The sequence below is a fragment of the Pelmatolapia mariae genome, linkage group LG6 (genome assembly GCF_036321145.2).
Source record: "Pelmatolapia mariae isolate MD_Pm_ZW linkage group LG6, Pm_UMD_F_2, whole genome shotgun sequence".
Taxonomy (NCBI): Eukaryota; Metazoa; Chordata; class Actinopteri; order Cichliformes; family Cichlidae; genus Pelmatolapia; species Pelmatolapia mariae.
The window spans coordinates 18,840,653-18,960,453 of record NC_086232.1 but is presented as its reverse complement, the minus strand read 5'-3'; the positions used below and the strand labels follow the sequence as shown (position 1 = coordinate 18,960,453).

The following is a 119,801-nucleotide window of genomic DNA, read 5'->3' as shown; positions in this document are numbered from 1 at the left end:
GTAAATGTAAGTTTGTGCTTTCTTCAGCCACTAGAGGTCTCCCAAATCCCACTCAGCTGTGGGTTCATTATCCTAATGACTGAACCCTCAGTGCCAACCGCCCTCCCTTTCTTAGCGCCCCCGCCTCCTGCCCTCCATCCATTCTTCATCGAGGTTGCCTAGGGTGCTGGGTCACTCAGAGGTGAGGACATCAACAGCTGCCACTCTCCTCGAGGTCGAGCTCGAGGTACTGTAGTCCCAGCTCTCTGTACACAACCCTCCTCTGCTTTTTTTTCCTCTCTCTCTCTCAATCCTCACTGAAAAGCAGAAAGGAGCCAAGCTTGGTACAGTACAGAGCAGGAGGGCTGAGTGTGTGATTGTACAGCTTTCTCAACCTCCTCAAAGGAAAAAAAAAGGGTGAATTCAGTGCTAATCTGTGCTTGTACTTTCTAGTCTGCTTTGGAAATACTGCGAGAGCCCCCACCAACCGCTGGACGGGCTCCCAGGTCGCTGCTCGTTTGCTCCCGCCTGCGTGTGAGAGGAAGAATGCCCCTTGAATGCAGATGGATTCATTAGGTCTGAGTAACACCCATCTCCTCCATCATGCTGACACAAACACATACACACTGTAACTGCTCTGGCTTTGCAAAAGGGAACAGTGAGTTCTGCAGCTCTGGACTCCCTCCACGCGCACACACACACACACACATCCATGCATATACACACAGTTGTCTCCAGTGTAAACAACACCATGCGGTTTCACTAAGGAAGATTAACTCAAATGCTGCCGGATCATGTTCAGCCATCTTAGCCCAAACACAGGGCCCGTCCACATGTGTTTAGCATTTTGCCGGATCTCTTGAATGTAAGCAGAGGACAGAGACAGGCTCTTTGATGAGGTTTTCTTTTACTGGTTGTTTTTTTCATGTTTAATAGAGGGGGGGTGGGGGGTGGGGGGTTACATTCACAGCATTTCATTGTGTCAGCAGTCTGAAGTCAAAATGCCTTCCTTGGTTAAAGACCAAACTAAGAACTGTTGTGATTGTTGCCTAAAAACTCAGCTTAACCCCCTTCAAGAAAAAACCTCAGAGCCCGAATGCTGAAAAATGAGGCTACAACACATGTCAGTAAACAGAGCGGGTGTACTGTAGCACAGAGAGGCACACATGTTTCTCCTCTTGTAGGATGCATCAGCGTAGTAGTTTGTTTTCTGGTCAGATCAGAGCGTGAGGGAAGCCTGACAGAGGGAAATGTCAGCCCTGCTACCAGCCACATTTTTGGAGATCTGTGTGTGTGTGTGTGTGTGTGTGTGTGTGTGTCTATGTGTAGTGTGACAGCCGGTCATGGGCTGCTGATCCACAAAGCCTCAGCCATCTCTTCTATGTTTGCTCTCCTCCTCACACACGAGCACATAACATCACACTCGCCCACCTTCCTCCTCCTCCCCCTCTCGTTTTATTTTTTTGTTTTTTTTTCTTCCCCTTCTTACACACATGAACATCCGTCCGGCTCACTGCTTACACATCTTGTACATACATACTAGCCATCCATCCATCCCCTGTCGCACACACTCGAGCTGACTGCCTCGTTGCCAACCCGGCCGCTCTGACTCGCCTGGCTGCACTGCTGTCCCTCTGTAGTGACAGATGAGTGTGTGTGTGTGTGTGTGTGTGTGTGTGTGTGTGTGTGTGTGTGTGTGTGTGTGTGTGTGAGAGAGAGAGCGAGAGAGAGAGAGAAAGAGAAGCATTTCCTCCAGGCTCGGGACTCGACTTTTGAGACAGCCACAAAAACGATGCGAGGAGCCCCATCCCTCCCCCCCTTTGCTTGCAGATGTAGCACCCCACTCATTATGCTGCTCCGGTGGGTCACTGTGCAGCCTCTTCATAAGAAGACCCTCATGGCGACACGTCTTATTATATCAACTGCTGAGATGGATGTTAATGCTGGGCTGCGCTGGGCGTGCTCTCCAGCCTGTGGAGTGATGAGATGTGGTGGTTTGGTATTCAAAGTGCATCTCATTGCATGGGCTAATTCTATTTAACCTGGTGAAGTCTGCCGGCTGGCACGGTCAGAATGCCCCAGGGAGAGACCACTGTGTACCTCTGCTTTATTACGCACCTGAGGAGGCTCGCTCTCCCACACGCGCACGCTCCTCTGTTTGCTATGTGTAATTTACTGGGCAGCCTGTGGGCTAAGGCCTTCATCTGCAGGAAGGCGCGAATAGAGCCTTGGCGCCAGTAATTGGACTTTAGAACTGATTGGGGAACTTGATTGACCCCCGGTAATGGATTTGAGTGAATAATTATTTGTAGTTATGGTTGGAAGATGATATCAGGGAGAGAGAGACCAATCCCACCAGTGTGACTCACCCCTGCCGCCAGAGCAGAACGCTGCCAGCACTCAATTAATGAAATCCAGCTGCTCAGGCTCCCCATGTGTAGTGGCTGATCAAAAAACCCACACAGGGGTCTGGTCAGAAAAAAGGGTTATCTTCATCCAACCTTTCCCTTTTGCACAACTGGCAGCCTGTGGCCCATCACAATAGTGATTATAAAATCTTCTCCACTCCAGGTACAAGACATTAAGGTTGATAATGTCTCCATTATTTTTTAACTGCCTGTGGCAGTGCTCAGCACAGCCTACGGCAGCCATGTTAATGAGACCTCTCAAGATGGCAGGCAGCGCCTCCTCAGGACACAAAATGCAATCACTCTTAATCCGGCACTTTAATTGCTGGCCAAAGCCTGCCTAAGTGAATTCAGCTGTTCCATCTCTGCAGGCGAGTGGCTGCACCTCGAGAATATCATACTCGCGAAGATAAACTGGCTTCCAAAACAAATGAGAAGCGATGCGAGGCGTGGACCGGCTTCTCATAAGCGAGGCTTATTTTTCTTGTTTGGGTGGGTGGGGGGTGGGAGAGGGCGACTGTCACCCCTCACCGCCTTCACATGTGATTTTTTTTAACTCTCCACAGAGGCGGTGTGGAGCGAGAGCAGTAGCCGCTCCCCTCGCCTTCCTCTCTTTTGTCCTCCTCTCTGCTACTTGATTGACCCGCTTGCCCCCCACCCCCCGCTGCATCATTATCCTTACCAATCCTCCTCGCTGGAGTAAATTCTTCTTCACTCCATCCTTCTCTCTCGCTTTCCTGCCTTCATGCTTCTGCAAGTCCTCCTGTCATATGTCCCTGTCCTTCCCCTCCACCCACCACCACCACCTCCTCCCCCCGTCTGTGTGACCCCTCATTGCCCTCTTGCCAGTCTCTATTATTTCTGGCTGCCCAGTGGCCTGGTCAGGCTGGTGTTCCGGGGCTCGAGGCAGCCCATGTTATGACAGGTAACACTGGGCCACACACTCTCTCTGGTAACACGTGGAGGTCAGCCCTGTCATACCTGTCCACAGCTTCACCGCGCACAAGCACGCACACACGCGCACACACTGAACGCCATGATTCACTGTGTATGGATAACTGCCAGACAGCCCCGGCTGTAACCTTAGATTCAGCACAAGTGAGCGATGAGGCACAGTGCCGTAGAAATACACCTTTTCCCGCTCTGTTCCTTTGTGCTTTCCAAACAATGTCTTTTTTTTCTAAAGGTCTTACATGATGTGCTGCTTTTACAGCCTTGGCAGCCAGTAGGAAGGCTGCAGTTGCTCATGTTTAGCACGGAGAAAGAGGATTTAACTGGATAGTGGTTGTTAACTACTTCTAGCCTCCCCTCTCTCCTGGCATGGACTGCTTCCCGTGTTAATGACCACTCACAGTTGCTGCCCTGAGGGGGCTGCGGGACAGAGTCAGCCAACATCAGACCCTCACAGCACCTCCAAGACCATCTGCTTGAACAACAGAGAACATGTTCTGCGTGTTATTCCTCTCCATCCTTTGTCTTTTGCTTGTAAAAAAAAAAAAAAAAGGAGATGCCAAGTTACAAATGGGTTTTATTCATAACGGTTTTTAAAGGAATGGTTTGCCTCCTTTCCTTCCAGCTGCCCTCTTTCAGCCGAGGAAACGCCAAGTTTTACAAGGTTCAGGGCCCGTAATGAGAACAGCCATCCTGAACAAACTCGATCCACACTGGACAAGATGGTAGCGCCCCGGCAGTCGATCAGCAGTTGTTGTTACCTTGGCATGTTTCTGGCTCCCTGCTTGATCCAGGGCAGCGCCCCACCAACACTACCAGGCCTACGAGGGCCAAGGGGACGGCATGGGTTTGTCACGCCAGGTTGACATTTCAGGGAGCTTTGCCAGGACAACGTAGCACATTTTGTCCTCCTGGACAAGTGGTGTGGGAGCGAACGTGTCAACTCAGGCAGATGGGCAGGCGTCAGTGCCAGGAGCACTGGACTGTACCGGACCACTGGCCTGGCAACTGTCAGCCAGCTAGCCACACAAAGCTTTTCCTGGCACACGGTGGTGGGGGAGGTGTCTCTGGAACACGTGTCTGTTTTTGAAATTCTGAGTCAGAAAATAAGATCAAACCATAAATTAAAAAAAAAAATCCAAACAAAAACACACAAAAATGAAATCACTTCTGTCACAGCGCTGGCGTGCCAGTACAGCAATGAAATCTAGTTAAAAACACAAAGAAACAGCTTACTGAAAAACATCTCACCTGCATGTGTGACAGGTGTTTCAGAGGCCAGCTCGGCTCATACTGCTGACACATTCATTCACAGTATTTTAGCCCACAGAGTCTCCGGCAGGTTTACAGACGAGCAGTAGTTTCTTAAAAATTTATGGATACAGCCAACATCAGCTACAATAGGAGAGCTTACAGTTTTAAAATATACAGTATGCTGGAGAAAAAAGTATTTGTCCCCTTGATTGTCACACGTTTATCAAGAACATGTTTAATGTTGTTTAATGTTCAGATAAAGATCAGCTAAGAAAATGGAAAATGCAGTTTAAATAATGATTATAATTATTAAGGGAAAGAAAGCTATCCAAACCTACCGTGCCCTAAGTAGAAAAGTAATTGCCCCCAAAATCCAAGAACTGGTGGTGCCACCCTTGGCTGAAGGAGGTGCAATAACTGACTCCAGCTTCAGGGCATGAACCGATGGCCGGACATCATCCTTCAGGATTTTCTGGTAGAGCAGAATTCACGGTTCAATCAGTTACGCCAGTGAATCTGAGGCAGCAAAACAGCCCCAGACCATCACACTAACACCACCGTGTTTGACTATTGCTATAATGTTCTTTTTATGAAATACTGTGTTAGTTTTAAGGCATGATGTAACAGGACTTAAAGCTTCCTAAAAGTTAAACCTTTGTCTCATCAGTCCACAGAATATTTTCCCAAACGTCTTTTGGTAAATGTGAGGCATGCAGTTCTTCAGATGTTGTTCTGGATTCCTCTCTGACCTCCTGGATGAATCATCAGTGTGTTCTTGGAGTAATTTTGGTAGGCCGGTCACTCCTGGGAAGGTTCACCACTGCTCCAAGTTTTCTCCATTTGAGGATGATGGCTCTCACTGTGGTTCACTGCAGTCCTGAAGCCTTAGAAATGGCTTTGTAACCCGTTCCAGACTGATAAATGTCACTGACTTTGCTTCACATCTCTTTCTTTCAATCTTGGCCCCATGTTTTGCTTTTTTAATTTCTTTAAGCTCACTTTGTCAGACAGCTTCTCTGATTTTCAAGATTCAGCTTTGCATTGATTGCAAAATATTTTTAAAGTATATTTTAAAATACATTACATATTTATATGTTGCAGTGATATGCTTTTGAATACATAAAAGCATCCAACATTAATTGCTTTTGTTATTTTTTTTTTTTGCAATATTTTTAAAACTAGAAAGGTAAATATGATTATGTATGAGTTAAAATAACAATTCTTTAAATAATTAGATTTGGGCAGTTCTGGACTCTTTAGTGGATGTCTACTGTTATCATTTTCAAATGCAACGTAGGTCAAACAAACCCAGATTGGATCAGAGTGGTCATGGATTTGTGACTTTTCTTGCATATGTGTATAAATATACAAATCTCCGGTACATCAGTGCTGGCATACACCTGTGCATCTGCAGTGGTGAAGTCTGTGTTGTGCTGCGCATCTCAGCCAGGCCTGCTTGGTGGGAGGACCATTAATCTTAGCTAAATCAAATAAATCAAGTGCACTTTAGAAAAGAGCTGTCAGTGTAATTGTGGAGATAGCCATTCCCCTGCTACCCCAGGGGGAGCGCTATTGAAAATCGTGCCAGGGAATCTGCCATCCAAAAGGACAAAAAAAAGAAAGAAGCTAAGACTCTGAGGAAAGATGTACCCGAGGCTTCCCTCTGAATGAAGACATCTGAAGCCTCCCAGTAACATGATGCTGATGGGGACGATGAGACCAAAGTTTGGGGCCGTGGTTCTGCTGCAGACTTCATCATGGTGGGATTCCCACGCAAGGCCGCTGCAGTCTAGTAGGCCTCCGTTTGTGTTTGATCTTCCCCGATGTTAAACGTGACCAAAACACTCCCCTGCTCTGCTCTCTGCAGTTGGCACTGCTGTTAAATGATTTTTCTTTTTTCCTGAAGAGCAAGCCGCCATGACGATAAAACATCAAACCTAATCTGCAGCACTATCCCGCGCGTCTGCGCAGAAAGAGCACCGTTTGGTATTTTCATTTTAAAAGAATGCAAAAGCCTTTCAAGGAAACCATACTGGCGGTCGCAGGGATGAGACAGAGGAGATAATGGGGATGGAAAGAGCAGCATGTGAAAAGGCTGCCGGTGCCCTTGGCTTCCCTCTCAACCAATGAGGGTTAAATGACTATCTGGGCACCTTGGCAACCATTTCTGTGCTTCTTCTTCTTCTACTTCTACTTCTAATTTAGCTGCAAGCATTCATCAATCAAACATACATTTAGTTTTCTGGCAAAAAGTAGCAGGTATGCAATTAAGATGTCAAAAAACAAAACAAAAAAAGGAACAGGAAGAAATTCTCCCCCCACCTCCACACCTGCTTTTTATTGTTATTGTTACAAATAAGCATGATTTCTTCTCCATGTTTCTCAGGGTTCCAGCAGATGGTGCCAAAAAGTGTGGGCTGGTGCACAAAAGTGCGTCTTTGTGCGGTCAGGAACGTTCCTGAGAGGCGAAGAAGGCCGCTGTCACTCCACTCACCTTCACATTAGGCAACACAACAGCCAGCAGAGTGGAGCGGGACAAAGAGGTTCTCGGATGAAAGGTGTATTTCTTCAGGGTTTTGCAGCAGCACACGTTCACAAGAGCAGCGTTTGTTTGTTGGCAGGAGCCTCCTGCCGGTGCCTATTAATAGTTAGTTATTTATAGTTTAAGTTAAACCACACTTAAACCGACTGAAAGCGGTGGTTAGAAGTAGGAGAGAGGTGGGGGGAAAGAGACATGGATGGATGCAAACTCTGTTAATTGTCTGACCCGCTCTCTCTCCTCAAATGAGAATGGATGGAGGGATTCCCGGTGTCCTGATTGGAAGATGGATGAGCGCGCAGCTTTGGCTTTAATTGATTGAAGACAGGAATTCAGTTAGGGGTAATTGAATCATGGAAATCATTAAAAAAGCTCAAGTGCAGGAGATAATTAGGAGAGCTAACCAGGTTGTAATCAACCCTGGTCTTCAGAGGGGGGAAAAAGAAAAAGAAGCTTCTTACCCTGCAAGATTTAAGTTTCCCTGACAGTCTGTAAGACATCAAGCCCTTCTTTGAGCTTTGAAGCTTTTGTGTCTGTGTGTGTGTGTGAGAGAGAGAGAGACTGGGATTATATTTATTAAAAAATGAATGCCGTGCTTTAATATTTCCGTTTACTTTTGCCTAATTGGTCTCCAGGCCAGTTTGCTGCTACAGATTCCCAGGGTCAGCCAGGGGTCAGCGTTCTACTTCATTACTTCATCCAGGGAAATGAGGAGCCTGATTAGTTTGGGCTCGACCTTGGACTATTCTGTTAAGCTCTCTCCTCACTTCAGATCTCAGCAGACCACCCCCACCCCCCACCCCACCCCCAAAATCATTGAAATCATCATGGTAAAGAGAGGGAAAAAAACATAAACAACCGGGGTGCGTGTGGATGTTTTGAATGATGCAGGGGAGGCTTTCTTTCTTTCTTGTGAGCTGCTGAGATTCGGTGGGCGATATCTGTAGGTTCAGTGTCACGGTGGATGTGAAGTGCAGCACGGACTGTTACCCATAGAAACTAAGTAACCTATGGCTGGTGACTGTCATAGAATGCCATGGTAACAGCAGAGCCTGGCTTGTTTCCTATCTATTTCAAACACACGATCATACTTAAGTAGAGCTGCTCTCCCTCTGCCCATTACCACCACCCTCCTCCTCCTCCACCACCTCCTCCCTCGTCCTCCCTTCTATAATGTGTTTGTCATCCAGTTGGAGTGGCCAAGCATTAGCTTTATATTTGAGGCAGCAGCCAGCAGGGGGTTGTGATCTGTCCCCCTCCTGCTGATTCAGGCTGCCCTAAGTCTGGATATGCCAAGCCCAAAGACTTGTGGGTAATCCCCCCCCACTTGCCCACACCTACCTCTGCTCCCCAGTTTTCCTCCAACCCACCCGCCACCCCCCTCCTCCCCTGCAGTGCTTCCTGAATCAGATTGCTGCTGACCCCCGCTGAGTGATGTCTCACCCTGGAGGACGGGGGAGCGGGCGCAGCAGGGGGAGCAGGCAGGCAGTGATGCTATGCCCCCTGGGCCGGGCACCAAAACCTGCATTATAAATCCACGTCCCCACCATGCGTGTCCAAATCAAGAGCGTCCCAGTGAAGTGACCCTCCAGGCGATCCCGCAAAGATGATCTGAAGCGTGCATCAGGTGCTGACTGCCCCTCTTTCTTGTTTTTTCTTTTTTGGAACATGTGACATCATCGGCTGGCTCTTCTGCATAAAATCAGTTGCTCTTCCAGCAGCTGGCAACCAAAACTTGCACAACTTCTGCAGGCGTTAAGTGCTCGAATCAACATGGAGCTTCACATTTTTACCACTTCATTTCTGTGCCTAATTTTTTGTCAGAGATGAATAGATTTACAAATCAACAAGCAGCCTCGGCGGAGCCTCGCCGCGCACAGTTTTAGCCTTGGCTTCAACCCATGCCAAATCGATTCCAGAGGTCATTTTCCCTTTCCTTTTTCTCTCTTTCCCCTCCTGCACCACTGGTCCTGCTCTGCAGACCCCCACCACCACCGTACTGAAGTCTGTCTAAGACTTTGTGTGTGTGTTTATTTTCTCCTTTGGAAGGAAAAAAAAAATCTGAGATCTGTCTGCACTTAGCAAAGCCTCGCCTCCTTCACAAGCTCGACAGTGGAAGGATGGGGGAGTGTGAGGAGGAGGAGGAGGGGGGAGTCTCAGAAGTATTGATGTGGAGGGAGGAATGCATGAAGTTTGCTGCGAGATGAAATAAACTGTGAGGATATATGAGATGAGCGTGAGTGGTAAAAAGGAGAGATGGTGCTATAAAGTAAGGAGAGGGGGGAAAAAACAGAGAGTGAGGTGGATGTATTGAGGAAAAAACAGAGAGATGGAGATGGAGAGAGACTCCAGGCAGCTGGGAGCTCCCACAGACACGCACTTCTGTCTAAGCAGCTTTCCTCTCAGGGCAGGGTCGCGGCGGGTCACGGCGGGATTACACTTTTGGCAAACAAGAGGGAGCTCCTTTCTCACAAAGCCGCGCACGACTCCCCCGTGACTCTCGGCAGCTGTAATAAAGCCAAGGCAGCCCTGAACCTACAAACAAAAAAGCTAACACGCTATCGATCCACAGCGGCCAACTTTCACGAGGTGGTGTCGAGAGGTCGACACCGTGCAGACAGCTCGGGCTGGGGGTGAAGGGCTATTATTGGGATGAGGGAAAACTCTGGCGTTTGGTCTTATCGCAGAAAATTCCTCACTTAAGTTTGGCAATTTTCACCAAACTGTCAGCGCAGGGGATTGAGTTATTGTTATTCAGAAGATGAGTTATATATATTTATATAAAAAAAATAGCAGTCTGATATTCCAATCACCACAATCCAAATGAGTTTTTTTTTCCCCTCTCTCTCTATCCTTTCAATCAATAGCCATCCCCTGCAGTGCCTCCATGTCTCTTTACTTCCTAATCAACACTTCCACTCATAGGGAGGTCAGCCGAGCAGGCGCACAGTGCCCCGAGCGCTGCTTTGAACTTAATTAAGCAGCTTTAAACACAGCCGAAAAAGATTCATTAATACACAGGCAAGATGAGCAGCTAAGATGAGAACATGACCCCCTCCCTCCCCTCAGCAGAGGCGATTCGGCTCCGGATGGCTGTTGAACCCACAAAGGGTCAACATTGGGAGGGGAGCGGCTATGAAGGTCCCGCAAGGACTCCCAAATCCTTTAGATTTGATAAAGGTTCCACAAAAACTCTCTTTTTTGGCTTATAAAACCAAGCACAGAAGTAAAAAAACAACAACACACACACACACACACACACACACACACATATATATATATATATATATATATATATATATATATATATATATATATCTGTGTGGAGCACAAAGAATGAAGGGGAAAAGAGAGGTAAAGATGGAGGTGTGCATGCGCCTGGAAGGCTGCAGTGTGCCACCGGGGTGCTGTGAGGCAGGGCCTGTTAAAGGAGAGCTCCAGACCAAGGTGTTCTATAGCTCGGGGGCTAACGGTGATAAATGAGTCCCTTAATGTCGGCAAACACTTTATCTCTGCTTCATCTGTTTTCATTAGGCAGGGCCAACCTTTGGCTAGGAGAGAACGTGCTGTAACTTTCATTACTACAACACAGAAAGGAGAGGCGCAGAGACTTCCCATCGGTCTAATAAAAACACCAGCTAGACCCCATGACAGATCCTATTCCTTATTATTATGATGGCATGGCGCTGTTATAAATTTCGAGAATGCCACGTCCCTCAAAGATGATCGGTGCTTCTCCTTAACTCGCTGCTCATGATTTCTGCTCCTGTGGGTCTGAGACAAACTTGTAATCTTTCTCACTTCTTATTTTATCTTATTATTATTTACATTTGTTGCAGCATTACTGAATAGCCACCACAGCGTTTGCGTTCATAATCAAGATGGCGATGGAGGAATTAGGGCTTGGTTTGTTGTTGCTGAGAAAAACAATCTCACTGCATGCTTCATTTAGTGGCTGTTCTGTTCTTTCCCATCATGCACAGAACACAGCTTTCATTAGCAGATGGTGTTTGCCCAGTTACAAATGTAAATGTTTCAATTTAAGGATTTCGTTTTTCAGTCACTCATTTTCATCTTTTTGACTCTGAACTGTTAAGATGACAGCCTCCTCACATTTAGAATCACACTCTTTGTAAGCTGACGCACACACTTCATTAGGTACACATGCTTATTACTGCACATTTCTAATCAGCCAAACACATAGCAGCAGCTCGTCGTGTTTAGGCATGTAGACATGGTCAATATGACCTGCTGAAGTTTGACCTGACCATCAGAATGGGGAAGAAAGGTGATTTAAATTACTTTGGGAGAATTGGGCATGGTTGCTTGCATTTCAGAAACAGCTGGGATTTTCCCACACAATCATCTCTATGGTTGGAAAGAGAAAATAACCAGTGAGCTGGAGTTCTCTCTGGAGGTCACAGAAGAATGACCAGACTACTTTGAGTTAATTGGAGGGGAAAGTAACTCAAATAACCATTTATCACAGCAAAGGTTTACAGAAGAGCATCTCTGAATGTACAACATGAAGCAGATGGGCGACAGCAGCACAAGACCACACCGGGTGTCACTCCTATCAGGTAAGAACAGGAAACTGAGGCGACAGTTCACACAAGCTCACCAAAACTGGACAACAGAAGCTTGGAATATGTTGCCTGATCCGATGAGTCTCAATTTCTCCAGCAATTTTCAGATGGTAGGGTCGGAACAGTGCATGGAATGGGTTTGCATGGGCAAACAACGGTATCCAAGCTTTGCATCACCAAGCTCAATGCCAAGAGTCGAATGCAGTGGTGTAAAGCACGCCACCACTGGACTCTAGAGCAGTGGAGACATGCTCTGTGGAGTGATAAATCACGCTTCTCTGTCTGGCAATCCAATGGCCAGTCTGGGTTTGGTGGTTTCCAGGAGAACAGTACTCGTCTGACTGCATCTGATGGGTGTAAAGTTTGGTGGCGGGGGGATTATTGTGTGGGGATTTTTTTCAGGAGCTGGGCTCGGCTCCTTGGCTCCAGTGAAAGGAGCTCTTCATGCTTCAGCATACCAAGATATTTTGGATAATTTCATACTCCAACCTTTGTGGGAGCAGTTTGGGGACAAGTCCTTCCTGTTCCAACATGACAGTGCACCAGTGCACAAAGCAAGATCCATAAAGCCATGGATGAGCAAATTCGGCGTGGCAGAACTTGACTGGTCTGCACAGAGTCCTGACCTCAACCCCTCTTATCTTTGGGATGAATAAGAGCTGAGACTGTGAGGCAGGCCTTCAGGTCCAACATTAGTGCAATTGTGAAAGAACGGTCAAACATTCCCATAAACACACTCCTAAACCTTGTGGAACATCTTCCTAGAAGACTCGAAGTTGTTATACCTGCAAACGGTGAGGTGACATCATATTAAACCCTTTTGATTAGGAATGGGATGTCACTCAATTTCACATGTGTGAATGCAGATGAGCGAATACTTTTGGCAATACAGTCCATTTTCTTGGTACACTTTAGGCTCCTTAGTACCAACTGAGCAACATTTAAACAGCACAGCCTTCCTGAATGTTTTTGCTGACCATTTCCATCCTTTTATGACCACAGTGTGCTTATTTTCTGATGGCAGCTTCCAGCAGGACAACACACCATATCACACAGCTCACATCATCTCAAACTAGTTTCTTGAACATGACAATGTATTGAAATGACCTCTACTGTGGGCACAGTTATTAATTATTCTGCCTTTGTCATGTTTTAATTCAGCAAACTCATCTCAAGTCCACTTCACTTCCTACCTTCTGCTGTATAAAATGAAAATAAATGCAGAATGGAAGTCATGTGACACCTCTATTTAAATGAAAATAGTCAAAGATAACAGCAAATGTTGAAATGGAGAAATTTCATCCACTGAAAAATGTGTTCTCACTTTGAATTCGATAACATCTTTTAAAAAAAGTTGGGACAACAAAAGAGCATGCCTGAGAGGCCGAGTAATTCACAAATAAAAACAGGCAGGGGTTCACCACACGAAAAAGTACTTTTCAGCCTAAAATTTGAAAAGAATTTGTGGATCTCATCATCTGTGGTACATAATGTCATTTCATGATTCAGAAAACGAAGAAAAAAGAGACAAGAATAGAAAGCAGTGCTGAATAGCCAAGATCTTCAGGCCCGGGGGGGGCGCTGCATTGAAAACAGAAATGTATCCGTTGTGAGCTTGAGAACACTTCAGAAAGCCATTATCAGTGAACACAGTGTGTCCCTGCATGCACAAATGCAATCTAAAACACTGACATGCAAAGACAAAATAAAAAACTGACTAGATCCAGGTCCTCCACTTCTCAGAGCCTCAAGTCTTTCTGGAAACCGTGGGCCGTGTGTCGCCTGGCCCTAACAGGAGAGAGACCAGCTGGTCGGGAACAGAGTTCTCACGTCAGCATCAGTGATGGTTCAGAGAATTACTGAATTAGTGCCCACGACATGGGCAACATCTGGTAACATCTGGCAACATACGCTGCCATCCAGATGACGTCTTTTTCGGGGAAGGCGTTGCTTATTTCAGCAAGATGATGCCAAATCACATTAAGTACATATTACAGCAGGATTGCTCCACAGTGTAGGCTGACAGGTGTCCGTTCCACACCTGTCACCTGTATAAAACCCAGCTACCCACTCACATAACACAAAAATACCACAAATGAGGCGCCAAACTGTTGAGAGGCTAAAATCCTAAATCGGATAAGAATGGGAAAACCAAATGTTACACAGAGGACACGAGAAAGCCATTCAGAATAATTTAGTTCAAAACCACAGAGTTTCTTTCGAATGAACACAAAGGATTCGTTTTATTAAATATATCTTTGATGGATTTTTTTTTTCTCCCTGAAGAAAACTTTTTGAAGAACTTTAAGGAGCAGTTTGCTGTTGGTTTGAATTTTATCACTTGGTTTTGTTCTTTATTAAAAAAAATAAATAAAAATTAAGCTAAAAGGGGAAAACATTTCATTTTCAGAACTACAGCAATCATTCTCTTCCCAAATGAGCCAAAAGATGAAGTAATGCAGCACTGCAGTAATCTTCTCCCAATCTTTTTTCCTTTTTAGAAATACTGTTGCTGTGAAATTTGAAATGAAACACACACACACACACACACACACAAACCCATATCACATGCTGAAACAAAGTCTGTGTTATTTTTATGCTATTCAAAATTAAATATATGGTTTAAATGGGATGGCACAGTGGTTATTCAGATCTCCTCACAGCAAAGAAGTCCTGGGTTTGAATCCACTTGCTGACTGGAGCTGCTCTGTACTCCCTGTGTGTCCACGTACCCCAACTTCCTCTCAGAGTCTGAATACATGCACATTAGTTATTTTGGCAACAATACATCCACAAAGTACTGCGGATGACAGGTTACAGCCTTATTCCAAAATGGATTCAATTCATTTTACACCCCGATCTTTTTTCCAGACAAAAACCCCATGATGACAAAGTGGAAAAGGTTTGCTTGAAATTCTTGCAAAGTTATTAAAAATAAAAAACAAAAATACAACATGTACACAAGTGCTCACAGCCTTTGCCATGACACTCAGATTCATGCTGTTTCCACTGAAGTTCCTACAGCTTAAATTGTGATAAATTCAGTTGATTGGACATGATTTGGAAAGGTGCACACCTGGCTATAAAAAGGTCCCATAGTCTGCAGTGCATGTCAGAGCACAAACCAAGCCATGAAGTCCAAGGTCTGTAGACCTCAGAGACAGAATTATATAGATCTAGGGAAGGGTACAGAAAGAGCTGGCTGCCCAATCGGAGTACCTTATTTGGGCCTTATTCAGGGAGGATATCAAGAACGACACCTAGAAGGCACATGACAGCCCACCTGGAGTTTGCCAAAAGGCACCTGAAGGACTTGGACCACGAGAAACTAGATCCTCTGGTGTGACGAAACAAAGATTGAAGTCTTTGCCCAGTGTCATGTCTGTAGAAAACCAGGCATCACTCATCACCTGACCAATACCATCCCTACAGTGAAGTATGGTGGTAGCAGCATCATGCTGAGATGTTATTCAGCAGCAGAAACTGAGGGGTTGAGGGAACAATGAGTGCAGCAATGTACAGGGATGATAACTTGCTTCCGAGTGCACTGGACCTTGGACTGGTGCGAAGGTTCCTCTTCCAAGAGGATAACGATGCTGAGCACACCGCCAAGATAACAAAGCAGTTGCTTTGGGACCACTATGTGAACGTCCTTGAGTGGCCTGCCAGAGCCCAGACTTGAACATGCTTGAACATCTCTGGAGAGATCTGAAAATAGCTGTGCACTAGTGGTCCCCATCCAACCTGATTGAGCTTGAGAGGTTCTGCCAAGCTTGTAGCATCACACACAAAAAGACCTGAGGTTGTAATTGATGCCAAAGGCACTTCAACAAAGCGTTGAGCAAAGGCTGTGAATATTTATGTACGTGTTCCATTTTTGTTTTGTATTAATACATTTGAAAGAATTGCAAGCAAACGCTTTTTATTTTGTCATGATGGGTTATTGTGTGGAAAACGATGAGGTGTAAAATGAATTTGATCCATTCTGGAATAAGGCTGTAACATGACAAATTGTGGAACAAGTGAAGCGCTCTGAATGCTTTCTGGATGCTCCGTAGGTATGCATGTGTGAGTGAATGGACTCTCTCATTTCTTTTGGTTACCACTGTGATAAATTGGCAACCTGTCCAGGGCGTATGCTCGGCCCATGACAGCTTGGACAGCCTCCAACCCACCTGCAAATTTAAATAGGGTAACTGGAAAAAAATAGATGGATTATATCTGCCTGTATTAATGTCTTTTTAATTAAATTTTTTTTTCACAGTTTCTAGACAATTTTGAAACCAGTTTATAATTAAACTACTTTGTTGGCATGGCTCTGAACTGTAGTGTTTAACACATCTGCCTTACAAGCAAAAGGTTCCCCTTGTTTGATTTTTTTGGAGACACACATTCAAGTCAATTTTATTTATGTAGTGCCAAATCACAACAAGTCACCTCAAGGTGTTTTATATTGTAAGCTAAGAGCTTATAATAACAGAGATGACCCCGCTACAAGCACTTGGCAACAGTGGGAAGGAAAAACTCCCTTTTAACAGGAAGAAGAGCCATCGGGGAGAGGAAACGGAAAGAGACACTGTGGAAGAGAGCCAGAGATGAATAATAACTAAAGATTGAATGCAAAGTGGCATATGAAAAACACTGGGTCACAAGTTAATCCAACTCTAGTCTTGGGTACCAAGCCCATACAAATGGGAGGACATCTAGTGTCACCAAATCCAACACGCAACATTGGTCCGCTGTGGTGACAACCTTGGGGAAATAAGCCAAAAGTCTTGGTCATCGTCTCTGATTGGGAAAAAAGCCCCCAAAACCTACATTTGTGAAGATGTTTTATGTGGTTAAGTGAGCGTCGAAATCCGACAATATCGCAAGAAAAAGACAAGACAGCCGACATAATATCTGATGTAAGCTTTACTTTCAAATCCTGTTACATTTAGATCTGGCAAGTTGAACATAAAATAATGCCAAACAAAGAAAAACAAATACAAAACCAAAAAAAAAGGGGAAAAAAGTACAAATGATCTATTTACCAGTTATCATCACAACCCTGTACAGCCTTAACAATGGAGTAATAAAAAAAAAGCTTTGTACAGCACATACCAATCTTTACCGAGTGCCAAAAGTTAAGATAGTTGAGCCTTTTCTAATCATAAAATACAGCCAAACTTAAAGCTAACTGATTGCAGACAGTGCAGTGTGATGCTAACTAAATGCAACCGAGGGGGAGTTAGTTTGAAACACAATTAAGTGCTAAAGAACTAGAGGACAATGTCATGCATACTCTGAAGTGCTCAAAAAGGTAGTCAAGCATTAAAAAAAAGAAAAAAAAAAAAAGGTCACTGTGCTGCTTACAGTTGGGCAAAATAAAGAGAATAAGTGCTTAAGAGTACTGGGTTTCAAAAGGAGAGAGCCCTGTTGCCTTTTTAAATATTACACTCAAACTAAAGGGGGGAGACAGGGAGGGGCGAGGACGTAAAGAAGTGCAGCCATTCATGATTACGCTGTATTAAAAAGGCAGACATTTTAAAAAGGTGTCAAGAGGAGACACATTCTTTTTCTTTTATTATTTATCTCTGTTTTTTTTCCTCTATTGGACCCTGACAATTAGTTTGACTCATTCTCAGAAGTCTCAGGTGGTTTCCTTCCACCAAGTGGCACTAGAGTATAAAAGATAACATAGATAGTACAACGAAAGTGTGTGTGTGTGTGTGTCTGTGTGTGTGCTGGAGAGATGCTCCCTTTACTCCAGAGACAGCATGCCAGACGTCGACAGAACAAAAAGGAACAAACGGGAATTTAAAAAACGAAGAAGAAGGGGGGGGGGGGGAGACAATCGAGGCATCACTCCAGAGCAGGACGTGACGGATTCCATCCTAACATCACGTCCTGCCACGAGTTACAATTTGGTCTTGACAATTTACGTTCTCTGTCCAATCGATGCGTTCTTCTTTTTTTGTTTTTACCTTACATAAGCGAAGTAAAAAAAACAAAATAAACATGCAACAATAATTCATTTCTTTTAAAAAGAAAATGCACAAGTAAAAACAGACACATGGAAATAATAAGGGAAAACAATCCCTTTACAAATAAGGGATTTTGGCTTAAAGACCACTTAGGAAACACAAACGCGATCGATGACGGGTAAAGCTCTTTTTTTGTGCCGCTCCATTTTGCAAAAAAAAACAAACAAAAAAAAAGACTTGTTTTCGAGCATTCTTGTGGATAAATACATAGTCTCATAATCAAAAAGTGCAGCACTGTGCAAAATTGGCTATCACAATTTAGCCTGGGACCTTTAGTTCCCAGGGGGAGCTTGACCTCTACTGTCTAATTCATGCAATTTGTATTCATTTGCTTTCTCTGATTTCACAGAGGCAGACCCTTTTGCACCGCCAGAAACGTCTAAATGTGAAACTAAGGGGTGTTGGATTGAGTCATTTCCAGCAACTACTGCCTACTTCACATTATGCTAACTTGGTGGATCTAAGTTTGCACTTAAAAAAAAGAGGGGGGGAGAGGGGTGTAAAATAAAAGGTTTAAGTGCTTTTGGCTTGAAGTGTAACTAAAGTAAGTGCAATTAAAACTCAAAAGGTTGACACGAGGGAAGGAGGCGGGGGGACTAAAAGCAGTACCGTGTCTGCCGGCCTAACAGAGGCCCGGCTTGGCTTCATCGTGGCACCTACAGGAGCTTTGCCTCGTCACGGGTTCTCTACGAATGCTAGTAGAAAAGATTTATTATGATGTAAAAGGCTCAGTTAAAAAGTAAAATAAAGAAAATAAAGGACAAAAAAATGAAAATGAAAATGAAAATAAAAATAAACGAGGACACAGAAAGGCCACCAAACACTAACTTTCCCCGCCTTTACCAGCACTGGAGACGTCTCTTGACTGTTCACACTTCTGTATCGCCTTTTTTTTTTTTTTTCTCCATGTACATAAACAAAAATACATTCATTCAAGTCATTTTGGAACAGTTTTTTTTCTTCCTTTTTTTTTTGTACACAAAAAAATTACAAAAGCTCCAAAAAGCACCATTGAATCGGCCTGCGGTGACGCCTGCTGCGGGCTAGCTCGCTAAACCCGAGAGCGGGTCACCTCCACAAAACAGTTATCTCATATCTCTTCTAAGTATAGGTGCGTGATACATAGTTCTGCATGTGACGCTGCTCTGACATCGATCCCGTCTCAGGAGAGACGAACGGATGTTTGTAACTTTTTTTTCTGCAATATTTCATATTTAGATTGATTGATGACAGGTCGGATTTTCCATATTTACATCGTCACAGCTTATATATATATTTTTCTGAGCTTAGAAATAACTATTAACTCTGAGATGGAATCGATATCAGCCAGCAGCTACGCACAATACCGTTTCACCATTATACAACAAAAAGAAAACAACAGAAATTTAAAGAATAATAATAATAAAAGTAAAAAATACAAACAAACTAAAAAAACCAAAAGATGGGAAGGGGGAGGGCTATAAAACTATGTACAAGATTGATAAATAAGTAAGTGCGTGGTTTGAGGCGTTGCTTTTGAAAAGCATTCCGTTTCATTGGTTCTGTCCACAATTGCACCGCTAACACTTCAAGGATATCTCGAATTTCGCTTCCTAATGACGTCAAAGCTAGTTTGAAACACAGAAACAGGCATGCTATTCCGATGCATAATAGCGATAGACAAAAATGCACTAAAATTGTAGCACTTGCGAGTTTTGTTTTTCGTCTTTTTGTCTCCTCGAAACGACTAACGAAAAATTAGCTATAAAAGTGAGAGACGTTAGTTCCGTCAGGTAATGCAGCTGGGTCCAGGTCATTCAGATGCTTAAAAACGGGGAAAAAAAACAACAAACAAAAACAAAATATTAAAAAAAAAAAAAAACAGGTAAAGAGAGTAGTAATTGATGCTGAAGTAGTAATAATTCAATTGATAGAACTGATAAGAAAAGCAGCTTTTTTTATATAAATGCATTTTAGCATGTACAGCCTTTTTCTCTTATAAATGTTATTTTTTTTCTTTTTTTTCTCTGGTCCAGCTTATTCTGCTGGTCTGATTGGAAAAAAGGGTTGCTCCCGCCGCAGTGGTCAAGTGTCATTCACACCACCGTCCGAGGAGTGAGGGGAAAGAGCGGGAAGGAGGAGGAAGCGGGGGAGGAGGAGGAGAGGCGGGTGAGGTCAGACAGTCTTGGCCCTCTCCATCAGTCCCAGGTAGGCCAGGAAGGAGTGTTTGTGGGAGGAGGGTGAGGGGGAAGAGCGGGAGGGGGACGCCAAGTTGGAGGAGAAGAGGAGAGGAGACGTGGCCGGCCGCCATCTGGAGTGGAGCTGGGAGTGGAATGTGAAGCGGCTGTTGTGGGTGAACAGGGTGGTGAGGGGGATGAGGTGGGCCCGGTCGCAGTTCCTGTACTGCTCCAACATGTGGCGGGAGGAAGGGAGGAAGAGGGAGGGGCTGCCGCCGTTGCCGGCAACGCGCGCTCCGCTGGGGTTTCTTGGGGTGGCGCCGCCAACGCCGTTGACGCTAACCAAACCGTGCCGGGGGCCGGCGGGGTCCAGCTGCTGGGACTTGCCCAGCGTGAGCGACAGCGCGACGGACTGAAGCGCCTGAGATGCCGTGAGGCTCATGAGAGGGCTGTTGCTCCCGCTGCCTCCGCTGCTGCTACCACCGCCGCCGCCAAACAGGAAGTTCTCCTGGCTCTTCTGCAACGACGAGCCACCCGGTGACGTCTCCTCCATCGGCAGCTCCTCCCCTACCGCCTCCTCGTCTTCCTCCTCTTCTTCTCCTCCGCCTCCTCCTCCCCCTAAGGCTCCGTCCATCCCCCCCGTTCCCCCGCTCTGGTGTTTCTTGAGGTGGCGGCTGAAGACGAAGGGGTGTGTGGTAGTGAAAGGGCACTCTTGGCAGCCGAAAGTCTGGCGCGGCGCGTGCTTCAGCTTCTTGTGCAGGTTGAGGTTGTCCTTGCGCTTGCAGCTATAAGAGCAGCGGTCGCAGTGGAAGGGCCGCTCGCCCGTGTGCACGCGCACGTGCTCGATGAGCTTATTGGCCGTCTTGGACAAGTAGCCACACTGCTCACACTTGTAGTGGTTGCCCAGGCGGTGCCTGCGCATGTGGGCCTCCAGCGAGGCCTGGTCGGGCCACAGTCCCTGGCAGATGCGGCAGCGGTACTCCATCTTACAGTGCGTCTTAAGGTGGCACTCCATGGCCGCTGGACGATTGGTGGAGTAGATGCAAAAAGGGCACCTGGTTAATGGAAGGAAGGACGGAGGGAGGAAGGGAAGGGGGGCAGGGAGGGAGGACACAACACACAAAAGCAAAAGACAGCTGAAAGGAACATGTACGTCCACAGCCATGTAAGACACCTTGAAATTTAATAACACGAGAATGATGAAGAGGAGGAGGACAGATAAAGGAAAATTGTGTGCAATGTACAGTTCTGTGTGCTCGTGGTGGTATGTGTGGAAGTTTAATGGTGAAAGAATTGAAGTGACCAGGTATGCATGTGTGAGAGGGGAGGGGAGGGAAAGGAGGAAGGTGAGGGAGTGTGGGGTAGGGGAGATGACAGGCAGGAGAAAAAGATTGGAGCAGTAGGACATGAAGGGAAATGAAGGAATGGAGTGGCACTTACATTTAAATAGCACCTTTCATCTGCTCTGGGCCCCAAAGCGCTTCACAAACCCTGCAGAACAGAATTACCTCAGAAAAACCTCGAAATGGTCAAGGCCCTCTCTCCCTCTCTACACACTCCTACATATACAGAAACACTTTACATTGCTCGAGTGCATACATGTGTGTGTGCGCACACAGGATGGGAGGGGGAAGGGAAGGGTGAAAAAAAAAAAAAAAGTATTGATCTGGGCTCAGAGGGGGGTAAGAAAATGCAGGCAATCGAAAAACAATTTTCCCCGAAGGTTCTTTAACTTTTTTCTAGTTGGCTTAATTCTGCCTGCTTTTATTAGTAAATATAAAAGTGGCTTAAAGAAAGTAAGAGGCTGCGTGCGTCTGGCAGAAGGTCACATATGCAGATGTTAACAGTAAGGTATACGAATCAAGCTGGAGCGGATTGAATACGCAGACATCAAAAGAGCTCTGTTCTTCTCGTTTAAAATATCCTCTATCCAGGTCTATATTATTTGTATACCGTACCATAAAAAATTAATCTGGCTTCAGAAACGTACACCAGACAAACAGTTAAATCATTAAACAAGAAGTCCTTTACATTTAATCGCTCGCACTACAGCTAGCAGCAACGTGTCGAGGTAACGACTAAAAGACGCCGTGTGCAGGCCTTCGAGCTATGAAGGGGCTTCTTGTGTCATTTTTGCATTCGTATTTTCAGATCAGACAAAAGTCAGTGCAACTCTGTTAAGCAGCTTCCTGTTTTCATTCAGTGAAATGCTACCATTTCCACACATTTATAGCAATGTTGAGAACTTCACTGATGGCTGAACAGAAAAAAAACTACAAAAAACAAAAAAAATGTACAACACAGGTCTTTCGTGACAAGATGAGGCGGTATTCATAATGATATTCGATGGTTCTGCACATGCACGGGACTGGAGTTGTGTGAGAGACTCGAGAACAAAAACAAAACATGGCTCGTGTTGCTTGAAATGAATCTTCACAAAACATCTGCATTTACTTTTTAAGACACATACAGAAGCTTGAATCTTGTATCCAGAGTGGCGTTAACATGGCCGAAGCTAAAGGTGTGTTTAAGTACATTGGTACATTATCAGTGTGTGTGTGTGTGTGTTTGTGGGGGGGTGCTGAGGCCAGCAGATGAGTTTTATGTTAGCTTGACAGGCCTGAAATATCACAAGGACGTGTCACAGTACAACAAAGGCTCCTGTGGGACTGGAGTATGGTGATGGAGAGGGAAGCGTGAGGAGACGAGAGCTGTACACACAGTCGGTGCTAATGGCTCAGTCACACTAGAGGAAAAGTTGGTGGTTGTCCGGTGTTTGCGCTGAATTTTTTCCACATTTGGCGGCTGAGTGCGCAGCACTCTCAGCCTCTCTGTGACCACTTTTGATCGCACAGGTCTCCTAGTGGGAGGCAACCAGTTTGAAAACACTCGTGGTTTGAGTGCAGCGACTCTCAGACAGATTGGTGAAGGTTTACAAATAGCTGCTGATTAGTTTATCAACACAGACTGCCAACATCTTACAATCAGTCAGAGTCAGTCTGCAACCAGTTGTGCTCATGGTTGCAGGCTGGCTGCATTCCATTATATTCCTATAAAAGCCACAGAAGTCGCAGAGCGCCTATGTCACTTTGTAGTCAAATATTTGTCCTGCGGCAACTACGTCACTATTTGTGGAGGAATTTCTGAGGTTCTCGCTGGACTCTTCTTGAAATTCTGTGCATGTAGACGACAACAGATTTGCAATTTAGCTGACTGATTGCTAGATTGAAACGGATAGCTGACCGACTCCAGCCTATTGCCGTTTTACCTCCATCTTGATTTGCCAAAGTTGCTTTGAAAGCAAAACTGACCACAAGCGGTTGCAGACTTGGTCTCTAAAAATTTAACAACTTCAAATTGATTGCGCACAGTCGCAATACTTTTGGTCGCGCCGCGGTCTCCGACTGCCGTTTTCCTCTAGTGTGACTGTAGCATAATAAAAACAAGGCTGCTTTATCAGAATACATTAAAAATAACAGAACCATATGCAGTGTGCATGTGTGTTTGTTCACACTGGTATTTAAAGGCTGTTCATTCTTTCCACTGCATGCATTTAGACTGAACAGACTGTGAGTGATTTAGACATTTGTGATTATGGGGTGCCTGTAACGCGCTTGATTATCTTTTAGGGGTGTGCCAACAAATTTTATATAATCAACAGCAGAGTGCACCATGTGTCTGTTATTTTGAGGAGGGAGGGAAGTAGTTTTGTGGAATGCAGGTTTCCTAAGATATTTTTTCCTTGGCATGCCTGTTAGCTGTGGGCAGAGGAACAACAGACCCTGAGGGGAAGCCCGTTTCCATCTCCTTTCCACTCTCCCTTCTGTTCACAACAGCCACTGCAGACCCACAGACCGCTGTCTAATAAGTTGGACTTGCCAAGACAGGCTGTCGAGAAAAACTGAATCAAGTATCATTTCATTTGCTGGCCGCAGATAATAACCATTAAAAGGGAGGTCAAGCGATTAAAGGCATGCGGCCCAAATAATCTTCAAATTAAAAAATGTGTCGGTTACAATCAGCTCTTATTTAAATGAATAATGCTTATATATGCTTGTGCATTTTTTAAATATGGTGCATTTATAATAAGTCGCTGTTAGGTGTGCGACAATGGCTTTCATTTACATTTTGTTTCCAGCTGCAAGCTTCAGGTTTCATTACCACGAAATGTTCTATTACAAGCACACCCCACGAGGTACTCTAATGAGTGTGTATATACAGTATGTGATTTTTGTGTGTAGTGAATTGAGAGGGGAAGGGAGGGGAAGGACGGGCGGAGTTAGGAACCTCTGTCTGTACTTGCTTTCCTTACTTGAGCCCTCCGGAGGGGACGGTGTGGCACTTCTTGTGCTCCAGCAGCTGCTCGGGCGTCTTGAGGAACTTGTGGCAAACGTCGCACTCAAACATTCGTGTGATGAGGTGGATCTGGAGGTGGCGCTCGTACATGCTGCGCGTCTTGCACACAAAATTGCAGAAGACACACTCGAAACCTGGAGAGAGAGCAAGAGGAGGAGGAGAAAGGTGAGTATTAAGACCGGGTTTGTTTTTTTGTAGAAAGCTGATCTGCATTTGGACGAAATCTCAGAGGTTCCCCATCTGCTAAGGGGAGAGAGAGAGTTCAGATACAGGGAGAGGTCGGGTTTAATAATGCCCTCTTAGGCTGCAGGAGTAAAATTCCTCTGCACTTCCGTTTAAGCAAAGGGGCTCACGAGAGACAGATCGTGAAAGTGGACGGTCCAAGGAGATGCAGCAGGGGCTGTAATATCCTGACTGAGTCCAAAAAAGGGCTCGAGCTCTTTAAAAAACACACGACCCTGCAGTTCTTGCAACAAAATGACTCCTTACCGCTCTGTAACAAAAACCTCTTTCTGTTCTACAGTACAGACCGACTTCAGAACACAGGACATGGTTTTTGTACACAGACTCTCATTTAGAGTAAACTAACCTTCATGGATAAAATCTACAGAGCATCCAATTAAAAGAAAGAAAAAAACAATAATTCACAGCATCCTGGATGAGGCCACATATGAATACAATTAAGTGAATCAAGTTAGTATGTACTCATTGGCTGTGCTTGGTTGAGAATTAATGAGTGTGTTTTTGAAGGACAGAATCGGTTTGGCGGCGTTGTCTCGTCTTCTTGAGCCCGTCGCCCAGTGAGCACCTTCCTGACCAAAGCATTTAGTCTTAATAGACCTTCAAAAGACAAGGGTAATTATGGTGGAGATGGACTCTCTTTAATACTCACTTTCTCAATCAGAGGAGTACCCTCAAACTTTTTAGCCAAGAGATTTGTTGATCAGTTTGACCAACTTCCCCCCAGCGAGCTTTCAAAAATATGTCAGTTTTGCTTGTTTGGTCACTTTAAAGAACTTTTTAAGAACATGTAAACTCTGATTCTTGCTCATTTAGAAATGAATAATTCAGTTTGTGGAGATTTCAGGGGCTTTGAAAGTGTATTTGGGTGCAACAGTTCCCACAGTCCCTTGCCTTTGTCAGACTTGTCCTCGGTTCCCGATCCCGAGTGGCTTCCGGAGCTGGACTGGCTGCCGGCGGAGGAGGGCGGGGCTAACAGGCTCTTGAGTTCTTCGTTACCGTGGGTGAGGTCTCCGCCCTCCGAGCTGTTGAGCGAGTCGCTGAGGGCCGAGAGGGAGGATGAGGTGCTCTTGGTCTCGCTGAGGGGACTTCTCGAGTTCAGACCTGGACGCCGGAGGGCGGAGCACAGAGAGAAAGAACTGTTTGTTGGTAGGATCTAATAAGCAGGGGAGAGAAACTGCAGGGGCAGTGAAGAGAAAATAAAAATCTACAATCTGTGAGCGACACATCATCGGTTTCTAGATCCCCATTGTTATGCACACGGACACACACACAAACAGAATGAAAACAGGCAGGCTCGATGGTCCTGAGCTCTGACTGAGGCCCTGCTGCCAGTCCAATCAAGATGCAGTGTGCTTTTATTGATCCCCGTCTGTAAGTCTGCAATTCAGTAGGAAGAGAGAGGGAATAAGGAGCGGAGGGGGCGGCAGGGAGGGAGGGGCGAGGAGCTCGGGTCATGGCCAAAGGAGCTAAGATGGCGGGAGCATCTCAGGGCACAGCTCAACAAAGGGCATTCACTCAGGAGGGAGAGGAAAAGAAAAAAAAAAAGGAGGGAGGAAAAGCCTGCACGGATCCTGAAATGGTTGACCTACCTTTTTAATAACAGTCTAGTACACACACACACACACACACACACAAACACACAAAAGCATAAAATGTACAGGAATGTGCACATGCAGCGCACATGCGTCTTCCCCCGCCTGGTATCACAAGATGACGAAGCGCCTTCAATCAAATCTAAATATACCAGGGTCATTCACAGCACGGTCTCAGCAGCTTTTAAATACAGCGTGCCTCTGTCTCCTTTGCTGCAGTATTTATCATCTGCTGGCCTTCTCTTATAATATCCCAAAGGCTAATGGCAAAAGACGCCAGCGGGGGGGGGGGGGGCTGCCCTGAGCCACTGAGACTCGACCTTAAAACACACTTTTGAGAGACTGAGAAATATTTAATTTTCTTTCACAGAATAACTTTTCTGTGACTGTCCAGCAACATTTATGATAAAGAGAAATAAAGAGGCAAATTTTCACTCCTCCCTTCTTATGAAATCCCACCCACACAAGCCCCCGCCACCCCCCACTCACTGCAAACTTCACTGGAGGGGGTCAGCTCGAACACCCGCTGAGCTCTCTGCCATCTCACGCTTGGGCGTGTCCACGCATCTGACAGGCTGCCGAGCCCACCCTCTCCGGCCACCTGAAGTTTTGACACTTCACCAAAAATGGGCAGGACCTTTGACAAATCATTAAAACGTCCTCACGAAAGAAGGCGGGATGCACGTTTCTACAGTTGAAGTCGCTCGTACCCCCTCCCGCCACCGTTTGTGCGTTTGCCACTGGTGTCCATCTTGTGCGAAGCTGAGATAAATGCCAAGAGACGCTGAGAGACTTAAAAGATGGCCAAAGTGGCATCGTAAACCCAGCTCGTCTCCAAAAGGACCCGAGGCCTATTGATTTTCCCCCCCTCAGGCACGATAAGGGCCAACCTTCTCAGATAAACAAGGCCGCCGTGGCCTCTGAAAGACCCCTCAGCTGTCTGGGCCGGACAATCCCACCCTCCCACCCACACATAAGGAGCAAACACAGACACATACACACACACACACACACACACACACACAAACAAGGAGCACTAGCAGAGGAGCACAACGTCAGCAATAAACTGGACAAAGCTGTTTTAGACAAAAACAGTCATATCGACCACCAGAGGTTCAGACCAGCAGCTTTAAAAGTCCAAAGAAGGTCGATTGGAGGAGGCTTGTTTATGAAACCCAGCTCTGCCGCTCGTCTTTCCCTCTGTCCTCTGAAATGTGTTTTTATCAAGGGTTACATTAAGATGTTTTTGCTTAAAACAGCCCATAGTGATTTCCTTTTATTACACAAAAGCAGCCCATAAATATTTAAACAGTGGCAGAGTTTATATTGCTGTGATTATGCTTTTTATTTCTCTCAAATTTGATATCTGTTCACAAAATGCACATACACCATCCAACTCAAATGCTTATTACCGAGCACTTTATCTTTAAGTTGTTCACATACAGACAAGGTGAGCAGAGGAGGAGCCCTACGATTGCCCTGCTCGCACTATCTGCGCTGCTAAGGGGGGGAGAGCTCTTTAACCTCACCCGTTGTTTAAATTTAAACTCCATGTGTTGGAGTGCAGAGCCAAAATAATAGAAAATGTGTCACTGTCCAAATACCGCACTGTATTTATATTCTGAGCTGCGAACAAGAGCCACAATGTGTAAGCTACCACCCACTCTTCCATGCGAGAGTAATTTTGAAAATAACTCCATAAATCTCTTTTTCTGCGGGAGCTGAATCGGGTACTTTTGCAGAACAGGTCTGAGGACCCGCAGAAACAACAGCGAGCGGAAAGGAGATTAAAAGACGTGCGGTTAAGTCCCGCCCATACGGGAAACAGTTCTCCATCGAGTTTACGTGACTCCTCATCTCCTCCTACCTGTGACCTGGAAATCATCTCAGTGTGCCATTCTGAAGCATCTATCGTTTCCTAGAACGCACTGAGAGGAGGCAGGAACGAAGACAGGAGGCCTGATTGAGGGTGCGCAGATGTATCCTCTGTGGTACCGTTTGCACCCATGACATATTACAGAGGCGTGAGACACAGATAACACCTATACGTTTTACACCAAATTGGGTGTAAAAAAAAAAAAAAAAAAAAAAAAAAAATACTGACCGTATTTACAAAAGAGAGCGCAGCAACAAGAGTGTGTGTATTTTATTTGTATTTCTATTAGTTCCTTTCTATAATATCTGGAGGGGAATATTTAAATCATGCACAAAAACTGATTTACTGCCAATTACACCAACGTTTAAGATGGAAAAAAGACATGTTTCGCGCTCGATATTCAAAAAACGAAGCGACTGATTTAGAGCGCAACATCTGTAAATCACCCGTAAAACTAACCACAGGAGTATAGCGCCTCCCCCCCTCTTTAGTAAATCTGGCCCATGGTATGAGGAGGACTCTACAACTAAGTCTTCCTCCTTATCCATTAAATGCATCTATGAGAAGCTTGTTTCTGCTGCTGAAAAGAAATTCATCAATTCAAGTCATTTTTTTTTGCCATTCAGAAGCCAAAAGTGTGTTTCTTTTTTAATTAAATACAATTAACATCCTAAGATACAAAATAATAAGAAAATAACATGAAATGTTGAGTTATTAAGTTGAAATATAAAAGTTCTTCCTGAACGCCGCTAGTCTCATCTGACATCTGCTATCCAACAGTAGGCTGTAACAGTGTAACAGTGGGCAGGCCATGCATCTCTGCCACATGTCACACATAACCAGTCACTTTAAAAATGAGGTTCAGATTCAAGGACGCTTTTTGCCTGGACTCCTTGTCTCCTTGCGTCCTCTTGTGGGTGGGACTAAGATGCGAGGAGAGCAGACGAGGAGGGAAACGGTGAAATGTGAATCATTCAAAAAGCTGCGAGTAACGTGGCAGCAGTATGCTAACACACAGCTAACATTAGCCTTCCAACAGCTAATGAGACAGAGCAGGGTGCTGAAACAGTAAAGTCTAATATTTCAGCCTCGCCAGAGGGTTTGCTTTTTCTGTTTAGGAAAAACAGAAAAAAAAAAACAAAAAGCAAATTGTGTGAATATTTGATGCTTTGCTGATGAGTTGGAGCGGATCCTTTTTTCTTTTTTTTGCAGAACTTTCCTAACATTTCCTTCCACAAACTGATCATCAGCTCACTCCAACAATACACATACAAACAAACAAACAAAAAAAAAAATCAAAGACTCTCTCATCAGTGCTGTCATCACCAAAAGTCAGGCCAGCTATCTGTACCTGCGTGCCCAGTGCTGATGTGGTTCCTCATGTCGGTCTCCTCCATGCACACATAGTCACAGACGCTGCAGCAGAGCGAGAACATCCACTGCTCCTTGTCCACATGGAGCGACATGTGGCTGACAAACTGGGCATTCAGCTCCGTCTGGAAACCACACACATGGCAGCTGGACAGAGAACAGAGAGGAAGAAGGAGGAAGAGGGTGAGAATGAGAGGAGGCCGACGGGCCGCTTCAGTGTTAGATTTTCCCTGCAAGAACTGCCAAATGGTATGTTGTAGCTACATTCCTCTCAATGTGATAAAGACTGCTGAAGATAACATACAATTCAGAAATAGTGCAACTGACCTATTTTAAAAGACATTGGACACATTAAAGTGTCCAGTAACATCTTGGAAATTCATCCAGTTAGATTTTTTTGCAGACATTTACAGAAAGAGGAGATGATTAGCTAAACTCTGTTTGTTCAACCAAGCTGCTCACAAATCAAAATCCAAGCTGTTTTACAAGAAGAGAGTAACTGTTTATTTTAATATATACAATAAAAACCCCACAATTTAGTTTATTTGTTTGTTGTCTTCCAAAAAAGCCACGCCACTCTTTGTGCTAAGCTACAGTACTCTGCAAAAGTTTTGAGCCCTCCCTGGTTTCTTTATGTTTTGCTTCCAAGGAACAAGACCTATTTTCATTTATTTTAAATTGTTGTGCAATAGCAAAAAAACAAATTAATTAATTAGAAAAAGGGCACCTAACTGAAGGGATGAACCAATTTTAAATACTTGATTCAGGTCCTAACTAGCAGCCTGTCACACAAATAGTTGAATCTACAAAAATGCAAAAAAGACAATTTTTATACCAACAAGATGATTCCCCAAAAGCTCGATTCTTGATTTGGTGTCCAGTATGTCCTTAAATTTTTTTTAAAAAACTGGACAAGGAGGAGAAAAGAAGATAGCAGGGCTAACAAACAAAACAAAACAAATAAAAACTATCAATCATAAATTGATTTAAGGGCAGCAATTTTAGACATCCATAAAAGATCCATAAAAAATAGAAAAACAAACAAAAACAGCAAAGACCTGACACACAGGACCAGACAGATGCATCTGGCCCTTTAGCTGATATCCATCTACTGTTCACTGAAGCTCCATCACAAATGGTCTCAGTGGAAGGTTGGCTGTCAAGAAGTCATTCTTAAGGAAGAGAAAAAGCTGAAGTGTTCCACATTACACATGAATTAGACTGAAAAATACAACAACTGAGTGTTTACAGTCATCTGTAAAACACCGTGGACACTGTGTCATGGTTTGGGGCTGCATTTCAGCCAGGGTTGTTGGGGATCTTGTGAAAAATGACGGAATTGTGAGCACAGGAAAGTGTCCAGCATCCTGGATTTAAAAACAAAACACAAACACACATGCAGTGGAACACCATCAGTCATGGATTGGCCTCCCCAGAGCCCAGAACGCGACATTACTGAAGCAGTGTGGGATCATCTTGACAGAGAAAAGAACAAAAGGCAGCCAACATCCAGAGAAGAGCTTTGAATGTCCTTCAAGAAACCTGGAGAACTAATCCTGAAGACTACTTAAAGAAGTTAGAGGAAAACTTGCTAAGAGAGTTCAGGCTGTTTTGAAGAATAAAGGTGGTCACACCAAATATCGACTTTCTCAAGCTTGTTAGAATTTCAAACTGTGTTTTGTTTTTTATACTGTATTTCCATGTATCGCTAACATATTTCTGCATCACTCATTTCTCAGCTTCCCAGCAAAACATAAGGAAATGTGGGACTTTTGCACAACTGTTCACTGGGTCTTGGTTCATGTGAAAAGCACAGAGCCAAGAGCAGATCTACTTCATCTCCTCATCTGAACTTTTAGCAAGAAGGCGAACGAGCATGTTTCAGATAAAATGAAAACAAACTTTTAACATGTAGCAGTGGCAGAGAGAGGGTGTAATTGTGCATCAGAGAAATAAATATATATATATTTTTTAAAAAGCCTAAATCCACTATGTGGTACTGGCTTGAGATGTCCTCAGCAGGTGTGGTGGTAACACGTGGTCACTTATCACTACCTGTAGTAGTACGGGCAGTTCTTGCGCTCGGTGGAGTCGGCTGTAACAGCGCTGACAATCTGCTCAGCATCTGTGTTGACCAGCTTGACAGAGTGGATGGTCAGGTGCTGATTGAGGTTAGCCCTGCACTTGGCTGCATAAGGACACAGGTGACACTTGTACTTCCTCTCTTCTGCAAGGAAACACACACACACAGACACACACGACCCTGGGTTACTGTAAACATCACCTCAGATGATATTTCATTAAGTTGTGCTCAGCCTCTGAGCTTTTAAAGCAAGCCTGAACCTAATTACTTAATGCTTAACCCTGCCTCACCTTCGCCCGACCCCAACTGTAAACCTGATCCCCAGATTTCTGGGAAACACCTGTAGATGCCACAAAATGTTTAAAAAAACCAACCAAACAAACAAACAAAAAAACACAACAGGCATACATGAACATCATCTCCCAATAATTGAAATCCACGCAAAAACACACTTCTCTTTATCTGAAAACAAATTAACATAACAGCACATCCAGCTCAAACACACACATGCTTACACAAAGACACACACACATGCGCGCGCGCACATACACCATTTGCCCCAAGGACACGAAGCCAGGCAACCTTTATGTCGCCGGGGAAACCAAAAAGACCATCACACTGACATATGCCCCTGCTTCTGCTCTCTGTGGTGTGGCCAAGCTGTTCACAGCCAACACTCTCAGATGGTGAGCGTGCATGTCGTGTAGTGTGTGCACGCTGAATGTGAGAGCATGTCCAATTGTGTGGGGGCATTTTGTACACTAGTCTCCATTTGTGCACTTTGTGTGTGTATAGTTATTCATTACTAATCCTGAACAGACAAAAACTTTACAAACAGGAGAATCATTTTATTTATTTATTAATTCATTTTTAACCAATAAGGAATGAGGAGAGTGAAGAGCTGTGGAAGACGGCGATGGGGTAGAATGAATCGATGGGGTGCAAAAGAGGGCTGAGTCTGAAAAACACAGGGTAATCAGGACACAAGGGAGTGAGGCAGACTCCCAGAGAGAAAGTGAAAGAGCTAACCAATCGTAGCAGGATCAGAATTACTGGGGTGTGTGTGCATGTGTGTGTATACTCCGTGGCATCCTTCTAGCTGGGTAATTAGACGGGCAGTTTTCCCAGTGAGACTAATCATGGTAGTAATCTCTTTAAAGGAAGGGTAATCTAGTCTAGTCAACCTTATTTATTTACTGTGGGCAGCATCAACAACACAGGTGAATACCTAATGCCTGCACATGAACGGAGAAGACGTCATAGCATGCTGGCGGTGACTTACCTGTGTGCAGGGAGAGGTGTCTGGAAAGGGTCTGCTGTCGACCAAACACCTTGCCACAAATGGGACAGGGGAAGAGCTGTTCGTTTAATCTCCACTGGGCGATCCCATTTCCCAGCTCTCCGTCATCCTTTTCCGAGTCTAGAACACACACGCGCACACACACACGGAGAAAACCGTTCCCATCAATCGCTGCCGGCTACAGAAACGACTGCAGACTGCTGTAACTCAGCCAAAGTTACTTACGCTCTACATGCACTGCTGTGCTAAGTGAGCTTCTACTAACCACCGTGTTCTCTGGATTATTGGGTAACCTTCGCTTTCCTCGTCTGTTTTAAGCATTTTCCTTTTATTCAATAATCTGTTGTCAGGTGGGATATGAGGCTCCAACATTAGTCCGCTACGATGCCCCAGTTACTTCCCTCCTCAGACCAGTGAAGCAGGCGCACTCGTCCGTTCATATTTTCGTTGAGAAATATTTTCACATTTGAAGAAATCTGCTTCTTTGCTTTCTTTGAGGACAGCATCTAATAATTATTGACCTAGCAGCCAGGCCGTTTTTTCACAGGACAGGCAGAAAGTAATAACAGCAGCCCAGCAGGATAAACAGCAGCAGTAAAAGGACATCTTGCGTGTACACTGCAATTTTCATACTTGTTAGTGAATTTAAATATTTAAGGTTTATTTTTGAACAGTGGACAGAGCAATGCCAGCCATTTCTTGCCGTCCTGCATCCAGCTGACATAATCTAAGCCGTCCTGAAATTTACCCTGATGAGCCAAAACATTATGCTCACTCCACAGTGAAGCAAACAATGTTGGATATTTCATAACAGCAGCATGTGTCATGGTCTGAGATATATTAAACCTTTAGGGAAAGGCTGGTTCTGCAGGTCAATTTACTGAATGCAGGAAACATGATCTAGTGTAAAGAACTGAATTATCCTTATAATTGCATATTTAAAAGTGAATATCCAGACTGTGGTACAGGAAGCTTTTTGAATGCAGTTTGTAGTAACAACTACATCTGAGCTGGCTTGCATCCAAGAGAAGAATCCACATATAGAGCAAAAGCAGGAACACATCAGCCAAAATTCAGTCTTGAAACCATCAGTTTATAACATGACAACTAAAAAAAATAAAAAAAAATAAAAAAATAATATATATATATATATATATATATATATATATACATATACATATACATATATACATACATATATACATACATACATATATACATACATATATACATATATACATATATATACACATACATACACACACACACACACACACACACATGTATCGCGTGCATAAACACAGACTAAATGCACAAAACCAAAATTCTTGGCCCATATATTCTCTGGGTACAGCAGCAGCTCCAAAACATGGCCCATGTCCCTAAGAGTCATCAGATAAGAGTCAAAGTTTCTCAACTTTAACAGTGACCAAGTGACCATGGCGCGACAACTGGGTTAAAAAAAAATAAAAAAAAATCTCTTGACAGCTTAAAGTGTGTTGTTGACAGGCTTTTAATAAAATTTAATTCAATGCAATTTGATTTATATAGCTCCAAATAACAAAAACAGTTGCCTCAAGGTGCTTTAAAGGGGACACGCTTGAACAAGACTCAGCCGAGTCCAACAATGGGCGCTCCAACTCAAACGTCTTACACTGGCTCCCTGTTAAATCCAGAATTTAATTTAAAATCCTTCTCCTCACATATAAAGTCTTGAAAAATCAGGCGCTGTCATATCTTAAAGACTTATCCTAACAGAGCACTTCGCTCTCAGACCTTCAGCTTGGTTGTAATTCAAAGAGTTTTTGAAAGTAAAATGGGAGGCAGAGCCTTCAGCTATCAGGTCACTCGCCTGTAGAACCAACTCCCAGGGTGGATTTGGGAGACAGACACCCTCTCTACTTGTAGGATTAGGCTTAAAAGTTTCTTTTTTGATAAAGCTTATAGTCAGGTCTGGATAGTTATGCTGCAATAGGCTTATGCTCTAACCAGATGTGAAGGATAGCTGTCACCAAGCCTGGTTCTGCTGGAGGTTCCTTCCTGTTAAAAAGAAGTTTTATCTTCCCACTGTTGCCAAATGCTCGCTCATGGTTTTTTTTTCTCCATAATACTGTAGGGTCTTTACCTTACAGTGTAAAGCACCTTGAGGCAATTGTTAAGAATTGGCACAATATAAATAAACTTGAACTGAATTGAATTAAAAGGATTTGCTGCAACCATCTTGGGGCCAGATACTACACGACACTTACAGCCTGCAAAAGGTGTGTTAAGCAGGGGTGGTCACAGTATTTGACTCTTAAAAGGGTACATAAATGTTTTCTAATCTAATGTAATAATTTTACATAGTTTCACATTCATAAAGGCGCCTGTGTGTGCCTACCCACCACCCACCAGGACAAGAAACGGGGCAAATGAAACAGAAAGGTGACATTATGTTTTGTTAGTTCCTTCTTTACGAATGCATTTTAATTATAATCTGTGTTCACGTTTTTGATCATGGTAAGTTAAAATCTGTTCGACAGCCAAAAGCTTGGACGGTAAAAAAGGCTTGTTTGAGAAAATATGCCCCAAAATCAAAACATTTTCAGGCATATAAATATGAAAAAGTCTTAATTCCCTTCATCTGAACAGCAGAACGACTGATACACCGCGGGCTAATTTGCTAACCCACGAGAGTGAAACCTGTCTGCCACCATTTGACAGATGCTCGTTGTTTAGCCTGCAGGTGGGATGCAGTCTAAATGCATTCTTAATGTCAACGGCAAGCACAAGTCCTTTGCTCTGAAGCCTGCAGCACAAGCACACCACTGTAACTCTCCTCGCTGTATTTCACCCCTTTCATTTGGGAGAGGATGGAAGGAAAGACATAAAAAGAATAACACTGAGCATTTTCACATGCTTTGACAGACGCTGAAGAATAGAAGTTACAGCTTTGAACTAACCCCCACCATATGAATAGAGCAAGGAGTAATTCACAAGCGCAAAAGCATGTAGCACTTTTTTTTACCCCATTGTGGTGTACAACTACCATGAATGAAGGCAGAAATTTTATATACAAATGTCTATGTTGTTCAGGGAACAGGCTACACAGGTAGCCTTGGCCAAAACCTTCTATGGGCAAGACATTAAAAGGTGAAAAAGGCATCTTTAAAAATTCTTTAGTCTCTTTTTTTAAATGACGATAAGGAAAAGGAAAAAATGCTGCTCATTCCTCCCACTAGCTCAGAGTTAGATTCTTTGCAGATGGAAATCAGTGCACTTCAGTCCACTGTTGATATTTAACAACCGCTCGCTATCACAATTTTTTTTTTTTTTAAAGGCTGTCCTAAAACATACCGTCTAGCCAGCCGATGAGCTACTCGTGTGGGTTTGAATACCACAATGAGGGAAAAAAAGCAAAGATTGTTTTGTGGCATTTTGGGGGCATGTTTAGTGGCAAGTGGTAAAGAACAGATGTTGGTGTGAAAGGACATTTCACTGCTGCTGCAGTGACTCACACAGCTTCACGTATTTAAAAATCGCCTCTCTAGCCTCCATATGCAAACTACTGAATTTATCTAGCATATCTTTGTTTATGTTCTGTCATCTGCGTCACACCGTCTCCTCGCAGAGTTTCGGAACTGTCAAAGCAAGATCACGCACAGTCAGCTCAACTTTTTCTGCAGAGAAATAAGTGTCGGCTAGGAATCCAGACAATAGATGCATCCAGACAACAGATACAGAATTCTATCAAAACAATTACTTTTCTTATAAAACTTGATTCAAGATTTGGGTTTGGGACTGCAAGTAAAAAATAGATTAAAACCACAGTCTGGAACTCGTTTGGACCTTTTTTTTTTTAAACTAATTAGAAATAGAATTAAAGGCAAGGTGTCACATGTTGAAACAACATGAAACACATTTTGAATTTGATTCCCTTTAATCAATAAAAAAAAAAAGGGCAGAACATGTGTAATCATACTTGTTTCCCGTTCACCGCTCTGCTGCAGAGAAGGATGAGCGAGGCTGGAATACGATGGTAAATGCATGCAGGCCGGTGTCAAGCAACACCTACCATTAGTGACGTTAATAACGAGCAAAGGTGGGGTGCGACTCTGTGTTTCTTCACACGCGTAAACACATAAACACACAGTAAAAGTCCTCAAGGTGATATCCTGCATTAGCTGGAATCTACCTGCATCTATCGGTTTTTAAACTCATTCGCAGTTTGTGACCTATTATACAAATCCTAATATATTTATTTATTAGGTCTTAAAGCTAAAGTATACCCCATGAAAGCATTAACTTGTCCTGACTCACACAAGTGAGACTCGGGGATGGTTTTGGTCACACAGGGTGATGAGAATCCAGACAGCAGAGGCTCAAGGCCATGACCCGGCATACACACTGATGATTAAGCCAATTAGGATGTAGGGGCCTTCAAGTGGTTAATGGTTTAATTAGTGCTATTAGAGCAGAAGAGAGGGACGCAAACAAGAAATGAAGGATTGTGTTACACCCCAGACTGGAGGGAGGAGACAGCGAACTCCTCAAGTCACACTGGTATCACACTAACTCCTACTCATTTATTCTCTCTTTCTTGCTTAAAGGGAAATGCTCACACTTTTCAGCTTCATCTCTGCATGATAGCTGCTCCATTAGCTGCTTCATAATGGAGAGCATTTTTGTGTTACAGACGCTCTGCTGAAGCCGTTATGTCGCCTGTTATGCAGTTCACTGTCTGGTTTTAAGTTCTTTTATGGATTTTTTTTGTTTGTTTTTCCAGGGGGTGGGGGGTGGACGGACAAATTAAAGTGTAGTTTGTAGATGACAACAATAGTGCAGCCATTAAAAAAAATAAATAAAATAAAATACTAGAACAATTTAATTTTGATTTTTGGTGTAATTTTGAATCCGGTCTTTTGTCCATCATAATTTTCAACTTGATTATTTCAAGTGTGCTTTAGTGTAGTCCTTAATTTTTGAACACTATATATTAAGCCGGAGGATCTATACTGATTAAAAATGATCAAGTGAAATTTTAACTGGTTTGGATAAACTGCACGCACGCACACGTGAAATTGAAAATGCAGGTTTTTATAGAAAACTCTTTATCTTACACTGACATCAAATAAGATATCAACTAGCTCTTTAAAGGCTCAGTTACCTCCTTACAAGTCTGGATAATGACTTTGGATTGCGACGCGACTGCATGGGTTGCCTGGTGAGAGGCAACCTGTATCAAACAGCTGTGGTCAACTTGAACCGGATGCAATAACTCAGACAGATTGGAGGTTTGCAAGTAACTTCCTTTTAATTTATAAATGCAGACAGATTACGAACATGTTGCAATTAATCTGAATCAGACTGCACGCTCAGGCGCAACTCATCTCCTTCCAACAGAGGGAATCGATTCAGCTGGTTACATTCCTATATAAGTAAGGTTGCAGAGTGCAGGTATCATTTTGCAGTTAAGTCGCCATCTTGTAGCAAGTACATCACTGTCTATGGAGGAATTTCTGTTTCAAATCTATGATGTTCTGGCTGGACTCTGAATGTAAGCGGTTAACCTGAATTTGTGTATGTACATGCAACAGTTTTGTGATTTTTATTTTTTTTGTGTTTATTACAGTTAAAGACTGTATTACAGTTTGCAATTGGATATAAGAGCTGGTTTGACCTCATTCAATTGCAATCTGAGAGCAGACTGCCTCGGTTTTATTTGCAGTTTTGATGCCACAAAGTTGCTCTGAAGATGACAACTGACAGCGAGCCGTCACAGACTCGGCCCCAACCTTTGAAGCAACCACGCGGTCTCTAACCACTGTTTTCCAATAGTGTGACTGGACCATAGTATGTCTAAATCGAATGTTAAAGGAAACTTTGAAGTTGGGATCTACAAACAGAATAAGTCCATCTTCAAAAAACCCAAAAAACCCAAAAACTAATTTAGGAATTTTAGCTGTTGATTGGATCAGATTAAACACTCAGACAAATAATATTAAAAAATAAATTTTAAAAAATTAAAATTTAAGACCAAGTCATGTTAATAACAAACAAAAGAATTAAAGACATTCGTTCATACCGGTAAGCTGTCATTTTCTGGTCATTGGTTTTTACATATTTTTATAGGGAAAAACCCCAAAAGAACCAAAATTTGAGGACTTTTATGAAAAGACTAAATTAAAACAGAAAAACAGAAAACTTTACATCTCTGGTATCTCTCTGATTGTGGGCAAACTAAAGACAAACACCACCCCCCCCCCCCCCCCCCCCCAAAAAAAAAAAAAAAACCCACTGATCACCTTTTATAAGTTGTGGCACATCTTTCCTTTTTGTCTTCTCATGGCCACAGCAGCTGAATGACAGCATTTTCCAGGAAAATACTGTCTTCCCCTATACACTTCTCTTTATAACTTACATTATAAAAGTTATTTGTATTTAACAAAGTGGAGTCCAGTGGAATGTATAATCATTATATTACACAGGAGTGCTAAACAAAGACTCAAGGTATGCCTTTGACAGCTGACGCAGGATCAAAACTGCACAGTGATATCTGTGCTATAAAGGAAAGGTGGCACAAAGTGGCAGGGAAAAGATGGCAGTTCACTGACCAATGAACTGAAAATATGTTTAAAGGTCTGCCTCCCTACAGCTGCGGTGGGCAAACTTACCGATCGAAGGCAATGGAGACGCAATAAAACGCGGACACAATGAATGAGGGAGGAAAGAGAAATGGTACAACTGTAAAAGAAAGAGAAAAGACAGAGAGAGAGAAAAGGCAGCAGAGGCTGAATGTGAAGCTTAAACACACAAGGGAAAGGGGGAGGTGGGCTGGGCGAATTAACTTTCAGGACACTCTTGACACCCAGAAGCCAATCAGATTTTCATTAACTGGCAGAGGGACAGGCAAAGCTGGCACAAGCTAATTAACCTCTGGATCTCTTACTGCCAAAGGAACAAGGAGGGAAGTTCTGAGATGCCAGGAAAGAGGGGAAGAGAGGGGATGCCCTGAGCAGAGCCTTCAGGTTGGGGAAATGTGCGAGAGTTCAGAAGGGCCTGAAGCAGCTCTATATATGAAAAGGTGAGAGGAGGGGTTTAACCACAGTGTGTGTGTGTGTGTGTGTGTGTGTGTGTGTGTGTGTGTGTGTGTGCGTGCGCGCACTGTATTCACACGAAGAGTATTAATCTGTGGACATACTGTATATTGTAAGAAAGCAGGTAATGAGCAACTCTGTATTATCAATTATTTCCCGAAGCTGTAGTGAGAACAACATGAAGACTTGGAACCTTTAAAGACCATGAATGATGCAGCAATACCGAGTGCTGGCAGTTAATTAAGTCTCATATTTTGTCGAGCTGCGGAGGACTTTTTTTAGTCCAGTTTCTCTCGTAACAGAACACAGACACAGGATCAATTCACTGATTTTTTAGCTGACGCCACAATGATTTTCATTCTTGATCAATAAGCAAATTACTTTTCTTTAAGTGATCAATTATTTAAATTCCATATAAATTATTATTTTTAAATTTGTCTTTAGGTCTCATTGAAAACACTAGAACTCGAATCCCGCATCTTCAACTTTTATCTACATGTCCGTGTTTCCCCTTGATGATGTTGGCCCACAGTGTGTGTCGGTAACATGTGTCTCACCGTTGAATGGTACCCTGGTAGAGGAGCTGGCCTCTGCGGGCGAAGTGCTCTTGGAGCGCGAGTTAAAGGGTGATTGTCTGAAGCACTCGTCCAGAAATGGACTGAAATGGAGAGACATACGAAATAAATCACACAGCCTACTTACACGGCCATCAAACCAACCCAATATTCAATCCATATGTGGAAAAATGTAATTACTGATCATGGAAATAACAATAAAAGCGTAAAAGAGAAGTCAGACATTGAACAAAAACGTGTATTTACTGTGTCCATTTACTGACTTACCTGTTTATCCCCACCATGTTACTGTCTTTGTGGTTGTTGGCTTTGCTGACTTTTTCTGGAGAGAAAAACAATAAACCATACGTTTAGATATCTTTTCTGTCAAAGCACTGTGCTCAAATTTGAGGGACCGGTGACAAGCTGTCGATTTAGGCTCAGTGTTAGTCTGCAAATTTCCTAAAACGCCCCGTGGGTCGTAAGTCGCTGTCTGACAGTGACACAGAGATGAAACATGTGCAGAGATTTATCCAACATCCCAGACAATCTTAGTTTGACACATGAGCTGCTATTCAGAGGAATCACACAGATCAAGCCATCGGATGAATAATTAAACAGCGCTGTCCTAACTTTCCTTCTTGATTGGTTGTGACACAATCAGGACAACGCCAAGTGAACTTATGGCCAGACTGCCAAGTTAAGCTATGCTCACGTAAAGTGCAGGTTTGCCACAGCCAGCAGGGAGGCCACTGGCCATCTGGATTAGTGGGAGTTTCTCCAGCGGGTCTGCTGACCTTTGTGCCACGAGCTCGCCCAACAACACCAATTTGCAAGCATTACAAAAAAAATAAATAAAAAAATAACAATGTGCACGGCTGCCCAGATATGCATTAGCCTACCCAGATGACACATGTGTTGGTGTACGGTCATGCTCTTGTATGATAATGTGGGGGGGAAAAACAAAAACTTTCAACATTTTAGTATCTGAATCAACACCACTACTATTGTACCTATGGACTCAAACCACAGCACAAGAGCTGAATCACCTTCAATAACATGAAGGTTGAAAAATATGGGAATGTTTAATATTCGACTGTATTACACTGTATGCACACATGCCACACCAAAGTCTTCCTCGGGTGTTCAACTCAATTGAGATGTGCTGCATGGAAAGTTCACAGAATGTGACTCACAACACTTCCATATGTAACCAACCATTCAGTGACCACCTCTTGCCCAATGGATGCAGGCACCATCACGCTGTAAGAACCTGCTAATGCCTCGTCAGTGCAACAATGCGACCACAGAATAAGTTATGCATTTACACATCAGTCTGAGGGGACAAGTAAACCCAGAAAGCCCCCCCACAGTGTAACAGCTCACTGTTGGAGGTTAATGGTTCAGCTTTATCCTCTAATGTTTTACCCATCTGTAAGAAGGCAGTTTAATACAATGAGAACTGGGTCACAAAGTAAACTCTTTAAATTGGCAAATATTTATTTTGTTTTCATTATTGGCCTGCCTCTTTGTTTCCATTGTCCCCAAATTGTAAAAAGCCCCCCGCCCACAAACACAGCAAGGTGCTATTAATTTTTTTCCCACCGAGAAACTGTTTAGTAATAAGAAATATCAATATAAATGTACTTAAAATAGCAAAGATTTTCTTTTTTTCACCTCCTTAAAAAAAAAAAAAAAAAATCAAAACCTTGAGAATCCTTCAGCACTACAATACAGGAAATCTCTTAAAAGTAAAGCAAGAATTATCAAGTTGGACACTAGGTGCCCAGCTAATGTGCGCACGGATCATGGGGTTTTCAGTATTTGGTAGTAAAGAGCACTATACAAAATGCCTGAGAATGGAGCCATATGTGTGAGTTTCAAGGCAACGCATTGAAGTGAATTTCAAAGCTGCAATCATCTCGGTGTTCAGAGCGACCTTGCTACTGATGTGTCTCTGAGGTCCTACTGCTCTGGGTAATTCATATTGATTGCTCATTGTGTGACAGCAGCCCACTCTGTTCCAGTCCCCCTCACATTCAAGCCCAGTTCTAAGGCGGGCGGTCGTCGCTGTTGCCAGGCTAGTGATGGCCTGGCCTCCCTGGGTGGGCATACTCCGTACCCCCGCTGCCCTCCCTACCCTCCTTATCCTCAGCCACCCCCCGCCTTTGCTACAACCCACCACCACCACTACCAAAACCCACCCCCTACCCAAAACACCCTATTCCGTCACACTGCTCGCCAAGGACAGAGGTCTCTTTCCGCGTTGCCATGGAGATGCCGCACGGGAGAAATGTAAAGGGAGAGAGGGAAGGAGGGAGGGAGGGGAAGTGCAGGGGGAGAGCGTGTGCAGCCAAGTGTGCTTGAGCCGGCATGTCTGAAAATGAGTCGAGGGAGAGAGAGAGAGAGAGAGAGAGAGAGAGAGAGAGAGAGAGAGAGAGAGAGAGAGAGAGAGAGAGAGAGAGAGAGAGAGAGAGAGAGAGAGAGAGAGAGAGAGAGAGAGAGAGAGAATGAAAGAAAGAGAGGGAGGGAGGGAGGAGGGAAGAGGGGGCATTTGTGCAGACACCACTCCCCATGGGGCCTTGTGTGAGTGTGTAAAGGTGTGCAGGAAAGAGTGTGTGGGAAAGAACGATTGGCAATGTGTGAATTTGTGAATATGTGTGAGAGCAAGACGAGCAAAAAAAGGAAAAAGAAAGAGATTTACACAAGCTTGTGTCTCTGTACGGCATTTAAGAGACGCAATCAGAGCCTGGATAGAGCCCTGGGTCCCAGCCCAGGGCTACAAACCTCATCTCACACATACACACATGCACACACCTGGTTTTTCTCTGGGGGGCCATGAATACACGTCAGTGCTCTGTCTTCATCTAGCAATACAAACAGCTGTCTGCTGCTTCAATGTCACTTTCATGGCCATACAGGTAAAAAGCAGGAAGTCATTACATCCTGACTTTACTACAGAGCCACCAGAGGATGGAAATGGAAACATGTAGGTTTTATGGTCAAATATCACAAACTGTCCAAGGTTTACACCAGAGTACTGAGGGGAGAAAAAAAAGAAGATGATGCTCCTGTGTGTGTGTGTGTGTGTGTGTGTGTGTGTGTGTGTGTGTGTGTGTGTGTGTGTGTTGTAGATCTTCTATGGCTCAGTAAACAGTGAGTGACCAGCCTGAGGTAACATACCTGACAATTTAAACAATAGTTCAGAGGCCATTTTGACCGATATGTCTTGCGAGAAGAGATCTTTCTGGGGGCATGCCAACGTCTCGTGGAGGTTACTCATTGGCTCGCTCTTCTCACTCGCCCCTAAAGTGCTGAAGGCTAGCATGTGGGAGGCAGGTGGGGTGAGGTCTGCAGGCGGCGGGTCCACCTCCATGGGTTCTGCCTTTACCTTCACCTTCTGGTATTGGGCATCTTTGTTGTTCTCTGTGGAAAATAAGCAAACAAGGAGCAATTATTAGGGTTTCTTCAAAGAGATTCAACCAGCACACCCAAATATTTGTAGGTAAAGATTTCACTCTAGCTTACTGTGATACCGAAACCACAGAAAACCCTGAGCAATAACTTAATAAGAAGAATTAGCAGTATTATTACAATTATTATTGTATATTTTTGCTACATTAGTGCATACTTAATGAATTTTTAAGATTAAACAGAAACATACAGTACGCCATTTACATTAAACCATTGGTTCCAGTCAGTTTTGGAGTTACGACCCCTCATAATGATTCATATATACATGTATAGTTACTGTAGCAGGTTCATCCAATCATCCAATTACCTCTGATCATTTCAGGAAGCCCAGGAAAGTAAAACTTTCCTTTAAAAAACAAAACAAAAGAACAACAATGGCAAGTCCAAAAGAAAACATATCTGCAGGCATTAAAATGTTAGACTTCTACAGTTTAATGAAGACCTGTCCCTCATTCCTCTTGAATAACATTATTCATCCTCAAATTTCATGATCATTTCCATTTTTCCACACCTCGCCTTATTTCAGATTTTAACACCACTACACCTGTCCTGTTTGCCTGCATTCCCCCAGCCAATCAGACCTGGGTCCTTAAACTCATTATAATTGATGGCCCTTGTTCTTGTATTCCAATTAATCCATCCTTATTGAACGTTTTATAAAACTCTCTATTGTTAATTTGTCTAGACTTAATCAAGCGCAGTACGATATTACACTGCACTTTTTCAAGTAAACCTGACAACAGAACGGTGTAATTGCTGATGAAAGTACTTCATTTGGTGTGTTTTTCCTCTAAAATTACCTAACAGACGTGATTACTCTGTTTAAGCAAAGTCTATTTTAAGAAAAGTAAAACCCTCCCTCTTCTATCTTTGAACATACTAAGTTAAATCAGTGATCCTGGCATTTCTTGCCTTCAGAAGGCAAAAAGAAAAGGTTTACGCCACTCACTTCACAATTGTTGTCAATCATTAACGATAAAAAAAAAATTAAAGAAAATCCAAATAGATTTGTAATGATCAGCATGATTACATTATGAAATTCTAGTTTATTTTCACTGCCTGAATCACATTCACTTAACCGAGATTCACTCCATACCCCACCCATCCCTTCTGCCCATCCTACCCCCACAGAGACGCTAAACCCCAGCAGGGGGGCATGCCGTTTTAAAAGAATCAAGTAAGACTTCAGTTTAAACTTAAAAAAAAAAGGGGAAAAAACATTTAGTTAATTCAAATTTCTTAAAAAGTCCACTGGTCTGAACAAGCAATCTCACCAGAACAAAACACTCAAACTCTCCCTGCAGGTCCAAGTAAATTAAGCATCCTGCATGCGTGTTTACAGATGTTGCATGAATGGAATTAAATCTAAACCGGCGGAAATCCGAATAACAGCCAAAGCATGAGAGCACTGGCTCTAAAGCTGAGCTGAGCCGGTTAGCATCTAGCTGTGTGATTATGAGGGCAAGAGGGCAGTGGGAGGTCATGCTGTCGCTTGAGGACAGCAGTCCATGTAGGTTTACTGAGGCAAGCAACAGGGACAGTAAAACCCTTTAAATGTTACCTAGGTAGCAATGCCTCTCTGTTTATGATGACACGTGTAATGTGCTCCCCCCCACCACCACCTCGCAATAAATGATGCAAAATGCTAAAACAACCAATGACTTGTTTCTCGTGCAAGTTTAAAGAAGGGAGCGGCTAAAAATAGTCATGAGAGAGATGGAAGCTGTTAGGAATGTCCTGAACTGATCTAGACTCAAACTCCATCCATGGATGTTTAAAAAAAAAAATATGAAGAAACTGGGGTTACACAGAGCTATTCCAGTGTCACAAGCTCTCCAGTGGTCTTGATTGCTATATTTACCAGATTAAATGTACTTCTGAGTTCATTTTACAGCAGGTTTTCACTGTGCAGCTGCATAATGGGGAAAACTAAATAAATAATTCAGATCCAAGACAAAAAAAAACAACAACAAAGCCCCCACAAAAGAACAACATTGGGACATCCTTAAGCATCTGCAATTCCAAGATAGCTGATCTTTGACCAGAGTGATGGCAGGAGGCAGAGTCTCGGTGTGATGACAAACAGAAGCAAGACAAAGCAGTGGGGTTTATACAGCACTGCTGACATGGCGACTCACACGATTAAAGGGATATATAAATTTGGCAGGACATCAGGAGCAGTGGGAGGCGTGGGGGAGGCTACAGGAGCAGGAGAGAACGACAGGAGGGCAATAAAAGACCTGGGCTAACCCTGCCACCTCTCCTCTTACATTCTTTACCCGTCTGGAAAAATAAGGCAAACGTGAGACAAACACTGGTCCTGCATTAAAACTGAATTTACTGAATCAATGTGTATGCATACACTCCTGTGTTTATGTGCATGAAATAAGTGCTACCAGCCCCTTGCCTCCTCCCTGAGGTCCAGGTGTCTGCTTTATTGGTAGTAGCCAGCATGTGGGGGACACTGACAACCATCAGCCCCACTAATCCCTTAATCAGGTGGCCAGAGTTGGCCAAGAGTAACCTCAGAGAGGCTGATGGAGAAGCACAGGAGAGGAGGAGGAGGAGATAGAACGGAGGGTGGAGGGGGTAGGGGGCACTGCACTGTCAGGGTCAACCAAGGGACACTTGAGCCTTTACCATCAAATCTCCACCCTAGTGGCAGAGGCTGCGTGAACTGATCTGCTGCAAAACAGATGAAACGCACCAATGTACCAGAGGATCATTCACGTGTTGGGATAAATATCCTTATAACTCAAAAAGCCATGACACAACGATTACATGATAACAGACGTAGCACATTTTAAAGGGCTTACTTCTCCAGGATGTGTGGATGGTCGATGTGCTCTCATGCAACCAAACATGTTCTGGTATCAGTGGTTAATAAAGACGTATTTTCAGCCATCATATAAATATGGACAAGTGCACACTAATCATTTCAGCATTAAATAACTACCTTAAATTATTTAAGATGCTGCAGCAGTGGGGGGGGGGGGGGGGGGGGGGGGGGGGGGTTAAGTTGAGAGTGTGCCATGCACTGCAGCAAATTTAGTTAATCTAGAAAAAACATGGACAGATTTTCTTTTCAATCAATCAACTGGTTGAAGAGTAGTCACAATTTCAGTCCAACAAGATTTTGATTGGTCGAATGCATCCCTAAACATTTGATCTTAAACACACCGACACTGAAAGGATCACATCACAGCAGGCTGGATGAAAAGTCTACCTGTCACCAAATAAAAAAATGAAAATATGGCCTTACTCCCACATTGATAATAGCTATGGCTTTTTGGTTGGGGTCATGACCTAATGTTCTGAAGCCATAAAAAGCAGCCCTTAGACTGTCTGAATCCAGCCCGTGCAAGAGCGTGCGTGTGTGTGTATGTATTCCCCTCTAGTGCGGAAGCCTCCAGCTGCCATTAGGCCACAGAATCAGGTCTGGAAAAATGTCTCAGTGTGCATGGTACGCACAAAAGAGACTGTGCCCTTTCTCAATAAATATCATAGCTTTTCTTTAGTGTCACTGTTGCTCCAGCACCACTATTTCAAGATGGGAACAAGACTACACAAAAATAGTAAAAGGAGTTTGTCACATCTGGGATATACATTTCCATTAATATTATATTTTTAAAACTTTTTGCGGCTAATTTCTTTGAGCTTCTTCCATTTTCCTGATGGTTTCCATGGTAGCATTTCATTAATTAATACAGTACTGTACAAAAGTCTCGAGCCACACCTCATTTCTTTATATTTTGCTTCCAAGGAGCCAGACTCTCTTGTATTTTTCAAAGTGGTCTTGAGCATGAGTTATCTGGGATTTCTTTGGACACTTGCTGCTTCTTCACTCATTTTTTTTAATCCAGTCCTTGTAATGACCATTTTCAGAGAAATCTTTTTAAGTTTGTTTTGACCTATGAATCATTCAAGCATAAAAAATAAAATAAAATCGTCAAACACAAGGGATGAACCAATGTTGTGTCTACAGATCATAGGAAGCGCAGGAAAGAATTAATTTCAAGTTGGATCGTTGCTACTAGCAGCTTGTTTGAAAAATAAATAATCTGTTCCAGTTTGCTTAGATGAATCTATGAAAAATGGTAAAGATAACACAGTTTGACAGACATTAAATAGAATTAAATAATTGAATAATTGACATTAAATAATTGTCAACGGCTTAATTTTTAGCATGGCAACGATCCCAAACACACTGCAAGTGCAGTAAAAGCATACCTGGATAGAGAAAAACAAAACAAAACCACACAGTGGAACACTATCACTCATGGATCAGCTTCCCCAGAGCCTGAACCGCAACCTTATTGAAGCAGTGTAGGATCATCGTGAAAGAACAGAATAAAAGGCAGCCAACGTCCAAAATATTCACTTCAAGCTCGTGAGAATTGTACAAATTCTTTTTTTGTCTTTGCTAATACTACGCTGTATTTTCATTTTTTGTTTGCACATGTTTCAATAATTTACTGCACCTAATTCGTACATGTTTTTGCAAATTCCTTGCAAAAATGTGCAACTCAAAAGAAATTCAATGACTGACTTGAGACTTTTGCACAGTACTTTAAGAGTCCACTTCCTCTTGATATATGTCAAAATAACAGACACAAAAGTTGTGTCTATTTGCCATTTTTTTGAAGGCTCAAGATCTTCTTTCAGTTCTTAAGAGCAGATGAAACAATTTCACAGACTTGCACATATCATTGTCGTTCCGAATCTTTTTAAAATAAAATAACAGCCTTTTAGTTTTATTTGGGTCTAGTTTCAGTACTTCACGTCTACGTGTCTCTGTTTTACCAGAGAAATGAAGCTGCAATGAAGTTGAGCAATAAAAATGTGCTTGGATTAGATTGGTTAAAATCCTTAAAGATAAAAACGAAAGTTCATATAAGAAGTGTAACAACAGCCATTCTGTGCAACTCTGAATGTATGCCCCATTACTACAAACATGTTATATTCTCATTCTCTCTTCCACATCTCGACTCAGTGTTTGAGTCAGACTGGAAGTGATTGGGATTTGTGTGATGTTCTGTTTTTAGTGATCACCTTTGGCCTCAGGTGTCAACTTGAATCTGTGTGGACCTGGGAGCCTGTTTTGTTGAGGATACACAGTGCACAGGTTGCGCAATTACACTTGGATTAAAACACTCACATAGTCCAGTGATTTAATACATGCACAGTCAATTTACTGCACTACTTTGGTGCAATGAAAGCATAGGAATAAAAACTTGGAGTGACAGGCAGTGAGGGAGATAGAGAGGTAAAGAGGATGGGTAACGATAGGGAAAAATGTCAAACAGTGCTAGAATAGAAGAAGAAAAAAAGAGAAGCACCCGAGGGTAAGAGGGTAAAGAAAAAAGTAGAGTGAGAAAGAAGAGCTGGAAAAGGACAGAAGGATGAGGAATAGCTAGAGCCTAAATGACAACCTCTCCGCCTCTCCCCCTCCCGTTACCCAAGTCTACACTTCTCCCTGCTCTGTTATTCCACATCTCTCTCCATCCCTGCCCCCATCCCTCGCTCTCTCAATCTCTCTATTCTGCTGCTCTCCAGCCGACCTGCTCAGACAGGGGTGAAGAGTTCAGGCGCTTCAAAGGCTGCAGTGTAGAGACTGCATGTCATGTGGGAGCCACAGCAGCCTTGCCTGCAGACTTCACAGACAGCTGCTGCTACAATTGATCCTCGACCAGCCAGTGTGCAGTAGTTCAGGCTTCCAACGGTTGCATACTGCAGCTACATCTGACTCTGGAGCAGCGTGCTTGATATACAGCCCATAAGTAGCCAGATAGGGCCTTTGCGAAGTACTCCTAAACAAAAACATTGGACACAAGCCAGAGCTAAGCTAAGGATACTAAAGCCTTATCGTACAAAGGTCAGGACAAAAGGTGCCAAGTGATTTCCTCTGTAATTTTGTCAATCACTGCTGCATATATTACCAGGCACTCAGGAAGCAAACACATTTAGCAAGGGGCAAAAGGAATCAACTCTGCATTTCTGTAAATAGAACTTATAGGCAGTGATGAGGAGCCAGTGAGACAGAATATGGAAGTAGGAAGGCGGGAGTAGGAGAGGTCAGCGAGCGGCCACACTGAGGAGGCACAGTGAGGACACTGCCAGAACAGTGTAGAGCTTAATATAAAGTAATACCGTACAGTTATGCCAGCGTTTTGAATTAGAATGAGGTGCTTAGGCATTACGCTGTGATAGGTTATATTGAGTAAACAGTGAATCCTTTTACGTGCAAGTGACGAGAGAAAATTACAATCGCATTCACTTATTTGCTAGAAAAAGGAAAGGTTTTAAATATTTAACATTCTTTACATCAAAACCAAAGCTGGGATTCATTCAAATGACCTCATTTTTTAAATAAAAGGTATTTATGTTTGTATCTAATATGCATTATAACAAAATGAATATTATACTGATCAGACATAAGTAAATTTTTTTGCTGTATTTTTAAAAAAATGGAATATATATATATATATATATATATATATATATATATATATATATATATATATATATATATTAGGGGTGCAACGATACACAAAATTCACGGTTCGGTTCGGTTCGATACTTTGGTGTCACGGTTCGATATTTTTTCGATACAAAAAATGTTCATGCTTTTTTAATTTGTCATTTATTAAAATTATAAATATATATTTTAACTCAAAAGTACAGTTTTTAAATTTAATGTTGCTGAAACGACAAAGTAATAAAAACATAAATATCTCATGGAGAAATCCCTCATCTTTGGAAAAGAGAGTTTATTACAGAGAAATGGCTCTTTCCAAAATAAAAGCTATACTATACGCTTCTTCTGGGGTATACTCTCAGCAGCATATTAAACATATCAGGTCCCCATAAGGAGAATCATGTGCTAACGGCTGTCTAAATGACTCGGGTAAAGTTTGTAGCATGCGTGCTTGTTGTTTTTGTCTGCTTCCACTTGTCTTTGCACTAGGATGATGTCGGAGTATGCAGTCATATTCGTTGTGTTCCCACTAGTGCTGTCAGCGTTAATCTGAAATTACATTAATGCCACAACACGGCAAATCTCCGTTAACGAGCTACCGCGGATCGCCCCTTGCGTGGGGCTGGACAGCGTCAACACGTTAACGAGCAAATTGCGCTAAGCACTAGTTCCTACCCATGTAATTGAGCATTGCGTGGCACATCCGACATACTGTTTTACTTTTGTCCATGATGCGCTTACCTTCAGGGTCATACTTCACACGAAGACCAAAACAGTTCCAAAGGCCAGATCTGAATGAGGGTGGGGGAGGTTCAATTTGCCATGTTGCAACGAGCTAAGCTTCTGTCTTGCTAGCTTGCGCTGCGCTCAGTGGATCTGCGCTCGACAGTGCAGCCTAGGCGGAGTAGTCGAACGCAGATCCACTGAGCTCTCAACACAGACAGCATCGTCAGAAGAAAAGTTGATAAAATAAATTAAAAATTTTGTATTGTTCGATACACATGCGTACCGAACCGAAAGCACTGTATCGAACGGTTCAATATCGATACGAGTATCGTTGCACCCCTAATATATATATATATATGTATATATATATATATATATATATATATATATATATATATATATATATATATATATATATATGTATATATATATATATATATATATATATATATATATATATATATATATATATATATATATATATATATATATATATGTGTGTGTGTGTGTGTGTGTGTGTGTGTGTGTGTGTGTGTGTGTGTGGCTAGGTGTAGAGGAGGCTTTGTTTTCTAATGATCCCTTTAACAGGATAACATTGATAGTTGGGCCCATGTAAAGTCAATGGCAAATTAGGATAGAAATGTAAATACTTGTATCGTAGCCTTTGTCACATTTCAGTCACCAATAAAATGGTTTACTGTATTTATTGTGGGTTCTTTTTATGATTTTCTGGGAAATCACAATACAACATCGTTGCTCTTATTTTGAAGGACTGCTATTTCTAACTTAAATTAGCATGTCTGCAATGCAAATGCAGCTTCTCTCCAAATGCGCTAGAAAAGATGGAAAAAAACCCTAAAACAAAACAAAAAGATTAATGCACAACCTATATTTTTTAACAAGACTTGGACTTGTAATTATTTATTGACTGAAGTATGAGGTGAAAGTGTGTGCTTCGTTTGTGGAGAGCAGATTGCCGTGTCTGAATCATCTCATGAGACTAAACATGCAGAGAAATACAACAGTAAGTACATGCTTGGATAGGCTCATGCTGAAATAGGACAAACTGGATGGTGTTACAACGGATGGAGGTCCAAATCTGACAGGGAAAAATGTTGGACTTTAGAAATCGATACAAGATAAAGTGACTGAAATGAAGGTGTAAGTAACTGCTAAGAATTAACCATATGGATATTGATTACTACATTGGTTTACTTAATCAGAGCAAGAACACCAAGTCACAGACAGTTTGCTTTACTTTTGGACTAGTATGAGACTGAACATGGTGACATAGGCTACCACACAGCTGTCAGGTAGCTCATCCTGGCCGAGGTGCCATTAAAGATATAAAGAATATGGGACCTGAGAGCAGAAATTTGAGAGTTTTATGAGAAGAACAGTAATAGAGCTCTCTGAAAGGAAGGCAGACCTTGCACTTGTTGTTGTTGTGACTGCCCCTTGCTTTTCTACTCACACAATGAACCGAACTTTAAATTGTTTAAGCCTAAAACAGACTAGATTTCCCACTTAAAACTACAAGCAAAATAGCAATAGCATAAAGTCATTGAAAAAAATACACATTTTATTCAAAACTCTTTTTGGGAATGTTGAATAAGTAGTGAAACAATGTTGGCACTTTTAGTACGCCCATTTCACATTCTCATTACCAAGTGTAACATCTACTTTTACAGTAACAGTAGCAGCTTATAAGAAGATACCTTAATATAAATTAATATTGAGCACAACTGAGTTCAGCTTATTGTTGTCTTCCACAACAGTTTCTCAAGTGGTCTCTTACAAAAACGAATTGCCCACCCCTGGTCTAAGAAAATGTATGAATGAACAATTTCCCTAAAAATGATCTGCTAAAAAAAGGAGAAAAAAAAGAATCCATACATTCGGCTATTTCAATATCTCTGTGGGTACAATTATAGTTTAGAAAGGTCCAAAAAGTCTTGTAAGAAAAAAAAACCCAACAGATCAGCCCATGTAGGAAACTGCCAAAAAAAGATTGTCCACTGCATGTATTACATTTTTCACATAACCAACCAAACTGATTCTAACCAGAAGAGAAGCGGGATGATCTAGAGGAAGATAAGTAAACCAGAGTCTCCATATCTGAGGCTGGCCGTTAAAAAGAAGAGCATAAACTCAAACTTTCCAAAGGTCAGCATGCTGGAGTGTTTAATGAAACTGCCAGTCGATGACCTGTGAGGCATCTGTTTCTTTTAACAGAATAATAATCCTAATCTCCACAACAGAAAATCTACCAACAAAAGGAGGGTTGTGAAAGAACTGAATGAAAGCCCAGATGTGTAGTACATGCACAAAATCCTGAAACACATCACCAGTGAAGAAATTCTGCAAAAAAATGTCAAAATCTCAGCAAGATGTGAAAAACTGCTGGACATTTATGCAAAACACCAACAAGTTATTTCCTCTGAAAGGGACGATGTTAACTTAGAAATAAAACATCTGTTGACATTTCAGTTAAAGAGAAAAACAGAAAAAGTCCCTTGTCAGCTATATCCCTGTATGTAATCAAAGAGGATCAAACGGTTGCTTGTCAAAATGAGATTTTCATTGGATTTAAAAAAAATAAATAAATAACGAACTGTATTGTTTCCACAAAACCATAGTTGAAATATTTTATCACTGAAAAATAATTTCTTCCAGGTAAACAAATCCTCAACCCTCTTTAAGTTCCACATTTGTGGTTAAACATTATCATGTTATTGTAGCTGCTGCATTTGAGATAATCGTGTCAAGTCCATTAATTAGGAAGCCAGGTGAAGCTGGCTGTTAATTATCAATCAATTAGATTTGGCCAGTGCTACAAGATCTGCCGCTACTACTGGAAAAAAGCTGAAAAGGCTTCTTTTTTTATTATTTAACATTCAGTTAATTGATACTGCTACACAGATGAAAAAAAGCCCAACCTTACAGTTTCTAAAATCACAGCCACCCTCTATCAAAGAGGTGGTGGACCAAACCAGGGGAATTGCCAGTAAATATTAACAGCTAAAATTGAATGGACATCGGAACAGGCTCCAGTGTGATGCATTTGTCCCTTTTCCTGCAGAGTGAGTGCATACAGTCTGGCTTTCTATAACAACAACAATAAAACTAACCTCATATGTTAAAAAGGTGTTGCTGTCAACTGCTCGCTCTAAATCTTTCTGCTCCTTAGTGGTCAAAATTGCTTAATGCAACTTTTATTAGCAAAGTAACGAGCACTAGAGAGGGGAGAGGGCCTGTAAAATGTCCTCGGAGATGCAAGGCCTGTTCCTAAGGAATAAAAAATGAGTTAAGTGAGTACAGTGTGATTTCACACCTATGGTGAGGGTGGCTGGATGGTGAGTGGGTGGCACGGCTGTTACCCACACGATGCCAGTCTGCCAGGGCACCACCTAGGGCCCTACATCGCCCCCCCCTTTTCTCCCCCTCCCGTCCTGTGACGCCATGTTCCCCTTGCCCTGCAACACCAGTGCCCATCTGCTAGGACACGTTAGCCGCTGGCGCCAGGGACTATTTAGCCTGGCGTAATTAGCCCCCAGACACCAGCAGCCTGGTTTTTAAACAGATGTGGGGGAGGTAGCGCTAGCAAGGCGACTATATACGACCAACAAATGTTTGATAAGGACGAGAGAGGAAGAGGGAGAGAGAGCGCGAAGAGAAGATGTGACCTAGTTAAAGGGATGATGCAACTTATGTTACAGCACAATGGGCAGTAATGATGACAACCCCACTTGCTCTGACTGTCCAATGCCATGGTCGAGGAAAGCTGAGCAGATGAAATTTAATTAGGCTGTGTCCATTTGCTGTACTGACATACAAGTATGTGGAAATAAACACTTTAACAGACAGACAAGGATGCTTTAACCTAAAATCCCGATGCATTTTCCTTATTCCGAGTACCCTCACTGGCTTATTGTGTACTTGGCCTGACCTTTAACGAGGGACAGAGAAAGGTTACAGTGCAGATGCCCTTGAACCTCATGATCGTAATCACACGTGACTGTAACGGCAATGACCTTTACCCGCTTCCCTCCCCTCCTCCTCCTCACCATCTTTTTCCTCCCTTCCTCCACACCCCCCAGGGTCATTTGAGGGTCCAGACTCTTGTCAAGGCTGTCACTCTAGACAGCCCTCTCCATCTACCGCCCCCACTGTTGCCATGGCAATGGACGGCACTGCACTCCGAGGACTGTGTGAGGGGGCAGAGGGAGCCAGCGGACGGATGAACGCTGCAGCATCTTTCCCTAACCTAGGTCAACCTTGCAGAGCTAGTGTAAGTAATGGGAGGGGATAAATGCTGGTCATGCTGCTTGAAGCCCAAATAAACTGTCAGGATAACGTCAGTGCAGGGACGGGAAAGAGCAGTGATGAAACAAAGAGCACAGGTAGAGGGAGTACAGTGAAGGAATTATATAAAGCCCATAAGCATTGTCTCAATTTCTCTGTTTACACTCACGGGCCAATCATGTAATCCCTGTCTTCTGCAAAGACATGCACACACACGGAAACGTGACCTGGGGGCAGGCACTGGAGCAGCACACGTGTACTATCACAGAGCTCCCAGCCAGCATGAGTCACTGTGAACACCAGTCGACCCAGAGAGAACAATGGCAACCGGTGTGTGAGGGTGTCTGTCAAGCGTGCACGTACTGGCACAGGATGAAGAGCCACGGATGGAGCAACACCCCACTGCGCCACCGTCAGACAGCCATTTGTTTTCTTTTCTCTGGTGTGGATGCATACTTGCACGAGTGTGCCACACTGTACATTTTATGATTGCACCGCCTGTCTTCCTCTTATACTTGTAAAGGAAAAACAATTGCGCTGTACACACAATGTGAGCACTGCAATTAAGTAATCAATAAGGAAAGAATCACTCTGCTCATATGTAGTTGGAAAAGCTGGCTGTGTCGGTGCATACTTCAGCCTGTTTCATTCCTGACTGCCTGAGAGACGCACTCCAGCAGCCCACAGTGGACAAACACCTGTCCATAACACACTTGAACCGGACCTGGCATTCAGTAGAGATTCTGATGCAGGTTTAAAAAAAGCACCTGCTCTAACACTTTATTTAGCCCGTGATACAAACCGTATAGTACGTTGAAAACAATGATTGCATTTATGTAATGCTAAGCGGAGCAGCAGCAGCGCACGAACTCCGAAAGAAGGAATCAGGTTTGCATCTTCTGCTTCCTTGGGCAGGGAACCAGAAGAGGCAAAGGCTAAATCACGCTGCACTGCATGATGTCAGAGCGGTCCGCACAGGTTGAGACGTGGTTCATGTCAAAACTCTTGCTCTTAAACTGCCTGACATGGAACAAGGAGCAAGTCAGGGTTGAGTTTAAGTTCAACAATGCAAGCAAGGTTATATAATATTATATAATTTGCCATTTGCTGGCCTTGTTTTGGGGGACATCAGAGCAGAAGACACTAGACAAAATAAAAGTGAAACAGAGGCTTCAAAGAAACGAAGACAATTATCCCCCTGCAGGTCCATAATACTCACCTCAGTTTTACCTTGGGTAGGTAGGAATGCCATGGCAGGGGGGGAAAAAAAACAAAACAAAAAAACCCCCCTTTTATGTCAGTCAGCGTCTTAACCTTTGGCCTACATCTAACCTCCCGAGCTGATCTGGAACATAAACAGCCAACTGGTACAATAAATAACAAGATAACAGTGCATGACCTGTTCTTTCCTAGAACTACTTGCAGTGGTGACTGTTCTTTTAAATATGTATGTTTGCAGAAACTGCTTTGTTGAAACTCACAAAATACAGTGCAAGAATTCAAAATATATATTGACAGACACAAATTGAAGACCACAGAGTTAGTGTTTTGCATAGATTTAAGGGCACAGAACTGTGCCAATTGTTGCAAAGACCGATCTGAGAGCTATAAAGCTCATTTTGCATTTCTACAGTTCTATAGATAAGCAGACAGCCTACCTGAAAGCTTAATCAGCAGCTCAGAGGCGACCTTAACGTTGATATCCTGGCTCAGCAAGCTGTTCTTAGCCATGGGGCTTCCTTCTCTTGGTTTCAGCGACCCTGGGCGATCTGTGGCTGCTGCAGCCACCGTTGGCCCGTCTGGGCTGAAAGTCGTAGGGAAGCTTGGCTGGATCTGGCTCTGGGACTGGGAGGATGGTCTCGGGCTCAGTGCTTCCTCCACTTTGGGCTCTTCCTTCAGTTGGAACGGAGATTTGAGTGTCTCCCTCTGATTGGCCGCTGGAGCCAAGAAGACAAAAGAGATCAGAGGGAAAAGTGATTATCCAAAGAAGGCGATGACCAAAACACCTGACATGCATTTCATAAGCTGAACTCACTTACACAGCCCTGTGAAAATACAAAAAAACAAATGAACGACAACATTTTCCACAATGGGATATCACAGTTCTTGCTGGCCAACAGTTGGCGCGATACGGGGGAAAAAACCAGGGCGCAATCTCATGATCTCATTTCGTCTTAAGGGTATCCACAACAAATTCAGAATTCCTCCTCTCTTTCTTTTCTACCTCACAGAGCCTTTCCCTCTCCCCAACCCATTCATTTCTGTGCATATTATTCTCAACCTTAATGTGTGGATTCCTCGTTTCCTTTTGCATTTGACATCGTCTGAATCCCCTTCATGAGGGGACATGAAATAATTGGACATGAAATAATTCCAGCAGTTCTGATAGCAATCAGCCGAAGTCTTATCTGCCATCTTTGCTGTGTGTAGCCTAGGTTAGGGATTGAACTGTCACATGGATCCCTCTGCTCTAAAGTCATCTTCAAGAGAAACTGGGCCACATCTAATCCGCCTTAGATGAATAATTAATAATTAGACATGGAGCAACTTCCGATAGCCGCCAAGAAAAGAACAGCAGGGCAAGCGCCTCTCTTTGTGTCTCTGAGCACATTCCACTACTCCCTGTGTTAAAGAGAAGGTTTTTACAGGTTATGGCTCAGAAAAATGGTTGAAATAAAAAACTACTTTAACACAGACACACACAGACACACACACACACAAAAGAAGAGCTAAAAATATTGCCTAAAATATACCATACTGTTAGTGGAAAGACACTTCATGTCTGTTTAATACAGGGCTATGGGAACAGAAGGTTAAAGGATACCACTGTCTACCAATTAAGTGCAGGTGCACTATACCATTTTTCAAAAAGAATGTGAGTACTGAGGACTTTTTTAACAAATAGATTATTGTGCAATGTCACAAAACTTCAGTTACTTAAATTTAAGTCACACTGTTTGGCCACAAAATTAAAAACCACTTCCTCTAGGTCCCTCACTGAACCTTTTTATGTCACTAGAGCCATTTTCATTTCCAAATATAGTTTTGTTCTTCTTTTTTTTAAACTACATGTCAAGTGATTCAAAAATGCACTGCACAATATTCGTTTGACTTATGAGGACACAATAATTTGAAAACTTACAAAGTCTTCTGGACTTAATTGGACGTATTAAAGGATAAAAATCCCCCGCTGTTGCATGAAGTGAAAAAGCCGAGTTTACATGCTCTTTGATCTTCTTTGATCTTGTTTATTCAAAATCTAAAGAGATCAGCCCATGTGACTTGTGAGCACTATCTGCAATAGTGGCATTGTGATGTGGGGCAAATTCATATGTGAGTCAAGAAGCAGCTTCCTTGCTATGGCCATATGATAACCAAACATGACAGAAGATACATTATATACCATCTTTATTTTTGTAATTTTTACCCCATAGCAACATAACTCATTTGTAGAAGGACATCACTGCAATCTGCAATAAATCAATTTGCGAGCGCTCCAGCAGACACCACGGTTGAGTACCTGCTAAGGAGCTATGCAGGTATCACTAGTTCAACTGAATAATTAGCCACACCAAATTTGGCTTTCCATTTTTCCATTTGAATGCTAATACTGTTTGACTGTGCTAATGTTGAGTGTTGCAGCGACAAACACATCTTCACATCTACTGGCACAACCCCTGACACTTGTACAGTTTGAAACAGCTTGTACATCCTAGCATGGACACTCAATCTGCAACACACACACAAACACACACAGAGCATGGCTATAAGAGAGGCTATCACTCTTGGGCAGACTGCTGTCCAGTCTCCTCTGGCCCCAGCAGAGATCTGCTCCGCTCCTCACCCGATCGTCTCACCTAACATCTCTAACCGCCACAGGCCTGCCGCCCCCTGCCCACATCATCAATCTGCGCTGGCCCCGGCCCCTCTGATTAATGATGATCTATGCCGGAGGGATAGAGGGCTCGGGGACAGGGGATACAGGGCAGGGAAAGGGGACAGGTGCTGGCGTTCTGACCACCCATGTGATGTCGCGATGCCACAGTGCCACACAATGGCGGGGTTGGGCTTGCAGTTCAAGAGGCTGAGAAGGAACAGGGTGAGCAGCAGCAGGGAGGGGAGGGTGGGGGGACATGGGGGTGGGGCGATGACCTTCAAGTTCAGGGGGGCAGTGGCGCAGGGTCGCACATGGCACCAGCTGGAAATGTCATGCTGTCAGATGTCAGCGGGCAGGCTAAGTATAACCTGGTCAGCACCTGGAAGGACGTCCTCTAATTAGAAGCGTGTTGGGCCATGTCGGATCAGACAGGGACAGCGCACTTGGTCAGCGCCTTACAAACACAGATTAAACAAAAAAAACAAAAACTCACATTTAACCATACTTTGTGTTGCCACTTGCTTCGTCATGCTGCGTTCAAACCCCGGGCAGTCGCTGCGCTGCGCTGTGCTTAAACCACTGACAAATAAATACTAAACACAAGCTCGGATTCTCGAATCCTTCTCCTCGGCGGCCTCATGAGAACAAAAACAACTCCAGGACGTGCACTCACACACAAAGTCACACCACTCCTGTGACCTTTTGGATTGCTATAAATAGAGCGCATTTCCACTCAGAATCTATGTTACAGATCCCAATGAATAATTTAGTAGCCTAATCCAGTAGGCAAGTTTTTTGTTTTTTCTTTTTTACTCCTCTGAGCTGATGGCTCAAGAACAAAAAAAAAAAAAGGCAGCGCAGAGTACCAACAGGAACTATTCAGCCAACAACACCACCAAGCTTACACTTTTGGCCTTTTGTCTGTCAAAATTCACAATCACAATAGCATCATGAGCATCCAGTCCCTGGCAGATCATTTTGTGAAGTGAGCACAGATTTGCGGAGGAGATGGGCATCTCTGGGTGACTGGGCTTCGCTTATGTGAGTTTCGTGACTGTGTGTGTGTGTGTCTGTGCATGCGCGCACCAATGTCCAGTGTCAGCTCCCTGCGCTGGTTCTAGCTCAGGTTTGACAATGCTATCAGTTTGTCTCCATGTTATCACACCCTTCTGACACCTGCCACCAACGCTACTTCCATCGCCGTTCTCCTGCCCGTTTCTCTCCCCCTCGCTATGCTTCTCTCTTGCGCCTCATCTGTCTCACTGCCAGGCGCTTGTCCACTCCACCTCACCTCTAGCTCCGTGGCCAGGGCTGCCGTCAAATAACTTCATTAGCTTTCCACCTCTGTCACGCCGGCCTGCTCCCCCTCTGACAATTGGCTGCTGTTTTTTTTTTTCAGAGAAGAGGAGGAAGAAAAAAAAAGCACAGGGCTACATGGGGCAGGTTGAGAACCCAACAAAAGCTGACAGTGTGCTAGACACCGGACAGTGATACTGATGGCTGCAGTGGGGATGTATGGACCAGAGGTCACACACAAAAGGCCTGCCTGTATCTGCTCATGCAGAGCTGGAAAGCAGGGGACACATACGATTAAATCTAGACATTCTTAAAAGAAGGGAATCAAAAAGACTCTCTGTCATGAGACGTTCCAAAAAAATGCCTTACAGAATCTTTCCTGCATACTTTTTTCCTTCAATATACATAAATACACACAAAAAAACCTCGATCTCCTGCTAGGATGACACACAAACGGCATGTTTTACAAGTCTAAATTCTGCTTTTGCGTCACATTACTGTACCCAAGCACCGCATGAGAGTCGCTCTCCCAGGAAACGCATAAATAAGACAACTGCAGAAGCATCATGACAGATGCAACACCTCCTATAAACCCCCCCCTCGCACACCAATTATTCACACCCAGCCAGGGTCAAGCACGTTGTGCCTGTGTCACCGCAGCGGGGTGGGAGTGGAGGGGGTGTTCGGAGGGTGTGCAGTGCCCGCTGTCATTATTAACTCGGGGTCCACTGGGCACAGGGTAGGGGCTGTGCATTTCAAAGTGCCTCTGTGGCTTTCATCTCTGAATCAAAATGTGGATCACACCGGATAGCTAACGGTTGTGTCAGTGTGCAAGGATAAAAATCAAAGGGTATCAGTATAACACTCAACGGAAAGCAGGGCAGCCCAAAAAAAAAAGAAAAAAAAAAAAAAGATATGCTTATTATGTCAGAGGTCACTGAGAGTTCACCGGCTTTTTATGCCTGGGGAACTCGATGCAACTCCCTCTTTGCCTTTTACTCCCTCCCCCTTTGCTTGCTGTCACTTTATCTGTCTCATTTCTCTCCCCCTGTTTTTCTTTTTTTTTTAATCCTTCCCTCTGCAGCTTTTTATATACACCCCCACCATAGGGCCTTGTGGGATCGAGGCACTGAGACAGCAGTGTAAAAGCAGGAGGGATGAGCTGCTCGTGTACGCACTCAATCTGGGTTGGCAGGGAGGTCAAAAGAAATAGAGTCTAGAGGTCCCAGGAGGAACTTCCTCACCTCTCCTTTCCTGGCTGCTCCTTGGCATGGGTAAGTCTCATAAAGATCTGAGCCCACTTCTTTCCACTTTCATAACCCTCCTTTCTTTAACTCCGCCCCCCAACAAAGGGAGAGAACTTTGTGATCAAAGAAGTGGTATTCATTAAAGCCCATCATCACGCATTCAAGTTCAACATCCTCTCGTCCTGTCTTTTTATATCCTGCCTCACTCTCCTTGAATGATGCCCCGACTAAGATGTCCGCCACTTGACACTGGGCTGACATTGCAGGGAGCCATCTTGGCTCCTCTGGGAGTTGCCTGGGCTTGATTGTGCAGTCTGGGAGTGAAGCGCAACTGGCACCCAGGGGGCATCCATGTGGAGCCAGGGCGTGCAAGATCGAGCGGGAGTTAACTAAGCCGAGCCGAGTCCCCGTGCATCCTGGCGGGGTCACAGGATGGCGCTGAGGGCGCTAATCATTTCAAATTATGAATTCCTTTTTAATTATGAATTATGCATAAATTTTTAATTAATCTAATGTTCCCAGGGTTTTTTTTCCCCTCCCATCCTTACTCTCAAGATCTCAATCTAATTACACAGTATTAAGAGGAAGAGTGGCAGTCGTCGCCTCGACCCTGGCGCTGAACCCCGGTCAACCTTTTTCCATCAATCTTGCCATCTTCTCCAAGCTCATCCTTTGATATTTTCTGCAACACGGTGAAATGCATCTAAACATGGGTCGGGCCTCGTACGGCTGGGAACAGCAGGTTTGTTAAGTTTGTTCAAGAAAGTGCAGTATCATAGCTGGCTTAGGAAAATAAAGAAGGAAAGGACAAACTTCCTATCAAGAGCAGCCAATATGAAGTCTTCTATTTTAGACGACAATCTTTAAGTCAGCTTGTGTAAATATTCAGTTTATCCCTTTGGCTAATTTGAAATTGAATTTGTCAGTAATAATAACAACACGTGCAAGGAAAAGCAGGAGGAAGACGCCAGGAATCTACAATTAGTCACCACCCGTGACAACTGACAAGATGCCGGCGAGGAAAATAAATCCCTGGACCACTATTGACGAGGTGCCCTTGAGCAAATCATTTAGTCCCTGACTGCTTTTGCGGAGTTAATCAGTGCCCAGCTGCAGAGAGCTGAAGACGTGCCACTGGGCATTACCAAGTGTCAATTTTACCCCCCCCCCCCCCCCCCCCCAAAAAAAAAAAAACCATCACACTGCATTTATGACTGAATAAATGATTTTAAAACTGAAACTTTATTTGGACATTGATATGTAAAAATAACTGCAATTTCCAAAACTTCGACTAACTAAGAACATGCATGTTTGCATGAACTGCATGTTTTATGCTATTGGATTTAAGGTTCTGCCCTTTCCCCCATAAATACCACACTGGACGACCTCCCCCGTACCAGCAATGATGAGTTTTGACACCTCTGTGTACATCTATAAAGACGTGGTTCAACGACCATTAGGACAGTTTCCAGGTTTTTCCAAGGGCAGGTGATACAAACCCAGTCACATGACCGAAATATGACAAAAACCACTCAGTTCAGGAAAGAGCATCAAGGGTTACTCCTGGTAGGTAAAGCATTAAGAGCGTCACAGTGGCACATAAGTCAATTTCCTGTATATACTCCATTCTGCTGCTACCAACCCTGGTTGTGCGTACAGTGGGATGCGCTTTGCCCGATTACCAGCAATTTATGTTAGACGTTTTGAGTCATTACCGACAGGGTCCTCAATTCATAAGCAACAACAACAAAAAAAGAAGAGACAGGAAAAGCTCAGAAAAGGCTTTCTGCGCAGTCTTAGCCCCATGCAGTGAATCGGGCAGAAGGAGGATGTGAGTAAATGAGCTAGATGTGTTGGGCCCAACAGTTTCTCACTTATGCATAAACTCTGTATCAATCATTGAAATGTGTCAGCTTTTGAATATGGATTTAAAGCCCAGATCTCACCTTCCTGTGTTTATCTCAGCGTCATCTGTGCTAGGGTTTTTTTTTTTAAACTGATGTTACTGGAATATTTTAAGCTGCTGTATCAGTTCACTACATTATGTTTTCAATAGCAATACAGAGTATATATAACAAGTACCTATGCACAGGCAAGAACACATTAGGCCAAAACCTGGATCAGAAACCACTATTGTCGTGTGGGTACCACAATGTATGGTACACAAACAAATCATATGAATGGATGATGATGCTGCTTGCTGAGGTGCAAGGCTCGTATAACAGTCTACTGTATACTATGTTTAAAAGGTTTGAATTCCTTTAGTATAGTTGAAATTAATTTGAATACATGTGGTATTATGACACCACCTTTTCTGTGCTCAATAAGTTAAACAGCTCAATCACATATGCCAAAACCCCTCGTGCAGTGCGACTAGATGCACATAGCGTGAACTGTTTCTATTCTTTTCACCGTTTAAAGAATGACACCAATGGGAATTTTAAATGTTTTCTTATGTTAATGCCCATAAAATTAAAAAAAAAGAAGCCTGAGATGCGTTGGTGTACGTGCTGCTGTCAAAAGCTAAAACTCTCTATTCCCCGCATGTTTGAACTAACAGACATTTTACGTTCTCGTTGTTTTTATAAGCCATTTAAAATAAAAAATAAATAAAAATAAAACAGCTCAGAGACATACTGCAGCCTTGACCTCAGACAATAAGCATAAAAAAGTGTTTACACTTCTTACGAATGTTATTTCTGGTGACAATGAAGAATCAAAACAAAACTTAAGGCAAAGGGGAGACAACATCTAGCTGGAGATCAGCGCCGATGTCTTCATATGAGAGTTTGGAAGAACTGAAAAACTCTTGATGAAAGTGCAACTGCAGTGAGTCGAGTTTAAAAAGTCAAGCTGAGAAAACGGCACAATAAACAAAGCAATTATGGATTACAGGAGTTACACCACCGCTGCGTCTGTGTGAGCTGCTTTTCTATGCGTTTCTGCACAGCGTTAACTAAATGCAGCACTGTAAAGACTGCACTATAAAAAAAGCTTTCGTTTAACGTAGGAAAAAATAAATCTATGCTAACCTGAAAGCTTCATAAGCAGGTCAGTGGCCGTTTTGGTAGTGATGTCAGGGCTGAATAAGGAGGCTGTGGTCGGAGCGCTGGGACTGGATCTGACGCCGACTCCGACCCCTACTCCGGGTAGGTCCAGGGAGTTGGCGCTGCTGCTGGCACGGTCCCTGCAGATGCTGAAAGGGGAGAGCACGGACAGGTCTCGCTCTTGGGGCTCCTCCTTGATGTGGACGTGATTGGAGGACGCCTCGACTGGAGGGGACGTCTGCTGCTGAGCGTCTGAGTGCAGCGGGGACACCTCCGTCGCTCTCATCTCTGCGGAACTGCCGTCACCCATCAGGGAGCCCTCGCCCTCCGTGTCGGTGGTGATCTCCTCTTTCACCTTGACGTCTGTGCGTGGGAAGTGCTGGTGGCAGCGCATGTGAAGCTTCAGGCTGAAGTGACGGGAGGAGGTAAAGGGACAGAGTTCGCACTGAAACGTCTCACCCCGGTCCTGGTGCTGATGTACCTGGGAAAAAATGGGGACAGGTTTAAGCGTCAAACCCCTCCTTATCTCCAGCACTGCATGGCGCCAGGAGGACAGCTAGGGATCTTTTGCTTTATTTCTACATTTCTTTGTGAGCCGCAACAGTGTTAAATCATGCAAAAGAGAAGTGTAAACATTTAAATAGTGATCAAACACGACATGTATGGGGATCAGATCAGAGAGGAGAAAAATAAAATCCAACCTTCATGTGGGACTTGAGATTGTCTTTGCGAGCACAGCGGAAGGGACACAGCGGACACTGATGGCTTTTCAAGCCTGTGTGGATGACCATGTGTCTCTTCCAGTAGCTCTTGCGTTTGATGACCAGGCCACACACAGGACACTGGAATGGTTTGCCACCATCCTCAGGAGAGCCTTGATGGGAACCAAAGAACGTTGTCGTTATTATTTTTATTTTTCTGTTATTTATTTTTTTATTTAGAGGCAAGATCCAGTCCCAAGATTTTGATGGACTTTGATGGATGAATATGCACTAGCTAAATGAAGCATTTAGTTACTGTAAGTGAGTACTGTGAGTGCGAATGGTTGTCTGTCTCTGTGTGTTAGCCCTGCGACAGACTGGCGACCTGTCCAGGGTGTACCCCGCCTCTTGCCCTATGACAGCTGGGATAGGCTCCAGCACCCCCCGCGACCCTGAAAAGGATAAGCGGAAGCGAATGGATGGATGGATAGTTACTGTAAAGCAAGCGTGCCAAAAGTATTGATCCTATTTGATCTCAAAGGGTCCGTATGTAATAATGCCGGCACCACTGCACTAAGACTGCACTAAGTGCATTTGGCTGAAAACAAATTGGATTTGTTAACGACTTTCCCTGCGATCTTCATACGTTGCAAAGCCACCTAGCGGATCAGGGATGGACAGTTCGGTGGGCCCGTTCTTGGCCGCAGGATGCATGTTTGACAAACCCACTGTAAAGAAATGCAAATCCCCTCTTTAATAAGGGAGTTACTCAGACACTGATCAGATCTGCGAGAGACAACGTCTGCGCACCTAATGATGAAAACTATCACGAGAGAAACACCAGCTGGAAGCGATGGAACAATGAAAGCAAAAAACTCTAGCATGTTTTAGTATCTCGATTATTGTTGTTGGCTTCATATCCGGCATCCATTACTGTTTAATTGGTCTTATTAGAAAGAGGCATGATTGCATTACAAATTCTACAAGGGCCTGTCAGGATGGCTTCATAAGTATTCCAGTGCCGTTCCTTGAAAAACATCTGGTAATCAGTGTTTGGTGAAATTACTGTGCTCAGCCATTCATTGACCTGAGGTGTAAAACCTCGAGACTGCCTATTTGCAACAATAAACCACCATCTGCGGCCCAACCTCTCCAAGCACAGCAGAGATCACAATGCAGAAATGACTTGTGCTTACTCTAAGTTGAGGCGAACAAAGCAGAAATAAAACCAGGAGGCAGCGTGTGTGTGTTTAGTGCTTAACATGTGCATTTCCTATGTAAGCCTAATCACGTGTTAGAAAAACGGGAGTCGATTCTTCCTAAAACACGAAAGCACAGCATGCCAGCGTGATACAGTTTTATAGCAGAACTAGCGAGGGTCTACAATAAAACAAGACACGACAGTCAATAATCAAGGTCACATTTTTCAGTCTGGCGACCAAACAACTACCTGCATTTTTTAATTTTTTTTTACAGTGCTGCTCGACCTTGACGGCATGCCGGGTTAGAGCAGACCCCTTTTTAGCATGCAGATCACAGAATATTACATCGACTGCCTCATCTGTCTGAAGTCAATTTGATCCAGCCATTTTAGTTTTGGCGGGGTTGCGACACAATCCCTCAAAAGTGCCCATCCATCTCCCTGAAAACGTTCTGTTCTCCCTTAAGACTACTTAGCTGGAGCTTGCACTTTGAAGCCATCTCTTCGCCTGTCCAAGAGTGAGATCTGTGTGTGCACTCTTGTTTGGGTTACACGTCTACATCTGAGCACGCTCTTACAGATTATACTGCGTGCCCATTTGTAAGTAACAGAGAGACAGCGTGTACGAGGGAGAGAAGAAAGAGAGAGGGAGAAAAAAAAAAAAAGAAAAAGAAAAAAAAAAGTGCACGCATCTGTATCCAGTCAGTGGAAAGTATGATGTGTTTGGCCTTAAGTCTGCTGTGCTGATCAGTGCAGAGGGCTCTGGTTAGTGGGGTATGAAGCCAGGAGGAGGCTGCTGAGATGGATATGGACTCCAGGGCTCCCCACTGTGCCGAGCACACACTGACGGCCCCCTTTTGGCAGCACGCACATCCGAGCACAAACGAGCTGGTCTGGGAAGGCAGTGAGGTCTCAGTCGGAACCCCCCGTCGAGCCCACAGACCATTTCCCAGACTAGAAGGCCAGCCAGAGCTGTTTTCTCTCGGCTATGCTCTCTGCTCGGCTGACAGTTAAGCTGAGGCTACACTACACACTGCTTCAGCGCCAGTGAGGTGAGAACAAAACCATTACAAAACTAGAGAAAACATGTCACCGAAGTTCACAATTCTGTTTCTCCGCCGGCATTTTTTATTTTTTTTTGGTGACATGCGAACCTGCCGCTGCTACACGAAAAGGAAAGGAGACACGAGTCCGCGCTTTTTGGAGTCATCCTTAGAACGAAGTAATAATTTAGCACTGCTAACGGTGTGACTTTGAATTTCATAGTGTTGTTTGTTTGGCCACACGATGGCTGGGGAAATATAGAAACTGAACTGACAGTCAAAAGACGTGAATTATTTTCTGCTGCAGTAAGACGAGCTTGCACATTCAACCACAGCAGTCTTGTTTAACTTTAAGCAGACAGATTGTGTGTTTAACACAATCTAACACTTGAGTGTACTTTAATAATTTTGCAAGTCTCTCTTGCTAAAGAAGAAAAAAACTACATATTTTAAGTAGAGAAATATGGAGTTATGCACCTAAGCTAAGATGGGCTGTTATCTGTACTGGTGCAACCATTATTTTAATTAATTCACTAATCTCATTATGCTTATAGTGATTCCCATGCTTATTATAGTCCTTTATTGTGCTTTTAGATTACCTGCTTGGTTGCTGGGCTTCCCTCTGCCCTTGGGAGGAGAGGGCAACAGCAACTCTAGGCTCTGATTGGGTGTAGAGGGCGTGGGTGCTTTCTGGTTCTTGTCCAACAGGGGCTTCACGTCCTCTTGGAGGACCCCAGTAGTTGCCAAGGGGGAACCGTCTTTCTTCTCTGCCAGCAGGTTTCCTGCTGCCCTGGCTGCCACCTCTTTGAGCAAGGCAGCGGAGGAGGTCATAGACACAAGTGAGAGGAAGGAACTCGCTGCTTGGTGGTCCGTAGCAGCACTGCCCGTTGACGAGGCTTGGCTCCGTTCACTGACTTTCTTGGAGAGCGCAGCGAGGGTGGAGCTAGCTGACTGCGGGCTAAACGGAGAGTTAAAGGCATCGAAGCGCACCACATCGTCTCCTCGACCACCCCCACCCAGGGTGGGCACTGCAGATGAGGCAGAGGTGGATGAGGAGGAAGATGTCGTTGAAGAGGAGGCCACAGCGTTCTTGTCTTGAAGCACAGCGTTGGCTGCTGCTTTTAACTTCTGGATTGCAGAGTCCGGGGACAGGCTGGAGCCGCAGGGCGTGGAGCAGCTGGCTGGGGGCCACTTATCTGCCACACCTGCCCATACAAAGCCACTGCCGTTGCTTGGGGTGACAGAGTTAAAGGGGTCTAGGGGCTCTTGCTTGATGTTGGTGGCTGAAGGAGCTGTGGAGGCCGGTGAGGCTGAGCCACTGTTGTTGTTGTTACTGGCCAGTTTTCGGGCAAGAGCACTTAACTGCTGGGCGTGGTGGGAAGATGGAGAGAGTGTCAAAGGTGGGGCTAGACCTATTGGAGGAGAGTCGCTCCCAGCCCCTCCCCGGGATGACCGACCCAGGAGCTCCCCGGTGTCGAGTTTTAGCGACCCAGCTTCTAGGAGGCGCCGTAGGTTGCTGCTGAGGGGCTTTCCCAGGGCTCGAGATGCTGCCTCGCCATAGAGTGACGATACCACAGACGAGAGCGTGTCCTGGGCCGAGAATGCACCTCCATCCAGTCCAAGAAGTTCCAAAGAGGCACGATGGACAGGCGTGGGGCAACCCAGCGAGCTCTCACCTCCGCAGGTGTCATGATCCCCAGACCCAGCGCTGACTCCAGGTCGTTCGTCGGGAGAGGAGCCCCTGGGCAGGAGGACCTCATCCTGGGTGTCTCCAAAAGACGACGACTCTGAGCGCGTGTCAGAGGCGTTCCCAAACCAGCCTTCCTCCTCCACAGCAGTGCCATCAGGCCCTCCTTCCTCATTGCTGTCCACATCTGGAAGAGGAGAGGAAACCAAAGGAAGAATTAATGAAAAGTGTGTGAGTACTGTGGCAAAGGTTGCTTTAGCAAACAGTTAAGACTGATGATTATTTCACAGCTAATCAATTGTCGTACAGCTCTAACTCAGGTTTACATTTATGATGCTTAAGAGCAATTAGACAGTTAAGCTTTCACAGTCCGGCTTCTACACTGCAGAGATTAGCAAACTATACATTGCAAAATCCTAAATGGGAGTCAAAAAGCCTTTAAAAGCTGAAAAAGCAGGCAGACAACTAAAAAGACTTAAAGCCCAAATTCAACTTCTTTTTTTTTTAATACAGTCACAAGGCACATCCAAGATGTTTGAGTAATTTAGATTTTTCTGTCTTTTTTTTTTTTTAAACCTTATTTTTCCCACCCTTGGTCTGGAAGAGCCTAGTAAAGGGGTTACCATGACAACGGGTCCTTCTGGGAGGCTAGACAGCAAAGATTAGGGTAATGGAGGTTACAGAACTAGATTAATATTCATGAGCCTGCGGATACCACCAGGGAGCCAATAAGGATAGGGTTAAGGTCACCAAGGGTCATTAATATACACTTCATGTATCAATATTCATAAGCAAAACATTACAGCTTGCCAGACAAGGGCGAACAAAGAAAAGTGAATATTCCTGATACATATTAACAAACCTCCATAAGAATATGTCAAATGCACCAAGCCTGGGTGAAACAAAATGTCAAAACTGACACCTCCTCTTTGGGTTACTGAACACACAAAGCTCACGAAACATTTAACAAAAAAGAGAACTGGCTGAGATTCATTAGAAAAGCAGGCACTCAAAAATGAAAATATCATTTAAGATGTCTTACACACCAACATACATTTCCAAGCACACCAAAGCTGTGTTCACCTTCACGACCCTCGCTGAGGCCCGGTGGGTCCGCTCTCTGTTTACAGGCAAAGGCAAAATCGTTGCCAGGCAACCCAGCCCAGCAACCTGTAGGGATCATTAGAGATGGCTGACATCTGGCCAGCATGGCTCGCTGTGGTCCGCAAAGGTGACCACAATCACAACCCGCTGTGACCGCTACTCTCCTTCTGCAACAGATATCAAACAGGGCCTGCACACTTCCAGATACCTTCTCATCTCAAACACATCCCCACTTCCTTTCTTACATTTTACAGTAACACAGAGGAAGATGTCAAAAAGCAGAGCAACGGGTTACCTTATAATATCAGCCTTAGTGCCTTCCAAACATCCTATAGCCGCATGCCTAGTAGCCTTCACCTTGACAAGATATTACAGGACACACTTTATGGCACTGACGAGCACGTGTGACACTTTGTCTGTTGAGACTATTATTAAGGTGAATGAAAAACACCAAATGCACCGATTGTGAACCCAATTTACCATGCCGCTTGAAGCCATTTTACCACCGGAGTAGGGTTAACAGGAATAAAGGGAGGGAAAGGGAGAAGGAGCCAGTGAGTCATGCAGGGCAGGGCTTGACCCATTTCCATGTGACATGCGAAAAGCAGCAAGAGCCACTAATGGCTGTAATGTGGTTAGAGGGAAATCGCTAGATTACTGACCCGAGGTCTCAGCTTTGAGGCTGAACTTTCTTGCTGCCTAAGTTCAATCTTAAACCTCGGGGTTAGGTGCAGCTGCACACAACACTAAGCCACTGGGCTTCTGCCTGAGTGCTACAGTGCGCACTTCACTACCATGGCTTTGTGTGTCACAGGCGAGCCACCCCTGTGGACAGAATGACATTTTCCAAGGTCATGGTCTCCAGACCAGCTCTAAGGGGCCTTCATGCCAGTTCTGTACTTACAGCTACTGCTACATGCCCATCGTACACATGGAGACAATCTTCTTCGAAGAACAAACACACGTTTTATTGCTAAAGTCCTGCCCATGATTATCTTTTCCTTTTTTTCTTTTTCCCCTGACATACACATTTAACTGCTTCGGCTCCTCAACGGTGGCTGGTTTGATGATGGAGGCATGGAGATACGGGCCGAGGCGGCAAGTGTCTGCCACTGAAAGGGAACCATTTAGCGGTGTAATGGCGGGGATGACTTGCATGTTGAGACAAACAGCTGCGGGGTGCTCAGCAGTCTGGATCTGTTATCACTCACACACGGATGATTCACTGGCAAAAACGGGAGGGAGTTTTCTCTCTGGGCCACTGAGATGTATAGCGCCACCTTATTATAGACAGACAAAGACAGACCTATAAAGGGGTCCAAGTCCAGCCTGAGAGTCCATTAAAGGGAGGGCCAAAGGCTTCAAGACTTCCCAGAATAAACAGTGTTGAGCTTGACCAGAGATGCACACAGAGCAGATAAAAATATTTTCATGTACAGCGTTTAGAAATTTGTTGTGCTAACCTGTCAAAGGAAGAAACCGGGAGGCTCACAGCCCGTAACTACAGCTAAAAACAGTTGGACCTTCCAGGTAGTGGAGTTGTTCATTGTTTCACCACACAGAGCTGTCAACAATCTCCAGTTGTGAACTTGGCAGGATTATTTTGGCTGGGCTTTTCCAGGTCAGAGGGTTGTGCACGCATGTGTGTGCGTTCGTGCTCAGATGTAGATGTACAGAACGTGTGCCAGCTTTATTTCAGCTAACCTCTTTCGCCCAGAAAGATCACTAGTTAAAAAAATAAGTAAATATATAAAAGGGAGGCGTGTGAATTAGAGAAAGGAGAGAAGAGCAGGAGACTAGAGTAAAGGTAGGTCAAGAGGTCACCAACCACATGACTTCTGCGAGGCTGCTGACTAACATGTTCCCTCTCCTTTTTCCTCTCTCTCTTACACACACAAAGCTACTCTGTTGCTTAGCCAGGCATGAATATTGGCCTCCCTGACCCCGGGCCTGAACGGGGTGGGGGGGAGAGGAGACGGGACAGTGAAGGAAGGAAGGGACAGATAGAGAGATGGCGAAAAGGGAGGGGCTGATCTGACTGGGCAGGCAAGAAGAGAAGGCCATTAGCCGATTAAGGTTGGACGGGGGTGCATCAATACTGCGCTGATGTCAAAAGGAGAGTCGTGCCCATGAGCTAATATAAGAATGAGAGAGAGAAGGAACAAGAGATAGAGAGAGGGAGATAGTGCAGGTCAGGGAATCACTAAAAATCGCACAGACTGCTGACCGCAAAGCCCTACAAAGTGAAATAACATGAAAGACTGTCACAACATACCGAGACTAGAGCCATCACATTTACATCACCAAAATGATTAGCCTCTCTTTCCTGCTAAGACTGGGAGGCTCATGGTGGTATGTGTGCTTGGGTTAAGGAGGTAGGGCACAGGGTGAGGCCATAGGAAGGAAGGCAGGGAGTATGGATGTGGTGAAGAAGGAGCCGGGGCGGTAATTAAGTGTCCGGCTGGACCCTGGCGGGGGTTGCCACAGCCGCGGGCTATGCTAATGAGCAAGCCCGGCGGTCAGGGCTGCCTTATTAGTGCTCGCTGGACAATATGGTGGGAGAGATGCACTACTGATGGCCTCACCTCTCTGCAAATGACTAACAGTCCTCCCAAGGAGGAAGGTAATTCCATTAATTGGAACACAGTGGATCAGGATCACCTCCCTTTCCTTTTTCCACAAACCCTCACTTGCTTGATCTATGTCAAATCCCCCCCCCCCCCCCCCCCCTTCAATTAAGAAAGAAGTCGAAATTACTTATTATTTCGTTATTCATTATTACCTGTAATCAGTAAAGTAGTCTCAGTTGTGTAACCAGGATGTTAGCCACTTTGTCATATACTTTACTTCATGCGTGTTTTTTTTCCTAACACCAACCAATTTTATAAAAGTTTTCACTTTGAAGAAGAATAACAGCAAGAGAAGACTGTGGGAGTAATGATTTAACTGAATGTTAACACAATACTTCATTGACGTTTATTAGAAACATTAGACTTACTTTTGATTCAATGTCATCAAGTGTAAAACACATGTAAGTTAGTACCTTTCTAAACAGACAAATCTGAAATTAAAAGTGTAAAAAAAAAAAAAAAAAAAAAAAAAAAAAAAAATCAATTACATTTTTACAAATCCAGATCCTGGCTCTTTTGCCGTTTCCCATTTTTGAATATAAAATCAAAGGTTTAAAAAAAAAAAAGAAAGGCGTCATGTGTTTAGAGTAAGGACACATCTGTAAATCGGTTGAATATTGATGTTCCTTTGCAGGAGCAACATGACCATCACTCCATCGAGTTTATTCATCGTGTTGTTTCCATTAGGAAGTTGATGAAACATGACAACCAACAAGGCGACAGGCAATACCAGTGATTACTGAGGCGAAATGTCATACAGGACAGTATGCCACCTATTTACATTAAATGAACTTGTAAGACTGTGCCTGTCCTTTATGTTAAGCAACACCACCGCTTAACAATCTTAAGATAAACTGTAGTGTCAAACAGGGGCAGGGCTGTTTAATGGGACTTCTTAAAATTCCAGCTCGGTTCCAAAAAAAAAAAAAAAGGGAAAAAAAGTGGCAACAGTGTGAAAAATGATGTCAACTGAAACAGAAAACAATGACTTGGAAATCATTTTAAACATCTGTTTAATTGAAAAAATAATGTCCAAATGATTTTAATAAAAATGCTCACTGAATTTAATGCCAGCATTATTCAAAGCAAAGGTGATGGAGGTGAGAAAAGTTGGCATTTGTTGTGTAATGCTAAAAAAAATACAAATAAAAACACACCTGGCTTAACATTTCAAAACTAATCTGTCGAATAAATCCAGGAATCTCCATTTGTGTGTGTGTCTATTCAACAACTATTTTTAGAATTCACTTTTAACGTGACCTTAGTTCGCATTAGATCTTCTTCTTAGGTTCACATTTGAGGCATTTATGGAACATCTGGAAATTTTAGCTACAGAAAAAAACTCAACCCAAGACTGTGTTAGAAAAGAAAGTGATAGTGTAATGATCCATCTAACTATTATTCGAACAATTAATCACAGCATTTATTAACACTGCTGTCCTATCCTAGTTCTTTCTAGTGTCACTAGTTAATCTCGCACGCTGGTTTTAATTTCATGTATGGATGATCAAATGTATAATAACCAAAGATGTTGCTTGCCGTGCACCATTTTTAATCACGATTATATCGAACTAATTAAAAAAAAAATTTAATCAGCAATTAATTTGTTTTAACATAGTCTCAGCAAAATGCACAAATACAACTAACTTATTTAGAATATATATATATACATTTTTTGTACTTTTGACAGTACGATAAAACAAGCATGTATCCTTCTGGTGCCTTCATAGGTGCCTTAGTTACCCATGCTAAATACACTGATGCACCCCCATACTATCGCTACTATCATCACTAGTGCTGGCTTTTAAACTGTGCGCTGACCACAGGATAGTTTTCCACTTTGCCCTCAATCCATCCTTAATGAGCTTGGGACCAGAGACGAAGGTGGCCTTTGCATGCATTGTGTTTATTTGTATGTTCCTCTACAGAGTCATGTCAGCTGTGCACTTTTCTTTTATTACATTACATTATTAGTTTGTACACGCCCCATTTAGATGCCCATTTTTAAAAATCATGTTATGGACCTCTTGCCATTTAACTAGTCTAGTTTTTACATTTTAAATAACTAGTTTTAAACGAATAGAAAGACCATCATAAAGTGACTAGTTTCTAGAAATCTACTGCAAGGACTGATCAACTCATTTTCTCGTGGTGATTCAACAATGTGGTGGAGAATGTGATGGAGGACACCACCTTGTCCATGTTCAACTAAGATGAGATCATAGTTTCATCAGTGAGCCCTGATGCTCTGCACAGATGAAGGCATCGTCATCCTGGAAGAAACCACTCTCATCTGGACACAAACATTTTATCATAGGATACAAGCACAGCTACAAATCAACTTTTTATTATAGCCATGCTCTCCTCCAAGCGAACTAAGGGACCCAAACCAAAACGTTCCCTCAGGGGTCACGGGTTAGAATTTTTTTATTTTTTTTTAGCAACAAGATATTCACCCTATAGTAACACCGATAGCAAGAGTTGCATATTTAAAGTAAATGAAGTCAATACTATATACAGTGATTTAGTGAAGAAAGTGAAGCCTTGTAGACAGTTGAAAAACCGCCATCCATAAACCACTAAAACGTCCCTCTAGCTGTCAGTTAAATAGACACGATGTCTTTACATGACATGTCATCTCATGTATTGATGAAGACTAACATTAGACATTCAAATATTCAGTTCAAAAATGATAAAAAATCCAGAATCGACGGCTCTCTTGTCCAGCTACCTGCACTATTCCACCCAAGTGTTTGTGTCTGTGACAAAGACATAAAGAGCCCATCTTTCAGCTGGAATCTGAGGTGAGGTGATACTCTCAGTAGGGATCAGGGTTCAGACAGCAGTGCTATATATAATGGTGGTTGAGTCGTATTGAAATGTAGCGCAAATTACCATCTGTGTATTTTCGGCCTTGGCCTCCATGGTTTGTGGGTACTTTGGGCGGCATGCCAGAGGTGAAACAGGAAGGAGAAGTGTTCTTGGAAGAGAATGAGACGACTGAGAGCCCGAGACCTCTGAAATTCCTCAATGCAGATGAAGTGCACTTTACATCCTGGTTTATTTTTCCCTTCCATTTTTAGCATCTCACGTAGAAAAGAAAAAAAAAGTTCTTGCTCATAACCTCAGATGTGTCATCGAAGCTATGTGCCTAAACTGCTGGAGGGAGACGTATGTATTACATGCTGCAGCTTTAAGCTGAAACATTACAAGTTCATCCCTAAAGGAAAGAAATCTTCATTATAGTCACTTTAAAGTCAACTTAAAATGCAAAAAAAAAAAAGTCAATGTGACACTAATATGGTAATGTCTGTATTACTGCACTGTAGCTCTAAACTCTAAATAATAACCAACAAAAGGTGCATGTGAGAACGCAAATGTCCAACATTCATATTTAAAAGCAGTCGTTTACTCAGAAGCAAATCCTTCTTATATATTTAATTATGATGTTTAAAAGAGCAAACATTTCAGTGACTGTTTTCAATGCAGTATGAGATTCCTGCTTAATCGTCACAGTGCACATTACCTTTAGATGGCAGTTGGCACGGCCCCCCATGCAGGCAGGCAGACATACACAAAACATAGGATCCCGACAAGAAAAACAGTCATTTTAGCTTGAGACACACTGCTGATTGGTTCACTTGTGTTCTTGCGTGACCTTTGTATTTTAACATGTTAGTTTGGATCTGATGATACCTGTTAAAGCACAAAAGTGAGGAGACAATTTGTGCTTTCTATGAGGTCAAAGTGACTGGTTTTGCCAGCAGAGACAGGGTGGCTTTGAAAAGACTGATTTCTTTTCAAGTGTGTTATTTCCACAAATCAATGAACTTTGCCAATGCTGCCACGCATGTCGTTATAACATGTGAAGTTGTTCCTTTGTTGTTTGACAGGCAATGTGTCTCACTCTGTGCTGCAGAACTTCTGGGATCGAGCGAGAGACGACTTATGCAAACAATGGCCAGCTTTATTCGAGAAAAGCTTTATGTAGCTCAACATCAAGTTATTTCAATACAAATACTCTCTAATCCTATATATCGTTTGGAAAAACAAAAAACATACAAACACATAGGTCTTGACTTGATTCTACTGACAATGTGCAAAGTTTATATAAGCAACTTATGACAGCTGAACATAAGTGTCATGAATGAATGTACTTAAAAGAAGTGTGAAAGTTTGGCTTAACAAACTTTGTTCTAAACTAGGGATATATCAACACTTTTAGCCCTTTATTATACAATCTTTGATTAAGCACAAATTAAAATCATCAAACTCATGAGACAACCTTTAATCTCGTAAAGGAAACAGTTTAAGAAATGGATAAATGAAAACACATACACACACACACACACACCGTTTCAAAGGCCTTTGTAGCCCGCTCCACAAATATCAAGCACTGCATCTGTACAACACAAAACTGATGTGAAAACAGACAAACATTAGCCACCGTCAGCATTCATCAATAGACTGAAGCATTTAACAAGGTGAATATCTGCCAGTATATTGGCCCATATTTCTTCTAAAAAATATAAAATAAAATTGATTATTTTCTGCTAAATGCAAACCAATTTAGTTTAACATCATATGAGTGAATAATCACCCAAAAATGCACACACACGCACACACTTCAGAACACCATCTGTAATTGAAAACTGAAAATATCCCACTAAATGTTAAAACTGATCATTATAACAATAAACAACAGCTCAGGCTTGTATACTAGCTGAAGTACCCAGTGAGAACAGGCCAGGGTCTGCTATCTGTCACTGTTCAAAGAACCAGCTTCAGAATATGTGAAACATCTATTCCACATGAAACTGTTAAATCCCTTCTCAACCGAGTGGGCAAAAGGCAGGCATTTTCTAATCGCCGTGCCTATACTATCAAACACTCTCAAGGTTATTGCATTTTAAGACTTTTTTTTTTCTTCCTGTCTTGAAAAGGTCGACAAAGAAAAGCGCTGGAAAAAAAAGAAGAATGAGAAAAACTCTAGCTAGTGTGTTGCATTCGTGTGTTATCGTGCAGACTAGACATGCCGACTTCGATGATCTGAAATCAGCTCGTAAATATGTTGCTTTTTTCAATGTGCGTCTGGGCCAAAGCATATGCTGCTAGATATTTGGCACTATGAATCCAGAGCAGGTAATGTGAGGTGTTGAAACCGCATTGATGAAACGAGAATGCAAATCATTCCATTCAATCATTTTATCAATATTCTGGAAAACGAATCAAGTAAATGGTTTGTTTTTTGGAGTTTCCTAAACATCTGTGTATATCGTTTACAGCTGTTCAGATGGTATAGAGCAGGGGTGGGCAATCTCAGTCCACGAGGGCCGGTGTCCCTGCAGGTTTTAGATGCGTCCTCGAACCAACACAGCTGATTTAAATGGCTAAATTAGCTCCTCAACATGTCCTGAAGTTCTCCAGAGGCCTGGTAACGAACTAATCATGTGATTCAGGTGTGTTGACCCAAGGTGAGATGTAAAACCTGCAGGGACACCGGCCCTCGTGGACTGAGATTGCCCACCCCTGGTATAGAAGGCTAGATGCAAGCCCTGCTGAGAACCTGTCCATTCTGTGAGAGCAGGCCATTATACTGGCACATGCATTTTAAATGTCTTGCAACCGCAACCTCGTCTTACTCTGATGAATGCTTTATGTTGCTGCGCCTTATTAAAAGCTCTTACCATTATTGTCTGCTCCACAGCTCATCTTTCTAGATCCTAATTTAGTAAACTGAGAGCTCTGAAACAACATATAGATGGTATCGTTCCATTTATACCATCAATGCCGCCTGACGCCCAGGAAGGAATGATTGTGGTGACTTTTGTGTACTCAGCTATTCAAACATTGTAACAAGATGCCAATTATCTACAAATAGTTAACTGAAAGGCAACAGTACTTGAATGTCCTGTCCTTAAGTAATAAGGAAAGAAGAAATCCAGTGAAAACCTCACATCAGACCTGAGAGATGTGGTCGAACCTTCATTTGACCCATCTACTGCTCACTGAGGCCTCATCAGAGATGGTGTCAGTGGAAGGGTGGTTGTCAAGAAGGAAGGGAAACAGGAAGAAAAGGTTGAGGTATGCCAAATTATACAAAAATACCTCTTTTCCACTAGCACCTACTCGACTTGACTCAACTGGACTTGTTTTTAAGGTTTTCAATTACGTGGCAGTACCTGGTACCAGGTATTTTATTATTGCCTATTAGGTCGGGTTTTCAAGTGGCCTGAGTTGAGCCAAAAATGCGACATAAACAGAGTGCATGTCATGAGATCGACTACTTTACAAAAATCAAATTTGCCATTTCTGAAACCGATGGAAATGGCTACACACAAACCAACACCGCAGTAATGACAAGGTACAGATTTTTTTGAGCAGCAAGTATACCATCGCCTCAATGTCCTCCATTGTTGTGTTTTGTTTGTGTCGCATACAAAAGACTTTCAGGCCACTTTGCTGTGACAGCCCCACCAACACTTAAGTGGGACTCGGATTGTGGAAAAGAGTTATAAGTGGACTGAGAAATCAGTGGCAGCAGGTGTTATGGAGGGATGAATCCAAATCTGAAATGTACATTTCTACTAATGTAGACCAGTTTACAAATATAAAACTGTCTAAGTAGTTTACCTTTACCCTACAATTTTACTGCAAATAACAATTAGCTAGCTGCCACCAGTGCAGGCGCAGTGGAAATGAGTTCTCTAACTGCACACGAACGTAAGGTGCAAATGCTGACTGCCTATCAGATAATCATTAGTCCTTGATCAAAGACTTCCCTTCATAATGAGCTTCAAAAGTGTCAACAGAAGCTAAACTGCAAAGACATGACTGTCACTTTGTTAATATCATTAATATCAGATAAACGTAGCTGCCGTGATTACGCTCATCAAATAAAAAGGAGTAAAGGATACAAAAACACCCTTATTGTTCAGTGGATGAACTTGCTTCCTATAGTGGTGGATATTTTGTGTATGTTATGTTTAATTAAAACCTGAGATCATTTACAAAGCTATGATATGGATGCAAAATATGCCATACATGTTGAATGTCCTTGACTTAAATGTTGCTACTGAAACACTAGCCACTTGAATAGACTTGACTCTGGCTAGATACATAAAAGCAGAACATAAAGAAGGAAATCCGAGCTCCACAGCAGAGAGGAGAGGGTTTAACTGGCTAATTTTTAAAAAAAAAAAAAAAAGAGAGAGAGAGAGAGAAATTATGCCAGGATATTTGGATTTTCAGGGCTCTGGTTTAAACAATTAAGAGGGCTGTGTCAACTTCTTAGCGGCCGCGGGTCAGTTGATGATTTTAACTGTCACGCTTTGTGCCAAATTTTTTTTTATTTTAATATGAATGGCATCTTCTTTGCTTGTAGTGTTTTTAGTAGAGATGAGTCATGCTTTTCTACTGAATCTGCTTTATGCGTGCTGGTAAATAATCTAAGCAACCATTTGAAAAGAACATCTCAAGTCTGACAAGGCTGTACAAAACCCCTCTTATCAGTTAAAGTAATTGTATGGGGTGTTCTATACAAAATGAATAAGAAAAACCATCAAAAGCTACAACTATGGTTCACTGCTCCAAATGTGATAACGCCACAGTTTTTAAAGAGAAGTGCTAAATGTCAAGGTTCAAATTTACTATTCAGCGCCTTTGCGGTTTGGTTTCCCTGAATATAATTTAGTGGTTTGTTTCTTTGCGTGGCTGTGTGTAAATTTCATGGCAAAATAACAATTTCCACAAATTTGAACAGGTTGAGGTCTTTAAAAACTAGATGTCACTAAGCAATCATCTAATCCCAGCAATAGTAAAACTACTGACAAGCCGAAATTGCTATTTGGTCAAAGAGGTATGGAAGGAGCCAACTTTATTTTGTTTTATGTTGCAATATACTGTTTTATAGACCATCTTTTCTAATTTGTATTGCTATAGTCTACTTTTAGTCCTCCTTTGGGTAAGGCAGTGCAATACGGCTTTAATCTCAATACAGCCGGACTCTATGCAAAAACTAAATTTATGAACCATAATTTAGTACTCCATTTTTTTGTGGAGAAAAGCCAGATGGCAGGTCTATGTGAAGTCAGCCAAAACGCAAACCTTTCATTTTTGGGGGGAGAAAAAAAAAAGTCATAAGCAATTCAAAAGCAGGGCTTTAACAGCATCCCTATTATTTAATTAGGAATAACTGACTTAAGAACAACATTAATCAAACTCATTTCAGTTCATGGGCCACATGCGCTCAGCCCAATTTGATCACAAGTGGTTCGAAATATCGCATAATGATCCATTTGTGCTATTTTTAGAGTAAAGAAGAGCAAGTACATTCTGAAAATGCTCACATTTAATAAACCATCCATTTACAAACCGGATGACAAAGCACCTGGAAGAAACACAGTCTGATGTAACTACAAATAAACATCATAATTCAGAGACACACACTGGCCCAGCTCCTTAGTTTAACCACCTTAATATAGTGTCGTATGACAGATCATGGGTAATGTCCTAGTTTGGACCTCTTACTTGGACTGATGACAGTTTATTACAGCTGGTTAAAGGTTTCGGTTAGCATACATAAAATAAAGGGAAAACACATTGCACCTCCATCTAAACTAAATTAAATTGCATTATAAAAAATTATTACATTTTATGCCACAAATAAATATTTGTGTTCATCCATTTGTTCAAATTTTCAACACAACTTTGGTAAAAGTGTTTACTGAAAATATAATGTCTAGATTACTGTAGACGAGCATAGCAAAATAAAGCAAATATATAATAATTAAAAAAAAACACTGAAAGAAATACAAATTATTATATATGAATTATATATGAAAATGACTTAAAGAAATATGAAAATCCCCCCCCCCCCCCCCCCCCAAAATAAAATCTACAAACTACAAAACAAAGTACAACCTGTAATACAATTCTTCCTAGTACAAAGTGCAGTGAAGTAAAAGGCCCAGTCACACTGGCAATCACGTTTTAGATCATCCGCTTCATGATCGATCACAATTCACATATTATTGTAATGTGTGAAGTACAGAAACAGAGTGATGAGCTTTGGTTGGTTGTTGGTTGTTTTGCACAAAATAATGGGATCCATTAAAATCCATTGAGAAGTTAAGCAACACTAAGAGCAGAAGAGCTTCTTTTGAAAACTGGAAGGTCTCTGCAAGACGATCAATATGACTGTGCCACTGAGCAAATTTGGGGCAAAGACCTATTAGGTGATGACGTGCTCAAGTTTCACTAAAATCTGACCAACACTTAGGAGGAGCAGTAATTCCTGTGAACTGAAGGAAGACAAATGGATATGTAGATGGTGGTCCTTAAGCCGGAGATGCTTTTTTAAAAAAAAAAAAAAAAAAAAAGTCCTCCGCACTTTGCAAAGTCATCCAGTGGGCCTGATTGGACCTTTTGATTCATGTTTGACAGACCCGGTCTGAATGATTGAGTTCACACTTTCTTGGCTGTGTGAGGAAGAGTTGCTCATACTCAGAAACTTTCCTCATACCCTCTCGTTGGTTGAGACATGTCGGTGGCCACATAAAACCATATGGAACCCACACATGCATGTTTTTACATATATGCATGTACGTATGCAAAAATATTCAAGCATATGTAAGCACTTTTCACTAGTATCGTGGTTGTTTTACAGTTATAACGTACACAGGAATTAGTGACAAATACTAAGGTTTTGAAGTATACTAATTTCCAAACTTGCAACTGCATCCCAACTCCTCAAATGAAATACACAAATTCCTCACGCATTTGCTTTTCTGCATGAGGCAGAATTGTCACAAATGGAGCGCAGATTATCATTTCATGTGGTGCTGAAAACGACCAATAATAAGCCACTTGACACACAAGTCAGACGCCACCAATTTTTCTTCCGCTTAAAACAAACTAACCTCGTTCAAACCGAGGCGTGCGTGTTGCGCTAACTTTCAGAAGAAGCCAGGGTACATTCTTTAGAACAAGTGTGAAAAGAACAGGCCATCACCCTGCTGCGTAGTTTTCTGGCATACTGAAGCTCCTCACAGAGGTGATTGTGTGTCTGTGGAAGAGAAGTGAGAGAGTGTAGGAGGGTGGAAGGTGGGAGTGTGTACAGCGTCCATGTATTGTTTGTAAATCACCCTACTGGCAAAAGGGACACTTGGCTCTATAGCAGCCAGTCCACCCAGGGATACAAAGCAAGCTCTGGTGGGAGGTGGAGAGGAGGGAAGAGTGAGAGGTAATTCTATATGTGCATGTATGCATGTATGTGAGAGGACAGTGTGTTAGAGCGATGGAGACAGCATCTATTAGAGACACTCAGAAAGGACGGCAGGGTAGAATGAGCAGAGGAGCGAGGAGGACGAGAGGGGAGGGAGGGAATCTTGCGAATGGGGGGTAGGTGGTGGGGGGTGTCTTTTTTTATATGGTGGTATTGGTTTGAAGGCTGTTTGGCAGAGGCGCCCAAGGCAGTGCTTGCTTGGATTTTAGCCTGTCACTTAGGACAGGGACACTAATCAGGATTGGTCCCGGTTCCTACCCAGGAAAAGGGGGAGTACTTTCAGACCATTACTTAAGAAAAAAAAAGAAAAAGGAGGGGAGAGGAGAGGAGAGGAGCAAGAAAGAGAGAAGAACTGCTGTAGCACAGCAGGAAATGCTAACCGCTAACCTCATTTACATGCAGGTCCAGGGAGAATGGGGGGGAGGCTTATTCCGTTTCCAATCTCCATGTTAAATGCTGGCCAGGGCAGCTGATGGGAATGAGAGGCATTGTTCGCCCCATGCTGCTCTTCCCCCTCTCCATTACACCAATACCTGCCTCTCTTTCTTTGTGGCATTAAAAAAAAAAAAAGGGGGTGGCACTGCTTTAATAATTTCAATCTCGACCTGAAATCCATATGAACCTCACAAGGTTTGTATGTGGCTGTTTACTTTGTGCAGACTGTGTACTGCAACCAACCCTCATAGGTCTATCTGTTCTGTCATAACCAGGTTGTGACCCGAGGCTGCCGCATTCAAAGCCATCCTTCACCCACTGAGTCTGTTCTGTGGCATAATGATTGCTATGACAACCATCACTTAAAGCCACGGGTAGGTGGAGGAGAGATGTCAGCTTCTCGTCTACTCTTCTGATGATCTCATTTCTGGCTGGCAGGTACAACAAGGTCAAACCACTGAAACTGGAAAAGTGGCTGCTTGCTACATGCAAATGACAGAACCGACTTTCCAAACAATTACACTGCCCAGTCCAAAAATCGGCGTGGGGCTAAGCTGCGAGAACCACAAGGTAGGGATATGAAAAAAAAAAAAAAAAAAAACCACAACAACAACAAAAAAACCCAAAACAAAAATAATAATATCAGGGGAGTCGGAGAGAATGAGATGTAGAGGGAGGCACGGCTCTCTGGCCAGCTATGAGCACAAAGTCTGACTGTGCGTGCCAAATGAGGTTTTAAAACGGTTTTTCTGGGAGGATTTGGGCTAATCTAGAAAACCTTCTGGAGGAAGTGCAAATACATCTGCCGCTGACCACTCCCCTGTAGAGTACGAGGGATTAATGGCATGGCAATCTGAACCAACATGGACCTCGGTCAAAACACTGGTGGGGTGTGGGAACATACGGGCAATTATGAGCTGAGCCATCTGATTCTGTCTTTTAGCTTCCCACATCCGACCGCTGGTAACTTGACTCGACTAATTTGTCCAGCTTAATTTGTTTCTACTTATGGTTTTGGCTTCTTTAAAAGAACCATAAGCCACTGGACTCTGCACTCAAAAAACATCCACTTATTTGCTAATCTCATCAGAATCGTAAGGGCAGAATCAAGTGAGCATGTGCCCTTGGTTAACAATGAAAGGCAAGATATTTGTTTTAATGCGCCAGAAGATGGAACGACTACAGCGTGTGTGCAAGGAGAAAGCTTCTCTGCAACATCGAATTAGTCAAGATGCTCACCTGCAAATGCAGCATCGTAAATAACCTCACGCCGCCCTGACAATGGCTTTCTCAGGAGATGACATCACATCAGTGATTTTAACTTCTCTGGATTTTTGTCCCACTGCCAAACACTTCCACACCCTCTTTTAGAGGTGATATATTGTTTCCCTAGAGAGCTGTCACTGCCTTATGGTCTTACTATCCTGTGTCTGTGACGGACGCCCCCCCCCGCCCCCTTCTGTACTTTTAATCTTCCTATAAAACTGATCCTATGTCCCAAAAAGCTGTAAACACACAGCTGTTAGACCAGCTAGTTAAAGACATTAGCCCGCGTCGTGCTCGTGTCTGCCCAAATGCGCAAAGATGAAACGCGTCCACGCCAAATGGAGCGAGAGGGGTTAGCCTGGCTGGTGCGCTGAAGGCTAACTGAAGCCAGGCTGTGCTTCAGAATGTCTGTGTGTGTGTGTGTGTGTGTGTGTGTGTGTGTGTGTGTGTGTGTGTGTGTGTGTGTGTGTGTGTGTGTGTGTGTGTGTGTGTGTGTGTGTGCGCGCGTACGAGGCCTCCTGCCCTCCTCTACCCACACAGGAAGTGAGGTCATCCCATAGCACTGTTCCGTGCCGAGTGCACTCGGCAAGGGTGACAAAGATCAACGTGTTGGCCAGCCCACTAGGAAATATACGTACATTGAATTACAGAGTTTTTAAAGGCAGCTTTGTGGGTAATTAATGTGTAATATACATAAGCAGTAGGATCTGTATATAGGCAGTTAAAAAAAAAAGAAAAAGAAAGCAATAACCCAAGCGGAATCCACAGACGAAAAACAAAAATCAAGATGCCACCTTGTGCCAAAAATATTCCCAGTTTGGTGCACTTGTTAATGATGTACCACATGCTCAAAAAATTCTTCACAGCCCGCAGGGGGTGGTCTTTCTTTTAAGACAATTGAGGAAGTTCTTTATCTCTCAACAACGCAATTTAAGTGTCTTTCTAGGAGTGAAACGTGAGACAGAGGCAAACAATAAATCACATCCCTGTTTAGAGCGGGCGTCTGGCACGACTAGCCAGCTTCGGCTCCCCAGACCACCACCACCACCACCACCTCCCTCCTCCTCCTCCTCCTCCTCCTCCACCGCCGCCGCCTCCTCCTCCTCCTCTCCTCTCATGCTCTCCATCCCTCATGCCTGTTAAAGGCTTGTCCTGCAGGGCCTGGATGCACTTGTGTGGTACAACAACAGAGAAACCGCCCAAAGCTCTTAACAGCTCTTCCTCTCCACTTCCTCCCTCCCTCCATCTCCACTGCTGCTACCACCACCAGCTCCTCTCTCCCTCTCCACTCTGCTCTGTCTTTCCCAGCTGCACCGGCGAGCTGTTCCGTATGAACTGCTGCCAGCTGAAAGCCTGCTACTCCTGTGAGATTGCTATTACTCAGTGCAAGCAGGGCTCTGCGTAGCCAAAGGGCTGCTCTCCGAGCTGTAGATCTCCATGTTGTGACTTGTCAACACGGGAAAAATCGTTACCAAGGCTGAGGCACTTCCATTCCTCACAGAGGGGGTTCTGATTGCGACCAGGCAGACAGGCAGGTACTGTACTGAAGTATTAGGCTGACTACTGATTTTGTGCTGCAGAGGACTCTCTGCTCAGAGAAAGCACTTTGAAATGATTAGATAACACACATCTCAAAAAAAAAAAAAAAACCCTTTCCAAGTTGACCATTTCAGATCAAGTTTTTTTTCCTGTGTTACAATTTGAACTAAACTTTGCTACACTGTACCAGAATTTATTTTTAAGACACCTAACTTACCACAGGCTCGAACAGTAAGCTTTTTAATGCTTCTTTACAGTGACTGGTCAAATGCATTCCTTTACTCTTTATTAAACAGTCTTTATATTTCTATGAGCGGCATGCCTCTCTGTCAGTTCTTCTGCTAAAAATGTCGCTGAATTGTATTAAACCAGCTGGGGGAGACCCAAAGTGTGACTGGGTGAGTACCACATGGGCACAAAAACCGTCAGGCAGCCAAGTCCCCAGTTCGATTCCCAGCCAGCTGGATCTTTACTACAAGTCGTTACCCCGCTCTTTCCCCCCGGGCTTCCTGTCTCTCTCCATCACTCAAATGCAGAAAAAAAGGCACAGGACTTTTTCCTTTCTCAAACATATTTAATAAAGGGGAAAAAGGATAATATTTATTCAATCTTCAAAAACTCTAATATCTTCTAATCTCCTATAACTCAGGCCAAGACCGCACGTTAATGCATTACAACAAGGAAAACAAACTGTCCAAGTTTGGGGAGCTTTTTCTTTTTCTAAATCAAAAAAAAATAAAAAAATCAAATCTTTTTTCTGCACAAATACGGTGATGCTCATTCTCACCATCTAACATAAAAACGTCATTACTGACAATGTTCCAGTCACACTACTATGTGTATATGATGCTTTATCATTGTAGCCCAGCAAGAGCTTTGGTCCTATGCTTGAAGTTCAAGTGCAAATCATCCTGTATTTACAACCTTTAGCATTTGGTACTGTTATAGCCCTTCTCAGTATGCAAGACACCGACTCGCATGATTCTCCTCCATTAATTAAAAAAAAGAAAAAAAATGCACACAGACGCTTGGGTCGTGAAACCTCAAAAGACTTGGCGAGGTAATATAACAATCTGCATAACTTGTGTGAGTGTGTCTAGACACAAAAGGATTATGTCTGGCCCACCACTTGTCATTGTGTGGTGCTTTAACTAGCTATGAATCCACAAAGATCCAAGCAGGCCTTGTAGTTTTGGTTTGACTAGCACGCTGTGGTCTAGGTAACCGTAAGTGCACACAGTCTTCCAAGAAAACAGATTTCTTTCGTAAACATGTCAAATTATCACCAGAAATCTCAGCACAATTGTTCATCTTCTGTCACAGCACATAGAAAAAAAATGAATTTCTGTGATGTTGTGTGTCTTCATGTCGCTTTAGCCCAGACTTGTATTTACTGCAAAAAGAAGTCATAGGAAATCAAGGCTCGTGGTTTTGTGTCTCAAAGTATTGTATTTCTGATTTCTGGATTGGTGATAAAATCCAATTAAAGTGAAAAGAAACTGAATTAACGACAAAAAAAAGGAGAAAAAAAATCCTCCATTGTGCTTTACCAACGTGACACTGACCAACATACTTGACCCCGAGTGTTAAGAGTTTTCAATTGACATGCCTGCATTCAGATGTTCTCGAGTAACAAACATAACCAAAACCTAAGAGAGACATAATACCAAAGAAAAAAAAAAAACCCACTCAGTCAACAATGTAAGGTATTAGCCTGGTTGTGTAAAGAGCGGTTAGCATTTCAAATGATGCCTTCAACAGGATGTGAAACTGAATTTTCACAGTGCGTTCATTTCACATTATTTTCAAGTAACAGATCCACACTGAGTTTTGCTTCTTAAGAAATGTTTTTTTTTCATTTTCTTTTTTGTAGTCTGTATGCTTTGCGCCAATTGTCTGAAGCAGCAAATAAGGTTAACATTTGGTATAAATATTGATCCTCACCCTGAGGCTTAGTTACTTCTTTGAAACCAGGCCCATTAAACCTTGCCCAAACTCGCATCACTCTCAGTGTTTTTCTGTTACTATTAAGTGAAACACAAAAGGCAGCTGGACTCTTCTTCTTCTTTTTTGCTTACAAAGAAGAAGAAGAAGAAAAAGAAGCAGGTTTCTCTTCTCTCAAAGACTATACAGCGAGAGAGGCGTCCGCCACCTTTCCCCTGCCCTATAATTCATTTCTAAGTTAAAGGCTGTGTATCATTACTCGCTTGAGCTCTACTCGCCCGACGCCGCCAGTGCACCCAAGCCTCATCAACTTGAGGGGCAGCGGTGGTGATGTTAGGGTGTGTGTGTGTGTGTGTTGGGGAGGGGGTGTTCTTGGCAGAAATTCCCCCACAAATTTTATGCCAAGAGCGAAATGGAAACCTCCTCTCATTTTCCTTTCCCCTTAATCCAATGTTTTCAAGCCCCAGCCCCACCAAGGTCATTATAATCATAGCAAGTGGAAGGTAGCCAGTGACCCGCCATTACAGTAAGCTCCAGAGCCACCCAGTCTGTCAGCTATTGGCTGACAAAGACAAGCAGAGTTAGGTCTAGAAATGTCCAACGCAACTCCATTTCAGCTGAAGATAACCAGGGGCGGACGGAGAAGGCTCCTCCCCAGTCGCTGAGGACGGTGCTTTTTGTGATGTGGCTCTTCTTGATTGTTTGAGAAGCGCGAGGTGGTGCGGAGCGGGTGATCTGAGTAAAGCGGAAGCTGGGATATGGACATTTTGGGGACAGAAGGTGGCAAAACGCTGCTTCTCACATTTTCGAATGCACAAAGTCACATGCAAAATATCCAAACTTTTACGCATTTTAACCTAACTTTGAAGCGCAAGTAATAAGGCAGCAAAATTACACACACACGATAACACACCACAAGGTCATAAAGAATGGCTGTTTTCATTGTGGCACCAAAGGTCATGTTTACTTGTCAGAGTGAAGGCGCCATACTGTACTGTGACCTCCATAGCCAGCTTATGTACCCACAGACACAAAACACACACACAAGAGGTTGTGTGTTCACTTTCATAACACTTTCACATGTGTGTGCCATGCACACGCACTTAAAGAATAGTCTCCACTCACAAGCTGTGCCACAGACAATAGGACACTGCACACTGGGCAGCACAGCCCATATATCTGGGTCTGTGCTAAGATAAAGCACCTCCAGCATTAAAGCCAGTGTATTAGCTTGCCCTTTTTCACCACAGATGAAGAGATTTGAAGCTCGATATTGTGCTCGTTGGCTGGCACACCACCAGGGTGTTGTTGGCTGAATAATGAAAAACACACAGACTGACAGCGAATGGCATGGGGTGACACTTCCATTCTAGAGTGGGAAGATCCAAAACAAAGCGCAAAAAGCTTCTGACAAATTCATACTTTTCTGTGACAGTTTGTTGACTGAGGAGGGAAACAACTCCTAAATCAGAAAAAAAAGCAGCTTTCATTTAGAGCCAGGAACAGGCACAGCAGTGCTCCAGCACAGTGCCTACACGGGAGCGCATGGTTTCAGATACGTGGGTGAAGAGTATTTTTGTTGCAGGCCAATTACGAAGCGGCTTAATTGAAAGGTTGATGTGCTCAAAAAGAGAGAAAATACTGGGACATCTTGTGTTGCTGATCCAGACTATACATAATCACACTGTGCCAAACACAGCTTTTATCACGAAACCGTGTGCACCTTCTGAAAACACCGGTTGTCTTAAATCACAAATCTTAAGCAACCCCTCTCATTCCCCTCTGCTTGGATCTTATATTTTAATCAGCTCACCGCTCGTCTGATGGAACGGTTCATTTCGATTCACACACTATGCCAAATATTTACATTTTAAACTAACAAACTCCATCCTTAAAAGTCAGTGCCTTTACCTTGCTGCTTCTTTCAAAGTCTAGAATGCAAAAATTGAGATGGTTTAATAGATATTCAAGTGCTGCAGCCCTCCTGCCTGCCCCCCCCCCCCCACACACAAAATACAATTTATTTGAATATATATCACAAAGTGAGTCACTCCACCTGAGCAGGACTACAGACGTGTTCTTATTTCCAGGAAAAGCCGAGTATAAGCTCGTAGGAGTACAGTGGGCTGTACAGTAGAAACCCCCCACCCCCAATCTGAAACCTTTCTTAAAGAGAGAATGGCAGAGCAAACTGATGAATACACCTCACAGAAAAGGGTCACTCTCACCTCACGTGTGAAATTAATGTGCCACTGCTTGCATTTCAGGGCTACCGCGAGCGCTCGACACACGTCATGACACACAAGACTTTGGCAAAACACATGCCTTTGCACAACTACCGTTAAAGACCCCCCCTCTAGGATGTGTAGTGATAGTACGCAGGCTGAAGCGGATTCTTATCATTTAAACGTCGCGACCCTGCTCTGCGCGGTTCATCCATGTGACTTACACACTCCTTATGCAGCACATCAGCGAGGACTCGCTGTCAGTCAAGTCAGGAGCACACACACACACACACACACACACAGTCCCTGCACCCACTGTCACCTCGTCTCCACCTCTATGCCTCCCAGCCAACCGCTGCAATTTCCCCAAGTTCAACCCTAGGTCAAACACCTGAACAGTAGATCAGTTAATATTAACAGTGGAGAAAAGGAAAATGGGATCTGTGCTGGTTAGGCCGAGCAGCTCCCCGGATCTGACATTTAAGAAATGATGATGATGAAGAAGAAGAAGAAGACAGTGCCATAAAGACAAATGCATCAAGCCACTGTTGATGTAAACATGAATCACTCAATTATTCATTACATTTACATACTAATATGACTAATTGTGCTCTTTTGCTTACGCACGTCTTGGGCAGGAATGATTAAGAGCAGACTAAATGCCACTCTTGGATAAACCCTTTAATAATAGTTGTCATCGGCCACGCTAACGTCTCCAGCAATCCTCTAGTGGCCAGAGCGTGTCACTGCAGCTTTTCATTATCTGGACTGATAAAAGGCACAATACGAACATCCAAGACACGGTAGGGTCAAACACACAAAAGTAAAAAGAAAAAAAAACGAGCTCCTTCCCAATTCAGCTTCAGCACGGGATTCTCTAATGGGCTTTCTGCGGCGTTTGCACAGCGTTACCGTGAGAAACGTAGTAAAGAAGCACAAGTGTCGTTTCCTTTTTCTAACCGCGTTATTGATCGTAGTCTGTCTGCAATGAATGGCTGCAAAAGGGAAGGGGGGAAAAACCCTGAACTTCAGGTGACCGACCATGGCTCTGACACAGCCTGCATGCAGACTGGGAGGGGTAGGGGGGGAGAGAAAAAAATTGCATTGCCTCGGAAAGAAAAAAAAAAGAAAAGAGAAATTAACCACACTTTAAAAAATAAAAAAGTCGATGACAAACAAGCGAGAAGAATTTTCGTCTCTACGATTGGGGAGCCGCAAAAACTATGAGGCGAAAGTTGGACGTTTATTGCCGACGAAATGAAGTTTACCGAGCGTTGCTAGATAGCGCTATTGCTAACTAGGAACACTGGAGTACGGGTAGCCAGAGTCTGGCTCGTCTGATCCGACTGACCCTTCATTTTATTGCGGCCAGACTACCAGATCCTCCCCTTTCTACCCGAAAAGCGACCTAGCGGAGGCGAACGCATTACCGAAAACGCTCGGCCGTTATCGCCCCACACGCACACACAACCGACACATATGCCAACTGACCGCAACCTTTAGCGGAACCGGACCTTTATCGATTATACCCTTATTAAAGCCACGTATCATTTATCCACTCACTGCCTAGGCTAACGTTACCCATCGCCAACAACATGGCTGCCTCGCTCGGACCTAAAAAGGGGAGAAATAACCTACGCCGAGTCTTTTGTCTGTTTCACCTCTTTAACCCTAAACTACTGCGCAAAACACACGGAGAGCCGTTAAAATTGCACAAAACGAGCGAACGACTTACGTGAAGGCAGGCGCTTGGGTTGCTCCTGCTTCCTCCTTGGCATTTTCCCCCGTTTTTAATCACATTCTCGTCCTTGTTTAGGGATAAGAAGAAAAAAGGTTTTTCCCATTGAGACTGGAGGCGCCAGTGATGGCAGGGACTTGGTCGTGCACCTGGCTTTGCTCGGTTTAAAGTGTATTGTTGGGGGAATGGGAACACACAGGCGGAGGAGGTGCCGCTGTTGTTGTTGCCGTGTCTTGACTATGGCTGCTCTCGGTGCAAGTGTGTCTCCGAGCCCCTAACTAACACTAATGCAGGGATCAAAGGGCAGCAACAGCAGAGCAGGCAGACACGCGCGCGCACGCACACACACACATACACAGACACGCGCGCTCTCTCTCTCGCTCACACAGGCGCTCACACGCGCTCTCTCTCTCTCACATACACACTCACTCACTCAAACGCACACTTGCGCGCACGTACACATTGGAGGAGCTCGCCCCCGAGAGCAGCGTACGGACAAGGTGCCCCCAAGCTTTCAGAGTGTATTACTGAACAGAAAATATATTTGAGAAAGCAGGGACATAATTCGGCGGAGAGAGCATATTGATGGAGTCGGGTTGCATTAAAGGGAGTCAGGGCAATTTCCTTCCCACAAAAACAAAACAAACAAAAAAACCATTATAAATAAATAAATATATTTATATATGTACAGAAATAAAAAAACAGCGCGACAATAATTTATGCGGTGCATGCAAACATGAATGCACATCTTAGCTCTGACCTGCTGGTGGAACTCGCTAAATCCGGGGCGAAATTTAACATTAAATTCAGCGCTCCGTGGATACATTTTCACTAAAACCCTAATCCTAATATATATGTATGTATATATATATTAAAATAAAATAATCCTTATCACGATTAATATTAGCCCTCAATTTGCGTCACGGTAAAAGTTAATAATAAATGGAAATAAATAACAGGGGGCTCGTGGTGAGTACGACTAGATGCAATGCAATCTTCTTCTTTTTTTAATTTAATTTCAACATAATTTGCAATGTGTATGAAAAGTGCAACAAGAAGAATACACTCAGGCTTCACACATGTCAAACTTCATGTAAAAAAACAAACGGCCTGCAGAGTTATTCCTGGAGTTTGTCTATAATAAGAACAGATTTTTAAAAGAGTACATTTGTGTGGAAACCTGTATTAAATCAGGTGGGGGGAAAAACAAGTGTCGGTGTCAGAAAAATGTCCAACAGTTATCCAACCCAATGTAGTCATCTCCCCATCAAAGTTGAGAGAGAGCAAAACTGGCCAGAGCTGAATCCTCCTCCCTCTCAGCTGGGTGTTGGGGCTTTTTCACAGCGCAGGCTGTCCCCCACTCCCTGCTGTTGGACTCCTCCAGGCTGTGTTCTGTTGGCCTGCCGCGTTCTTTCACACCTCGGCCGTGTGTGAGCAGAGCTGTGTCTTCATCCCTCCATCCTTCCATTCTCCAGTCCTCCTCCTGCCATGCCTTCCACCCACCCCCAGCGGAGGCGCAGGAGGCTCGTTACCGTGGCAATTAGTGAAAAGCCCAAATTAGCCCTCTTGGCTGTCCACAGGTGACAAAGACACTTTGCATTTCTGCTAATTAGGAAACAGAACAACATGATTAAATGGGGCCTATCAGGAGGAGAGTGGACAAACATGTTCCACAAATAGCAAAAGAGCGATTTTATATTGCATCTCCTGCATGAAATGATTAAGACACTCCATTAGGTTTTTTTTTTCATTTGTGGAGAGGATAATGTTGGGTTGTGATGCTGAATATTACAATGATTTATATTAAAATTTTAATAGAGTCGTCCCAGTGTGTTTGTGCGCGTGTAAACAGCTGTTTCTCACGTGCACATGCAGATGGACAAAGACAGGTTCTCCAGGCAGAAAGCGCATGAGCTGGGAAACAAAAGAGGTTCAAATCGTTTAGGTTTCTTTCTGCTTGCAGCTTGTTTTTTTTTCTCTACAACATAAAATATGCAAAAGACAAGACCTCTAGATGGTTTCTTGCACTACATCAGAAAGAAACTCTTAGTTTAAGCACTAAAAGATAAATGTGTAGAGCGTTCACTGTGGACAGAGTCATCGAGCTAACAGGCCTTATCACAGATGACTTTACTGTATTTACTTTCCGATCAGCTTCCATGCATACACTCCTGCAGGGCGAGCTACTTTTGATCACACCATCAGTGATGTGGTTTGCAGTTTTTCGATGAAATCTCAGATAAATGTGCGTTTCTTCTTGCTGGAGACAGTTTTCTTGTTTGCACATTTGCAGCCTAACAGTGGCACTGCAGATCTCTCCTTTAAGCCGTCGCGTGTCGTGCTCCTGTGCAAAATCTTGGTCTGCTTGTCCACCCTTAGCTTATTACACCACATTAGTGATCATTAATGATAGCAAACTGTATGTTATATCACACTCACTTTACAAGGCTGACTTCTTCAAGGCACAAATCATCAAAGAATATCTTTTGCATTGTCTCGGAAATGCCATCATTTCCACTAAGCATTTACATTAACAGCAGATCAGCCAAATAGGATACTAGTGTTTGTCTTAGTGTAGCTTTTTTTTTGTTCCCCATTGAGTTTGGTCACCATGGGGAGGTCACAGCCTGTTCTCTGACCCTGACAATGCCAGGCAGCTGAGGTAATGCGAGCAACAGGGCAGCCTGCTGATAGTAGCCATGGCAACAATGACATGACCTCACTCACGGTTGAACCTAAAGGTCGTTCCTCATTGCTCAAGGGAGGAATGCTCCAACTATTTTGCTGGTGACAGCCTCTTAAAACTTCTCACATGACCCTGGTGGAACACATGTGCAGCGCGTGTGTATTCGTGCATGCACTAATTACATCGTAAGGGCCGTGTGTTTGTGTCTGCTTTGTTAACTAATGCGCAGTACATCCGAGGTCAATTACAATTTCTTTGTTTCACTTCCCAGTAGCTGGTTTAGGTTTCAGGCCTCTGATGAAAGCTCATATTGTCATGTGGCATTATTACTACTTATTAAAATGCTTCCCTATAGTGGCACAACAGTTAGTGGGGGCTAAATGAGTTTCAGGTGCTTCAGTGGAGCATGGAGCAGATTGGAAAGAAATGAGCTCGCTTGCTTGTGTACCTTGGGGGTAAACTGAGCATCTATCCACTTTCTTCTTCTCCTCCTCTGTCGCTTTCCCTACCTCCCTCTCCTCAATCCTCTCAGGCCCCATCCTGTGCTGGCTGGGCTGGGCTGGTTGGGCCAACGCTAGGCTCAGTCAGTCAGATGTTGCCCTGGGGTAAACAGCAACATCTGTCCCCTGCCCAGCCATGACTGTCGCTGAGTGATAAATCCTTGGGTGGCTCGTGCCAGCGCTGTCCGGCGTGCCACCTGTCCCCCCTTCCTCCTACACAATATCCACAACCCAGCCCCTACACACACATATACACACACACACTTCACCCTATTTACACTTATCCGCCTTCATCCTGACAGTGTGACAGAAGCAGGTGGTTCACTCCCTTTTTGCCCTCTGGCCTTCTATGCTCTCGTCCTCGGTTGGCACATTTATGCAGGGTGCGAGCAGGGTTGTCGCCTCTAGCAAATACCAATGGAGAACTCCCTGCACCAGGTTTTTTAGCAGCGGGTCTCCTGGAGCCTATAGGAGTTGCTTCTCTGAATCAGGAATAAAAGTGTGAGGATCAGATAAACAAACTTTTACAAAGGTCAATAAAATGTTCAGTGAAAAAAAAGGGAAGCATCACAAAGTGCTGGAAATTTAAGAGTATGTGACTCAAATGACAATAATTTCAACTTATTTAAGGATTTCCAAGCTCCAACCCAGCTGACCTTGAAAACTGAGCTGCCAGACAAAAGAATGCACACATACAACTTTTACTTATACTTTCTCTCTCTGTGTGTGCTCGTTTGTGTGTGTGTGTGTGTGTGTGTGTGTGCTTTTAAGTGCGTGTGTGTGTGTGGCACGTCTCCCGCTACTGCTTCCTCTCTCTTTCCCCTCAGCTACTGTTAGTGTGACAGAGGCAGGTGGCCAACTTCCTCCCCTTTGACCTTCAACAGTTTCCCCACAGTAAGGAGACAGTGCAAACACACGCATGCACACACATTTCCACAGACACACATATACAGAGGAGGAGCCTAGGTTGCCCTGGGTGAACTGGGGCAGAGGTCTTGCAAAAAACCCTGGAGGGAAGCGAAAGGTCCTTCGACTGAGGGCCGAGAGTTATTTTAGCGCCAAACCTGACAGGGCTGAATGATCATCACCACGGTGAGAAAACCTCAGTGAATATGCACATCAGAGAGACGGAAAGATGCGAAAACTTATGGTTATAAAAAATGAAAGAAATCATATACGAGCTTATTCGTGACACACCCTTTGCAAACACTGGTCTACAAAAACTGTAGTGCTCTTTTTATCATTTCAAACGCTTTGCATACTGAATAACGGCACTTTTTTTAAAAAGAGAAACTCACACAGCATTAGGACAGTAAAACTCTCTGCCACCTGCCTCTAAATCACTTTTACTCCTGAGGCTGGGTGAGCAAAAATAATTACAAAGAGTATTATGAACTGCTTTTCATTTGTCCACCTCTCTGCGCTTGGCTTGCCTGGCTATCTTTTTTTTTTGTTTTACAATATGTCTGTACTTATCTTGTAAAAAGCCAGTGTTATTTCAGTAATTATTTCAAAAAAATAATATCGAGTGATCATTTCAAGGCTCAAATATTTCCTTTGAGCTTTTACTTCGGGCTTGTGTGTGCACTATTTGCATGTTTGTTTTTTGCCTCCATGTATGTGTAAGAGGACCCCTGCTGATTAATGTCACTTCGCATTGTAATGGAGCGTGCTGAACATGTTCGGATATCTGTAATGCGTTACCAGTCTCAGCTTGATTTTATTGCCATGGTCTAATAGGATATTGCCACTATCACAATTTGGATTAACTTCCATATCACTGCTGTTAAACCAAGTGAGGTTTCCGTGTGTGCATACACACAAATAATAGAGAAGGGGTGGTGGGAGGGGTGTCTGTCAGGGTGGGCTTCTGTGGTCGATTAGTTTCGCATTCAGCACCTCCTTCATAATGTATCTATCCGGTCTTGTCACCACAATACTTCTCATTTGCTGTCAGTAATTCTGGGAGAAATGGGGAGATATTTTTCACCCTTTACCAAAAATAATGCACTGTCTAAATTAGCTGTGAGGGGTTGCTGTACCAGCAGTTGGGCTTTTTTTTTGTTGCCAGTTTTTTTTTTGACTGCCTTGCCTCTGATACACAATCATAAATACACAGACACACGCAGGTATAATGCAAGCCAGTAAGGAGGTCTGGCATGCTTTTGTACAAGCAGGGAGCTATATGCAGAGGAGGCTGCCCTTGGTCTGTGAGTCCTTTGTCTTCCTGCATCCCCAGGCTCCACCTCTCTCTCAGCCAGCCCTCCAATGGGAGAGCCTTCAGGTGTTGACCTTATCGGGTGCAGGTCAAAGCCAGGTCAGGGATCTGTTGCTAGGCTACCATCAGATAAGTGGCTAGGGTAGGCAACAGTGGGCAGCGCTGTCATTCAGGGCTTGTCATGTAATCTTGTTCATTTGCAGACAATTGTCTGGACGTCAGAAAGGCTATCTGGCCCATAATGTTGTAATGAAACACATTAAAATATTAAAACCAGCCATGCTGAGCATTGGCAGCTCCACTTGGCACATGGCTTTTTTTTACAGTCATGCCAACTGTCATGCAGTAACATGAACCCCCGAAATACGCTTGTGTGGTGGGCTGTGTTGAAATGTTAGAGATGTAGAGGATCGAGTGGTATTTACTTGTTTTTTTGATTTGAAAGTATCTGCATGACAGACTTTTACCCAACTTAATTTAACAAATAAACACATCCATTATGCAGACATACTGCTATGTATCTAGGGGATAATCTATTTTAAATTAGGTCTAAATAATGCATAAAAATGATAGCACTTTTTAATTTATGAACCTCATTAAATAAAACTTTCTCTTGGTTAATAATAAACTTTATATTCCCACCAGTGTGTGTACATACATGTGCATTTTCCTCCAAATATTGTACATATAAATGGATTATGACTGGACCATGACTCATGGCTCATATAGGGGTACAGGTGGGAAGGCATCTTCCTGTTTGCTAACCTACAACCTTTAAATAGTGTCCAAAGACAGATACACAGCGCTCTGTCTGAACGACGAACGCGAGAGCAGAAAGGGGGAGGCAAATGAGAGAAAGAAAGAGAGAAAAAGAGAGAGAGAGAGAGAGTTGTTGCATCTTCACACAAACATGGTCTGTTCTCCCACTCTGCCATTCTGCCACCTGGACCGAGCTATGTGGGAGACTGCGCCACACAGTGATGAACGACACCAAACAGAACAATTTCTGTTCACACTGCGGGTCATATGGCGTAAGACGGGTTGACACAGCGTCTGTGTCACATAACAGGTTCCTCTTTGGCGACACCTGCATTTTGTCAATGTCAGCCACCCGGCCGTTCAGGTTAACTGTCGAGTCTAAGAGGAAGTGGCCTTCCAGAGGCCGAGTGAGGACCTCAGACAGTTACACATAAAGACACATAGATAAGGCACGTGGCAATTTATCCATGCCAGTCCTCGTACTGTAGCTCCAACATGGGATCTCGTCTGTTAGATTGGCGCATTGTGAAAAGAGGTTCTCAGTGTCTGGGCGCTTGCCAGCTGACATTCCACGAAGACAAATTGAGAGAGAGGCTCCGGCAGATTTATCGGGCCATTGGCTCGCCTCAGGAATTCTCTTGTAACATGGCACTCCTGTGAAAGGGATAAAGAAATTAGTGTAAAACAGCCCCCCACCACCCTACCCCCGCCCCTAGCCTCTCCAACAGCACCCGTTTAGATATCCAGTGCTAGCTTGTAAACCTCTAACACACACACACACACACACACACACACACACACACACACACACACACACACACACACACACACACACACACACACACCATTCCTTTTTTTTTTTATATATAAAAGTGGATGGATGCAAGATGGATGGGTCCTCTTATTTCTATGAATATTCAAGAGGGTGGGCAAAAGAACATTGCTGTATTCTGGCTGTTGAGTCACAGGTCCTCAGTGGCAGGAAGCACTGCTGGTCAAATGACAGAGAGAGGGAGAGACAGAGTCAGAGAGAGAGGGATGGAGGAGAGATAGAGATATGCGTGTGTGTGGGATTTGAAAGGAACTGCTTCTGGCTGTCTTGGATATTTATTCCTTTCTAACGCAATGGGGTGTTTGGAGATCCAGGCCAGCTATGTTCTTAATGCTACAGCGAGGACTGGGAGCATTCTTCTGCACTTGCCCGAGTCTGGTGTGTGGATGCGAGAACACATCCTCAGACCGAACCTTTTGTTGATAGAGGGAAATCTGTTTTGGGACCTGATTTATAATGCGATCGTTAATAAACTGCAAGTTAATAGGTAATCCTTGCACTTCATCAGCAATGCGCAGAGTTGCGAACAGGTGCAGTTTATCCCACACTATGATCTTATCCTAAACCCAATCAATTAGCTTTAAATTCAGTTTAATTTCATTTATATCAAACCCAATCACAACAACAGTTATCTCAAGGCGCTTTATATTGTGAGGTATGGACCCTACAATAATACAGAGAAGACAGAGAAAAATCCCAGCAGTCAGATGACCTCTTATGAGCGAGCACTTTAGCGATGGTGGGAAGGAAAAACTCCCTTTTAACAGGAAGAAACCTCAGACAGAACAAGGCTCAGGGGGGGGGGGGGGGGGGGTCATCTGCCGCGACTGGTTAGGTGTGAGGGGAGGATGACAGGATAAAAACAGGCTGTGGAAGAGAGCTAGATTTTGCTGCCTAAACGAATCCTTTAAATATCATAAATATCAGCTTTCAGCTTTGATGGCTATTACGAAGATGCACTACACACTATTCATTAACCATCTGCCAGATTTTACAAGAAAAAAAAAGTACAATAAGCAGTTATTGCCTATAGATGATTTAGAACCAGCTATTAACGAATCAGTAAATATTATTAATTATCTTTCATTTTCTGCTAACTTAAAATAACAGCAACTACATTTAATTAACTATCTACGTGATGCTGACTATTTGCAGACTGGGAAAAATGAACATAGAAAGTGTGGCCTTATTTATTTTTTTTAATATTCATGCAACCCTGCACCATATTCATCATCAAATAACAAGGATTAATCATTAATTACTTGCACAAGCATCACTGTTGGAAAACTGCTTCCCGCTTTTGCATACAATAGAGCTCTAATGCCATCGCCCATATCATTTGTCAGCATCTAGAGGTTATCTGCCAAGTTGATGAACAGAGAGATTGGCTATGAAACACAAGGTGTGACAGTATGGCAATATGTTATAGTATGCAGGCAGGGCTCATCAGGAAAGAGAGGACGAGCGGCTTTGTTCCAAATGTCACAATGCATATTTATGGGTGCACTGGAGTGGCTCCTTGTATAAGCACCATTCACCATCTATCAAGCAAAACCACTACAGTGTCCCTTTGGCAACTTGGTAGCATAGCGCTGCGTGCAAAGTGATCAAACTGGCCAATCTTGCTGTGAAAATGGTCATTCGGGGAAATGAAATACACTGAGCTTAACGAAGTGCAATTATTGGCCAGTTCAGACAATTATTTTCATGACAGGATGCTTTTTGGCAAACTTATCCAACTTGCTATACTGTGAAAAAAAAAAAAATTCCTTCCCTGATGTGGAACAGCTTTGAAATGCATTCCCTCCTTTCCCCAGATTGAGATATAAAAGGGAAACGGCAACATGGGAGAATGTCAGACAGAATGACAGACAGGCAGCCAGATACAAGCCCACAGCATAAGCTCCACTGAGCTCTCTTTCCACTAAGGAGGATCTCAGGAGAGTTGTGTGTTGGCTGGCTGCGCTCGGGCCATACAGCACAGGATGGGCAGTCTGACTGTCTGGCTACAGTGACACTCCTTGGGGAAAGAACATGGCTCCGGGGCTGTAGCTGATTTGAGATGGTCTCAGGACTAAACCCTGGGGGACATCAACCAGGCAGAATTGGTTCTCTGAAGCTCTCTTTTCAGATTTTTGCAAGCAGTGGAGCTCGATGGCTGTGGAATGACGGGAACAAGAACAGGGCTTTCATCTTGACTGTGAGCAGCTCAGTGGGTTTCCTCCAAATTACAGGGAGTGATTACATCCCACCTAGCCTGCCTTGTGCCACCCCCTTCTCTAAGCATGGGGCCCCCAACCTCTGTCAACTGTCAGCGCTCATAGCTGAGTCATTAAGTGGAAGTTGAGCGACGTATCATGGGCAAGAAAATAATAAGGAGCAAAACTCAAAGTACAGGGACACTCCTATCGCTTCTGTGGGCAATTTACTGATGCATAGAAATGTAAATTCTTCAGCACTTCCCTGCTACAGTGAAGGGATTCAGAGCTTTGTTTTGTGGATGTGCAGTAAATGTGACGATTTGATCAATTGTTTCAGTAAGCGGCCGCGCTGTTGTACAGTTAAAAGAACAGAGGGCAGGGAAGATGTTTAAGCAAGTCAACCATTTAAAGGAACCCTAGGTGCTACAAAAGTAATAGATACAAGCGTCAAGACATGCAACTGAGTTGTCCTGGTCGCCTTTTAAAGGAAGAAAAAGGTTTCCCATCACTTCCAGGCTATTACCTCCATACAGTTTGGGATTACACAGAAGCTAGAGAAGGGATACTTGGTCTACCAATCTGTTTTTTTATTTGAAAAGTCCCCCAAGCTTTTCCATTATCTTCTCCATATCAAGCTTGACCTGAAGAGAAAACCTGGCTTCAAAAGGGTCAATGCAGTCTAGACTTTCTCCACATCTTGCACTGCCAACCCCCACCTCAACCCCCATCCTGCATATTGCTTTAGGATACAAGAGGGATGTGCCCCCTCCTCCTTATTCCCACTCACCTCAAGCCCCTGCCTGCTTTGGTCCAGTCCCCCATTTCCCACCTACAATAGCATCTCCCGTCACCATAATCTTTCTATTTCACAAGCCCATCCCTCGGGGTTAAGAGGTCTGGAGATGGAGACGGGATTTGTCTGTCAATTGACAGCACTGCTGTTATGCTTTCTGGCTGACCAGGTTTACACTGCATGGTCAGAGAGTTTTTGAAGAAAAATGACTAGCTGTTTGTCCAAACATTAATGTAAGCTGCCTTTTCCCCCCCAGTTATTATCATTATTATTGTTTAAATGTGGCCTTATTGAGCCTCTGTGTGGGCGTGAGGCTCCAAAAAACAGGTTGAAAATAACTACACGGTTGATGTTTCCTGCTTTTATACTGCTGCTACTACTGTGACTTAAATGCTTGCTATTTTGGGAAACAATATATATATATAGTCTGCTAGAAAAATACAAGAAAATATGAATAAAGAAGCATTAAAAATACAATACTTGCTTCTTTTGCCTTAACTTGTTAGCAAACTAATGATGCGGTGATTGTGAAAATCTGTCAATACAGGTGTTTAAAATAACAATCTGGTCATTAGTCAGTGTGTATATCAATATGTTTTTCACTTGATTTCAGCCAAAGCAAATTATTGTAACAGATAAATATCAGCCACTGACAATGGGAAGTGTCAAAGAGCCAGTATCCATTAGCTTAAAATGCAAAATTATATATATATATGTATAAAACACACACACACAAATATATATATAAAACACATGAATTGCAAATTAATACAAAATTAGAATACAGTGAGGACAAAATCAAACATTTAAGACTGCCTGAAGCAATTTGACACCAGAGAGGGAAACCTACTACTTACCTGAGAACATGTGCTGACTAAAAGCAAAAACAATGAAATTAGAAACAAAAACAAAGCCTGTTGATGCTTTTGTATTTGCATGTGTTTATGTATTTATTTATTTTTGAATCTGCTGTTACAGCATATGTAAAACAAAACAAAAAAAGACTTGGCATCTTAGACATACATTACAAATGTAATGCATAGGCAGCAGAACAGTCTGGTGATCACTGACGGGTTAACAGATACAGCCCACAGTGTCAATGTTTTAATTAAGCCCTATTTCAGCTGACTTATTAACCATCATTGGTGGATTTTGTGCTGGTTACAGGCCAGAAGCACTTTTCTCAGCCTGTGGATTATACCCGATTTGCTCGTGCAAGCTCACTTCAAACATTTTCTCATTATGTTTCCACTAAGATCCAAGAAAACATCTGCATTAAATGCCGGTCATGCGTATAAATTTTGCTTTATCCACAAACTTCATGACTTGGACATTTTCTTTCTGTTTTTATTAGATCATTGGTTTTTATTGTACTACGAAATAAAAATCACGAGCATTTGCATTCGGTGCGTTCAAGAATGGAAGCGAATAATCAGCGTGCCACACTTCAAAAAGCAAAAAGCCACTATTCGTTACAACTATAGGATAACAAAGGACAACTAAATGTAAGCACACAGAGGTCATTTCTGAAGGCCATGGAGAAAAACTGTGGGTTTTTTTTCCTTTCCAAAAATTTTCTACAAAGCAAGCAACGACAAAGGAAACAAGGGACAAGGGGGAAAAAAATCTTCATTGAATATTCATTAACCGGTGCCTAGGTGTATACATGGCTCTTAACCACTCTTGTTTATGACTTAAGGACTTGTAGTACTGACCTTAGTTTAACACAGCAGCAGATACCAAATTAACCTCTAGCCTCCACAGGGCTAGCCATGCCCTGCTAACAAGCAACCTGTCTAGACACACAAGAAGTACTTTATGATTCCACCTCTCACAATCCCCCTCTCTCTCTCCCTCTCTCTCTCTTTTTCTCTCAACCTCTCTGTCTCTGCTAACACGTACTGGCACATCCTCGTGCCCTCTATCCTCTTCTATCTTTCACCTCACCATTTCATCCCTATTTCCCCCCCTACACCATTTTTCATGTACCTCCCAAGCTGTGCAGTGTTTGGGTCACGCACCCCAACAACCAGAGTTTTTATCAGATGGTAGACTTTCTCTTATCCTTCACAGCACAGCTTACCAATAGCATAATAATAATAATAATAATAATAATAATAATAATAATAATAATAATAATAATGATAATAATAATAAAATAATAATAATACTATTACTATTATTGCATTATACTTTTTTTTAAAGCTATATCGCACTTTATTTATTTCTCTTTTAAAACAAGAGAAATTCCACAGTGATTTAAAAATGTGTAAACCCAAAGTGAGAAACACTCATAAACTTACTTTAACATATAAGTAAACTTCTGTAGCTTTTAAAGATTTCCACTGAAAATTTAGATTGAAATTTATTACATTAGGTTAAGCTTTTGGATTAAATTAAATGAAACTTTGTCCATATGATTAATGTAGAAAATTATGCATAATGCAGTAAAATAGTATCAAAGTCAAACATGTGAGATTCAGAGTAGTTTCATGAACATTTAGGGAGAAGCATATTTACCACTGTGTTGCATCACCTGTACATTTTACAACACAACCTTCGTGAAATTAAATTGCAGTAATTTAGACCACAGAGTCCTTCCTTCTTCTTGCTTGATATATAATTTCCGTTGTTTGGGTTCTCTGGAATTGTTTTGGGTTTTTTTATTTTGTTTTTTGCAATGATCCATTTTTTTTTAGTGTGTAACAAAAACAAACAGGAAGGACTGTTACTCTTTATGATGAATATTCAGAATATGTACAGACATCCTCTCATTGAAATAAGCAATGATTCTTCTGAGAAACACATCATTTGGACTGTATAGCATATGTTGCTTGAAAATGTGTATTTATCCCTGTGTGCCCTACAGATGTGCAGGTTAAACACGCCACGTGTACTACATGACCATCACAGGTCTCAGCTTTTGAACTATGTGCTGATAAAAATGTACTTTCTTTGCATGGTAGTGTTTTAACTTTCATTTGCTGAGGCAGTGACAAATAACATCCATCCTTCCCTCCATCCATTTATCCAATTCAGGGTCGTAGAGGGGATGAAGCCTATCTCAGCTACCACAGGGTGAGTGGCAGGGTACACTCTGGACAGGTCGGTAGCCTGTCACAGACAACCAGGCATGCAGTTAGTGGGGTTAGGTTAACTGGTGATTCAAAATTGCCCATAGGTGTGAATGTGAGTGCGAATGGTTGACAAATAATATTTTACTGAAAATGGACCTTGAGCCCATGCAGTGATTTCTACTAAAGCATCATGTCCATTTTAAATGTAGTGCTAGCTGAGAGTCCATAGATCATGGCCCTTCAGCAGAAGTTTTGGTGAAATCTTTATCAATTCTCTGATTGATTAATTGCTATTATGTACAACAAATGACGACAGAGTTTTTGCAGACTCAACATTTCCAGTATGCTTATTTTTTGCCCATGTACCTGATAGTCTTATAATATTTTCAGTTTAGACTCTGATATGTTGCCTTTGTATTTTTTCTTAATTATAGGCTTTAAGTGATTTGCAAATTACTGCATTTTTTTTCTTGTTTACATTTTACAGCATCCAAACTTTTGTGAAACCATAGGTTATAATATATATTGATGTCACCCCTTAAGTTTAACTCAATTCTGCCTCAGGATCATGTGCATTTTTAAAACAAGGCAAGCCCCTAAAGGAAATTTTTATATTTTAATTTAACAACACAAAGAGGTATGAGGTACCAACATCATTATCCCTGTTGTTATTAGTAATATTCATCCAGATCTTGCTCTGATTTCTTCTTATTTGGGTAGTGATTTTCTGTGCTGTAACCAGAATCCAGATTCAAATGTTTTCATCATGCTCTTTCAGTCTATGATGGTAATTATGTGAAATATGATCTATAGAAAACGTAAAATTTACATTTTATTTGTCTTCATAATCTTCTATTTGCACATCAACTGTCATGGCTGGGAACATAAAAGTACAGGTGATGCTGAACACAAGGCTACAGTGTTGCAAGAGTCTTAAACACATAAAACACCACATGCTCTGAGAAAAGTATTTGATCCCTTACAGATTCCTTTTTCCTTTCTTTTTCCTTTCTTTTTTTTTTTTTGCCACTTTGGTACACTTACATGTTTCAGATCAACAAACAAATTGTAATTTTAGACAAAGGTAACCTGAGTAAATACGAAATGCGTTTTTTAAATGATGATTTCATTGATTAAGGGAAAAGACTATCAAAAGCTGGCCCTGCATGAAAAAGTCATTGTCCCAAAACCTAATAACAGCCTGTGGCACCTTGGCTCTCACTGGGGTTCGCTGGAATCCCAAAGCCTTAGAAATAGCTTTGTAATGCTTTCCAGACTGACAGACAGTCAATGAATTTGTTTCTTATCAATTCTTGAGATTTTTTTTTTTTAATTATTATTATTTTTGTTTAGGTCAAGGAATGAGGAGTGGTGTGTTGCTTTTTGAAATCTTTCACCTTTTACACTTTGTCAGACAGCTTCTACTTAAGTGATATCTTGATTCAGCAGGTCTGGCAGTAACCAGCCCTGGCTGTGACTAGGGAAAAGTTAGCAGTTAATTCATGACTTAACAAGGGGGGATAACTTTTTTCCACATAGGACCAGGTAGCTTTAGAAGCTTTTTTCCTGTAACAAATGAAATCATAATTTTAAAACTGCATTTTGTATTTACTCAAGTTATCTTTGTTGATCTGAAACATGTAAATGTGACAAACATGTAAAAAAAGGTAAAACATAGAGAAGGCTCGGGCAAACATTTAATCACAAAACTATAGCTACTTTGTTGTCAGTTTGATACCTGATTATATGATTAGCGTTCAATCAGTTAAGCTTTTTGTCCTCAGCCTCTTTCCGTACAGAACACGCTTGTGATTGGTCAATCTGACGTCCATGCTAAATACGATTGTCTGGAAAACGTCGGTCTGGTGAGTGAAATGCTAGCAAACATATTGCTGCTGCAGATGAAATTAAAGGGTTTCTCCTTGTGTTGTTGGGCGCAATAAAATGTAAGCATGATTTTCACAAAGACAGCGACCCTCGCTGCGCAAACAGATTCACGGGAAAATAGTCGGTTAGCAGGTTAGTTATACTAGTTAGCTAGCTAGCCGCTAACGACACTAGCCTGTTTGCGTTAGGAAATCGTTACTATTACAGGCATGAACACGAGTTAGCTTTTGTCACGCTAATGTAGCTCCATGAAATAAATTGCTACTATAGTATCTAATGCTCATCTTCCATCCTTTCAGATCACAGTCAAAATGAGCCTGAGGAAGCAGACCCCGAGTGACTTTCTGAAGCAGATCATTGGCAGACCTGTTGTGGTCAAACTGAACTCTGGTGTCGATTATAGAGGTACGTAACACACTTGTCCCCCCCTACTGATCGGTAAGTAATGGCTTTAAAGGAAAACACGGTGTATTTGTGTACCTGCAGGTGTTCTGGCCTGTTTAGATGGTTACATGAACATCGCCATAGAGCAGACAGAGGAGTATGTCAACGGGCAACTCAAGAACAAATATGGGGATGCCTTCCTAAGAGGAAACAATGGTAAGCTTGTCCCTTTTATGTAGACTTTGGTATTACAACTTGAGGCAGTATAGGTCTTCTGTAAGAGGACTGAAGTGCATAATTAATATGCTAAACCTAAGGAAATGCTGTGCAGCTGTGATAGAGACGATAAAATAGATAAAAAATAAATAAATGCAGGTTGTTTATGTTTCTGAGGCCATCAGTTTTTTTCTCTTAATGTCTGAAACTGGAACTCTTCCATGACAGTTGAAAGGAGCAGAAAATATGACAAACACAGGTGAGGAGCGCAGGTTAAAGTGTGATCTAAAAAGGTTGTCAACTTACCCAGAAAAGTAACCTGCTCTGTAGGATGTTCCTCTCAAAACAGGAAGCTGTGGTCTGTCTGATAATGACTCACATTCAGTGCTTGCTTATTAATTTCTTTTAAATGAGGGCATACATTATGAATGGCACAACTTGATGGTGCCATAACCTTTTAGCTATGTTCTGGTCTAACACAACTCCTTTTTTACTCGTAAAATAAAAGTGTACACAGCTCCAGTAAGCTGTACAGTAAAGGTCAGTGGTGAAGAGTAACCAGAACCCTGATACTGTAAAACTGAACTCAGAAATGTGTTTTATTATTTATTTTTTTATTTGTAGCAGTACTTTTTTTTTCTTTAAACTGTGGAAAAGGTCTCTCGCCTTCTTGAAAGTATTGTGAGGGTTAGCCAAATGGTGATAATTAGTTAAAGATAAAAAAAAAAAAAAAAAATTAAATTGGTCTTCAAATTAAACTTTTGCCTGCATTGATTTTTCGAAGTACATCATTATATGATAATAATCAAGAGATAAACTGCTAATGACAGTAGCTGTAAGCTGATGCCCGAGCTGATTTATTAAGATATTTTTAACTCATTAATTATTGTTAAAACAACACATTGTTAACACAGCTCTTGGGAACTGCCCTTTTTCACTCATTGTGAGTTCAATATTGCATTTTCTTGTGTGTCTTGCTATATTTTATTAAACTTTGTATTAATATTCTCCATGTTGATCAGCATAGACAGACTAGAGCAAACTCAAACTGTACAATGGTTTTCTACAGAGACATTCAGAGTGGTGTGAAAAAGTGTTTGCCTCTTTTTGATTTCCTATTTTTTTTCTTGTGTTTGTCACACTTAAATGTTTCATATTAAACTAATTTAAATACTAGACAAAGATAACACAAGTAAACACAAAGTGCAGTTTCTAATTGAAGGTGTTTATTATTAAGAGAGAAAAAAATCCAAACCTACATGGTCCTGTGTGAAAACCTGATTGCCCCCCCTAAACCTGTTGGGCCACCCTTTGCAGCAACAACTGCAATCAAGTGTTTGCGATAACTGGCAGTGAGTCTTTTCCAGCACTGTGGAGGAATTTTGGCCAACTCATCTTTGCAGAATTGTTTAAGTTCAGCCACCTTGGAGGGCTTTCAAGCATGAACCGCCTGTTTTAAGGTTATACCACAGCATCTCTATCGGATTCAGGTCAGGACTTTGACTAGGCCACTCCAGAGACTTCATTTTGTTTTTCTTAAGCCATTCAGAGGTGGACTTGCTGGTGTGTTTTGAATCATTGTCCCAACTCTGCTTCAGCTTGAGGTCATGAACAGGTGGCCGGACGGCAGAATTCATGGTTCCGTTTACCACAGCAAGCCTCCAGGTCCTGAGGTAGCCTCAGACCATCACACTAACACCTTTTCACTGTTGGTATGACGTTCCATTTCTAAAATGCTGTGTTTGCTTCATGCAAGATCTAACGGGACACACACCTTCCAAAAAGTTCAACTTTTGTCTCATCAGTCCAGAGAGTATTATCCCTAAAGTTTTGGGGATCATCAAAATGTTTTCTGGCAAAACTGAGGCTGTTCCATGTTTTCGCCAGTTGTGGATAATAGCTCTCATTGTGGTTCACTGGAGTCATACAGCTTAAGAAATGGCTTTAAACCCTTTTGAAGACCAAGAGGTCTTTGTTTCTCATGTGTTCCTGAATTTCTTTGGATTCCGGCATGTGCCTGGCTTTTGAGGATATTTTGGTCTACTCCACTTTACATGATTTCTTGATTGAGAACAGGCACGATACTAGTCAGGCCTGACTGTGGCTAGAGAAATTCAACTCGACTCAAACTTTGTAAAGATGTGATACACCACAGTTAATTTATGTTATAACAGGGTGGGGCAATCACTTTTTCACAAAGGGCCATGTAGGTTTGGATTGGTTTCCCCTTTATACTAAACGCCTTCGTTTGGAAACTTGTGTTTACTTGTGTTATCTTTGCCTAATATTTACATTTGTTTGATGATCTAAAACAGACAAACATAAAAAAACAATTTGAAATCAAGAAGGGGACAAACACTTTTTCACACCACTGAAACTGTCCTGAAACAGAGATTTCATGTTTAATCGCTGGTATGCCCCTTTTTTTTATGAGAATCGGCTCACTGTAAGGCTCTTGTTTGCAGAGATAGTTTAATACATTCTGTATTCACCACAGTAGTCAGAACATTTTTTTAACTGTATTGTTTACATCTTCATCTCTCTGTCTGCATTTTCCAGACACCAGGCATGCACTGTATCCAGTGTGTGATTTGATCTCGAATGTGAGTCATGCAGGCCGGTGTTTCAGGCCGCAGATAGTGCTATTTTAGTCAAAATAACCAGTACAACAAACTATACAGATTATCTTTGAGGGAAAAAATGTGGAACGTGGATGCTGCAGGGGGTCAAGGTTTAACATAGAATTTACTAAATCATCATCATCAGCAGTACATTTTCTTGTTGCTGGAATTATTGGTTTTTCTTTGGGATTTGTTTCTGTGGAATAACTTCTGTGTTTGGGGCTGCACATTAAGACTGTTGTGAGGTGCAGTAGCTATTCACATAAAAAAAAATATAAAGAAAACAAAACACACAATGGCTCCTCTGTTAAAGACATTTAAGAAAAAAAATATTTTGCAGTGGAGCCAGACTATAATTTATAACAACTCATAAATAAAACAAATTGAAGACGGGAGAAACACCCTTCAACAGTGTCGTGAGCATTGATGTTACACAATTTAACCAGCAGAGGGCGCTCTTCAGCATCCCTCCTGGCAGTACAGGGTGTTTCCAACAACCAGCTGATTCGAGCAGTCAGGTGGATTGTAAATGAATAACTACACACAAAAAATGTTAGGGGAATATGTTTATTTTGTGTCTGAAAGGAAATAAAAAATATCATCCGACATACCGGAATATAGGATTTTTAAGTCACCAGATGTCGGTGTCGATCTTAAATATCCTACATTAGCCCGCCTCTGTTTTGCTTTACCCCGCCTCATTGAGTATGTTGTCTGTCAAATGAGATTTTCGGAATTTTGATTTATTTTTATGGATCATCGTGTATGAATAAGATCTTTTTTTTTTCCCCTTCTTTTCTCCTGTCTCCTTCTTACAGTTCTGTACATCAGCACCCAGAAGAGGAAAGTCTAGTGAAGACCATTTTGAGTTCATTTAATTTTTTCAGTTTTTAGTAATGTTTCAGAAGACGACTGTCATACGTTTTTGGTTCTGTAAAGCTTGAGAAGCGTTTGTTTTGTAAAAGTGGAATATATGAATAAATTCTGAGTTTCGATTTATGTCTGACTCGTTGAACGTCATTTACACATTTTGGTGTTATTATCACAAGGAAAACAACTACAGCTTCACATGTTTACCGGACATGGTCCAATCTAACTTTTTCCTACTAGGAAAAGTAAGAATTTAACACAAACCTGCGTTTTCCTCACTCAGAATGAGTCGCTTTGATAAACAAGAAAGGCTTTAATGTTTAACTAAATAAAAGGTGGTTAAGAAAGCTGGTGAATTTCTTTTGGCTCTGTCCAAACCTGCAAATAACATAATTTTAAACTATTTGTAGAGATGCATCATCTGGTGTGGTTTTTATTTCCCATTTGGTGCCATGGAAACAAAGAAATGTTCAATGTAAAAATGAACTGAACTGTCTTTGAACACTTAGCCAGCACAAAATTGATGTGACTCAACAGATGAACATAGCTCACTGCTATACTAGCAAATGTCTTCTATTTACCAGTAGCAGTCAACAATGATGAAAGTGCTTTCTGGCTGATATATCCATACATGCTTAATGATTTTAATAATTGTCATTTAAATCTTAAATGGCTTCTCTAAGACTGCCCCCTTGCTCGTGGGGAAGTCTGACTGTGGAAGACGAATGATCTATTTTTTTTTTGTCCTTTTAGTGAAATCGCTCGCTCACAGTTTATCCCCGGAGCAAGCGGAGACATCCAAATCTACCACTGTTTTCCCAGAAGGCTTCAAAAGGATTAGAACATAATTTTGTAATTTGTCAGTCCTAATGTGCTAATTTTGTAATTGATCTTGATGCGACTGGCCTGCAGAAACCCATTACTGAATGGCTCGTGTACAAATGCACTCATCATTACACATAATCTGACAATCGGCCGCTTTATAATTCCAAATAAAGCGCTTCAAAACAAGAATTTATAAACAAAAGCTCCTGTTGTGAGGCTCATTTAGCTTCAGTCTCTGGCTCTTTGGTTTGCAAATTGATCACAAAGATTTAGCTCAATATGACATTATGCTTTGATTGCTTTGTGCGCATAGATATATAAATATAGATTGATATATATGGATAGTTATAGATAGATATTTTTTTAAACCCCTACATCTGAACTTTGCTGGTGAATGTGTTGCAAAATACACTTGTTGATCACTTAATGCTCCGTCACAGATTGAACATCTACCTGTGAAAGAAAAAATGTGCCATGCAAATATGTATCACCAACCAACAAAGAGTACAAAGACTGCAGGACCAATCTATAAATGGTGCCACCTGCAGGCTATGTCAGGCTGCATTAGCATGTAAACAGATCTGTCAGATCAACTCTGACTGCCTACTGCTGCAGTCTTCCATGTTGTAATGCTTTTAAAAATGTCTGTGAGCGAACGGGCCTGCTTTTTTTTTTTTTTATCATCCGTGACTGCATAGGTGTTCTTTGTTCAGTCAGGTTTGGATTGGCTCTGCTGTGTTTTGCCCTGTGAAAATCAATGCGGTGGCACATGCAAGGAATTGGAAGTTTATTCCATTTCTGCGTGTGGCCTGTGGTCATTTAGCAAATGAGTTCAAAAGTGGCATCACCTCATTACGCTAAGATAAGAATGCTATAAATATATGATTCATTAGTTTCTTAATGAGAATGCTGTAGCGTGGAGGCATTGGAAGAAGGGTGGGGTTGGGGGTGGGTGGGGGATTCTTTTTCGTCCAAGGATGGATTTTTTTTTTTTTTTTTTTTTTGAGAGCCTTGTTTTCCAACCTGTACATGCGCACTCTGGCCCCTGGAAGGAGACAAAAGGCTGCCAAGGTCAGGCCTGACTTGAGAATGAAGGACGCGTTATTGATCAAACTCTGGCGAGCTGCAGCTGTAAGAGAGGGAATGTTGGAGGGAGATTGAGCCGCAACACAGACACACAAAACACACAGGCGGACATAGGCGCTGAGTGACATATATATACACACACACAGAAAGGCACGGCACACAGCGCAACACACAAAGAATCATTATGGCACTTGGCGAGGGTTAGTGCAGGCAAATATTTACCCACTGGAATCATAACTGAGCCGCTGGCCGTGTGGCCTCACAGGGAACCCAATTAATACCATTCACACAAATGACCTGGTGGCAGACATCGTGCTCTCGGACTGTGAGCTTTTTTTTTTGTTTTGTTTTTTTGTTTGAAAAAAACTCTTGAATCAATGCAGGTTCTTCTTCATCTTGCATGTGCATGCATTTGTCCTATAAACCCTCTGCAGAACAAAACTGTTTTTCTTTTAGATCACTGAACACCAAAAATTCACTTCCTTTTTTATTTTACATTTCATTTGAAGACACTTCATTCCGTCGTCCAGGCTTACTTTGCACAGAGCGCTGGTCCCCACTCGCCCGATCGCAGCGGGCTGACGGAGGATGCTGCAGTGGCTCGCTGTTGACGTGTGGAGGTGAGTGATGGAGGGGAGAGGACAAAGGAGGGTAGAATAGGTGACAGCCTTGTTATGTAGGAGAGAAAGCCAAGGGGGGGCAGACTCAAGTCTTACAGCACCACCAGCTGCCAGAGCTACAAAACTACAGTGGAGACGACATGGGATGAGGGAGGGAGGGGAAAGTGGAGTATGACTTTGACCCTGACTGATCACTGCAGCATGACTGTCTAGCCTTTTCACAAGGGATCAAAGGAAGACAAGGACAACCTGAGATTCTGTTTTATAACATTTGGCTGTGCAATGTGGAACTTTTTATATGAATGGTTGATAAAGAGTATATTTTTACAAACAAAAGAAAAGAAAAATACACAAAAAAATTCAATAACTTTAACTAAGGTGGCTCTTCCTGCACATTTACCACATTTCCGCTGCATCTACCGCCTGCACGTGTAGATGCGAGGAGCTATTTGTTTTTGCGTGTGTAAAGAGATCGCCCTCCTCACATTGTATTAGGATGTGAACTTGACCTGCTTTGACCTCTGCCTGACAGCCTGTCATGTGTTTAGGATGTAAATGATGGCGCTGACCTCACACTCAGTGGCTCCGCTCTCACGTTTCGCAGGCTGGGTCAGAGGTGCCATTTGGAAAGTGCAGAATAAACAAACACCTTAGAAACAGCATGGCGGTGGCTGACAAATTTAAATACGTTCCTCTGATTAATACGCTGAATGTAAGCTGCACGTTGGCTGATTATTCCACGAATCAGTAATGGGAAACATGATTTTTATAATTCTGCCCCTCCACACCCCCCACAGTGAAGCAGCTAAGATATGATTGAAGTGTATACTTGAGGCTTTGATTCAAGGGAATTCATAAACTATTGCATTAACTGTTTAAGAATTGCACTCATTTCTTCCTCCATTTTCACAGGCCTGAAAGTAAACCATCAGAGATCAAGTGATACAAAGCTTTATGACAGGTTTCACTGCAAATTAAGAAGTGGGACTTCGATACGTGCCCTAACCCTAACCCTAGGCATTACCATTAAAGTGAAAAATCTAAAAAGACTTGAAGAGAGATGGCAGAAACTCTTGCAAGCTGATGGAGAATAAGTAAAGTGACGATACCATTATTTCCTCTGTAAATACAAACCTCTACACAACAGCTGGTCAAGCCTGTGGACGTTGAAAGAGACACCTTCATTAATGTAAATACAGAAGGTTTCCAACAAAGTGCAAATCACTGGTATGTAAAAAGAGCAGAAAGGCTGGATTAGATTTTTTGCTAGATTATAAAAAAGCCTGTCTAGTTCTTGAAAAAGGTTATTTGTCAGTTAAAGTTAAGATTGTCTTGTATCAGAATAAGTGAAAAAGAAGAGAAAGAAGGAGCTATCATCATCTGTCAACCATGGTAACACACTGTAATGGCACGTGCATGTATAGTGGCAATGAAACTGGGTCTGTGGTGTTTGCTGATTATGTGAGCCTGTACAGCTACAGGCTGCTCAGGTTCAACCAAATGTTGAAAAGACTTAAAGCAAAGAAGTGGAAGTTTGTTAACAGGCTGATACAGTCATCTTACCACAAACCCAAGCATGCTTTTCACACATTAACAACATTAGTTGTTCCTTAGGCGCAAAGACTCGCAAATATAAAGCACCCAAAGGTGGCTGCAGTAAAGGCCCGGCGGAGGATCTCAAGGGAAGGGAACTCATCATTTTGAGATATCCACTAGTTCCAGACTTCAGGTGGTCACTGGCTGCAAAGGTTTGTGTCCAAGAATCAATAATATTCCTCATATTTATACACTATGTTGGTTTGAGCCTGTAAAAATGCAGACAGTGCAAAAAGGGCTAAACGATTAACACAGTTTTGTTTTTTGTTAAGTGAATCATGTTTTTATTGCTTCATTTCAAATCCACTGTGAATGTGGTGGAGTCAAAAAATACACATACTGAGTCTTGCAAACACATTCATTCAGACAATGTATCAGCAGAAAAAAGGTGTGCATTACTTATGTGTTGATCCGCAAGCTTCTCAGAATCACTTCCTTGTCTTTCAGGAACCTTCATCCACGTCCAAGTTTGACGGCTGTTTTGATCCTAATTGAGTGTGAAGGTCTGTGCAAGCCTGTGTTGTTCTGCAACCCCTAGGCTCTTTATTTAGCCTCGAGGACAGTCAGCCATGGTCAGAAATGCGACCCCTGACCTTCTTAACTGGAAGAATTCTATTTCCAGCATGGACAGGGTCTTCTGTGATTTATCTTCCCCCAAAACAGCCCGATGCAGATGGCAAAGTTAGCGGAGTGTGACTAGGTGCTCTTCAGGACGCTAGAGAGCAGCTCTTTGGCTCTCGGTGTGCTGCATGTGTACGCTATGAAGAGTAAAAGCTTTATTAAGGAAGGCAGGAAAAGTCTTGAACGATCCAGTAGCACGGTCCATGTGAGTCCTTGAACCTTGGCCCCAGAAAGATTCTGCAGCTGTCCTGCAACAGTAGGGTCTATTTTGGAAACACACTCACTTACATGTTAATCGTACTGTAGCACTGACCGTGACCTGACCCACTTACAGCTCAATAAGCTGTATGGATATGAATACAAAGCGCATCATCACTAGTCCACTCGACAGGCCAAAAACAGGTTTGTTAGTTTTGCGTTCTGTTGTCCCCCTTAGTGAACTTTTTCTGTGCCTTTGTCAGCAAAAAGAGGCGACGCTTCGGGCTAAAAATGTGTGATCCTCAAGCAAACTCCTTTAATCCATAAGAATAAATAATTAGGTAAATAAAATAAAACGTTTATTCTTCAGTAATAAGTGTTTGACTAAACAGCTCTGCTGCCATATTGCTGAACTTTCCTTACACGAAAGGTATTTGTAATTTTATTCCAGTGCAATTCCCGACCACATCGTACTGTAGGAAGAAAAAAAAAAAAAAGCTCACCGTTACTAATACTTGGTAGGAGGTAATTTTAGGTTGCACAGAAGTTATTGCATCAATGGCTGTCTTGGGACCTTGTCTCACAAAATAGTAAATGTAAGGATGAGCTCATCAGCGCTTGTGAGCAATAATCAGTGAATATGAGGTAAACGGCCCGTGTCAAAGAGCCATTTTCAATTACGTTTTGCTTCAGAATGGCCCTTGCCTGTCCTGTTTGTCAGCCAAGTCTCACTATTATGCACATGAGATTTGCATGAAATACAAACTAACCCTGCACTCAGGCAATTAGCCTCCATTACACTGGTGTTCCGATTGCCAATTTGTCTGCCATGCAAGGTAATCCGGAGCATTGCTGGCAAGCACCCAAAACGGTAATAATTGTAATGCAAGAGTCTTTTGTTGTTGTTTCCTCTCAGACTAACAGCCACAGGCGGCTGGTGTGTCACTGGATGAAATGTTGAGGAAGTGGAAATGTTTGCACGACAGTCAGAAGTTGAGACATGAACCTTTGTTCTCAAATAGTGCAGGCCAAAGGCTTTTGGGGTGCTGATTCGGTCTAATTCTCTCTCACTGGGTTATTCGGGGTTAGTTTTAAGTTTTGCTATTAAGCCTGGAAGAGTTGCCTGAGAGTTACGTATATGTCTTTTCAAAGGCTTTTTATGAGGGCCCAAAGACTCAATACTGGACCGTGTGTATGTGAAAAGAACTGCTGGCCGCAAATCCAGCTGTAACTATCCCAGCTGTGCAGCTCAGGGCTTCACCATGTTTCAGCTTCAACTCTCTACTCTCGTCACTATCACGCCATCAGATTTCATTCTAGCAACGGTGGAAGCTGTTTCCAGCGAAGATGCAGCGGCCAAGATATCCGCGTATTGGGAGACGGTTAAAAAATAAGAAGAGTGTGAATCTTTGACTTCTATAAAAATCATATTTCTACCTATGATCAAGCTGACTTCTAAAAGAAGCTTTTTTTGGAAGAGAAAACAAAGGTGAAAGGTAAAAATATAATCTGTAGGGTCTGCTGCAAACATCCGGTATGGTTTACAGTCCACAGTGGTGCAGCTTTGATTTGCTGTAATGATTTTGGGTATGCTCATGGCGTTGTCTGCATTTCGGGGGGCTCTTGATGTCGGGATAAACTGTTCCAGGTCTCATGGTTCGACCGCTCATGTTTCTTCCTTTGATAGTGATAGTACAGCATGCTCTGGTTAAAACATCCAATAATAACCATCAGTAGCAACAACTCAACATGTTACGAACTGGAAATATGCTCCAAAAATGTTCTTTTGACCGATTTCTTTTACAGAATTCAACCTGCCTTTCACAATCAGCAGCACTGACTGTTGCGATGTTTGATCGTGTGTGTGTGCCACACTAGAAAGGCCTTTGTGTGCATGTTTGGTCATCTCAGTTTGTGTGTCCACCGCTAAAGAGGGAAGCTCTGTGGTTTGACTTGCTGCACTCAGACTGCCTTTGATATTGCTCAAGGGCAAAGCCAGACAGAAGAGTTATGACTTCAGCCCATCTTTGACTTTGGCCGTCAGGGAGGTCATAAGGAGGCTACAATCACACACACGAGAACACATATTAAACTACTTAATCTATCACAAGAATGCACAAACACGCACGCACGCACGCTTGCACACTGGACTGCAGCCATCATGAGAGTCAGAGAAACACAATTAATGGCTTTTTTATACCTGAGTTAGTTTGTGTATGTGTGTGTGTGTGTGTGTGTGTGTGCACAGGAGAGAGAGAGCATGTGAACATTTGCGTCACAACATATTAAGAGACAGACGAGGGAAAGCACCTTTCACATCACGATATGACTTCCCGTACAGCGCAGCGCGCGGACAAGAGGCCATTAAATTCAATGTGACACCCGCTGGGTGAGCCACTGATGCTTTTTACGGGGGCGTGTCACTTCCAGAGTTTTTAACGAGCGTCACTGCGAGCGAAGAGGGGGTGCTCTCCGTCTCACTCCAGCAGAAGGCGCCAATAGAACTGAAGGAGCAGGTTTTATAGGGACCGCACATGTGATGGTACGGCCTGGAGGAGGAGGCGTCTGATAGACTTTTATGTAGAGCCTAAAGTGATGGGGCAGCACTTTTAACTGAGCATGCAAATTGAAACTTGAACATATTCTTACATCATTTTTTTTATTTTGTTTATTGTGACAACTGATGGGATATTCCTCTCTGGAAAAGATTCTATAAACTTCAAAAGCTTTATGGATATCGGCATGTAATCTGGGCTGCGACCAAGCTCCTTTTGCAGCTTCCTTCTCCCAAGTTTTGAAAGCACTATCCGAGCTCCTTGTGCCCTCTTGTGGTAGATCCCGGTGATGGCTTTGCTCCTTAGCCAGCCACTCAACTCTTCCTCCTCTTCCTTATTTTAATTGACCTGGATTTGTTCCTTTGCTTTGCTGTAATGAAAAAGCAAGAGGTGCCTCGAGACTGAAAAATCCTGTCAGCTTCGCCCTGCAGCAATTCCCACACCCCAAAACTGGGTCCCCTTTACAAGATCTCCTGTTTGAAGCTGAGCAGAAATAAAAAATTTAAAAGACCTGGGTGCTTCAATGCCTTGCGATGAATAATTAAGAAATATGCATTTTCAGATAATGGAGAAGAGAATTTTTAATACATCTGGATGTAAATCCATTGGAAAAAGAAAAAGAAAACACGGCATATGTTTGTGTGGAGCTGGCACTCGA

General features: G+C 42.9%; 2 protein-coding genes across 3 annotated transcripts; one reads left to right on the top strand and one right to left on the bottom strand.

The window, feature by feature from the left end:
* Positions 1-16,627: 16,627 nt before the first annotated feature.
* znf827 (zinc finger protein 827) lies at positions 16,628-92,943 on the bottom strand. Its single transcript, XM_063476093.1, has 14 exons — positions 92,596-92,943; positions 68,345-69,619; positions 65,502-65,674; positions 64,786-65,281; positions 56,992-57,270; positions 43,534-43,776; positions 40,639-40,693; positions 40,354-40,454; positions 32,703-32,840; positions 31,393-31,564; positions 29,318-29,484; positions 25,390-25,599; positions 24,212-24,389; positions 16,628-20,954 (listed from the first exon to the last, which is right to left on the bottom strand). Exons 1-14 carry the CDS (start codon positions 92,636-92,638, stop codon positions 19,898-19,900), a joined length of 4,587 nt encoding a protein of 1,528 aa, XP_063332163.1. The 5' UTR covers positions 92,639-92,943; the 3' UTR covers positions 16,628-19,897.
* Positions 92,944-107,428: 14,485 nt separating this feature from the next.
* lsm6 (LSM6 homolog, U6 small nuclear RNA and mRNA degradation associated) lies at positions 107,429-111,771 on the top strand. 2 transcript variants are annotated; one of them, XM_063475213.1, is made up of 4 exons: positions 107,429-107,529; positions 107,851-107,956; positions 108,038-108,151; positions 111,591-111,771. In XM_063475213.1, the coding sequence occupies exons 2-4, from the start codon at positions 107,863-107,865 to the stop codon at positions 111,623-111,625; spliced, it is 243 nt and encodes an 80-aa protein (XP_063331283.1). In that variant the 5' UTR covers positions 107,429-107,529; positions 107,851-107,862; the 3' UTR covers positions 111,626-111,771. The 2 variants fall into 2 exon arrangements, with proteins under 2 accessions (XP_063331283.1, XP_063331284.1); XM_063475214.1 differs by having other exon boundaries at positions 107,508-107,610.
* Positions 111,772-119,801: the final 8,030 nt, after the last annotated feature.

Bases quoted from the DNA above. Each gene is read 5' to 3' on its own strand.
- znf827 (XM_063476093.1), bottom strand. From the start codon at position 92,638: ATGCCAAGGAGGAAGCAGGAGCAACCCAAGCGCCTGCCTTCAC. The intron at 43,777-56,991 runs GTAGGCTGTCTG...TATTTTCCACAG, and splicing joins GCTGCTGATTAAGCTTTCAG to AGAACAACAAAGATGCCCAA. The intron at 40,694-43,533 runs GTATGTTACCTC...TTTTCTCTCCAG, and splicing joins ACTATTGTTTAAATTGTCAG to AAAAAGTCAGCAAAGCCAAC.
- lsm6 (XM_063475213.1), top strand. From the start codon at position 107,863: ATGAGCCTGAGGAAGCAGACCCCGAGTGACTTTCTGAAGCAGATCATT. The intron at 107,957-108,037 runs GTACGTAACACA...GTGTACCTGCAG, and splicing joins CTCTGGTGTCGATTATAGAG to GTGTTCTGGCCTGTTTAGAT. The intron at 108,152-111,590 runs GTAAGCTTGTCC...TCCTTCTTACAG, and splicing joins CTTCCTAAGAGGAAACAATG to TTCTGTACATCAGCACCCAG.